The sequence below is a fragment of the Prionailurus bengalensis genome, chromosome C1 (assembly GCF_016509475.1).
Source record: "Prionailurus bengalensis isolate Pbe53 chromosome C1, Fcat_Pben_1.1_paternal_pri, whole genome shotgun sequence".
NCBI classification, from domain to species: Eukaryota; Metazoa; Chordata; class Mammalia; order Carnivora; family Felidae; genus Prionailurus; species Prionailurus bengalensis.
Genome location: NC_057345.1, coordinates 211,484,339 through 211,620,256, shown reverse-complemented (window position 1 = coordinate 211,620,256; position 135,918 = coordinate 211,484,339). Strand labels below are relative to the sequence as shown.

The 135,918-nt window shown below is 40.6% G+C and overlaps 1 protein-coding gene and 1 long non-coding RNA gene across 11 annotated transcripts; one reads left to right on the top strand and one right to left on the bottom strand.

Annotated features, from left to right (window-relative positions):
* Positions 1-34,711: 34,711 nt before the first annotated feature.
* On the bottom strand, positions 34,712-107,878 carry AGFG1 (ArfGAP with FG repeats 1). Of its 10 annotated transcripts, none has more exons than XM_043578035.1 (15): positions 107,698-107,878; positions 89,653-89,746; positions 64,238-64,353; positions 60,798-60,960; positions 59,281-59,434; positions 51,637-51,756; positions 50,885-50,956; positions 49,187-49,396; positions 47,451-47,631; positions 44,574-44,653; positions 44,271-44,363; positions 39,031-39,078; positions 37,038-37,196; positions 35,993-36,084; positions 34,712-35,397 (listed from the first exon to the last, which is right to left on the bottom strand). In XM_043578035.1, exons 1-15 carry the CDS (start codon positions 107,862-107,864, stop codon positions 35,338-35,340), a joined length of 1,809 nt encoding a protein of 602 aa, XP_043433970.1. In that variant the 5' UTR covers positions 107,865-107,878; the 3' UTR covers positions 34,712-35,337. The 10 variants fall into 10 exon arrangements, with proteins under 10 accessions (XP_043433970.1, XP_043433972.1, XP_043433975.1 ...); XM_043578037.1 differs by having other exon boundaries at positions 35,993-36,078; XM_043578040.1 differs by having other exon boundaries at positions 47,451-47,568.
* Positions 107,879-109,069: 1,191 nt separating this feature from the next.
* LOC122481861 lies at positions 109,070-122,595 on the top strand. Its single transcript, XR_006296945.1, has 3 exons — positions 109,070-109,159; positions 109,259-109,429; positions 122,100-122,595. It is a non-coding gene; the product is annotated as an uncharacterized LOC122481861 (long non-coding RNA).
* Positions 122,596-135,918: the final 13,323 nt, after the last annotated feature.

Below are 135,918 nucleotides of genomic sequence, written 5' to 3'. Positions count from 1 at the left end.
TCTTCCTGCATCTCTATGACACCTCACGCTGCTCCCAGCCACAGCACTTGTCACATTACACAGTATTTCCCATGTGCTTGTTTGTGTCCCTCATCACGTGAGTAGCCCCAAGCCAGGAGCCGTCGTTCACCGTCGCCTAGCCCCAGTATCCGGACAGCACAAGGCACAGTGAGTGAGCACCATTCTGGAGCCTGACTGGACAGTTACATCAGTGGGACAGAACTGAAAAAATTATATCTATAGATAGATAGGTTCCTCAAAAATTATGTACACAGGGGCACCTGGGCGGCTCAGGGGGTTGCGCTTCTGGCTTCGGCTCAGGTCATGATCTCACAATTTGTGAGTTCAAGCCCCGCATCGAGCCGTCAACGCAGAACCGGCTTCAGATCCTCTGTCCCTCTCTTTCTGCCCTCTTCTGCTCACACCCTCTCTCTCTCAAAAATAAATAAACATTTAAAAAGTTACACAGATAATTAGAACAATATATATATATAATTATAAATACAATTTTATCTATCTATCTATCTACCATCATCTCCTGTTTACAAGTAACAATAGTAAGACACAGAATACGTTATCCGATACTATAAAAACAAGGAAGCGTTATGGGAGCTCAGAGGCAAAGAACTTCCTAGGCTAGGGGTGGGCAAGTGGGGAAGATGGGATTTAAGCTGAAACCATGCCATCTGTATATGACCTGAGGTGGGTTCAAGACGAGTAAGCAGTAAGACTTAAAAAGTAGCTAAAGTCCTGCCAGCCCCAGCCCCATGTCTGCTAGGTAACGATGCTAAACGTATACCTCCCACAGCATTTGTCAAGAAACCCTGAGCAAATCCACCAACTCCGAGACCGCTTCTGGAGACCGAGACTCCTCTTCCTTCCCTCGGTAAGCATTGGTGGACAGATACATCCCGCCCCCACCCCCCAGTAGTGAGTTAAGTTAGCTGTCACCTGGATGAGCAGAGACCTTGTGTGGTCCAGAAATACCTCTGAGGAGTGCTGAGAAGGAACTTGCTGGAATGTGGCTCTCACCCAGGCAGCAGGGTTCAAGGACCACCTGGCGGTGTGAGGAACAGCCAGATAACAGCAGGTGCGTGCATGAGCTTGGGAAGACGAAGAAGGGAAGGAAATAAATGAACAAGGACACGCGTGTAAACTCTGAGAATCAATAAGGTAGAGAAATAGGATTGCCAGGTTCAACGTCAGAAGAACCTGGGATGAAGTCAGGATTTATTAGCTGCATTTCTTTCGGTGAATTTCTTAACTGCCTCGAGCTCAGTCCTTTCATCGATGAAATGGGTCTAATACAACCCACCTCAAAGGGTTACGGGGAGGAATAGAAGCAACCATGCATGTAGAGGGGGGTCCACAGCAACTCACCACCCATCCTTTCTTTTCTGAATGGACATGGGGGTGGAGCGTGAGCTGAATAAGGGGACCCCTCCGTTGCCCTGCTGCCGGAGCTAGGCTGGCAACGAGGTGGGCCCCGACGTCGACACTAAGTGGAATCAGCTCAGGCAAGGTCTTCCCTCCCCGAGGGCCTGCTGGGTGAGTTCGCTGCTGCCCGAAATCCGCAGAAGCAGAGGAAATACACGGCTGTTGGAGGCACAGCCAAGGATGCCAGCAAGAACGAGAGCCTTCCAGAGCCTTCCAAAGCCGTCCAGAGCACTCAAGCTCCCCGGCGGGGCCAATGCTCCCCAAACTCCCCAGAAACCGCCTGGCACCGCAGGGTAGGGCCTACGTGCCTTCTTCCTCCCTTTGGGACCCTCTTCATTTCCCAAACAAAGCACCCCCTCACCACCACCAATCCCCACCGCCCTCGCCCCACCTGGAAAATCCCCCCTGTAAATCTGAGCACAGAAGTCCGTCAGATGAACTGTCATTTCGGGGCAGCAGCAGAGGGGGCCGTGTGGCTCTCTGACGAAGGGCTGTGGGTGCAGGGTCGGGTCCAGGGGTGGCCACAGGACCCTGCCGGGGCGCCAGAGCCAGAGTCAGAGCCCCATCTGCTGCTCAGCGGCCCGAGTGGCCGACACAAGAACGGACAGAAAATGGGACCAACGAAGAGATGTGATCGTGCATCAAGTCACTTTATTAGGAAGTTTAAAACAGCAGATGTAGACAGAGCCACAGAAGAGCCAGCACGCGGGCAGAAACCCCCAAAATGGCCAGAAGCCAGGCCTGAATATTTATCAGAGATGGAACATGACACACAAATAAACCCTTGGGGCTCCCAGGAGGCTGGGACTTTGCCCCGATGTCTTCTCACAAGCTCTTTGGTTGCATCGTGGTTCCGTGCTGCACGGTGGCGGGGAGGGAGGATTTGTGCCAGCGTGGGCACAGGAGGTTCTCGGAAGGACAAAGCAGGAGGAGGGGGAAAGCTGGTGACAGGCCGAGGGAAAGGAGACGGAGGAGGGTGGGCCAAGTCTTACCTGCAGGGCAGGGGGGCTCCCGCAGCTCCTGGGCAGGGGTGAGGCCGCCCGCCCGCCTAGCTGCAGCACTGCTTCTTGCAACAGCACTTCTGCTGACAACAGCACTTCTGCTGGCAGCAGCCCTTCCCGCAGCCACACGAGCCGCAGCCACACGAGCCGCAGCCACACGAGCGGCGGCAGCAGCAGACCACGGGGACGCTGCAGCAGCCCCCGCAGCAGCCGCAGCAGCAGGGACAGCAGCTGGAGCAGCAGCCCACCCGGTAGCACCTGCAGGTGGTGCAGCTGCCGCAGCCGCCGCCGCAGCCACCGCAGCCACCGCCGCAGCCACCGCAGCCACTACTGCAGCCGCCGCAGCCGCCGCCGCAGCCGCCGCAGCCGCCGCCGCAGCCGCCGCAGCCGCCGCCGCAGCCGCCGCAGCCACCGCAACTTCCGCAGCCACAGCACCCCATGGTGTCGGTAGAGAGGTCTCGGGAGAAGGGAGGAGGGAGACTCAGGAGGTGAGGGAGGTCTGGTGCCGCCTCCTGCTGGGGGAGGGGCTTATATACCAACCCGGGAGGTGGGCGGGGGGAGACATGTGACCACTTCCCTGTTGTTTATTTCAGTTCCTATAGGAAAACTTCAGGCCCTTCCTGTTTATTTCCTGACACCTTTTGTCCCATTAAGTCACATATTTTCCGTTTAAATAAATTTAATCTCTGTTTCACCCAGTGGGAATATTTAGCAAAGAACCCAGCTAGCCCGTTTTCAAATATAGCCGGTCTTGGAATAGATGAGCCGGAGGAGACCCATCTGGCCACTGTTCGCCTTGCTCGCTAGTATCTCCGCAGGGGAATTGTTATTTCCCTTGACACCTCTTTCAGGAAAATTCTTAGGGGTCCTTTCAGCGGGAGGAAGAGAACATAGAACCTTAAATAAAGGAGGTAAGTTGCCGGGGCACCTGGGTGGCCCAGTCGGTTAAGCGGCCCACTTCGGCTCAGGTCACGATCTCACGGTTCGTGGGTTTGAGTTCCACGTCGGTTCTGTGCTGACAGTTCAGAGCCTGGAGCCTGATTCGGATGCTGCGTCTCTCTCTCTTCTCTCTCTTTCTCCGCCCCTCCCCCCACTTGTGCTCTGCCTCTCTCTGTCTCTCAAAAATAAATAAATGTTAAAACAAACAAACAAACAAAACTTGCAACATCCACTCTTTCTACCCCTGGTCTGCATGTCACAGATCAAAGAGGCTACATACATCTAGACTAGAAGATACTTCTACCTCTCCTACCTGGGATAGGGAAGCCTGACTGCAATTAGAAAAATCATTCTCAGTGGAGAAGCCCACGGTCCCCGGATTCATCTTCAGGACCTTAGCGCCCTGCCTTGTGATTAATTCTCTGTGCATGAGTCACGTGTGTACATTTAGTCCCAGTCACAGACCAGACCATAAGGTGACGAGGAGGTGAGCTTTCAGAGGGAAGTTCCTCTGTCCCCAGAGACTCCCTCCTCTGATTGGCTGACCTCAGAGTGTTTGCATTAATCTAAAAATAACACTAACAGCCCATGACTTGCTCACATAAATAGCACCTTGGGGGGGGGGGGGAGAAATAACTACATTTTCCCCCCAATTTAGTGAACACAGTGACATTGTTTTACACTTCTGCAAACCTCTTTAACGTCTGACTTAGTCAAAGACGCCTGGATTCTCATTATCTACCTTCTGTGTTGAAACTGTTGTACGGTGTGGTTTTGATCAAAATGCATAAAGAAAACCCAGCCTCGCGCAGATGCGCAATTGAAAAGGATGCTCTTACCAGCCTCAGGGCCCCGCCTGGGTCCTTGAGCCACACACTGAAGACCGCCAGAACAGAGCTTTGGAAAATTTGGGCCCCTGAGGAAAGAAACCACTTAAAAATGCACCCAACTATTGACTTTAGCCTCATCAAGTATAATAAATCCCTACACATGGTTAGTATATGGTACAACAATGGCTCAATGCCATTTAATAAAACTTTATTGTTTCTATATTAAAAAAAAAAAATCCTACCTTCTGCTGCTATATTTTCCAGTGGTGCACATTTTGTTGTTACTCAACAGTCCTCGGCTGATTGTCTTTAAACTAAAGTCCAGACTCACCCGTAACAATCTGACTCCAATTTGCTTTGCAGCCTAATCGTCTGTCGGGGGCTCTAGAGTAACCCAAGCCTACACGAGAAGGGAGAGCTTGGGAATTAATACCATTAGGACCAGTAGTTGATCTTTATGGTGCAGGCACTATGTGCTGCACGGTGTGCGAAGCACTTAGAAATTAAGACAGAGACAAGAGCAATGAAATAGGCAAGACTCAGCAGGGAACACCCTGCAGAAGAAGGAACCGTATCCACAGAGCAAAAGCCCCGTGGGATGAAGGTGGCAACACAGAGCACACCCTAGATCCCTCCTGTGACTCAGACCTTTTTGCTCTAAGGAAATACAGCAGCCGTACAATCATTACTTGAACTTTTATCCTTCCAAACGGAAATTCTGTTCATTTTTAAAGACACGGTTCAAGTGTTAGCCTTGCGCAATCCCTCCAAATGAAACTGATCTTTCTTTTTTCCAACCTTCGGCTGTGTCTTCATTCCATCACAACAAAGGAAGGAGAGAACAAGACAAGGAAAACAGGCAGAAATGGTGTTGAGTAGGACAATGGCGACGCAGGCGGGGGCTGAGATCTGGTAGCGCCCCTGTGGAAGGCATTCTGGGAACTAGTGGGACCCTCCATCCCATCCTCCTCTGCACTCACCTCTCTTCTCTCATCAGCTCGGCTCCCCTTCTTCCTCCGGCAATGACCACTTCCAATCTTGTCCCCTTTCTTCAGATGCCAGATGCCTCCTCCTTCCCTCTGAGAAGGCACTTCCTACCATAGAATCTATAAAGTTGCCTGACTCAGTGCCGTCTCTCTCCTTCTTACCTTGACTTATAACCACGGTGCTGCTCCCCCTACTCCTCCCGTCACTGGCCGGCCCCTCCCTCTGTGCTCTGAAGACCACCCTTCTGGCCTTTTGAATCTCCTTTTTCATGCACCTTCTACCTCCACAAATCTCCTTTGTTCAGCACCTACTAAGTGCCCACCTACTGTAGGCACTACAGACACAGCAATGAACCCCTTCTGCTTTCTAGACCCTTCTCATCAGCATCAAAACCTTTATTTTTTTTTAAGGATTTTTTAAAAAAAATTTATTTTGAGAGAGACAGGGACAGCACAAGGGGAAGGGGAAAGGGGAGAGAGAGAGGGAGAGAGAGAGAGTCCCAAGCAGGCTCTGTACTGTCAGTGCAGAGCCCGATGCGGGACTCGAACCCACAAAACCATGAGATCATGACCTGAGCTGAAACCAAGAGTCGGATGCTTAACCTGTGGAGCTACCCAGGCACCCCAAGCATCACATCCTTTAGGATGGCATCTCTCCCACCCTCAAGCAAGGACACACCTCTGTTAGGCCCAGTCTGCCTCCTGCTCCTGCCTCTTGTCTCTCCTGTCCTTGACACCACACTTGCAGAAAGCGTCATCCCAATACCCTCTAGATGACAGGCATGAGCGCAGTGACATTAGAAAATAAGGATTGACCTTTGACACTGTGTACCTATATCAAATCATCATCCTGTAAACTTAAATATCTTCTGATTTTGTCAATTTTACCTCAGTAAAGCTGGGGACAAATGAAATAAGATAGGGATTCAGTGGGGATCAAGAACGTGGGATAGGACAGTCAGCACAGCGTGCATAAGATTATATATAGTAAAATGCATTGGCAATCTTTTAATACATAAAAGATTTATATATTTTTTAATATATAAATCATAAAATATGTAGAAACAAAATATTACCCATGATTTCGCTAAACATAAATACTGATAATAACACATGTATGCATATTTAATATAATTTTTGCTTTTTCTGATCATGAAAGCTATACGTGTTCATTGTAGAAAGTTTGGAAAATGTGCAGAAATACAAAGAAAATAAATATTACCCACCATCACACCTTACTGAAATAACTACTGTTCACTCTAATTTTCTTCCAGAACTTTGTGCATACGCATATGCATTATTCAAAAACATAACTGGGGATGATAGGGTGTATCCTGGGTGTTACGGTGTGTTCGCTTACTATAATCAATAAATACCAACACCGAGGACTCCAGAAATTCTCCACTCCTCCCTAGAGGACAGCTTCACTGGGAATGCTCTAACTCAAGTCCCAGACGGTCTCCATGTGGTTAAGTCCAAGGTATGTTCTCCAGGCAATTTACAAGGTCATTTCTCTGCATTGGGCAGTTGGCAAATCACTCTTTCTTGACACGCCCTTCTCTCTTGGCATCGGTGAGGCAAGGTTCTGTTTCTCTCCTAGTCATTTTGCCACTCGTCCTCCAAGTCTACTTTGCAAAACATGACTGTTCGAGAGGCTCGAGAGTCGGCGTATAGACTTCCTTGGTGCCGTCTCTTCCAGAAAAGGTCACTTGCTTTATAGGTTATTGACTCCTTTGTTGAATGCGGTACGTTTTATTACATAGATCAACCTTCTTTCAAAATCTGATTTTTGGGGCACCTGGGTGGCTCAGTCGGTTGAGTGTCTCTGGCTCCTGATTTCTGCTCAAGTCATGATCTCACGGTTCATGAGATTGAGCCCTGCATCAGGCTCTGCGCTGACAGCACGAGCCTGCTGGGGATCCTTCCCCCCTCCCTCTGTCTCTCTCGCCCTCAAAATAAAATAAACATCAAAAAAAATCAAAATGAAAAAAAATAAAATCTGATTTTTCCGAGGCACCTGGGTGGCTCAGTCGGTTAAGTGCCTGACTTCAGCTCAGGTCATGATCTCACGGTTTACGAGTTCCAGCCCCGCACTGAGCTCTCTGCTGTCAGCACACAGCCCACTTTGGATCCTCTGTCCCCACCCCTCTCTCTGCTCCTCCCCCACTCCCTCCCTCCCTCTCTCTCTTTCAAAAATAAAACATTTTTTAAAAAAAGAGAAAACATTTCAGGCTAAAAGTCTTCAGAAAAATCAGATATTTTTATAGTTCTTGTTTTATTTTTTACATGTTTATTTTTGAGAGACAAAGAGAGCGGGGGAGGGGCAGAGACAGAGAGCGAGAGACAGACAGACAGGGGATCTGAAGTGGGGTCTGCACTGACAGCAGAGAGCCCAATGCAGAGCTCAAACTCACAACCCCTGAGATCATGACCTGAGCCGGAGTCAGACACTTAACCGACTGAGACATCCAGGCACCCCCAGTCGGAAACGTTTTCAGTAATATTTTCCCAAATGTGGGATCATCTTTTCCTCACTTTCATGGGAAGGTGGAGGGCATCACCAGGTCTTCTGACAGTGATCTGGATAATTAGGGAGCTACAACTCTTTATCCACCGGAGTCGAGACCCACACTGACCGACAGACTTTTGGCAACGAAGGAAGTGTTCTGTTCTGAGGCTGGCCAATATGGTAGCCACTTACCACATGTGGCTGCTGAGTACTTAAAATACGACTGATGAGGCCGAAGAACAAACCTTCTTGACTTACTTAATTTCGATTAATCTAAATTTAAATTGCCGTACATGGTGAACGGCCACTTCAGTGAAGAGCCCGCTCTAAATGGACAGCACCACAAAAGAAAGGCCCACCCTTCATCCTTCTTTGGGTCAGTTCGCCAAAAGTGTAGTAATTGTCTCCTACATTCCAGACATTGTGTAGCCGTCAGGGGGAGTGAGGTGAATAAGAGGGAAAACTGCTCTTAACGGAGCCTGTCAAGGCCATCAAAAAGAGACAGAAGTCACCCATAATAATGTAATATGAAAAGCTCTAGAACAGAAGGCCAGGCGGAAAACATACAGATCAGTTAATTAAATTCCCAACACCTAGCATCAGTCCTGGTATATAATACAGTGAGTTCTGCTATAACACTTGTTTTAAAAATGCAGATTTGTTCTAAGGAGGACATTATGCTAAGTGAAATAAGCCAGACATAGAAAGACAAATACTGCATGTTCTCGCTTAAGTACGGAATCGAAAAAAGTCAAACTCATGGAAGCAGGGAATAGAAAGGTGGTTTCCAGGGGCCGAGGGAAGGGGACGAAGGGGAGATGTTCATCGAAGGGTGGGAAGTTTCAGTTAGATGAGTAAGGTCTGGGGATCTCATGCACAACATGGTGACCATAGTTAATAAGACTGTATTGCGTCCTTGAAATTTGCTTAAAAGAGTTCGTCTTAACTGTTCTCAATGCAAAAAGAAAAAAAAAAGGTACCTAAGTGAGACGATGTATGTGTTAATTAACTGGGTTATGGTGATCGTTTTACAATGTGTACATATATCACATCATCACATTGTACACCTTAAATACATGATTTTGTATTTGTCAATTATACCTCAATAGGGCTGGAAGAAGTTTATTCCAAGGAGATTGATACGTGAGGGAATAATTTGAGCAGAATGCAAATTCTTTGCCTCTGCAGGGCTTTGCCCATAAGAAACGCCAAGTAAATATAGAAGGCTGCATCCAGCTAACACACACACACACACACACACACACACACACTTCAGACAACTAATGACCAGCCTCCTGGGTGCCCTATATCCTGAGCTACACTCATCCGCACTTGTAGTCCCAACTCTCCCTCCCATTTCAGATCTTCCCCCTTCCGTCCCTTGACAATAACACAAGCCGCAATCCTTCTCAGACCTCCCTTCCACAAGCAAATTTCGCATCTTTTTCGAGGTAGAGTGCCACATTTCTGATAGGATTTATAGATTTTTTTTGTTTGTTTATTTTTGAGAGAAACAGAGTGTGAGCAAGGAAGGGCAGAGAGAGGGAGACAAAAAAATCCGAAGTAGGGTCCAGGCTCCGAGCTGTCAGCACAGAGCCCGACGCAGGGCTCAAACTCACGAACCGTGAGATCATGACCTGAGCCGAAGTTGGACGATTAACCGACTGAGCCACCCAGGTGTCCCAGGATTTATATACTTTAAACATATGTGTAAAATCATGTACAATTTTTATTTTGAAAACAAGTCACTGATTAAGTTTTTTGAGTGCTGTTCCCCAACCCCATAAGCCCTGTGGTTTTTAATCGTGTGATTTTGTACAGCTCTACAATTTGGTGGAACACACATGTTGTGTTATAGCAGAAATGACTGTAGGTCTAGAAAAATATCTTAGCAATGGTCATACCTGTGCCCCGATCTTGGGTTCTCAACACCATTCTCCAATAAAAGGAACCAGACTCTTTGGAAGAAAGGCTGATTCCGGGTCTGGGGCTGGGAAAGGATGAAATGGGCCGTGAACATCTTGTGCCAGAATCTAAGTTGATACTCAGAAAATGACAGAGATATTTTTAAAAGGTACAAGAGCCAGCTTGAAGGTGTGGCTACTGGAAAAAAATGTAGGACAACTTGAGCATCAGAACGATGACAGGAACAGATGATACCTCATTGAATAGAATAGGATCATTCTTTCCATGAAATCACACTGATGTAAATGAATAAACGGGTAACGTACATCTTTACCCTGACCAGATGCTGCTGAACTGCTCTGCAAATTGGTTGTAGTGAATTATATTCCCACCCAATGTTGTATGAAAATTCCAGCATCCTCACTGATATCTGCTATTTTCAGACTTGAACACTTTGATAATCAGGTGGATACAAAAGGTACCGCAGTGTGGCCTTCATTTCTACCTTTCTGATCATTAGTAGCATTGAGCTTCTTATCACATGTCAAGCTGTGTCTTCTGTGACTCCTCAGTTAATATCCTTTACGCATTTTCTGTTGTTTCCCTTTTTAAAACTGATTTTCTCCTTAGCCTGTGACTGGTTTTGACTTTTGTTTTCAGCATCATTTTGTAAAGACGTTTTCTTCTTTTTCATGTATTTTGTCCTTAATCTATTCCTTTTATATTTTAAGAAATACTTTACTAATTTGAAGTCATAAAGAGAATTTTCCACATCTTCCGAAAATGTCAAGTTTTGCTTTTCACTTTTTGATCTTAAAATCATCTGGAACTTTTTTCTTTCTTTAATGTTGATTTATTTTTGGGAGAGAGAGCATGCGAGCGAGCGGTGGGGGGGCAGAGAGAGGGGGTGACCCAGAATCGAAGCAGGCTCCAGGCTCCGAGCTGTCAGCACCAAGACCAACGTGGGGCATAAACTCACAGACCTCGAGATTATAACCTGAGCCGACGAAGCTGGAGGCTTACCCAGGTGAGCCACCCAGGTGCCCCAGATCTGGAACTTATTTTAATGTATAGTATGAAGGACCCTCATATTATTTGTATCCACATGGATAGCCTAGTATTTCAGTACCAATATTGAATGGCTAGGATCTTCTCCTGATTTGTAATGTTTCTGCCATATACCAAATTCCAAAATTTGTGTGATTTCATCTCGGGGCTCTCAGTTCCTGTCCACTAGTCTCTCGGTCTCAGTAACAGAATATCATACTGTTTTAATGATCATAGCTTTAGAATGAGTCCCAATATCTAATAGGTGAACTTCTCTCCTCATTCTTCTTAAAAACAAACAAACAAACAAACAAACAAACAAACTATATTTGACATTCTTTGCCTTTTGTTTTGTCAAACAGATTTTAGGAGAAGCTGTTACATTTTTTTTAAAAAAGTGAACAATGAGGGGCACTTGGGTGGTTCAGTCAGTTAAGCATCTGACTCTTGATCTTGGCTCAGGTCAGGATCTCAAGGTTCATGTGTTCAAGCCCTGCATCGGGCCTGGTGCTGATGGTGCACAGCCTATTTGGAATTCTGTCTCTCCTTCTCTCTGCCCCCCTCTTCCACGTGTGCTGTCTCTCAAAATAAATAAACTAAAAAAATTTTTTGAATAAAAACAGTGAATAAAGAAACGGTGAAAAGAGACCATGTTTTAAAAAATCTCTTAGGAGGGGCGCCTGGGTGGCTCGGTCTGTTAAAAAATCTCTTAGGGTTTTTAGCAGAATCGCAATGAATTTGTTACTTACTTTGGGAAGGAGTAACATCTGTATTCATCAATGTTCTGCAGAGAAACAGGACCAATAGGATAGCTGGGTATAGATACAGGCACATAGATTTACTATAGGAATTGGCTCACGTCACATGGGGCTGAGAAGTGCCACCATCTGCCACCCTCAAGCTGGCGAATCAGAAGAGCCACTCATGTCATTTGGTCTGAGTCTGAAGTCCGAGGGCAGGGGACGATGGATGTCCCAGCTCAAGCAAAGAGCAAATTTGCCCTTCTGTCGCAGACTCTGGGTCTGGGGCTCTCTCTTGTCCAGCAAGAGAGCTAACGCAGGGTAGAAATGTGAGAGAGGCTAATGTCCGAGAGGAGACAAGAGCCCGGAGTAAGGGTCCTTGCTTTCTTTTTATTAGGATCAGAAGGCTTACAAGCACGATGGACGTGTGCAAAGAGACAATGAAACTGTGAACATTACCTCACGGGTGTGAGGGAAAGGGGGTGTTGAAGATATGCGGTGTTAGGGGTTTGAGTCAATACACAACAAAGCAGATGGTTGTTAACAGCAGACGTGAGGCACCACCTCTGTTTACCTAAACTTGCCTAGGGGACAAGACAGACAGAACATGCTACCTCTGGGTCAACCAGGCACCTTTCTTTTGCTAATTAGCTCCACTCTGGGCAACTTTGCCCCGCAGGGGTCTATAGCCCTGTTTACCAGTTCACCTAATTTCGTCCTTCCTTCCTGTGAAAGCAGATTTCTGCTATTGTACTAAATTGGGGGGCACTTCTGCCCTGAATCTCTAATCTTGTTGACCTCATCTTGGATGTTTTCACCCTGAGATTTCCTATTCCTATACCTTTGTCCTATACTGGGGGCCTTTGCCCTGTTTACCTAATCTTGCTTGCCTAATCTTGGATGCATACATCCTGTGGCTTTCTCTTACTTTCTGCCTTGTTAACCCATCGGTGCAAGCTCAGGGAATTCCTAAACTCATTCCCCACACCCTTCTTCTGCCTTTGCGTCCCAGCCAAATCCTCAGTGGATTGCATGATGTCCACACCCACTGATGAAGCTGTCTTCTTCGCTCAGTCCACTGCTCTCAATGCTAATCTCAATGCTAAACACACTCAGAAAAAGATGTCTTATCAGATATCTGGGCATCCCTTAGCCCAAGCAAGGAGATACAGGAAACTGACCATCACAACATTGTTTAGATATTGAGAATTCCCATCCATAAACCTAGGACATTTCTCCATTTATTTCCTCTTTTATGTCCTTCAACACAATTTAATAATTTTCTTTCTAAATATCTTGCACGTCTTTGGGGTTAAGCACTGTCATAATTTTATTGCTATTTTGCATGGGTCTTTTTGAAATATTTGTTTGTTTGTTTTGAGAGAAAGAGAAAGCACGTGAGCAGGGAAGGGGCGGAGAGAGAGAGAAAATCCCAAGCAGGCTCCACACTGTCGGCGCAGAGCCCGACACAGGGGTCAATCTCATGACTGAGATCATGACCTGCGCCCAAGTCAAGAGTTGGACACTTAACCGATGGAGCCACCCAGGAGCCCTTGAATGGATTTTTCAAATTACATTTTCTATTTGATATGTAAGAAATTCTTTCATTGTTGAAAATTGATTTGCTTTCTTTTCAAACTTTTTTCCCCTCCAGGACTTCTAATTACCTCTGCTATGTTAGTGCCAATTTCCCAAATGGAGACATAGTACAGCACACCCTAGATTATTTGAATATAAAGCCCATTTGAATAGAGACTTTATATACCAAATTCATGGACTTTTAAAGAGCGATTAGACAAGATAATGTACATAAAATACATATAATTAGGGTAAGATAAAAGATAAGAAAAAATGCCAGTCAGGTATCTCTCCCTGAGAGGCTAAGATCTGCCAAAGAAGAGAGAAAGATGAATCTCCATGGTTTAGATCATCTGATACTAACCAAAGGAATTTTACTTGAGGGGGGTCTGGGTGGCTGAGTAGATAAAGCATCCTACTCTTGATTTTAGCTCTGGTAATGGTCTCACAGTCATGGGATCAAGCCCCTCATTAGGTTCTGTGCCAAGAATATGTAAGAAATTCTTACAATGGAGCCTTCGTGGGATCCATTCTCTCTCTCACTCTCTCTCTCTGCCCCTCCCTCACTTGTCTCTTTTTAAAAAAAAAAAAAAAAAGCAAAAAACAAACAAAAAAGAATTGCACTCACAGGCAGATGTATTGGGGGGGAAAGCAGTGTTTTATTTATTTCAGTTCTGATTCCTTTGAAAGCAAAGGTAATTTATCTGAAATTGAAGGAGAATTAAGTCCTGTCTGCTCATGAGGAAGTAACAAGAAATAAACATCCCTCTGGTCAAAACAAGGAGGGAGAGTGAGCAGTATCTTGTGCGAAACCCCCAGATACAGTATTTAAGGGACCCCAGGGAAGAGGCAAACATCAGACCTCCCTCGCCCCAAGTCTCCCTCTTCTCCTCACCTCTCTAAGTCCTCTCTACTGACACCATGGGGTGCGGTGGCTGTGGAAGTTGTGGTGGCTGCCGTGGCTGCCGTGGCTGTGGCTGCGGGAAGGGCGGCTGGAAGAAGCAGTGCCCTACCGGCCATCCGGCCCCCCTCTGGTAGAATGCGCCCAGACGGCGCTTGCCTGTGGGTCAGACTTTCCTCCAAGTCTCCCCATTTCTCTTCCCACAACCTGGAAGTCAGTCGTGGACACTCGGAGCTGGAATTTGAGACTCTCCTCTCTGTCACATCACAAATCGATCGTTTCAATGGACCCTGCTAGTGATGTGAACAAGAACTAGGAAAACAAGAGTCAGCCCAGCTGCTGGAGTCAATTCACATGTGGAACAGACTGAAAGTGGAATCATGGCTACTCACTTATTTTTGTTTTTCTGAAATACTTTCCCACAACTTCAGTGCCTTGCTTGTATCATGCCCTCACATTACGTGCCAATTCCACTATGTTCTCATGCCCAGCAGTTCTGTCCTGCTGAAAATCAAGTGCACAGATAGGATAATGGACCATACATTGATGGTTAACATTTCTTTTTTTTACTTTCATTTGTTGTCTTGCTATGAAAGGATCTTTTGTGCTCCATAAATTCATGCAAGCTAAATAAAGAAACGCTTGTTGGGAAGAATGTCCCTGATTGTCAGAGTCGTGTCCCTTATGGTCATAGTTGCACTGAGATGTGTTGCGGGCCAATCGCAGGGCCCCTCAAGCTCCGGGGGAGCTGAACAAGCAGGGCCATGGAGAATGGACGCTAACCTCAAGATTTGCCTTAAGAGCTATCCTCAAAAGAAAGAAGTTGACACATTTTGTTCCATCATGTTTTCTGCCAATGGCCACGTACAGACCCTCAAAAGAATTGGATTTTTATGTCAGTCTCCATTCCAAGCAACCAGCCCGGTCCCTGGCTGTTGGAGAACCCCTTTCATGGCTGAAATTTCAATTTTCATCTTTAATCCTTGCCATGAACTGTGCAGATACTGTTTTCTGAATCTTTTGTTTGAACGCCCTACTGCCTCCTTCACGGCACCCAAGACTGTGACTGACTCCTTTCTAGTCTTTGAGACTTGGCTTTCAATCCCATGGTCCGTGCTTCAGGACTGCATGTGACCCAGCGAGCAAGGGGCCTGGACTGGAGTCGGAAAGCCCTTGAGAAGAGGCACTTCCCAGCATGCACTGGTCAGCCAATGACCCGTGAGAGGACCAGAGGGCCTCTCCTCTGCCTGCAGAAGTTGGGGGGGGTGGGTAAGACCTCGGAGGTAGACCGCAGCTGTGCTCCGGGTTGTGCAGGAAAGCCTTTACCTCTTCCTGCTGAGGTCACTTGGAACGCTGTCTGCATCAGATAGCTCAGAACTGGATATTCGCCTTGCCAGAAAAAGCCTTCCATTTTGCTTTGAGGTTCTGAAATCAAACGTCACCCCTCTCAGAGTGATCTTCTCTGGTCAGTGGATCGGAAGCAGCTCTTAGGTTGTTTGTCAACACCCAACTGTTGCGTGTCACTTGGCCCTTCTTTATTTTTTTTCTCTCTCTCCAAGAGAGTTGAACTCTGGCTGCATTATCTACACTCTCAGGGCCGTGTTCCCGCTGCTCATGGCAGTGCCTGGCACGTCCTCAGGAAAGACCCACCGTGTTAATAAAAGGAAGCTCTGTGGGGCTTTCTCTGAGCCTCTCTCCTCTTCCTGGGTCAGAGTCAGTTACTCCCTCACCTGTGCGAGCACCTGCCTTCTATGTGATCTTACTGGTACCTTTGTGTGGTCATGCACGTGCCTGTTTACAAGCCCTTGAAGTTCTTGAGGGCAGGAACCCTCGTGCTTGGTGCTGCCTTCCCAGGCTCCTTCACTGTGTAAGGCATCAATTAATATTTGATGACTGAATGACTTCACCCTCTTTCCAGGGTTTGACACCAGGTGGTCGCGTCACCAACGATCCACTTAAAGCCATTTACAAGGCCAGTGGTGATGGATATTGAACGTGTCTTGTGTGAGGTGTGGGGGTCAGGCACGGGAGACCTGACATTTCCCTTCTCATTAAAGTGCACAATGGGGCCGTGTCATTAAGCTTCTGGCCAAAGACACGCTTCCCAGGAAACTCACCAAAAAAGGGCAAAACCAGAAAGCCTAAAGCACGATGGTCTCGTCTAGGGATATTTTGAATTAAAACACTTTTCTAAAAGGCACGTCATCTAAAAGAGCAGAGTAAGGAAAAGCCCCATAATAATACAACAGATTTCATTCAAATTAAAATCCATGGTTTTCAAAAGGGATGTTCAAGTGGCCTCTGGGGTTTGCCAAGCTTCTGGGAGGTACCCAGAGTGGGGGATGGCAACTCACAGAAAAAAGTCATCTTAAAAGCAGACATGCCTTTTTTTCATCTGTGCTATTATGAGATCATGCTAATACTCTTTTGAAAACACATTAAAACGATCCCACAATTCATCTAGAGTTTTATTGTTATTGTGGCTTTTATTGCTTGTTACAAAAATGTGTAATTAGTTAACAAGCAAAACTGAGCTACCAAAAAACAAAAAAACAACAAAACAAACCCAAGCCAAATAGGCAATAAAAAGGAAACCTTTGGAATGAGGTACCTAAACTAGTCCTAGTGGAGATTGTGTAACACCCTCTATCCACGTGTCATGGCTAGTTTTCAACAGGCTGGAAACTCAGCCTCCAGAAAGAAGACTTTCTCCCGGCTGCCTCTCACCCATCCGCATCTGCAGGCCACGCTGCACCCAGCCACACAACCCCCGGGGCCCAGGGCCCTTGTTCAGTTCATTCATCAGCTTCTCGATCCTGGGGTACAAAGTTTGGCCGGCGGGACCAAGAACAAAGCAACACACCTAATTCCCTGGGACCCAGTGTCTTCAAACTGGCTTTTAACTATTTTTCAAGGAGGATGTTAGTGACTATTCTTTTCCCTTTGAGTTATTCTGCCACCGAACAGAATAAAGAACTAGAAACTAAGAGCCATTGAAGGGGACATGAAACAGGTGTCGGGGGAACATCGCTAACCCACCAGGAGCCAGCAGGTAAGACCAAATTCTCATCAAACACTTCTCCATGCCGGCCATAGGCTATGGGGCTGAGTATTTTTACCCAGGAATGAGCAGCTCTGAAATTGCCCACCAGACTGTAGGGATACAGTGTGGGAGGCTGTCATTCGCACTGGAGGCTCTACAAAACCTTTTGAACTGGAGGTCAGAAAGGACCCCGGGGGCTGTAAGGCTGCTGAACTAGAATGGGGTCAGGACAGCGTGAGAGGGGGAAGGTGTACACTGGGGAGCCCGAACAGGGAACTGAAGACAACAAACAGTAAGAGAAAACCTTAAGGGCAAGTGACCAGTATCACTCTTTTCCTTAACATGGGAATTGGTGCCTTGGGATGAGTGAGCATTGAGTGGGAAGGGGGGACCGTGTGATCTGGTTTTGTCCGTATCACTGGGCAGTTGTCTGCCTCTCGATGAGTCACCGAACCTAAGCAGCCCTTCTTTCCCTTGTAAACATTGGCTCACACTCTCCCAAGGGTCCCGGCAGCTGTTCAATTCGTCGGTGAGTTCAGCGACGGTGCAGAATGGATCATTTTATCTCGAAAGTACTTCCCCGATATATACTTATTTAGGGAATGACTCACCTGTCTGAAGAGTGGAAAACGCGTTATTTTTATTTGTTCTGAATTGAAGACTCATTCCTATTAATTGGATGTATACAATTAATGTGTGAATATATTGTTTATTTTCATGATAAGAGGTTAAGCAGGTAATGCTAAAATTGCAATTTAAATCAATATTAGCATATAGACCCAAATTTTATTCTTAAAAATTAGGCTGGACCTACCAGAAATTTGGACTCTAAACAAGGAAAAACTTGAAACTAGAACCACGATGCTAATGATGAAGACATAATAATAGTTAACACCTATGGAGCACACACAGGCATCCAAGTAACTTAATTCTGATGACAATCCTAAAAGATGGATATCACGATCCACGTTTTACAAATGGAGAAACATCCGGGGAAATTAAGTAAGCTGCCAAAAAGGCAGGGCCTGCTGAGGTGTGGAGCTGGAACTATAATCCGGGTTTGAGGGATTCTACAGCCCATGCTTTTAGTTCCCTCGCTGTAAACACCAGCAGAGAGACGGGAATGGTGAATGGCTGGACACCCAAGGTCAAATGGTGGCTGATGATGCCTAGATGTGTTTGCATATTTTAGCAGTAACTATTAGCATTGTTCATTCTTTCTGGACGAGGAAAACCAATTTATCAGGATTTATTTGAAGGACAACTCAACTGTTTCTTGACTTGAGCAATGTCAGTGCTCTATCACTTTAAAAGTAGCAGAGAAGGGGCATCTGGGTGGCTCAGTTGGTTGAGTATCTGACTTCGGCTCAGGTCGGTTTGTGGGTTCGAGCCCCGAGTTGGGCTCTGTGCTGACAGCTCAGAGCCTGGAGCCTGCTTCAGATTCTGTGTCTCTCTCTCTCTCTGCCCCTCCCCCGCTCGTGCTCTGTCTCTGTCTCTCTCTCTGTCTCTCTCTCAAAAATAAACAAACATTAAACAAAATTAAAAAAACAAATAAAAGCAGAGAAAAGTACCTATCAGTTTCCTTCTACACTCGGGGCCAGGACCCATGTTCCGTTTATACCTATGCTAGTCACCCCTTCCTTTCTCATTGCCACTTGTCTCTTCTCTTCCTCCTCCCACAACATCTCAACCCTTATTACCTGACATGGTGATAGATGCTTTCACTGCAGAAATATCCCATCTAGTCTCTTCCTCCAGGCAACCATGGCATCTCATGTGAAATCTTAGAAAGATCGTTAACAAAGTGCCGGCACATAATCCATTAGGACCAGACTGCTCATACGACATCACTTGAGCTAGTGGATATTATTTGGTAAGTGGCTGATAGCTAAAGCCAGAAAGGAAAGCCGTGGAATCACCAGCAGGGAAAGCAACCACATCATCACAAAGAGATGAGTCACAGGGACCCAATTTTATCACCCCTGGGAGATGAGTCCAAGGAATTCAATTTAGGACAATGTATGTATTTAGCTCACTTGTTTAATCGCTCAAAGAAAAAAATGAGTGCCTAGTAGGTGCTGGCCTGGCGCTATGGATTCAGAGGAAGTCTTCTAGTCCATCAGGGAAGCTAAGTATTTGAATAACTTATCCATACGTAGGATTGTTGTGGGGTTTTTTTTTCAATTTTTAACTGAGATATAATTCACATACCATAAAATTTACCTTTTAAAGTATATAATTCAGGGGTACCTGGGTGGCTCAGTCAGTTAAGGGTCCAATTTTGGCTCAGGTCGTGATCTCACAGTTCATGAGTTCAAGTCCCATGTTGGGCTCTGTGCTGACACCTCGCAGCCTGAAGCCTGCTTCATATTCTGTGTTTCCTTTCTCTTTGCATCTGCCCTGCTCATGCTCTCTCTCTTTCTCAAAGATAAATAAACTTTTTTAAAAAATTAAAAAACAATAAAGTATGTAATTCAATGGGCTTTAGTATATTCACAAAATTCACTTAATGTCAGAATATTTTTTATTACTCCAAAAAGAAAACTACATCCATTAGTGATCATTTCCTGTTCCCATTCTTCCCTCCTTCCAGCCCTGGTAACTCTATGCTACTCTCTGTTCTTTATGGATTTGCCTAGTCTGAACACTTCATCTAAATGAATCATAAACAGGGTTTGTGTCTGCCTTTTTTCACTTAGCATATTTCCACAGTTCATCCGTGTGACGGCATGAATCAGTACCTCCTTCCTACGACTGAAAAATATTCCATTGTCTGGTTATACCATTTTATTTCTCCATTTATCAGTTGATGGGCATGTGGGTGGTATCTACTTTTTAGCTATTCTGAATAACGCTGCTATGAACATTCGTATACAAGTTTTTGTGTAGACATGTTTTTGTTTCTCTTGGGCATACATACACCTAGCTGTGGAATTGCTGGGTCGTATGGAAACCATGCCGAACTTTACGGAGGAGCCGCTAACGCATTGTCCAAAGCCACTGCATCACTTTGACTTCCCACCAGCAGTATATGAGGGTTCCAGTTTCTCCACATCCTCGTCAACACTCACTATTGTTCGTTTTTATTATAGCCAATCCAGTAGGTATGAAACGGTGTCTCATTGTGGTTTGTATATCCCTAATGACTGATGATGTTGAACTTTTTTTCCATGTGTTTATTGGCCATTTGTATATCTTCAGTGGAGAAATGTTTGCTCAGATCTTTGGTTCATGTTTTAGTTGGGTTGTCTTTCTTATTGTTGAGTTTTAAGAGTCGCTCCAAATGGTTTAAAGTACAAAAAGAAATGTTTTACACACTATGTTCTACGAAGTTTGAAATACATGTTTAGAGCTCATATAGAAGCATATTTTTGTCTTTCAAGTTCAGTAATTTTTTATGCATTGATATTTAGGAAATTAAATTCTAGCCGCAGTTATCATAAAAGGATAAGGTGTGTTAAAAGCTCGAACAACTCTTAGATAAGATAGTAACAAAAAAAGTGCAAATACATTTACACTTTATTACAGGAAAATAAATAATTTCTCAACTGCCATGAAATCCAGGCACCAGTGAAGTGCTTCATTTGTGAACTGGCCACATGACTTTTTCAACTGATAAACAATTAGAAAAAATACTGTTAATAGCAGCCTGAACTCAGACAGGCTATCTACATATATTGAACCACATGTCACTAAATATTGGGAAAACAAGATTTTAAATACTTAGCATGTATTCCATAACATAGATACACAATAATTTACTAAACATTTCCCTAGTGTGTTTCCAGTTTGTGTTAGTTATACATATTTTAATAAATATCCTTATACATAAATCTGTGTGTATATATGGTGTTACCTTTGGAAAGATTTCCAGGAGTAGGCTTACTGGGATCGATCAAGATTCAACTGATTGATCAAGATTCAACTGAATTATTGCCTAACTGCCTTTCAAGAGATTTTTACCAAGTTTATACTCTTACCATCAGGATGTGAATGTTCATTTTGCTTGATCCTTGTTGATGGGGGATTTTTAAGTAGTCTTTAGTATTATTATAAGCAGAAGATGATATCTCATTGCCCAAACTGTATTTAAACTGCTAGAAAAGCTATTTTCCCAAGTCTTATTTGCTGGTTCTAGTTCCTTTTGGGGGGGCGAGGGGATTTGTCTATTCACATCCTTAGCATGTTTCTTAACTGTTTAGTAAAGGAATGTTCTCCCTACTTGGAATATACGCATCCCCAATATCCATTGCAGAGATTAATTTATGGAAAATGCAGCTGAGCAAAGATGCCGAAATTTGGTTGGTGATTAGGGAACAACACTACCAGCCTAAAGGTTCAACTAGGGCGGTGGGCAACCTGTAGCCTGCCGGTCTGGCTTTGTAAGTCACGTTTCACCAGGACACAGCCCAGCTCATCCATTTATCTAAGACTGCTCTTGCTTTCCTGGGGCAACACCCACTAGTTGGGACAGAGACCACATGGCCTGCAACATCTAAATATGTATGTACTCTCTGGCCATTTTAAGTAAAGTGTGCGGACCCTCAACCTACAGCATAAAAAGAAATTTATGGTCTGACTAGAGAGACAGATACTACCACCATTAAAATGACTTTATAGGGGGGCGCCTGGGTGGCTCAGTCGAATTGGGCGTCCGACTTCAGCTCCTGGTCTGTGAGTTTGAGCCCCGCATCGGGCTCTGGGCTGACAGCTTGGAGCCTGGAGCCTACTGTGTCTCCCTCTCTCTCTGCCCCTCCCCCACTTGTGCGCGCGCGCGCGCGCGCGCGCGCTCTCTCTCTCTCTCTCAAAAATAAATAAATGTAAAAAAAATTTTTTTAAATGATTTTATATACCATCAATGATGGGGAAAAGTATTTGCCAATTGTTAAAACGTCAGAGTAGATGATAAAATATTTATATACATTGTATCCCAAAAAACCCCACGGCTATAATTGGGAAAACTGGACACCAAAATGTTGCTATTGGTGATCTCAGGGTGATGAGGTTACTTTTTGGACGGGGAGGGGCTCTTGTAAGGTTTGTTTCAATGAACAGATTTTACTTTTGTAAACAATGTAAACAATAGATCTGTGATGTGACTCCTTGTAAATTTGCAAAGGTAAATGGCTGGGGTACAAGAAAAAAAAAAAAAAGTAAAATCATTTCTTTAAAGTCATCACGGGAACCACTGCCTCGCCAGCCAGCCCGGGGCCAAACCTCGGCCAGACCTTGGCCAGCGGGGGAAGTGACACACACAGCCTCACCGTTCTCTCCGCCGCTGTTCTGAGCCAGCTGCTCCGACGTGGTTCAACTGCCACCACCAGGAAACACTGCGGTGTCCTCCCATGCTTGTGTTCTGTCATCTGCAGGCCTCCTTCCCCTTCCACTGCCTGGCGTCAGGGGACAGTGAAACCTGGGTCCTTCAAATCACCCTCCTCCACAAACACCCTCGCTCACACACACCTGCATTTTACAGCATCGCCTAACGAACGCCCTTATGTGTCCGGAGCTCAACGCTGGCACATGTCTTTACTAATTCCTTTGTCAAGAGGTGAGATACCTTCTGCCCTGATTCCTCATTGCTAGAAACATACTGAACACGGAACATGTTTCAGAGGAAATTTCATTCCCAGGCGCTTTTACATCATTTCTTTTGAGGAGTTTTTCTTAAATCTACCGTCTGAAGATTCTCTAGAGCAATTTTAGCCCAAGAAATGTGTATGGACTTAAAAAGCTAGATACAAAAATTATTTACCTAACGTAGGTAGGGCCTCAGTCAGTGCATTTGGTTTGATGTCTTCAATATGTGTACGAATCGCCTGAGATTTGTTAAAAGGCAGATGCTGACTGACCACCAAGGGATAAGATTCTGCAGGCTTAGCCAGCTCCCAGGCGGCATCTGGCCTGGGTCCCCAGACCGTACTCTGAGGAGCAAATGACCGTGATCAGCTTTTTAAAAAAAATTTTTTTATTGTTTATTTTTTAGAAAGAGAGAGAGAGAGAGGTGAGCAGGGGAGGGACAGAGAGAGGGAGACACAGAATCCGAAGGAGACTCCAGGCTCTGAGCTGTCAGCACAGAGCCCAAAGCGGGGCTCGAACTCACAGGCCGCGAGATCATGACCTGAGCCGAAGTCGGTCACCCAACGGACTGAGCCACCCAGGCGCCCCCGTAGCCATCTTTAATGAAGAGGTGCAATATGCATGCTTGAGAGAAGTCCAAATTACTACTACTCCGCAAAGTAAAGTATTTCTACACTCCTCTCTCCCCACACACCCCGTCCTTTAAAAATGCTCTGATATTCTGGGACGGGAGGGGGGGGGGAACTGGCCAAGCTGCTTTCTCATCATTATAGAGTATCCACAACACAAACCCCTCTTCCTCTGGCTTCCTTCAGCTTCTGCTCATCCTTGCCCCTCGGTCTTAAATTCTGTTGTCAAGGCTGCTACTCCTCTGTTAAGTCTACACTGGGAAGGGTTGAGATCTTTCCTACTCTCCAGAGCCCCTTGTCCTTGCACAGATTATTATCCCATCAGCCTCCCTCCTCCCTCCTGGGTCTGGACGATGGGTTCCTTCTGTGCATTGTAAAGTGGTTCTGAGCACGCTTCGAGTCAGAGCTGGGTTCAAAGCTCAGTTCTGCCACTCCCCTTACTTGAGCAAGTAAACTGCCGTCTCTAAGCCAGTTTTGTCTGGTAAAACAGAAGTCAGCCCTACATACAAGGTTGTGAGGACTATAGAAAATAATGTTCAAAAATCATTTAGCAAAGTGACACCAAAATAACGCTAAACGGAAGCTACTATGACTTTGTCATAAAGCATCACTTCTTTTAGTTCTCAAACATCACTTAAAAAGTCAAAATTGTTGGGGCACCTGAGGGGCTCAGTCAGTTAAGCATCAGACTCTTGGTTTCGGCTCAGGTCATGATCTCGTGGTTTCGTGAGTTCGAGCCCTGCAACATCGTGGAGCCTGCTTGGGATTCTCTCTCTCGGTCTCTCTCTCTGCCCTCCCCCACTCACACTCTCTCTTAAAATAAACCTCAAAAATGGGGCGCCTGGGTGGCTCAGTTGGTTAAGCAGCCGACTTCGGCTCAGGTCACGATCTCACGGTCCGTGGGTTCCAGCCCCGCGTCAGGCTCTGTGCTGACGGCTTGGAGCCTGGAGCCTGCTTCGGATTCTGTGTCTCCCCCTCTCCGACCCTCCCCTGTTCATGCTCTGTCTCTGTCTCAAAAATAAATAAACGTTAAAAAAAAAAATAAAAATAAACCTCAAAGCAATTTAAGTCAAAATTGTTACGTATTTTGAAGGTATTATATCTAAATAGAAGTTCAAAATATTGAGTTTCTGAATGGCCCTAAATTTGCAAGTTTCTCTATTGTAAAATCCCCATAGTTTAGGATGTTGGATTTCCCTGGAAGATGTGGTTATTTCTTCACTTCTCTCTCTGAGAGAGCTACCCAAATATGTTTAGTAACTAACTGAAAATAAGCCTTGAAAGGAACTGTATTGTCCTAAAATCATAACTAATGTATTCTATAAGTACACAACATTCTTCTGTGATAATTTCCTGGAAATATAGTCTGAATTGGTATTTAGAATCATAAAAATTTTAATGTTTAAAATTCTTCTAGGATTACACAGAATTTTATTTAGTGCCCCAACAATTTTGACTTTTTAAGTGAGGTTTGAGAACTAAAATAAGTGATGCTTTATGACAAAGTCATAGTAGCTTCTTTCAAAATCTTAAAAACCTTAAAAGTTACTGCAGAAGACCATATGGCAGAGGTAACATTTAAAGACCTAATGATCGAGAAACTTGCAGAACTAGTGAAAACAGCAATCCAGACTCGAGGCCTATCAAATTCCAGGCACAAAATAAACACCTACATCCAGCCACATCACAGTGAAACTAATGCACCCGCAAAAGAGCCATGGCTGCATGTACCAAATACAGGGAAAGGAGAAAAGATGCACTTGTGAGCCTGAATAATGATGAGCAGTTCCATTAGAGGATCTAAAGAAGTAATTCTCTTCTCGGATTAAAAAAAAAAAAAAAAAAAATAGGGAACTAGAAGGAACCTTGGCAGTTATCTAGATTCGAAATCCCATTATGGACAAGGTTATTCATCCTAAACTAAATGACATCATTAGCATTAGAAAGGTTCTCCTCTGTGTCTCTGTAATCCCTAAATATATAATGTGATGAAATAAAAATATAAATTTAGGTGACCTAATTCATATTTTTAGATTAACTTTTAAAACAATCCATACATGAGAAAATGCAACTAGGAAATCACGAGGAAAATCAACTTCACCAGTAATCAAAGAAAGGAAAATGAGGCGTTATTTCAGATTCCCTAAATTGGCAATCATTAAAAATTGGAATTCCCTGTGGCAACTGGATACTGAAGTAAAAATGGACCACGTGCCTTTTTGGTATTTGTAAAAATTAAATCAATCCCTTTAAATAGCAATTTAGTTGAGAGGATAAAATGTTAATCCTTCTAAGCCACGTGTGTGATTTTAGAAGAACTTATTCCAAAAAATAGCACAAACGAAACATCACACACAGCAAGATATTTAATTAACATTGTGAAAAATGATAAATGACCAAGATATACATTGTTCACTAATTCCATTTCTAAGAAACCATGATGACGTCAAACCCTAAGTGTGTAAAAGTGTAGGTAAAATTTCTGATGTTGAAAAATTAGAAACTATCTCAATGTTCACCATAGGGATGAACACCGCACACAACGGAAAATCGTTGGCAGAGAACGTAGATCTATACTTGAAGTTGAAAGAAAGCCATGATATATTGAGGCAGATTATAAAATAGTGAACACAGCCCGATTCCATTCTGGAAGAGGTCTCTGTATTTACTTCCATATGGAATGGAACCCAGAAGTACTTACAATGTATCTACACAAGATTAGAGGGTTTTTAAAAAGAATAATTTTCTACATTTTCAGATTTTTTACAATAGGTGTTATTATTTTGACAAGCAGAAAAAAATAGTAAATATATTTCCAGTTTGGAAGAAAACAGTTGTGAGAAAAGGATCTTAAAAATTAACTGGCCATGATCACAATGCAAGATCTGCTCTGGGCAAGAAGCAAATATGGAAGGGAAAAAAATCCAAAACTGGGTAAGACTTTTTTTTTTTTTTTTTTAATTTCCATTAATGTTTGTGAAATAGGTTTTTAACATACTCACACTCCTATTAAAACTTCTGGAATAGAAGCTTCAAAGTATGAATATAGGAGAGAGGATGGATTTTAAACTCAGAAGTGTATTCCTGCCGCTTACTAAATACAGTCTTGGCAAAGTAAACACCTGAAATGTCCACTTTTTGGTCACAAATACTGCCTGGAAACAGTTGGTGTGACCAGTAAGTGAGACCAATTCTATGAGATGCATGTCACAAAATTAATAGTAATTAACAAATAGTGGCCATATTAAACTGTATGATGCTGACACCTGGTATTTTGAATCTATGAAAATACCAGTTTCAACAGCTATTATTCCGAAACATTGAATTCCAGTTCCCAAGGCTAATTACTAATTTAACCATGTATTCCAGGGCTGAGGGAATCCTACGTCACCATTTGGAAGACAACTCATTTTAAAGTTGAGGAACTGAAGGGTCTAAATCACAGGCCCAAAAGTCAGTTAATGGCAGAACCTAAGATCTGAACAGAGGAAAGGGCTCTAGGGATTTCTTTTCGAAGATCCCAAGTCAAGTTCAGTAAAGACTGTTAACATACCATTAAAAAAAAAAAAAAGGACCAAAGAATTGTAATCTCTTCCCATTAAGTGAGACTAAAATAAACATTAGTTTTCCCCCAGGAGGAAGGGAGGGGATACTGGTGGTCAGGGTGGAAATACCGACTCTAAGGGAAGGAAATTTTCTTCTGGGTTCTGGTGATGGTTGACAACAATTTAAACAACAGAAATGTATACAATAGTCAGGATGGATACAGAGCAAATAATAATGACTAACTACCAGGAGGATTGGGGCGTAAAGAGCTGGGAAGCAGTTCCCGATTTTACCTGTTATATTTCCATAGGTAATAGAGGCGGTAAAACCTAATTACAATACCTACCGTCTTAAAACCAAGCTAGATCAACCCGTGACTCAAGAAAAAAAATGTCTTTTGGGGGGCAAAAATCAGTATTGGAAACTCAGTAAAAAACACGTGCTTTTATTTATTTTTTTTATTTTTTTAAATAAGGGTTTTTTGTTTTTGTTTTTTTTTTTTTCAACGTTTTTATTTATTTTGGGGACAGAGAGAGACAGAGCATGAACGGGGGAGGGGCAGAGAGAGAGGGAGCCACAGAATCGGAAACAGGCTCCAGCCTCCGAGCTCTCAGCCCAGAGCCTGACGCGGGGCTCGAACTCACAGACCGCGAGATCGTGACCAGGCTGAAGTCGGACGCTTAACCGACTGCGCCACCCAGGCGCCCCAAAAACAAGTGCTTTTAAAAAGATGTTTCACAGGCCTCCGTCAGTTAAGCATCGGGTGGCTCAGTCGGTTAAGCGTTTGACTCGGGTTTCGGCTCAGGTCATGATCTCACGCTCTGTGGGTTCGAGCCCCACATGGGGCTCCATGCTGGCAATGCAGAGTCTGCTTGGGATTCTCTCTCTCCCCCTCTCTCTCAAAAATAAATAAACTTAAAAAAAGTGAGCTAACATTAAAAAAAAAAGTTTCGCAATGTGTAGACAAAGTGAGAAACACTAATGTGTCGTTAATAAAAAGATTAAGCTGGAAGTAGATGCAGGAGCTGCTTTGCAGACAATTCATGCTATGCAGCAATTAAAGAGGCTACTCACAAATGGTACACAAATTGAGGAGTCTTTATTTTGAAAAAATTCTTCCAACAGTATTTCACAATGAACAGAAACTTATTAACCAAATTCACCTACCAAAGGGTTTTAGAGATGGGGACGAAATCAGCCTGTGAGTTTTCGTCCAACTCCTAAAATCATCTCCTGCACTGCTCTTCATAAATGTCAGCATATTCACACCCCTTCCAAGGACTGGCTGGCTGGCGTTAAGGGTCTCCCGTCTTTCAGAGGTCTCACGGAGTCCTCTCCCCTCCCTAGGCTTAGTCTGAAGGTGCTACGGTACCCTTCACCATCAGTTAGCAGGGCTGATATCATTCCTCATAAACAAATGACTCCAGGAAGCAAGTCCTGTCTTGACTAATGGTAAGTGGACGTTAAGAAATTCTCTGGAATCTAATCTTTTGAGGAGTAAGAATCAGAACCTTCAGTTATTTCCCAAGTCTTCTCTAAGGCAAAGGGGAACTAATTTTGAAGAATACATATGTGGTTGTACCAAAATAGATTTTGCTATAGTAAACCCACACCATTTCTTCTTAAATATAAAGTACATTCTAAGCCAATGTGTAAGGACAGGTACAATACCAACAAGTAGTAACAGAAAATAGCCCCAAGGCACACTTTTAGAAACTTTCAGGGTCGTGGGTGGGACAATGGAAAACTTAAGGTGCAAAATGGGAATGAACTTGCACAACCTCTGAAAGAACTGACTGAAAGAAAACCTTCAAAGTTCAGTTAGAAAGCGTAGGATTTTTCAAATATCTGTACATAGTCAATCCGAAGGATTCTCCCCCGCCCCCACCCCCTTAAATGGAAGAATTTCCTAAATGGAAGCAGAAGATAATAAACAGCTGGCGAGCCTCAACATTGAATGAGGTCTGTTTTATTGAGTTTCCAGTCAGGCAGAGTCAAGACTTATCTTCATATATGCACAAGGATAGTCTCAATTTAATAATATTTTTTAGTAGAAAAATCTATACAAATACTCTTCAAAAGGGATATCCACATAATGAAACCCTGAAGCCATCGAAATAATGAGTTAGAGCTGGAGGTGCTAATATGTAAAGATAACCAAGTTAAATAAAAAGAGCCAAGTTACAAAATTGTACATTTAAAATAAGGGAGGACAGCGAGAGGAGTATATATGGAAATAGAGGCGTATGAAGTATATAACATTTCTCAAAGACTATACAAGAAATACAAGAAACTATATTCCCCTGTGGTGTGGGAATGAAGTCAGAGGAAGGAGACGAGACGTAATTTCTCACTTTATACCCTTTATATATTGCATAATTTTAAAAAATCACAAGCATGTATCATAACGTATAAAAAAAGATAAAGTCTTTAAAAAACCTGATTGTACCCACAGCATTCTATGAAACATTGACTTTACAGCATCAGTTTACAGTCCTTTTACTTAACGGTCGTTTCCCTCAATGCCTTTCACTTAATGGTCATTTCGTCAAAATCAGAAGGCTCCTTGGGTGTGTGCCTCCTCTAGCTCTCCACTCAAGGTTCAGGGAAAATGTTGAGAATTTAGAGTTTAAATCTTAACTCTCATTGCTTGAGCTGTAGCCAGGATGACACCTACTCAAGATTCCAGAGAACCAACGAAAATATGGGCATTTTAATCACTTCATTAAATATTTTATCCGGGATCATGTTTCCTTTTTACAAAAAGCCTGAGTCACAACATTCTCTTTTCATTAAACTCCACAGCCCTTTGAGTTGGACAAGCACAGATTTCAAAAGTACATTCAAACACACGTTGAATTCTGATCCAGGGGCATAAAATCAGCAGAGTACATAGAGGCCACAAGTTTGAAAAGAAACGCGCTGTTGGTGAAAGTCTTGCCTGGAAAATAACACCATCGATTCAAAGCCTACGGGACTCCAAAATCCGACCGGTGCAGTGGCGTCATGAGCACCTCTCACGCAGACACAGATGCGTCGCTTTAAAGGTCTTCAAACACATCTGAACGTTTGAGGCTAAGGAAACTGGGCGGGCAGGCTAGTGACCACCGGAAGAACGGATGCCCTTTAAAACCACTCAAAACCCAAGTTTTTAGGACACTGTGCTGGTCAAACAAAACAGGACTGCAGACAGAATTCAGACTTTCGCCACGAACGTACCAGCCCTACCACCAGCACAGTGACTGGACTTTTCAATACCAGGCTTCACAGTACTTGGGTCTTTCCAGATTAAATGCGTCAGTGCCCTGAACATTTCTACACGAGGGCGAGTGTCCGTATGCTTGCTGAATTAACAATAGAAAGCAAAAGCCTCTTTAAATATTGGCTACAATCACCAGCAAATTTACCAGACGGGCTGTGGCCTGCGAGAGGCGAGCTGGAGCCGGCTGGCAAAGGCCTGGGCACCGGCTGTGTGCCTCCCAACTCCAAGCTTATGACGTCGGATGGAGAGGCGACAGCAGCCACAGCGAGACCATTTCCACCACAAATATCAGTGAACAGGACAAAACAGGGCCCTTTTTCACGAGATTTGAAAAAGTCTCACCAGCACAACACTAAGAATTCCATCTTGGTCACATATTCACTTGCTCAAATACACACTGCAAAATTTTAACTGAGGATATTATAATGTGCTAAAATACACAAAGAAAAAATTAACTAACGAGGATGAGTCCGGTATGATAGGCTAATCTTACACAAATTTTAGTAGCAGCATCCTTTAGAGAGGAAATGTTAAAACTGTCCAGGGCACAAACCTTAGCCATCCAAGTTGGAATGCTTCACAAAATAGGCATCACTGTGATACTTCAGATGCCTCTCCAGTTTAAAACAAGCTCCACTAATTACCTCATTAATTTACTTGTGAAATTTACCAAAAAGCCTGGAGAGTAAAGTATGCTGATTTCATCAAATTCTGAATGCAACCCAAATTAAGAAGCTGTGTCAGGTATATGGGATGTAGAAACGCATGCTCTTGGAATTCCAAAAGAATTCTTTAAAGGCTACTTACACACAAATATGACAGCCTTTGAACCCAGCAACGAAGTATTTGCTCCCCAGAGCAACAGCCCTGTCATCAGCTTACCCTCCCTGTGCCCTGCTCCTTGCATCCACTTCCAAGATCGTGTAATACGTGAAGAGCACTCAGCGAGCATCTCATACATTGAAAGGGCTCAATAAACCACATTACTTTGAAGTCATTACAGTTTTAAAAACGGATCTTCTTCACAATGCTCTCCTAGGGATTGATTTTTTGATAGGAGTCTGAAACTGTCAGTGGAGGCCAAAGATGAGGCGAGTCATTCTGAACACCAGTTCAGAGAAGGAGCATAAAGGTGTGGACGAAGAGGGCGCAAGAAGCAAGGCACAGGGCCTGCTTGGGAATGGAAATGGGGTATTATCTCAAAAAAGCATGTTTTAGGGGCGCCCGGGTGGCTCAGTCGGTTAAGTGTCCGACTTCAGCTCAGGGCATGATCTCACGGTTCGTGAGTTCGAGCTCTGCGTCGGGCTCTGTGCCGACAGCTCGGAGCCTGGAGCTGCTTCAGATTCTGTGTCTCCCTCTCTCTCTCTGCTGCTCCCCTGCTCACGCTCTCTCTCTCTCTCTCTTTCTCTCTCAAAAATAAAATAAATAAACATTAAAAAAAAATTTTTTTTTAAAAAGCATGTTTTAGAGCATGCCAACAGCAGCAGCAACAAAGCCAGAGTTGGTGGTGACTAATTACTGTAAACCATCTTTTAAAAAGTCACTTCAAACAAATTTTAAAACATTCTGTTTAAATGAGAAGCAACAGCCAGTGCTCTCTTTAAAAACGAACAAGGTATAAAAAGCCACCGGTGGGAAAACCATAGCAAACCTCTTTCTTAATCAGTAAACATATTCCTTTAATTTAACAGTGCACTTCCTGGAGGGTAGTGAGAGGAATCTACTTTTCATTAAAAAAATTCTTTAACTATAGCTAAATTATTAACTATAAACATAAGAGATAAAAAACTATTCACTTTGAATTTTTCTTCAGCAAAGTATTTAAAACATTTTTTAAATAGCTATTTGATAGTCCCCCAAAGCAATTACCCAGTTTCAAAGTGGTCAGAATAGTAAATGATTCCAACATAAACATCCATAACTTGTAATATCTGAATTTGTAATATCCTTCAAGGAAATATTCACCAATTTCATCATTATTAAAACGATTTCAAATAAAAATAGGAGAAAATCCAGAAAACAACACTAAAAATGTTTGCAGTTTGACCTCAAATTTCCATTTTTCCCACCACGCAAAGAAAAACACTTCGAAGTTTAAGGAGTGGTATGCTTACAGAAATTTAAAAGTGTAGCGCAGCGGTTTTCCAAGTGTGGTTGGAGGACTTGTGCAAAGTCCCCAAGAGCCAAGTGTCAAAACTATTTTCCTAACAATACGAAGACGTTCTAGGTCTGTTTCACTCATGACTTCCCAAGTGCACAGTGGCTTCCCAGCGCCCGCATGCCACGTGATACAGAAACAGCCGGAATGCCAAGTAGTAGGAGAATCTCACGGTTTCTTAAGCCAGGCATTAGAGATAGGCAAAACATAAAACAATGTTCTTCTCATTCATTAACTGTTGTTGGAAGACAACAATGTTTTATTAAAAAAGGGCATTTATGTTGACATGCAATGGGTTTATCATCGTTATATTTAAATGAATGAACACGTCTGTTAGGTGCCTCAGCATTAACTTCTAATACGGTCGGTAATTTCTGATCGGTACAAGCTATATAAACAAAAGCTCTTTGGGCGTCCTGAAAACTGTACGAGTTATGGTCCTGAGACCAAAATGTCTGGGAACTGTTAAGTCCTGCCACGGTGGGGCAGCCCGTTCCTCTTCTCTCCATTGTGCCAACTTCTAGGACCGGTGCCGAAGACGGTATGTCCTGGCAGCAAGGGCAACCCACAGGCGGAGAGCACTGACACGCTTCTCCAAACTGCCAAAAGGAATGGTTTTAAGGAACAACGTGATTGCCTCATCTCTGTGGTCACAAAAACGAGCATAAAATATGCCTTTAAACTGTATCGACAATGTTTGCACCCTAAAAGAAAATGTTCTTCCCAGAGCAAAGACGGGAGAGAAGATCTGATTCAACCAGTAAGCCAGAAAATGTGTAGGTCTTCAGCCTCGTCGCTTTCGAGGATTTTCTCCTCTTTAGCACTCAACACAATTCTGATGGTCTACAAAAAACCAAAAGCAAATCTGAATATGAAGGTTTAACAGAAGTGGATTTAAATCCACATTAAAGCTGGATCACTTTTTAAGCTAAGCATTTGGGTTTTATAAGCACTCATTGAAAGTAGTAAGTCAGTAACTGAGAGTTCTCATTTCATTACAAACTTCAAGATTTACCCAGAAAAAAAAAAAAAACAGTCTTTAAAATTATTTTAATAACAACTGTTTAATTTACTTATTTCTCAGATGGAAAGCCTGGTAGGTTATTTCGGTAATGGCCTACAATTATATAGCATAACTTCGTACATATGAATTGCCTGGGACCCAATACAATCTAAAGCATAGAAATTCAAAGACATTTCCTAAGTATTCCCTCCATGAAAAGGGGGCTGGAGGGAGACCCCGAACTGTAGGTATTCCAAGTATACACCCCCACGCACACACCTAGACTCTGCCACATTCACTCGATTCTAGGAGAAGAGGCATACTGTTCAAAAAGGGGCCGGGATTTCCCAGCCTTCTTGCTCATCAACCACACGTTCGGTTGGAAACACAACGGACAGCAATGCTGTGGCAAGTCTGAAACACCACACAGACTTTAAGATAGTGCAACAACTCATGTAGTCACCACTGGAAAAGGTATTCGACACAAATAAATTGTCTGAAGAAACCGACGTTCACTTCTTTTAATACTAAAGCTTTTTCCGAAACGTTCACTCATTGTAAGATGAAACTTTTCAAACACGTATTACATATCTGTATATGTGATGTTACCTTTTCTTGATGACACAGAGTCCTAGTGACAGACCACTGTCAGATGATGATGTCATACGGCGACATCCTCTAGGCTGGCCTAGCTGTCCTTATACTAAATGGTCAACAGTTTTCCACAGCTTTTCTGTATCCTTCCAAACCACCACTTCTGAACTTAAATACGCTATGGGCTGGTAAGTCAAATGATCAAACTTTCGCATAAAAACAAATGCATGAGCTCTAACACGTAGAGACTCTGTGACTCTTGTGCGTTGCTCAAAGGCATTTAAGAAAAATTAAAATTCCAAGTTTCTCAGCTGTGTTCGGTTTTGAGGCGGCTTCTAGATTATGGCCTGATGAATGAGGCATCACTGTACATAAATATTTAAACAAGTTCATGTCTTGAGTATTAACAAAAAGATATAACTAACATTAGTATTGTTGCCTTTTTAAACAAAGTATTCTATAACTTTAAGGTAACACTGGGTTCCAGGTTGTTTCCCCCCAGAAATGAACATAAATAAATGTCCTATTTTAACAATATCAGTTTATCCAAACAAAGGAAAAAAAAATGAGGTGCAATCATGTCACAGTTAATGCATGTCTGCTTCCAATACATTCAAAGACAATATTTTTGTTTAAAAATCAATAGTTAAAATAGGACTTCTGCAGTCTGAGAATTCAAGATACTTAAAAAAATTTGTAAATACACATACATGCAAATTCTTCATATATACAAATTTTCACAAAATTAAGAAGTTGCAAAGAAATTAGAAGGATTACGGTGAATCTGACAAGCTACATTTAAATGCTTTACCACTGACATATTCCTGAATATAGCAGTCATAGTAGTTTTAATAAATTTTCTACATGGCCTTTTTATAAAATTTTCTCTTTTAGACATAAAAGTTAGTCACTAGAAGTCTTCTGAAATTCTAATTTAAGAATTCAAGATGTTCTCAATTCACTACTCATATTTTAAGGCCACTTTGGTAAAGGCATTGCAGCAAGAACACAAAAACGATAGCATATTTTCTAATATTTATTTTTTTCACCTGCAAACTGTAGCAAAACATGATCAGCTTTATTATGCAGACAGGTATCCCTCTACATTTTTAAAGAATTTAGGTATGTATAAATAGAAGAGCTCTTAGAAAGGAAAAATTCAAGAATGAATAAAACCTTCCAATTTTGACTTTGTAACTTTCCAGTAGCAATGGTTAAAATGATTTTAGGTCATTCATTCCAAGATATATGACAGCACCTTAAAAGTGGCTGATCTATTTCCCCAGTAACATTTCTCACATAACAATGTGTTAAAGTTACAAATACTGATATGCACAAATAGCTAATTTCTAAGAAAAATATGTACAGTACTGCAGCATAATGAATGTGGTATCTGCAATAACTTAATATTAGCCAATTTTTAATATACATGATACCGCTACCTTTTTCTGCCAATTCACAGGTTAAAAGTTGTTACTGGAGCCCTCTGTTTTGCACATATTACCTGGTGTTTAATACACAATGCAGGCTTTTTAAAGACTTCTCTTGTGTTTAAAGCTAAGATCAGTGAAACAAGACAACAGTGCAAGAGGCGGAGAGATGTAATGTGACCACGTAAAAGTTCGTTCCAGTAAAGTGTCTATATAAGGCTATAAGAAAGGATTGGTTGATGAGCTTCCCGTTGGAAACTGTCCTGTTGGTGCACCAGTCTAAAGGAAAACATAAGACGAAACAGACATGTAAGAGTGGTGTATGTGGGCAAAATAGGAAAATAAACTTTATTTGATTAACTCTGATTTAATTAAACAGTATTTACATTAGAAATTCCTTTATAACTACTGGCAATTACATTTATTCATTATTGTTACCAGCAACATATTATAATAAAACTATTAGGTGGTCTTTAATACCCATTACTTCATATAACTCTCATAACAGATTCTCAGAAAGGACTTGGCCCTTAAGAAAATGCATTTATGATTCAAACCAAACCTCCGACTTCAAGCCCTTTTCATACTGTTCACTAAACCTACAGCCACTCATAAAATGTTATGTTGACAAGAAAGCAGACAAGTCTCAAGTTCTAAAATAGCTTATTTACTGTCCATGTTTTGATCTGCAACTGATTAATGTGTGGCTTTTAAATCACAAAAGGATCGTGCATGACAGCCGTCTCAATTTGTAAAATCTCATCACATGACATCAATAGAATAACAGCATCTAGCAGAGTCACATCCTGCTTTTCCTAATCTGCAAATAATACACAACAACTAATGCAAGTGCTTAAAACTGTGTCTCACTTACCATAAAAGGATTACTAGATACTCCAGCAGCTGCAACTTGACCAAAAGGGGTTACCACTGGCTTGCTTTGTCCAAATGCTGCAAAACCTGCACCTTGTTAAAACAGAACCACCAATTATCAGCCATACCTTTAAGAGACAATCTGATAACTTGTAAAACTTCAGAAGGAGTTTCAGAGGAATTCCCACCAGGGCAATAGTGAAGTACCAATATGAAATTGTTGAGTCTCCTGCTCTTTCAAATACCAGAGACAGAACTTCCTGTGGCACATCTCAAAAGAGCTTTCACACAGCTCCTCAGAAATGGTTAATTCTAATCTTTCTCAGCTACGTCAACTGCTGGCATTTCAAAGGATGGAGTTAATAGACGAGCCTGGGACGGACTATCTGAGACGGGCTCTGAGTGCAACACAATGGTTTCGTGTGAACAGCGCGGTATTCCTTAGGAAATATTTTATCATTATGGCTCTGCCATGGACCCGGACCCAATTTTTACCTGACTTCAAAAAAGAAAACACACAGTTATAATTTAAGAATAATCTTCAAGTTTACGGACTTTCAAACTTTAGCAAATGAACTTAATGGGTAAAAAAAACCAACCCTGGTCTCTACTGAAAGTTCCTGAAAACAAGTAACAAACTCTATAGTTACCTAATTGGAAATTTGGTCTACACCACCAAAATAAATAATTTATACAAAAAATACACACGCAAAACAAAAACACTCAAGGTCTTTTAAAATCAAGAGGAACATCAGAACATAGATATACTATTAAGACAGACACTGGGGATTCTGAGAAGAAGGGGTAGTCTTTAGAGAGTCTCTGATTTCTCCTAAATCTATAACCTGGTTACAAGATCTCACCAAATCACTCCACTTTCCAAGGCCCAAATCACCAAGGGCGTCTATATTCGCGTAGTAAACGTTAGCAGACAATGCCAATACCACGGCATTCTTTAGACGAGCCTCTTTGTCCAAACATACAACGTCACGATACATGGAGGACACCTGAGGTGGACTTACAGCTAGTCGAGTGCTGGATCTTACCATTGGGCTGTTGAGAAAACGCTGTCTGCTGAGGGAAAGCTGCTTGGGCCGGGAAGGCAGGCTGCTGGAAGCTGCCACTGAAGCTGGTGGGAAGACTGTAGGGCGCAGGAGTCCCGAACCCCGCAGGCATGCTCATGGACGCGGTGCCAAAGGTCGCAGCTGACAGAGAAAACAAGGGCTGATCATTTCCACACAACAGAGCAGGCTTTGTTTCTCATACCACATATTACAGAATAATTTGCCTCGAAAAATATTAAGATGCACATTAAAGGCATTTTAAATTCCAAAACTCTTAACAAAGTTAGCAGTAAGCTTTAGCACTCTACAGCTGAACACAATCTATAACATTTTGTTCTCCTGAAACCCAACGAAGAATAAAACTATCATTTGAAATCACAAGAAAACTTCTCAAAATAATTATAGAAAGTTCAAGTCTAAATAAATAGCAGTCAACTTTTAATCATCATGCAATTCACATGTATCCTAGCATACATTTTTTAGTTTCATTTTGCTGTATACGTAAAATGGCCCAAAATTTAGTTTTGTCCACTGAACTGTCTACTATAATGTAATAAAGTATGTTCTGAAAAAAATTTTTTTAGACCTCTAAAAAATAGTTCACCAAAATTAACAAGACTTATAGGAGAAATGGGGTTAGAAGCAGGCCACTCAAAACCTATGCAGCTTTGTAACCAGAGCCCAAAACGGGTAGGAGGGGGAGGGGTTTCTCTAATAAAACTACCCACAAAATTAAAAGAATATGTGAGGTTCCCGATACATCAATTCCAAAAGAAATATATATGGATACCCATTTCTTGTTTGGGAGATAAACAGACTGCTCTGGATACGGGGTTTAAGGTTAGGACTGCTGAGTTAAAGAAATTGGGGCAAAATGCACAAAGACTGAAAAGGAAGTGGAATAAGCATTCTTAGAAAAGATGGATGTAGGGTGAATGAGCACTGTGATCAATACCGCACTGAAATCCATGTGTGAACAACCAGTACATATGTGGTAATGCTGCCATCCTTCCCCCACTTATAAATTACTTATAATCGAATCTGCATCACAGAAACACATGTAGTAGTAAAACAATTTATTACTTACTACCAGTGAAGATTAAAAACAGAACCTTCTGAATAATGTCCTAGAAAAAGTCTCAGTAAAGTAAGAGACAATAATGGTGCTTTTAATACGGAATATTAGTAATTACAACAGTGAAATAGTGTTGGCATGATGCTATCAAAAACGTGGCAATTCACTGAATTTCCTGATATAAAAAATTTTACCAATTTGACCTCTGATTTAAGGCATAGGAATTAATAACTAAAAATGTCACACAGACTTATATTTTATTGAAAAAAACCTGAGAGTCATGTTACAGATACTGCCCAAAGTAATCTTCATAATCCTATTGTTTATATCAAGGCAATTTTTCTCAATGAACCTAATTAGAATGCCAAATTTCTTGAAATTACTATTGATGACAAAAAGGAAAAACAAGCCACTAGGAAGCAAGTGAACTAAAGAATAATAAGCACACTGCAAGGGAAACAGAAGGGTTTCATAACAGACAACAACGCACTGACGAACTTTGACAAATCACTTTTAAGAAAGCACTAAAAAGCGCAACTTGTATACAGTTAAGCAAAACCAAACTCCATGGAATAATGTGGTAAAATGGTTTGGTGTGTCGAAAAGGTGTCAAAGTACTATGAAATCAAACTCAAGAAAAAGAATCAAAAAAGCTATTAACATTCTAATGTGACCATGGAGGTAAGCAACAATGCTTTTCAGCGTTAAAAACAAATCACCACAATTTTCATGTAACTTTAAATATAATGTAACCCCGATGCCACACATCCATGCCCACTCCATTTTAAAACATGGAAAAAACTCAATTCCACATGCAGGGATCCAGAACACTAGCAGAAGCTTCCACAAGCAGGTAGACAGATTGCCACACAAATCTAGGTATTAGTTGTGGCCACCTACCAAAATGAGCGTGAGGGAACACTTGAGAATGCATTGCTCCAGAAAGGCCTTACGGAAAGCCATAGAGAGACCAATGTCAATTAACTTATGGTTAACTATTGTCAAAACAAATCTGTTTCATTAAAAACTTTTAAAATTAGAATACACTGTTACAAAGTAGGTAGCATAAGAATACATATAAAAACATATCCACCAAGAGTTTTTTTAATTTCAACTATATTCACGACACTGTAATATTTAACCTGTTTGAAGTAAAAGGGAGATCGCCAATAATAAATACCAGAAAAATAAATATCAAATGAAAAAAAACATTTATGAAATCCACTTTTAAATAAATGCTAACGTATTTTTCATATCAAGATACAACTGTGTCCATAACAAGGCTTTGTAGGTCTCATGAATTATACCCCAAATTGCTATTCGCAGGATCATCTAAAATGATCTAGAATCTACCTTTTGCCTCTAGAAAGTCGGATCTTGCAGACAGCACCTGGATGATGTTTGACTGTTTTCTTTACAACTCTGTACACTAACTAAAAATACATAAAGATAACTCAAGCGAACTACGTATTATGAAAGGGAGAAATTATTCAATGCAGTTCATTAGAAAGGTAAGTGCAACTTTCAACTGAAAATGTTAATGGCTGAAAAGAGAGATGAGAGAAGTGCATCTTCTGCAAATCTTACCTGGCATAACTGAGGCCAGAGAGGTTACATACAAATAAACGGAATGAACAGAAAACAAGCTTAGGTTGTTAAGTACTAGAAACTTTTTGTTTGTTTTAACCTTCTGGAGTGGAATTGTTTCTAAAATACAGGTCCATCTATGTATGCTTTTTACATTAGCAAACTTTACCAATTAAATCTGGGGAAACAGAGCAATTGGGAGAGAAGAGTGGTTGTGAGTCTTGGTTCTGTCATTTTCTAACTACAAGAGATTGTGTAACCTCTACAGGCTTCAGTTTCCTCATTTGCAAATAGAGGGTACAGGTACAGGGATAACAATACCTACTTTATTTACAAAGCTGCAGTAAAAATAAATTTAACAATAAAAATTTTAAAATGATGTAAATATTCAATGAATGTATTTTACTTGCAAATCACTTTAAAAGATGTGTACTTAAAAGATACACCAGTACTGTGTTATGAATTCAACAAAGAGGTAATTCGGGGGAAGGATTCTATAATAAATAAGGTAGGTCACTTTATGTTTACCTCCTTTCTTACAGCACGTTAAGTCTCTTGAGAAGTTCTACAATAAAATGCAGGTTAAATTGTTTATACCAGCATTTCCCATGTATATCTGAGCATAGAACCCTTTCCCATGAAGTATTTGATAACATCTCGAGAGACATGCTGTACAAAATACACTCTGATAAAAACTGACCTTTAGTCAACAGTGACTGTGAACCAATATTAATTGCTGTTGCCTCAGCCTGCAACAACGATGCCCTCTCAAGTTCTAGCCCTGGAATGCTGTAATGCCCATTCTGGATGCACCACCATGTATAAGGAATCACACGTTACCCATTATTTTGTGACTAGCTTCCTTTATTTTAGCCTGATGTTGCAGCATGTCTGCTTCATTATTTTTCGTCAGTATTTCATTACTTTTTATTATCAAGCAAATTCCACTGTATGATTATAACACATCTGGTCTACCCCTTCATCAGTTGATGGACATTTTGAGTTGTTTCCTCCCTTTGGCTATTATGAATAATGCTGCAACGGAACACCTGTGCGCCAGTTTCTATGTGGACGTACATTTTCATTTCTCTTAGGTATATTCTTAATGAGTGGAATGGGTGGAACCAGTGGAAACTATGCTAGTTTAGAAGAGTTCTAGGTACAAATATTTGTGCCGTTAATTAATTTTGAACCCTTAAGGCAAACCCATCAAACCAGTCTCCCCCTAGATAATAAAACAAGGACACTAGCCTAGATGCTACTGTGATTTTCAGCTCTACATATCTATTAAGTTCATCTCCTGGGGGGGGTAAAAAAATCTTTAAAATCTTTGTTCATTCATTCATGTGGCTCAGTCAGTCGAGCATCTGACTCTTGATTTTGGCCCAGGTCATGACCCCAGAATCGTGGGATCGAGCCCTGCGTCGGGCTCTGGAGCTGCATGTAGAGCCTGTGTAAAGGTTCTCTCTCTCCTTCTGCCCCTCTCCCCTCACTCTCTCTAAAATTATTTTTTTAAAAAATCATTCATTAAAATGAAGTTAGGGAAATAATAAAGACTTTTCATTCCACAGCAAAGGAGAGATTGAAGAGTTTTAACAGAATTTCATAATAATTGAAAACTGTATTAAATCTGTTAGATTTAAGGTCTCAAGAGCCCTCTTTTTTTAAAAAAATGCTATTACAGAATCCTAAAATAAAAAAGGTCTTAGGCCATACTGGCTGATATCCTAATGAAAGTTTCTATGTAACATGGCAGAAGAAAATTAAAGCCTCAAAGCTTTATAGATGCAGAAGAAAAATTATTAAAATATATATTTTAAGAAAGAAATGTTATCAGTAAAGTGTTTTACCTTTTATTATGCAATCCGTCTTTCAAAAGCTACTTCAAATGGAATTCAACAATATATTTAAAAGCAACAAGAAATATTCCCTAAAGAATATTAATTTTGACACTGTTAATTCCTGAGCATAGTGAGCATAGTGTATTTGTCAAAATGTTGCTCATATTTCAACTTCAATAGAAACATATATAGCTAACATTTACTCTTTATCAATTCTATAACAATTTAATGAAGGTGACCAATGTGATAAATCAAAGCAGTTTATAAAGAGAAATTTTTTAACCTTGAAATAAAAATTTATGGACACAGATTTACCTTTCAATAAATTTTTCTTAGCCTAATACTAAAATTACCTTATATTATCTGAACATATACTGTATGTTTTCTATTAATGTACATCCTATATAGAACCTTAACTTTAAAGGACTTTCATACTCTACATAAAATAAGCAAAAAACTAAAAAATAAAAAGCCCTTAATTCTAATGACATAACTAACTTCAAGGCAGTCATGAAAGGAAAATAATAGGAACGATTTACCATACAGGACAATGCAAACACCATGCAAAGATGATTTGTATCATCTAAATTCTCACAAAAACCCTGCCAATAGGAGAATATTATTCACATTCTATAGAGAAGGCCAACAATAGGGCTCAAAGAAGTTAGATCAATACAAGTTTTAGCCAAGGCACAATTTGAATTTCCATCTTTCTGTTGTCAAATGGGGTTATGATAGCGATAAATGTTTCAACAGTATCTTGTCAATAATTTTAAACACTCAACAAATGTTAGTACATCTTTCTATCATCTTTATTCATCACACAACTAATATATAAAAAGCATCTTAAGATCACCCAGCAAGTAAATACTAAATCAGGATTTGAACACAAGTCTGGCTGTACCCAAAACATATCCACACTTAACTTTTCTGAGCCTCAGTTCCCTCAGCTGTCAAGGAGTGATGAAAACATTTATTTGATCAGAGCTAAAAGGATTAAACGACACAATGCACAAATCCCTATGTGACGTGAGACATTTTACAAATTCATTCCGCCAAGTCAAAATAGCATGCTAAGAAACGGAAATGTTACATGTATCATAACTGATGAATATTTTTGTCTGAAACACATAGAAACGAAAACAATCACTGATTAGGTATACTTGAATTCTAACAAACACAAACCATTTTTTAAAAATTATCTGGGGGCGCCTGGGTGGCGCAGTCGGTTAAGCGTCCGACTTCAGCCAGGTCACGATCTCGCGGTCCGTGAGTTCGAGTGTCAGGCTCTGGGCTGATGGCTCGGAGCCTGGAGCCTGTTTCCGATTCTGTGTCTCCCTCTCTCTCTGCCCCTCCCCCGTTCATGCTGTCTCTCTCTGTCCCCCCCAAAAATTAAAATAAAAATTATCTGTGAAAATACTTACTAAACATCGATCATACGAGATACCAACAAATTATGACTAAAGACATTTATGTAAAAGGAAAGTTATAGTTCAAACTCCATTAATACCACAATTCTTACTCTTGCCTATGACAGAGATTTACTAGTAAATACCAATTCTTACGGCACAAATCATGTTACAAGCACCTTACTCTTTCCAGATTCCACACCAATATATGCCATACGCTGAAAGCTTTAGTTCTAAATGTACCGGGACACATACACAAAAACAGAGCTGGCCAACTTGAGGTTTACTGGGTATCCAGCAACTCCACACACACTTGCTGACGCTCCAAGGTACTGGCAAACAGTTCTGGTGTTCAGGTTGATAAGACAAAAATCAAAGAGGCTCAATACAAAAAAATATGTGGCTGGCTTGCAGTATCAACCAAAAACAAAACAAAGGGAAGGAATAAAGAGGATTAAAAAATTATCAAGAGAAAATATTAAAATACCATTCCCTAAATCAAATCAGGTTTGTGTAAGTTAAAAAACGTGAACACTCTAAAAGAGATAAGCACTGGAAAAGACGTGATTTTTAAGACCTCATGTAACAAAGCTCATTCCTTCCTTGCCATCTCGTGGAGAGGAAAATAAGAAACAAAAAAACTTCTCGTAAGTTTTTTCTATTAAGACTGAATGAGTAGTAACCAGTAATTCCAAAACCCGATCACCAAATAAGTCAGAATTTCGGTGTTCAAAGTCCCACCTTGGTCACAAAGTGGCTGCAGGGCGCAGGGCTCTAAGGAGGCCTCGCCTCCACACTTGGGCTTCCTCACCTGAAGAATGAAAGCAGGGAATGGGGACCAGGGGGCGCTAGAGAATTTCTAGGGTTCCTCCCAAATATTAGAAGTCCAGGATTTTATAAACTTTCAGCTAGCGTAGGTCTTTTTTTTTTTTTTTTTAAATGTTTTCACATTTATTTATTTTTGAGAGACAGAGAGAGACAACGTGAGAGAGGGAGCGGCAGAGAGAGAGGAAGACATAGAATCCGAAGCAGGCTCCAGGCTCTGAGCTGTCAGCACAGACAGCTGGGACTCGAACCCGCAAACCGCGAGATCATGACCTGAGCCGAAGTCAGACGCTCAACCGACTGAGCCACCCAGGCGCCCCCAGCTAGTGTATGTCTTTATGGACAAACTCTTCCATCCACTTCCCATTCACTACAGTAACAAAGAAGAGCTTTATTTTCTGATGTTCTTCCCATGATGTCTTTGTAATAAATACCTTTTCCAAAGCTTTCTGTTCTATAATCTATATTTATTTCTTACCTGTTGCTCCTCTGGCATTGGTCTGAAATGGATTTGTAGAAGATGCCACAGAAGGACCAGCAGCAGCAACAAATGGATTTGTGGAAGGCGTAGCTTTAAAAAATTAGAAAATATGCTATGAAATCCTAACATATTTGTATTCAGTCATTTAAAATATTTGTTCATACATTTATGAAGATCAGAAAACTAGAGCTTTTGGATAATAAATTGTTGCTCTGAATGCCTTCCAGTACCCGTAAGAAAATGTTCTACAGTCTACACAGGCTCTTTAGAAAATCCGGTACATACACCAGAAACACATACCTCCAAATGGAGCAGGCACACTCGAAGAAGCAGGCTGTGTCTGTGCAGAAGCACCCACGGGCACTGTTCCAAAAACATTGCTGAAAATAAATACAGAAAGGGTTCTTTTTATTTATTTTTTAAAGCAAGGCTAATCTATCTATAGGGTGGCCATAAAATGTGGAAACAGGTAATACTGAACACATCATGTATCACAGCTGTTCTTAAACTCTGGAGTCTGGTCTCATTTACATTCTTTTTTTTTTTTTTTTTTTTTAAACTAGGCTTCCCGCCCAACATGGGGCTTGAACTAAGGACCCTGAGATCAAGAACCGCGTGCTCTTCTGACTGAGCCAGCCAGGAGGTCCAGGACTCATTTACACTCTGAAATGTTACCGAGAACTCCCAAGAGTCTTTGTTTAAATGTGCTATATTAACAATACGTATATACAGAAATTAAAATGGAAAAATTTTTAAATCTCATACTTTTAAAGTTAACTATAAAGCCATTATACACTAACGTAAGTAGCATTTTTAGGATAAAGAACTATATTTTCCAAAACAAAAGGAACTTAAGAGTCACAACATTTTTGCAAATCCCTTCAATGGCTGGGCTTCACAGAAGATCAATCTCCTGTAATATGTCGTTTATGTAAAAGTGTATGAAAAAAACTGCTCTCATAGACACCTAGCTAAACAAACTAGGAGAATCTGAATAGTTTCTTCAGATACTTGTGAATATTTTCCTTGACATCACAGCCAAAACGACAGTGAGAATTTCCTAAAGATTAGCTACAAAATGGAATTTGAAATCCTATCAATGAACTCCTTTGTGCTCTCTGAAGTAACATCTACTAATCTATCTTGCACTTTAAATGAATCTTTTACCATTTTTGTATCATTTGGGAAAATATCTGATACAAATCTTCCAAATGCTAACAATTTCCTTATACAAAATCAAAAACTATCACTGCTCATCTTATCAAAAAGTAATGTAAAGCTGTCGAGTTCATGATGGAGTCAATAAATTTTCCAAAATTCTAATATTTGCTTTGGAAGTGTGAATTTTATCAGTTATTTTCCTTAAAGTGACAGGCTTCAATTATTTCATTTTTGAGAAAATGTGTGCCAAATATCCAAATCTGAATAACCATGGTTTATCAGTCTTAAGGAAAAATGGCGTTCCATAAAACAAGTGGCTGGTTCATTCCACAATTTAACCACACAAGCTGATTTTCCGGAAGCTACCTACCATACTTCAATATGCATCAGAACCACGTGATGTATACCTTATCTGAATACACAGCAAGTTAAGAAAACATTATGTAAGGGTCAAGATTTAATAAAGTTAAATTTCTTGACTGTTTCATCAAGAATATTTGTAAGAATATATACATAAGTCATGGGGACATAAGGTACAGCATGGTGACTACTGTCAATAATATTGTAGTTCGTACTTCAAAGTTATCAAGAGAGTAAATCCTACAAGTTAGCTTTGTGTGGGGATGGACACGAACTACATTTACTATGCTCATTTCCCAGTGCATACAAGTATCAAAGCATTATGTTGTACACCTGAAATCAACGTTAAATATCAATTATACCTCAATAAAAAAAATTAGAAAAAGAATATTCAGAAGAAAAACAACCAAGACTATTCACAAGTAAAACTGAAAGTGGTATAAGAAATATAGTGACTATTACATGACTAGGACAGTTGGTGTCATGGCCTTAGTCTGTGCTATGGCGCTACCAAGTTTTTACTTGCCATTGTTTTTGTGCCATCAATACAAATGTCAAATACTGGGAACACAACTAACCCCTCAGAATTATTATGAATAGAGTTTGAACTTCACAGACCCCTTGGAAGTGTCTCAGGTACCCCAAATGTTCCATGGACCACACTGTGGACCACTAAGATACTGTAATATAATACCAATAAACCATCTGTTAAATATACCTCTCTGTTTCCAGACTCTATGGTTACCTTGCAATAGGTCACGACTGTTATCTAACATAGACAATCTTAATGAAAGAAAAATAATAAATACTCTAAACTGTTCTTTGGATTCAATTTTTCCCATCTGGCTGTAAAATTAATTACTAGAGAGGCCAAGTCATTAGCGTTACAATCCTCCCACTTCTCCCTAGAAAAGATGCTAAAAGAAAATTAAAAAAAAAAAAAAACAAAAAAAACCACCACAGATAACAAAAGAAAGAAGAGACAATCTACAGGACAGAAAACACTTGGATAAAACACTGCACAGCTAAGTCACCTATACTTCTGGGTCTGTTTCCTTACTACAAAATGAAGAAGTCACAATTAGAAGTGTTTTTAAAGATCTATTGCTGTTAAAATGTGTTAGACTTCCTGCTGCCTAGAATTCCTTCATTCCACACGAATCTGAGCACAGTAATGGATACGCTATGTGTACCAGCAGGACACCGAAGAGATACAGAACGGGGTCTTGAGTTCTCTTGCAAACATATCTAAAAATGTTTATTTACAACTAAAGCTACATGTTACTTCCAGTGTTTAGTCTTCATGACTGAAAACTGTACCTTAAAAGTATATAATTTGCTAAATGGATTCTCTGTTCAGTATAATTAAATCCGTATATAACTCTCCATTTTGAGACGTGTACATACTCAATTACACTTCCGTGTTCAAGGAAGAGAAGTAACAAAACCTTTGAGTAAGTAAGATAAAATGGCAATCACTCAAGGATTACATGTTAATTAGCAGATTAAACTCCATTTCTGCAAACTTACAAAAATATTCAAGAATTTTAAAAATGTGTCCCCAAACAGCCATTATTTAACATCATTATTCAGCTTTGAATTAAAAAAACAAAAAAGAGAAGACACGAAGCAGGAACACGGACAAAGACAAGGTACCTGCTAGCGTTACTTGTGGAAGTATACGCGTTACTGGACGTGGCCGCAGAGCTGAAAACGCTGTCGAGTTCTGCCAGGGCTGCGTATTTGTCTGAAGATGCACTTGACTGACTGGGAACTGAAACCACAGAACCAACAGGAGGTTTACCTGTGGTCCCAAAACCACTCCCCTGATCACCACCTATAAACAAACAAAAACAATTACACCGAAAACTTAGTTATTATGCTTTCAATTTACCAGCCACATGTGCCATGAAACACATGCAAATTTAATTTTTCAATTTTTTTAATTTTAGAGAGAGAGCTCACGAGCAGGGGAGAGGGGCAGAGGGGAGAGAGGGGGAGAGAGGGGGAGGGAGGGAGGGAGGGAGGGAGGGAGAGAGAGAGAGAGAGAGAGAGAGAGAATGAATCTCAAGCAGGCTCCATGCTGCACATGGATCCCACAACTCTGGGATCATGACCTGAGTCGCAATCAAGAGTCGGGATATTCAACCAACTGAGCCACCAAGGTGCCCTGAAACATGTAAATTTAAAACTATTTTAACGCTAAGCGAATAAATAGACAAGAATTCTGTAGTCTTATCTAATAAACTATCTACAAACTATTAGACAAGATTAATTGCTATACACACCACTGTGGTAAAGACAGGATACAGTTTCTGTAACAAAAACTAAGGTGGGGCACCTGGGTGGCTCAGTCAGTTAAGCATCCAACTGCTGATTTCAGTTCAGGTTATGATCTCACAGTTCGTGAGTTCAAGCCCTGCGTCCTGCGTTGGGCTCCACACCGACAATGCGAGCCTGCTTAGGGGACTCTCCATCTCCCTCTCTCTCTACCCCGCCCCCCACTTGCACGCACTCTCTTTCAAAATAAATGAACTTAAAAACAAAGAGCAAAGAATCTGTACCACTGTCTAAATTATGCATAAGGAGCAAATTCTCAAAGTGCTACATTAACATCTCCAAAACAGGTGCGTGTCATTCAAGTGAACATAAAAAATTCTAAACTCCCAGACCTAATGAGAACAATCCATTAATAATACCATCTTCCCAGGGTTTTCCATGAAAAAAATTAGAGACAGTAGTACAAGGAAACATTTACACAGCACTTATTATGTGCCAGGCACGTTCTAAATGACTTAGATGTGATAATACATATGAGCTCAATGCTATTACTGCCCTATTACTACTGGAGATGAGAAAACAGCTACAGAGATTCGGATGCAGAATCCAGTCCAAAAGCAGACCTCTACTGTTCCCTACCACACTATGCATTCTGAGAGGCAAAATACTGGCCTTAAGATCAAAACCAGGTATAAAAATATCCTGTAAAACGAATGGCTTTTAATACCAAAATATTAATAGTAAAAATAGCTCAAAATGAATATATTATAAAAAACAACCAAATAACGCTCCAGTCAGCATTATTAATTGGATTTGCTGGCCCTCTGTAGCCTCAGAACAGTGAAGCATGCTTTCTAAGACAAAATTAAATTTTGTCAATTATTTTCTTCTAGAATTAGAAGTTTACAAATAGTTCCTAGTTTTCTAGGCCTTCCAAAAGGCCTATTATTATTTCACATCAAAAATGTGCCGAATGGTCATGAACATTTAGTGTACACAGAATTTCTTTACAACTAAAAAAAGCATAACAACCTTAAATTGCAATAAACACAACCAAATTCAGAGGACTATGTTATTACAAATTTGTATTTATTTTGTGTAAAGCTTAATACCTTGCCCAGCACTAAAGATATTGTCTAAATTAGCAAGTGCTGCGTATTTGTCTGTAGTCTGCAGACCAGCTTTGTTCGTTGAAACTTTACTAACAGCTGATGCTGTTTGATGACTCTGGGAAGTATTGAAGGTTCCAAAATCAGCACTGGAGGATTTGGGGAAGTTATCAAAATGAGCAAAATTAGCATTTACTGATCCAGCACTTCCACCTGTAACAGAATAAACAGAACACTTGAAATTTCTAGACTTTTCCCAAAATCCTTTGATAGATTATATGATCATTTCTTCCTTAAGTGTTCTATAAGCAATCTTACATTCTTAGAATTAACAACTGGCAAATGGTATTCAACTTTAATCTTCTATTTACGTATGACTGTAATTTGGGGAACTAGATTTTCAAAGATCCTGGCAACATGGAGCGTAACAAATTTCTATGTGTAATTATCTACCCTGAAGTCAAGACTATAATTCACAGAGGAGTAAACTCCATGCTTGCTGGGTTTCAGACTTAGTTACCTTAATATTCATATATACATATATATATGTATATATATATATGTTAATACATTATACATATATATACACATTACACGTATATATGTTAATATTCATATATACGTGTACACTCTCTCTCTCTCTCTCTCTCTCTCTCTCTCACACACACATATATATTACTATGACCTTTTACTAGTTCTCCCTAAATGGATTTCCATCGACAAGATGCAAAGTATTTTATGCTATAAGCTCTTACAGCTCCAATGGAGACCTGGTGGCAACAAATCCCAGAGCAGAGATTTAAAATGTTTTAAGATGTACTGTTTTGATCCACAATTTCTTAAAAAGTGGTCTTTGAGCTCTGGAACTTATTTTACTTGAAGAGTTAATATTTAATTTCACATAATAATATTGTAATATATATACAGTATCAGTAAAATCATACTCTATTATATAGTTCAAGGAATAAAAATTATAGCATACAATATATAATCTTTTGAGACTTATAAGATCATAATTCATCTAATGGTCTATTGTACATCCTGCTAAGATTTTGAAGACTGTTCTGGTTACCAGAGACTTTCCTAAAGCACTACCAAAAGACTAAAGCCAGGATATTTCATTTTATGCTTTTGATGCTATACTGTTGGTATTAGTTCTTTACACCTACACATTAGTTTCAGCAATGAAAACAGTATATACATTACAGCTATGTATTAAAGTAACAGCAAAGCACAATTAACAGATATTTTAAAAGCAGAAAGAATACAGCCCTATTTTAAAAAAGAGAACACAAACACTTTCCCATCAATCAGTGGATTACAGACACTCTAAAATAAATATGGATAAAATTTCTTCCAGGAATAAACTCCAGTCCTTTGCAATTAAAAGTAGTATGTGCTGGTATTTTAAGACCGTGGTCTGTTACAAGTAGCTGGTGAACATAGTACACAATACTAATCTTTCACAATTTTTCTGATGAAATTTATTTCAAATTATTAAAAACTGAACTATTAAATCAACTCTTTTACTGTACACTATTGTGCTAAGTCTGAGCTTAGTAACAGCGAAGAAGACACAGAAATGAGAGTTTCAGAATGATTACTATTAAAAGATGAATAACATTCTATAATCGAAAAATCCATGGAAAAGCATAAAACATACAAATCAGTAAAAGATGCCTACTTGACAACACAACTTACTGTTGGAAGCCTGGAGAGGAAAAGCTGAAGTAAATTCACCAAAACTGCAGCTAGATGAAAGCATTCTAAATGCTGGACAGCCAGAAATTATGTAAATGATGGAATTTAAAGAAGAAAAAAAAAAAAAAGAAAAGTGAAAGAAAAGGCTTTATAAGACAATACACAGAGTTAAAAGTTGAAAGAAAAGTCATCAGCCAAAGATCTCAACAAGGGTTCAACGGGATTCTGGAAACAATACTTAGTTCAGGGGAGAGTACTCACTGTCCAAAGCCCAATTCCTGCACAGAAAACTACTTCCAAGTCTGATTAAAGTGACTGTGAAATAATCTACTCTTGACTAATAGACTGACAATATTTATTGTCTCAAGCTTGCTGCCCTGAAAATTACTTACGTTTTTATTTCTATGGAAGCAATCAATTAGCTTCCTTTACTCAAAGCCTAAACCAATGTGTTCTGTGAACCTAACAAATTTTGAGGACTGTAACGCTCCTGTGCCTAAGAAATTTAAGGAAGATTCATATGCAGGAAAAGGAAGAGAACAGACACCGTGAATTAGACAACACACCAAGGAGTTCAAAAAACCAGATGAACACAGAAAAAAATAAAGATTTCAGGTTTCCCCAGAGCTTTGTAAGATAGAACTATTTTTAAATCAAATAATTATAGAATTTAAGTTTAGAATAATTTTTTAAACTACGTGTAGAGAGTTTTGTATGTCAAAACGTTTACGCGTGACGCGGAGAAGCTCTACCTGGAGTTTGGGGCTGAAAAGGAGAGCGACTTGCTGTGGGGAAACCTCCAAAATCACTCGAGCCACTAGACTGTCCAAATGCACCAAAGTTTGCAAAATCTGCATTTGCAGAGTTCTGAGCTGTAAATGGTAAGGAACAATATATGTTAATGAATATGAAAATTATAAATGAAAAATATGACAAATGAATTTAAGAATCTTATGAGAAGTTTGTTTCACAACTCACTTTAAAGAGAATTCATTCAGAATCCAATTTTAAATCCTGCCAGTGCTGATTTAACCCAATGCCAAACAATTCATTAAAGGGTAGCCAAAAATTTCCCAAAACACTTTGTACAACAATAAATTTGTACACAATACCCTTTGAGTGACCTCTGGAATAGTACTGCAAAAGTGACTCTACTAAAGGAAACTCTAGGAGCATGAAATATATGAGTTACAGTAAAGCAAACTGAGATGTAGGATATAGATTACATTCTGGGAAACTCAGATTTAAAATGGTGGTGAGTGATTCATCAGCTTTGTGAATCTAAAATAATGATACAAAGAAGTTTAAATTTCATTAATATTCTTTTTGGGTTTTTTTTCCCTAAGTTTACAACCATCTCACATCATGGCATGTAAAAATGAAAAAACGTAAATGTTTAACAAGGACATGACTGCCAAATAAATCACAGATAGTCACATTCTCTTCGAAGGCTGCTGTTCTGGGGAGTCTGGGTGACATCTGACTCCTGATTTCACCTCAGGTCATGATCTCATAGTTGTGAGATCAAGCCCCGAGTCGGTCTCCCGAGTCAGACATGGAGCCTGCTTAAGATTCTCTCTCTCCCTCTCCCTTTGCCCCCTCCTGCTCATGCTCTCTTAAGGCGGGGGGGGGGGGGAAGCCTGCTCTTTTTAATACATATTAAAATTTGAGAAATGAAAATAGCAAAATTTGTGACATTAGTGTACTTCAGACTCAGTGAAAAAGACCAACTGGTATTTCCCACTTGTCATTAACCTAAGAACAATTTTTGAGGCTTCCCTAAACTTAAAATATGTAACTAAATACAACAATTCAAAAGGTTTTTTTTTTTAAAGGCTACAATAAATGCTGAATTAAGATTTTTATAGAGAATATAATAAGAAGTGGTTGGTATGTAAGAAAGAGAATGCTAAGTGGTAAGAATGAAAAGCATGCCCAAAAGATAAAGGTTAAATGCCATCAACATAGTACAAATCAGCTACTTTAAATCCTTTGCAGGCAATTCTACTTCAAAAAGCTTTCATAAAGAAATAATCTTGCAAATGAGTATGGCTGCATCTAATAGCTAAATGATTTGTTTTAAAATAATAAAACAAATTTAAAACTCAAATGGCCAGCAATGAGGGATCGCTTAAATTATGAAACATCATACAAACAAATATAATGCGGCCATTTAAAAAATCACATAGAAGATACAGTCCTATTCAAAAATACCCATGATGAAGTATATCAAGATAAACAGGCCAAAAAGTGCCAAATCATTTTCATCTGCCGATTTTGTCAGCATGGTATCATGTGCACAGAAAATCTGCATTTTCATTAACTTGTAGTGGTGAGTTTTCAGATTGTTATAGTTTACTATAGTTATAGTTTATTGTTATTGTTATAGTTCAGTTTGTTATAGTTTACCAAGCTTTTGCAATGAATATGTATTCTAACTGTACATCAACGAAAAAAAAGTTACTAAACAAATTTTCCACTAATGAAGTAAAACATTACTCTAGGGAAATGATCAAAAAAACCTAACAGCATTTTATGTAATTACTATGTTGTGTATATCCGAAAGGGTATATGACTATAGGGGGAAATGCACCTGAACTAGATAGTCCTCCTTTTACTAGACACCTGTGACACCTCCCTCCCTGTGTCGTCCTCACACCCAGCACTTGTGACAGGTGGAGTGCTATCCTACATACACCTATCACTGCTCGCACTGTTGAAAACCTTTTCTAAAGACGTTTGTCCTCTCTCTCAAACATCACACAGACGTATCTAAATTAAAAGGCTGCTTACTGCTTAACACAAAAAATTCTGTATTTTCTGGATACTCTGAAATCTTTTGTTATTGTTTTTACTTATTACCATGATAAAATTCAATTTCCTTATAGGCTGAAATTTTACTTGAACAAATGAAATACATCTATCCCTTGGAGAAACAGGAGTTGGGTCCCTAAGCTGCTTTATCACTTATAATCTCAAATATAGTGAATAAGTAGCCTATAATAATATATATTCTACTTTTAACATATTTAGAACACTACAGGAGAAATATACATTTAACGTGTTTCAAACATCATCATTAAGAAATCAGGTCAATGTAATCCATTTTGTTAGTCAAGTCTATTTTTATCAAATTTATAAACACTGGTGTTTCCAACCAGAGCACCAAACCCATTAATCAAATATCTATTCATTACAGCAAAACAGGACTTTGTAATACCTCTTTCAGTCTTTATATGGAGACACTAAATCTATTCAGTGTCTTCAACAACTGGTTATGGTAAATTTTAAAATTTCTAAGTACCGTGGAATGAAACTTTAGTAACCACAACTTTGGAAATTAAACACTAATAAATTCAATAATGTGAAAATTACTGTCTGGAACCACCTCAAGCAACTACCATACAAAGAAAGATCAACTAAACGGAATGTGACAAAACAATAATAGATGCTTTTTAAATAATCTTATCTCAAAAAGTACAAAGAAGTGGGGCTCCTGTGTGGCTCAGTCAGTTAAGCATCTGACTTCATCTCAGGTCATGATCTCATGGCTCTTGAGTTGGAGCCCCGGGTAGGACTCAGTGCTGACAGCTCAGAGCCTGGAGCCTGCTTGGGATTCTGTGTCTCCCTCTCTCTCTCTGCCCCTCCCCCGCTTGCATGCTGTCTCTCTCTCTCTCAAAAATAAATAAACATTAAAAAAAAAATTTTTTTTTAAGTACAAAGAAGTAACCTCAGTTTAGAATTTAAGGCACCAAGTTAATCAGCCTGAATCTAGCTGGGAACTGTCTTTCCTCTTCAGTGAGAAACAGGTACTCCTAAGAAAGGGAGATAAACGTAGGGATGAGAGATAGAAACTGAGTGCCTTCATCATGAATTCAGCTGACAAATACACTTCGTTTCACCTACATGTTTAAATTCTTTTTCATCAACCCAACATTTAAAAAGACAACATCTCACATTAAATAAACAAGATTTCCTGCTTTTCTTAAAAGAAAATCAGTGAATCTAGTAATCCTGAGCCTGACTGACCATGTGGCAACAGGAGATTAGAACACCTTCCCGTGCACACGATTCCTTCCACACTGCGTTATGTTACTCATTTGTGTTGACTGGATGGCAAGACAATTAAAAGTTTGAGATCCCCAGTAAGGTGTGACAAAAATAAATTACAGTTTACAGTTCATAGGGCTGTGGAGTTTATTACCAAGCAAAATAACTATTAAATTCTGTAGGTTAATCATGTTTCTAACTGCACAAATATTTCTGTAGAAGATGACTTTTCCTGAACACAGTAATAACCTCACCGCTGATACATATCCTCACATACTATCTCAGCCAGAATGTTCAGATGAAGGGTGAAGACTTCTGGCTTTTAAGCCATTAAATGATCTGCAAAATAACAGGTTTCCCTACAAAATAATGCTAACCAGATTGGCATTTCTAAATAATTATCATTTGAAATTAAAGGTTCCATTTGTCGTATCAATCTGTACAGGAGAATATTCTCACTTAAAAACTTCTTAAAAAAAAAAAACATGAAAATTTCAGGGTGAGAACTGAGCTGTCAATGACTTTGTATTTGTGAACCATACACGGAAAAATAAAGATTCAGGGTTCTTGCAAAGGCTGGAGAAAAAGACAAAGAATGGAAAAAGAAGAGATAAGTGACTAACTCTATTAGCTTCTTCTTGCAGTATGTGTATATATTTTATTCTTCTTGAATCCAATGAAGTTTAAAAAAAAAAAAGCTGACTTGAGTGTGCATTCATAAATAAGAACTTCAGGCTGAAAAAACTAACTCCTCTTAGGCAACCTGATCTAATCGACAGGACTAGTCAAAGCCTCACAGACTCATCTTTCCTACCATCTCCACCCACCACATGTGGAAAAGAGACAAAATTGTTAAGATCTACTTCCTCTATCAATCTGATAAAATTATAGGTTTCTTTTCTTTCCTTTTTTAACATATTCTACAATTAAATAATGGCTATTGTTTTCAAAGAGAATTCCAAGGGAGTTACTGATAAGGACGCGTGCCATCATGGCACAAAGTAGTCCGTGCAGCTGCAGTGTAGACGCGTATAAACACGCCTGGCTAACAAGTCTACAAGGAAGAGTACAGCATTAATTCCCTGAATGGTGAATATTCGCAAATTGCATTTAAAGACAAAAAAAACACACAAGGGAAACATGAAATAAGCTGAAAATGTACAAAAGAGCTTGGTACTTACTTATCAGTCATTTCAAATCCTATTTCAGCAAGTGTAAAACTGAGATAAATGAAAACTATTCATGAATTACAGAAGGTCCCCTCTACATTCATTGGTTCTCCAGCTCTTTTTGCCAGCATTCAAAAACAACAGGTGGGAACAGAGAGCTGAGACTCCTGTGTGGTCAGAGGAGCCTGGCTGCCCACCTGGAAGGTGAAGGGAAAGAGTCTCTCCAGGTTTCCTGGATGTTTCACTGCTCGGCTAACACAGGAGAAGGGAAACCTACCACAGGCCCAACAACTTCAGCTTCCTGACTTCTTACCCTCCTCAGCATAATGTTTGCTAAGAAAGAGATCCTCTCCACCCTACAATCCCCTTTTAAATCAAATACACGCAACATACAAACATATGTAAATTACACTGTAATTTTCTTCCACAGTACGCCCTTAGAAAATACTCGAATATTTAAAAGAAAAAGTTCCTTTAATGCTTGCTAGAAAGAAATGTGGCCGAAGAGCAGCTTTTCCATAATTTTTCAAACTATCTTAAACAGTACATTTTGTGTGTGTGTGTGTGTGTGTGTGTGTGTGTGTGAGTATATATATATATATATATATATATATATATATATATATATATATGATTCACTTTATACCACCATCATGATCCAACTATAAACCAAGTCCTCAAATTGAAAGAAAAAGAAGGGACAGCATCACAATCTCACAGGTGAGTAAAAGAAGGTAAAATAAGTTCGAAAATACAAATAGGAAATCAATTCTGTAAGCACTGGTTTCTGCTATGTGCATTAAATAGTGAAATACATGTTTTAGAAAGATAGTCTTGAGTTTTTCTTGATTATATAATTAAAGTTAAGAAAATCAGCGACAAAGAAATAATAAACATTAGCCAATACCCCTATACATACATGCAAAAATATAAAGCAAAGTTTCAAATGGTCAAATAAAATGGCTACGAAGTGACCTAATTCTTAATTTTAGTGCTCTCTACATTTGGTTTGATGCTTACTCAACCGTTCACAAATGCATACTAGATAAACTTTCTATGACATACACATCAAAGCTTACTGGCATCCAAAAGGTATTTCATACATATCTCTGATATAAATACAATGTAGGCTTTTAGATCATTTACACCAGACCTTATAAAAAAGTAGAACAAAGCATAAACAAACAACTATAAGGACTCATTCTAACTCCAAAGCCCATTCTTTTCACTACATTATGCCATTTCTCTGTCCATTACAATTAGTTACTATTACAATTAGAGACACCAATGACTACATCTATACTTAAATAATAATTTTTAAATATTACCTAGGTAATTGCAAGGTTTTTACATTCATTCATAAAATAAAAACTCCATAATTTCTAATTTCTGGTGAAGTGCACTAAGCTCTTTGTAACAAACATGTTAAAAAAATTTTTTTTAACGTTTTTTTATTTTTGAGAGAGAGAGAGGCAGAGCATAAACAGGGGAGGGTCAGAGAGAGAGGGAGACACAGAATCTGAAACAGGCTCCAGGTTCTGAGCTGTCAGCACAGAGCCCAACGTGGAGCTTGAACTCACGGACCGCGAGATCGTGACCTGGCTGAAGTCGGACGCTTAACCGACTGCGCCACCCAGGCGCCCCTGTAACAAACATGTTAAATCTGAGAGTAAAAAAGAAGTTATATCTGCTACAGCCAACCTAAAGATATTGCTACTCTAAAGATGAGATAGTTTGAGAATTAATAAAGATAATAATGGGGGCAGGCACCTGAGTGGCTCAGTAGGTTTATCACCCAACTTCAGCTCAGGTCGTGATCTAATGGTTCGTGAGTTCAAGCCCCACATCAGGCTCTGTGCTGACAGCTTGGAGCCTGGAGCCTGCTTCAGATTCTGTGTCTCCCCCCATCTCTCTGTCTGCCCCTCCCCCACTGTGCTCTCTCAAAAATCAATAAATAAACATTTAAAAAATGAAGATAATGACAACAGATTTGAGATGTAGCAAATGTCAAATCTATGAATTCATAATGATACGAAAGAAAAAAAAAAAACAGATCACCATTAAAATGTGGTAGGGAATCAACTCATTCTGATATGTGGCCAGAATCAATCACATATTAACTTTCTATTATACTAACATATTATACTAACACATATTATACTAACTATACCATTGGGTAATCAAAGAGTTTTAAAGAAATATTTCAACTCATAAATGAAGGGATGATAAATTCAGAATACCAACATTTCGCATAATGGATCCAGGCACTGAGCATCAACAGTTCACATTATAGAGACAGAAACGATTGGTATTACGTGCTTAAACCTTAAGTGGCAGGCTTGCCCCCTTCAAGAAAAGAACCTGTGATGGATGACGCATCTAGATCCAACTATCAATTTACAGAAAATACGGAGGACAGAGGAACCTGTTAAGGGACCCCACAGTGGTGCAATCAACAAATTCAGACTGCTAAAAACTCCACAGGACAAATAACCAGATTTCTTAACAAATAAATTGCAGAGGAGAAAAATGGGATGGAGGAAGTACCCACAGAGTAAGTGATGTAGCTCACAACTGTAGCATGTAGACCTGATTTGAGTAAACTGTGTGTGTGTGTGTGTGTGTGTGTGTGTCCGTCTGAAGTGGAATAGAAAGTCTAAGTAGTGACTAATGAATAATTATTGTTACTGCTATTATTTAAGGGAGTGATATCACTACAATGGTGATGTTTAACAAAGTTCTTCTGTTTTATAAATACAAAATATTTAGGGATAAACTCTTATGCCTAAAATTGCTTCGAAATAGTATAAGAGGAGGAAATGAGAAGAATGAGAAATGAAACCAGATTAGCCATGAGCAATGAATACACGAGGGATATATTGTCATGTTTGAATATTTGCAATTCTCCACATTAAAAGGGTAAAAAAAAAAATATTGAGAAGTCTTTTCATTTTTCTTTGGAAAGAGGTCATGTCAGTATGTGGCATTAAGTATAATCTCTTCTGGGATTAAAAAGGCCGTGGTTTGTAACACGGTCACATATGACAGCTCAACAGCCATGAGGGCCCACACCCTCAACAGAACACATTTACCGATATTTCAGTTTTCAAAAGAATGGATGTCTCTTGGTGCTAAATACACGTGCCTGGCAAAAAGCTGTCGAGAACAAACACTTACCGGCATGACTGTTGAAATGTGCAAAGTTAGCAAAATTGGCTGTGGCCGTTGACTGAGGCGCTGGAGCAGCAAAGATGTCTGAGCCAAGATCACTTAAAAGGTCAAACTGCTTCTTTTCCTGCTGCTGCCCTTGAGAGCGACCTACAACAGGGGACTGCACACCACACATTAACGATAAAGAGCTTCCAGTCAGGTCTGCCACATTTTTGTAACACTCTTTCCAACTCACCAAGCTTAAAAGGCAGTTGAAAGATTACATAATCTTTTATTTGTAGTTTTGAATACCTGGGTATTTTTTGAAAAGCACAAATTTTCCACATCTATTCCCAAATCATCTCTCAATTTTAAATACAGAGCCAAAGACAAAGAAATGCTGTATTGTAACAGCTGTTACACCTCAGAACACAAGCAAGACGTCCTGCTAGGAGAGCAATAATAAGACTTTCACAGAACACATCCTTTCTATGTGGGGACAGTGCCTTTCTCTTCAGCTTTCACTCAAACCTCTTGTGACAACTGGGCAATTTTATCCAGATGTCCTCATATGCATTAGTAAAAGGGGTGGACTTTAATTCCAACAGTACTGTGCCTCAGAACCATTCTTGTGTAGGACAAACGCTGTCGTGCCAGATCAACAAACCGGTCACAGCTCAGAAAACTGTCACAAAGTGCAGAAGCACAAGCTTTTTCACCAACTTCTAAAAAGCCTTCAGCCCGTTTAGTTTTTTAAAATAAGGTATGTAATGCAAAGCCACCTGTGTTTCGATGATAAGCATGCTTCACAATGAGGCAGGGGAAAAATTCTACTACGTAAGAAATCCTTTCTTGTAAAAGGACATCACAGAGCCTATACTGTTCTAACTCTGATGGTCCCCAGAGTCCCGTTTCACTAAATGTAGCTATAGGACAGACAGCTATTAACAGTGTTCCTGTGTACCTTTGCAAACCTGTGGAGCATTCAATGAAACTCAAGAGCAAAAAGAGCAAAAATATGCACATCCCAACCACTTAACCAAGACTCTCTGAATGCACTATCTGAACCACTAGCTTACTGTATATGACCACTAGGACATAAAGCTACTATCCTAAAGAATTCTCATGGCCATACCAGCCAGAACTCACGCGACCCCGTATTATCTGGGAAGCTAAGCAGGCTCGGGCCTGGTTAGCACTTGGATGGGAGACAGCCTGGGAATACCGGGTGCTGTAGGCTTTAAGGGGCGCCTGGGTGGCGCAGTCGGTTAAGCGTCCGACTTCAGCCAGGTCACGATCTCGCGGTCCGTGAGTTCGAGCCCCGCGTCAGGCTCTGGGCTGATGGCTCAGAGCCTGGAGCCTGTTTCCGATTCTGTGTCTCCCTCTCTCTCTGCCCCTCCCCCGTTCATGCTCTGTCTCTCTCTGTCCCAAAAATAAATAAACGTTGAAAAAAAAAATTTTTTTAAAAAAAAAAAGAATTCTCAGGTCCATGATACTCAATCCTCCTGGAGCAGAAGTCTCTGCAAAGATGGAAGACCACTCACCTGACTAGGTGTGCCCTTGTTTAAGTGCAGTGCTGGTGCTGAGTCTCCTAAAAGAGACTTCAGGGGTTTGACCTCAGGCGTGCTGCTCGTGCTACTGGCAGACGACCCTGAAATAGACGCATGAACTGATGCCACCACCTTGGCTTGTTCTGGAGGGACATACCTAAAACATATGAAAAATTCAACAGGCACTTAACCGAGAAAACGGTAGGGAATACTAAAAAATGATAAACTGAATTTTAATTTCTTGTCAGACTATGCCGACATTACTCTTATTTCAAAACCCTCTTAGAATTGACAGCTTAAGACTGCACTTAATTGAAGTACTCAGAAAGGCTGATACAGACTGTGCAAAACTTGTTTCAATTATTTATTTATAATTTTTCTAAAAAGATATATATCATAAATAACTTTTTTAACAACAGAGGGCCTATAGTTAATCATGATGAACAGTTAAAACTCTACTTTTTAAAAACTAAAGTATAAGATCATGAATAACATTTGGGAAGAGAGCAAAATAAAGAGAAAACATCTATTACATTACAGTTAGTAGTCTAAAATACAAAGGTCTATTACAAATCTAGAAGAACAAGATCAACAACTCAATTTCTAAATAAGCAGAAACAATTCACAAATGGGGACACAGAAATGAAAACACTTGCAACCTAATAAAAATGCAAATTAATATATCATTCACATTTGCTCTGAGCATAAATTTTTAAATTTTGTTACTGCCCGCTAAAATACAGAAATAGGTATGTTGTATCTCAGAAGTACAACTTCCAGAAACTCATCCTTAGGGATTAATTGGATAGGTGCACACAGATACATGTACATGCATGTTATCACAGCACTCTTTATAATTTCAAAGAACTGGCCACATATCAAACATTCATCAGGAGAGAAATATTCAACAGATTCAGCATATCATGCTAACATCTGCATAACAGAATACTGCATAGCCACTCTGTTTGGACAAGGAAAGAAGTCCCTAAGACTTTTAGGGTCTTTCAGGTTTGATCTCATTCACGTAAGTACAGGATTTACTGGAGGAAGAGAGTGAAGAAAACTAAAGAGAGGCAGTAAGAACATAATGCCCAAACACTGGCAACACTAATCTCTAGAGCTAGGATCACGTAAGAGTTTTTGTTCTATTTCTGGGTTTTGTCCCACCCCGCCCTTCTCCCCAACACTACCCCAAGATCACTTAGGGGACACAGGAAAACAAAGTGGTTAAGGAGCACCTACGTGTTCTAGAGACAGAGTTAAAGTTACAGCTCTACCCCTGGAAACCTAGCTATGAAACCTAGGGCAAACTACCCCAACCCTTTGTGCCTCCGAGTTTTCATCTATAAAATGGAGACATGGTTGCTATGAGGTATAACTGAGTTATCATTTATTTTTCAAGTACTTACAACAGTTCCTGGTACACATGTATTAGCTACACAAGTGTTAGCTATTTTCAATTATATGACAGTGACAAACAATACAACTGCTTTGCCGTAACTTGGTATATTCACTGATGGGATCAATTTTTGAGCACAGTCAAGTCTTACCAAAGGATAAAACCAGATAATCGTATTTAGTTCAAAACACTCAACTGACTAAAAGTAAAGAAGTGAAGCTTGTATTGCACAGGAAGTGAGTTTGAAAACTGGTCATACAATCTCAAAACCCCTTTAGATCTACGACAACAATAGTCTCAATGTTTTAAATACAGTTGCCTGAACTGAGGATTTGCAGGGAGACTGCATTTGGACAGTGCTTATATCATGTTAAAAACCCACTGCACTGCTCTCTCGTTACATGTCACAGGTATGTGCAAGTGCTTAAAATGCACAGAACCTGGTCCACCTGAATGCTGGTCACTCCGTCTACATGCCGAGCATTCAAGTTTGTAACTGTATTATTCTTGCTATTACTATCCTGTTTCTCAGGACAGAAAAATAACACAAATTGTAATTATTTGAGGTTTACAGTTATTTGAGTTATAGTTTGAATTAATAATTTATCATCATCACGACCATCATCATCATTATAAATGCAAGGGATGGAAATTTATGGTTTTAAATCTAACAACTCTTACTCAAACACACTTTCTTTTGCTAAATGAAGATAAACTATGTAAAATCTTAGCTAAGTTCTATTCAAACTAACTTGCAGAGTTGGTAAAACTGTTGGGAAAATAAAAAATTAGGCTATAGCTATGTATGGAGAAAGGTCTTAGTATAGGATACAAGGTCTTGGAAATTAAGAACTGAAAGGACAGAAAGTTAATTATATATTTCATTTTAAGAGAAGCCTTTATGCCACTGTGTTTCTACTATCACCCCACCCTCAAAGATTTTCTTCTTTCTTGAACTAAAATTTTACGAACATGCTTTTATCTGCATTCATACCTAACACTACCTAGTGCTGCTAAATGTAGCCTGCGCTACAGCTGATCCTGCCTGGCAAAAAGAAGTCTCCTTTCGAGAACAGTTAAGAATACAGAGTTTGCAGAGGAAACGAATTAAAGCAACTTCTCTCTATTGCTCACTGAATGAAGGCGGAGATATCTCACCTAGAACCCACAGCCAAGCAGTCCTTCAGTATTCCCGGGGTTAAGCCATTCACTTCCACCTTATCTATTCCCTCTATTGTGACTCTCTCCTTTATTTTCTTAAGCCCCCAGGAAGGAAATATACACTACTGAATATATTAATTATTATTAATAATAATAATAATAGGTCTTAATAAATTGAATTAAATTGTGCTCATATAACTAAACATGAAGAGTCCAAGGCAGTTGAACAGTAGCTTTACAGACACATTTCCTGTTATGCTTTTTAAAGGGCTGTACTAGCCATATGTCCAACCTGTTTTAACTTCTTTTTAAAAATTAACATCTGATGGATTTAGTTAGGGGAGCATAAACGCTCTCTTCTTAACCAGGGAGTAAAATCATTTCTTGGGTGAGAAGTGAGGATATTTTGGGCAAAGACCTACCACAAAATGCAATTATGTGGATGGATTACTACACAAGAGCTTTAGCATACTGCTTAGTATATAAAAGATACTAAATAAATACTTGCAAAATGAATGAAGATTTTAAGAAAAGAGGCTATATGAAACTAGAATGTCTTGAGAAGCTAGCAGGGCTAGAGAAGGATTAGAAGGAAGGATCCTTCGCTTTCCAAAAAGGGTAGGAGGCCTGGGAATGAGGAACCGGCTGCTGCTGGGCACAGATGACTTAAGTAGAGTCAAGGCTTTTCGAAACCAAATCCAATAAAATGCCCAAATATAAGGAGTATCTATCTACCTACATACCTATTTCCTTATTTCCTATATAACTATCTCTTTCTTTCCATCCTTTCTTCCTTCCTTATGTCAGATTAATCTTACCCATAATTAATGTGATTTTTGGGAGCCTTTGTTCTAAATACAAACTATTCACTCACCATCTTTTCTTTTCATACTTTTCTTGTAGGAACTCTTTCACTTTTTGTGGATCCCTGAAGTCTGGAATTGCTGAAGATCTATCATCAAATAATCCTAGCCAAATCTGTTTACAGACCTTTGGAAAGAATTAAAAAAACAAAAGTGTTAAATTCAACATCTTCACTTAATGAAATTTTAAGGGAAAATTATGATTCTTTCAAAAAGCTAACCTACTTAATACCACTGCTTTCAATGAGAATATTACCACAAAGAATGAACTAAATTTATTTTAATATATTCCAGTATGCAGTAAAATCTTAGCAACAGCATCATAAAGAATAACACCTCATAGGGAAATGGGATTTGAATGGATCTGGGCCTTTTTGGTCTTGGAATGATCTTAAACTGTAAGCCATGAGCAAAGTTGTGTTACCTTGATAAACCTCAGTTCCCTCACCCCATAAAACAGAGGAATCAATTTCATGGATCTTTGACAAATTTAAAAATCAACCAAAATAGGGGCGCTTTGACTGGCTCAGTTGGTAGAGCATGTGACTCTTGATCTTGGGGTTCTGAGTCTGAGCCCCATGTTGGATAAAGAGGTTACTCAAAAAAACAAAAAAAAATCCACAACAACAACAACAACAAAAACAAAAAGTACTAGAATCATAAACAATTTGAGCTTAAAGTACAATAATAATAATAACAAAAACACAAGGCAGATACAACTCTAGCTTTATAAGTACCTCCCATGCTTTTTCCCACTAATGGCTAAAAAATAAGAATCTAAGATATTTAACATTTTAGAAAAAATCAAAGAAATGAAATGATGCAGAACTCAAACAGAACACAAAGAGCAGAGAACCATAAAGAAAAAAATTAATAACATGGACTTCAAAATTTAAAGCTACTCTTCTTGGGGGTGCCTGGGTGGCTCAGTCAGTTGAGTGTCTAACTCAATTTCGGCTCAGGCCATGATCCCAGGGTCCTGGGATCAAGCCCCAAGTCTGGCTCTGTGCTTAGATATTCTTAATGCTTAAGATATTCTCTCTCTCTCTCCCTCTCCCTCTCCCTCTCTCTCTCTCCCTCCCTCCCTCCCCCCTCCCTCCCTCTACCCCATTCACACTCTAAAATAAAAAATAAAAATAAGTTAAAATAAATAAATAAAAATAAAACTTGCTCTTCAGGGCACCTCAATGGCTCAGTCAGTAGAGCATATGACTCTCGATCTTGGGGTTGTGAGTTTGAGTCCCGTGTCACGTGTAGAGATTACTTAAAAATCTTAAAAAAAAAAAAAAAAACAACCCAAAACTATTGCTCCTCAAAAGACTTAAAAAGAAAAAATGAAAAGGGAGGCCAACTGATAAAAATTATTTGCAAAATGTGTTAAGATTTTGTGATCTAACGTGATAGGAACTTAAAGGAACTTGAATCCAAAATACATTTAAAAATTCTTAAAACTCAACTATAAAAAACCAGTAAGAGTGGGCAGGGAAGATGAACAGACACCTCATGAAAGATATACACAGCAGCCCAGTATCAGCACCGAGACCTACTACACAGGCACCCACAGATACCACTAAAAGGCCCAAAACAAAAAGACAGACCATATCATGTGTTTGGAACAACCGGAACTCTCAAGAAGGTTAAAAAGGTACAATCACTCTGGAAGACAGTTTACAGTTACTTAAAAGTTAAATATACACCTACCATATAACCCAGCCATGCCTTCTAAGTTATTTACCCAACAAAAAGAAAAAACCTGCCTACACTCAGATTTGTACACCAATGTTCACAGCAGCTTTACTGATAATAACTCCAAAGTGAAAACAACCCAAATGGGTTCATCAACAGGTTGAATGGATCAATTTTAGAATATCCAAATAGGATACTCTTCAGCAATGAAAAGGAATAAACTATTGATACAAGCAACTACATGTGGAGAAGTCAGATTCCCCTCCAAAGTACATACTGTATGACCCACCCCCCCCCCATTTAACTTTTACAAAGTACAACTTTATCTATAGTGACAGAAAGCAGATTAGTGCAAACATTACAAACGGGCACAAAAAAATTCTTCGGGATAATGAAAATGTATGCTGTCTTATTACTATAGTGATGGTTTCACATAGGTCAAAACTCATCAAAATTGTACACTCTGAATATATCCAAATTATTGTAATTAATTATTCCTCAGTAAAGCTGTAAGAAACCAGTCCACAAGCTTCCAAACTTGTATCCTTTAAAAAACTAACCAATTATGACACTGTGAAAAGCACACAGTATCCAGCTTCAAAAAGCCCCCCAAAACTCGAGGAATCAGAGAATACATAAAAAGCAGCATTCCTCTCAATCGTACCTGCTCACTGAAATGGCAAAGAGAGAAAGAACCAGAAGAAGGACTTGCCCTCTTCCTCTCTCCGTACCCCAATCATGCTTCAAAACAATTTTTCTTGTTTTCTTGTTTTCCCTCCTACTCCAGGCTCAGTGCAGATACTGTAACATCATTAAGGCAGTGTAGGTGACACACATGAGCCCCAGGCTAAGGCACAAAGCAGTACAGTGGCAAAGCCCAAGAAGTACACCCAGAAATGGTAATGCAACTTACTGCCAGAAATGCTGTCAACCCTGTACAGGGCCAGTTTCCCCACTGACTATTTAGCAACTTAAAAAGAACCACATGGGACTCTCCTTAGAAACCTGACTGATGATTCTCTGAAAATTTAATTTTGAAAGATTCTGTGGCTTTGCAATTACATTTATAAAGGGGGGGTTGGAAGTTTCTAGTTCTTTTCTCTCAAAAAGTCCCAAATGAGAAAACAAAGAGACATGGTAATTATTTGCCCAAAGCCAAAGAATTATTAACCGTAAGTGACACAATTAGTTCAGGACACTTCATGACATTTAGTCTTTGCGTGCTAAAAATTCCTAAAAACTATCATATACAACTTTTTTTTTTTAAGTTCATTTATTTTGAGAGAGAGAAAGAGAGCGCACGCAAGCACAGGGCAGGGGCAGAGAAAGGACAGAGAGAGAGAGAGAGAGAGAGAGAGAGAGAGAGAGAACCCCAAGCAGGCTCTGTGCAGTGAGCACAGGGCCTGAAGTGGGGCTCGGAACTCACAAATCATAAGATCATGACTCAAGCCAAAATCAAGTTGGACGCTCAACCGACTGAGCCACCCATATGTAACTTTTTTTAACTGAAGACAAACAGTGAACAAATAAACATACAAACAAAAAGGAGATGGGCTGAAGACACATCCCTGAGTTACTCATTCATCATGGGAATGCGAAGCAAAGATGAAGTGCTTGGCGGTAGCCTTTACAGGCATCTGACAGCAGCAGCCAGTGGGTATCACTCAAACTTCTGTACTGTTGCAGTTCTGTCCCTGCTCTCTGACAGGAAAAATCTTTAGTTCTTACTTCTCACTATGTTACCCCATAATAGCTATTTCCTATTATTGCTCAAGATCCTAGCCATACCTGCCACTCATGTCAGCTTAAGTCGTACCTAAGCCAAGCGGCTCTCAAAATGGATTTCCCAAGTCCCTGGATCCGCAGCATCAAGGTGACCTAAGAACTTGTAATGCAAACTTTCAGGACCCACTCAAGATCTACGAACTCAGAACCTCAAGAGGTGGTGCCCAGCAATGTGTGTTTCAGCAAACCCTTTGGGGGACTGTGAAATTGGTCAAAGTTTGCAAACTGGTGCGTTAGTAAAATCTAGGCCAGCAAATGGAAACTTTCTTTCCATACATATACTACATACGGTTTCCGGTTATTTCTCAAAATTATGAAATCACTAATCCTGGTATCAGGCAAGATTCATTTAACAGAGACAGTGTTCCAGGGACACATCCGGGAAAACACAATGTCCATCTCTTTGAGACCGATTCATATTTTCATCCCTGAAAAGCTGGCTTCTGTTTCAACCATTCTACTAAAATTGCTCTTTCAGGTTTCTAGATTTGCTGAAAGAAAAGTATACAGTTCTTTTTGTTCCTTTTGTTCCGTTAGTAAAATAATAAACAGGATCACCTGAAAAGGAACAGTTTTTCAAAGCTGAAGGAGAGTGGGAGAGTGAATTACTAACACAGCAAGCAGCACTGAGGACTCATGGAGATGAGTAGTAAAGTGAAATTAGTCTTAATTAGTTGTGTTTGCCTCCAGCCTCATCTGGCTATTTAGGTACAAAGTAGTTGAGTGACGGCTTTCAAGGTAAAATACGACAAGTTAAAAAGGAATGGTTATAACAGACCGTGAAATCTAAGGTAAGAAAAACAAAGATATGGTGAGGATGATGGCCAAGAAGTTTAGCCTCAGTGGGCTGCAGTCCTGACGGCTGTGCCACAATTGTTGGGATTTAGAAATTAAGAGGGAATGAGCTGGGGAGAGAGAAGTGGAGGTGGCCAGAGACCAGGATGCTTCAACTTGAACTCTGAGAGGTGATTCAGTTATCGATAAATAAAAAGTCTAAAATAAGATGAAGGATTATTGGAGGCAGGAGGTGGAGGAATTCAGGAGGCCAAATTATCTATTATTATGATAATCATGTGGATTATCTATGCGGACAGTGAGACCAGAAGAAATGATTAACACTAAGAGAAAGAAGACATTACATAAGGGGCTAAAATCTAAAATGAACGAGGGGTATGACTGCAATAGGAAGCCACAGCAGGTGACAAAATCTACTGGCACGAGAAACATGGTGCTGGGGGACCAGAAACACCACTGAGGAGCAAGAATGATACCTAAAAGCCATCATCTGAAAGAACTGCACTCATGACGGAATTGGTTTTGATAATCTCTTTTAGGGAGGTGGATAATCAGTTCTGATTATAGAATAATGTGATGGTTGGGGTAGTTCAGAGCCTGGACAAGGGGAACCAGACAGCCTGAATTTGAATCCCAATTCTGTTTAGTAATGGAACCTGCTTCACAGGGATGGTGGAAGGGTTAAACGAGTTAGTAGGGGGGAGGGGGGGGCGGTTTCCATTCCGGAACAGGGGTACATAATGAACTTTAACTAGTACCAGTTATTATTACTCTCAGAGGTGGGTTATGGAATAATGAGGTAAGCAAGCATTGGGAAGTAGGTCTCCTCAGGAACACAGGAAACTATGGGTCTCCCTTCTATCCTGCTGCAGACAGAATCAAAGTGGTCTTGATAAAAAAAAAAACAACAACACACAACTCCCTCCTCCAAACTTCTATAGCACTTCTATAGCATGTCTTACATGAGGCTTTACCATTACCAATTGCCTCATATCTGAATTACTGCACATGTGTCTCATTTACTTTTGAATTCCCCACATTGCTTAAAATAATGGGTTGTGCCACATTAAGTGTTCAATAAATATACCAATAATGCTGAAAAACACACTTCATTTATTATTTTTTTAAAACAATTTTTTAATATTTATTTTTGAGAAAGAGAGAGAAGAGACAGAGTGTGAGCAGGGGAGGGGTAGAGAGAGAGGGAGACACAGAATCCAAAGCAGGGTCCAGGCTCTGGGCTGTCAGCACAGAGCCTGACGCGGGGCTCAAACTCACGAACAGTGAGATCATGACCTGAACTGAAGTCAGACGCTCAACCAACTGAGCCACCCAGGCGCCCCTATCATTTATTTATTTTAAAATTACACATCAGCCAACAAGAATAAGCCTGTGAAATTTTCAGAATAGTTTTTTCCTTATTCTAGTGCTAATCCACTTTAGAATTGTAATCATAATAGCCACTGACATAATCTAAAATACTTTAAAGTATCAGTCAGGGTTGCCATAGAAAACAGGTGGCATGCTCAATTCAAAAAACTTGAAAGAAAGTTTAATAGACTATTTACAAAGCACAGGCAGGCTGTAAGGAACTCACACGTGAGAATACGGTTCCCCCTGGTTCCCCCTCATTCGTAACAGCTCAACCCCACCCACTGGCAGGGGAAGGAGGAGAGGAAGAGGTAACCTTAAGACGAAGAGGGCTAATTGATGGGAGTCTGACCTTCAATGGAAGGATGCAGAAAGGAGACAAGAAATCCCACATAGAAGAAGAAAGTAAATATTTTAACCTCTCCCTCCTTCCTTTCTTGCTTTGACAATGTTCCCCCATCAGCTAAACCCAAATGGAAGCCAAGAGTCAAGAAAGCACATCTGTGTATCCAGACAAATGAGCAGCCTGGAGCCAGAGCAGGGTAAAGACCAGAGCTAGAAGGGCAGATGGAAGCCATCCAGCACAGCACCTAAATCACGATAATAAATACACGTGGTGCAAGCAATTTCACAAACTCAATTACGGACGCCAAAGATAGGAAACATCCATACTAATTCTCAATTGCTCATATAAAAAAAGGAAGGATAAGGAAACGGTGCTGCACCAGGCTTGAGAAGGAAAATAGATAAGAGTAGAGATTACAGCTTCCTAATCCTCTCAGGGACAGCAAAACAGAGCAGAAATTTGTGTGAGTGGCAATTTACCTTTATTCTGACAAACCCTTGTTTTCATAAAAAGGATAAAGAATAAACATTGTGACTGGACTCTGTTTGCAACCTCTAGGTAAAAAGATAAAAAATAAGAAAAGGAGGGGTGCCTGGGTGGCTCAGTCAGCTGGGCATCCAACTCTTGATTTTGGCTCAGGTCATGATCTCATGGCTTCTGAGTTCGAGCCTAGATTGGGATTCCTCTCTTTCCCGCTCTTTCTGCCTCTCTTCTCTCTCAAAATAAATATATACAGTTAATAAAAGAAGGAAATGACAGAAAGATGCTCTGGAATTAAAGAACCTTTTTTCATTAAATCCATCTACATATATCCAGCCAGATTTCACACTATTTTGCCCTCACTCCTTAGTGAGGCGTGGAGGGTTACTGACTCCCTAAGATACAATTGCAGCACTTGCTAGTACTGCCCAGAAAATACAGAAACAAATAACTGGAGGCCTCAGAATTGAAAAATTCATGAACAAGTAACAAACATCCACTCTTTGAAAGCACAAAGAAAAACTACACAGAAAAAAATACGAACAGGAAATACAATTAAAAGCTCTCTAGAGAGATACCATGTAACAGCAACATATTATTTAGCGCTAAAAGAAAAAACAATCAGGTTTTTGCCTTAATTTGCCCTAAACATCCAAAACCAGAAAAATATCCCAAATATATGTCATGACCCAAGTTAAATACTGAAAAGTACATTATTAGCATTTCCTACATTCATCCAGCCTCCATTAGCATGACTGTGCTCACATTTCTAGACTGATCGGTATTTCCCAGTTATAGCATATCTGAAGGATGTGTATCAATAACGCTTAGGGAAAAAAAGACACTATCCATACACCTTATGCAAGAGAAACAGTTCTCCATGTATGTATCTTTTTCAGACTGTATGTTATAGTCCATCTTAAAATTTGGTTTTAAAAAATGTGCAAGAATTAGAACCTATGCAACTGATTCACTGAAAACGGGCACACACAAGCTTTATGTGCACATCAGTAAGGCACCAGAGCCTTTGTGAACCAGACATATAAATGGATACATGAGGGAGCAAGACTTCCATCAAATCCAATTTATTTAATCTTAGGGGTTTTGTTTTTAATCTAAGCATAAACTACCTTATAATGGCTTCCTTAACATAAAAATCAAATCCTTCACCTATTCAGGCCCCAAATGAGCCAACCCCTGATTACCTCTCCAGACTCCTTTACTATCATTACTCTTTCCAGGCCACACAGGCCTCCTCAGAAAGTCTTCCCTCAAAAGCCAATCCCATGGTGGGGGGCAACATCTCCCACACCAAACCTCACCTGTACGTTACTACAACATATTATTTTCATGCCCTTTATCTCACAGCTTCTAAATGTACAACTCATGAGGCAGGAACCTTCTCTGATTCACCACTATTTGTATTCTCAGAGCCTGACACATAGCAGACACTAAAAAAATAACCTAGCACATGAACGAAAGCAACTTCTTAACAGTGTTGAAATATAGGTACTTAAGAAATTCTTTTTTCCCTTAGTTCCATCTGAAATATACAGGCTGACCTAGAACACTTAGCATACTAACTTATTTATGCAGAAGTAATAAATTCACTGATGCGAATTCTCACATTCTGTCTAGACCAGAGGTTGTTAGCAAAACACACCTCACAAGCTAAAACCTGGCCTTTGGTGTGTGTTAGCAGCTGAAGTTTCACTGGGACACAGTCCCGCCCACTCGTTTACCTACTGTCTATGCTGCTTTGTTGGGTAGTTACAACAAGGACAGTACAGTCCACAGAACCTAACATTTACTATCTGACCCTTTACCAAAAAGGTCTGCCAACCCCTGACTTTAACTGCAACCATGGACGTTCTATGATACCATCCCAGCACCCAAAAGTAATAACAATTTAAACAGGATAATAAATAAAAGCCTGCTTTTGAGGCAGGTTTTATAATGTGTATGGGGAGTAACAGAGATGAAACTAACAGGAAAGAAGCCTTTCCCTGGAGGAAGTACTTTCCAAGAATGAGGGCTATGTAAGGGCCAGTTTATTCTATGGACCCATTCACTAGTGAATAAAGGAGAAAAAGTACCAGAGTTTAGTTTCAGGTAAGGATTAATGTATTTGACACTTGTTTTCTACATAACTGACAAGTACAAACAAATAGAAGAGATAAAAGCAGCAAATACTCAAACACTAGAGAGAAATTAAATGCAGTGGTAAGAGCAGTAAAACCTACTTGCAAGAATCTGCAGTTCGTGCAGGAGACCAGTAGCTGTAATTCAGGAACTTACCGTGCAACTTAGTAAAGGGCAGTATACGCAATGCACAGCACACTCCCATGCCTGATTTCACTTAACATCTCTAACATCAAATCGTGTTCCAGAGAGGTTGCCAAGAACAAAAACCCAGCCACGCTCGTTCAGATAAAACAAGGAAGCATACAGCAACACCAAGAAAACAAAAACTTTAGGGGAAACTGAGCTGCAAACAGAAAAAGCCATTTGGGACCTAGGTAGTCTGAGAATCTGTTTCCTAAGCCCCTCTCCTCCCCACCCCCCGAAACACACAGTTGATCACTTTTGCTTCTCAGACTATGTCTAAATCCCTGCTCTTGCTTATCTTAGTACACTTTTTTTTTTTTTTCTGTTTAACTTGTTAAGACTGCACATGGCCCAAGTACATCCTGTCTTCTTGGTTTAAGTGATTCATCATTTGAATCTAGCCTCTGTGAACCTTAATTCAGTTTCTTATAAGAGGGAGGATCAGATTAGTCACTGGCCCCCAGGGTTAGCTGTCCATTCCTGGTCCAATAAGCTATGTGTTTTCTGTCTTTATTTTGTGGTTTTTCCAAGGCAGGGAGGGAGTCTTCCCCCTTTGTTCCTTCAGCAAAGCATGAGAACTTTGGTAAGCACTCCCCAAACCTAAACACACATGTTATTCATGAATACACTTTGCAAATTATAAAAAGCTTTATAAATATAAAATTTATTGTATTAGTGAAGTCACATTGGTTTCAAGTAAGATTATCAATTGTCCTCCTTTCTCAAACTAGTATGACTATGTAAGTTACCCTGTATGGGTAACAAAACAATTGTTCTTTCAATTTTGTGTGCTGCCTTTAATAAGCTTCCCAGTTTTAGATAGTTAAATTTATCAATATTTACTTTGTGGTTTTCCATTGGTTTTAGCATATAAAGTCCTTACACGTTCAAATGTTAAGTAGTCAGCTATATTTTCTATTAAATTTTACAGTAATCACTTAAGGATTTTTATTACCTACCCTCAAGCTTACATCCTTAAACACTACAATTTAGTTTGTTTTTTAGTTATAATTTGTTTTACAGCAAAGTTGCAAGTATAGTAAAAAAGAACTCCCATATACCCTTTACCCAGTCTCTAATGTTAACATTTACTTTATCATGCTCTTTAGATAAAATTTTTTCTAAGCTTTAAATGGTTTAGAACTTTCTCTTCCTAATGTCTACCTCCTAAAAACAAAGACATTCTTTTGTATAAATGTAAGCAAAACTATCTAAATCAGGAAATTTACATTTTATTATTCTCTAATCCACAGACTAGCCAATTATCTTAATAGTGTCCTTTAGAACAAAAAGAAAAAAGGTTCACCGGGTAGAGAATCTGAACTGTCCTGTTGCCTTTAATCTGGAACACTTCCTACAAGCGTCTTTGTCTTTCATGACCTTGACATCTTTGAAGAGTATAGGCCAATTATTTTGTAGTATGCTCCTTTATTTAGGTTTTCTCATGACTAAACTTATGTTATACATTTTGGCAAGGAATACAAACTAAGTGATGTTGTATCCTTTTCCGTGAATTGTATCAGGAGACACATGATGTCAATCAGTCCCATTCCTAGGTGATGTTAACTGACATGTGCCAGATTTCTTCATACTAAAGTCACTATTTTTCCCTTTGGGATTAAGTATCTTGGAGGGAGATCCTATGAGACATTTTCTATATTTTTGCTGCTTTCTTTGTGCTTTAAAATTTTAAGCCTAAAATACTTCTGAAATTAATTTTGGTCTACCACATCAGTTAACACTCAGACTTTCCATTTACTGAATAACCAATTCCTTCCATACTTAACTGCTAAAATGTGTTTATTTTATAGTAACTTTATACACTTAATATAGATAAAGATTATAGCACGTCTAAGGATCTAGTCTGTAGATCTGTGCCTATTCTAGTTTCGGACTGTTGTAATTATTCCATGTTTATATTGCAAATTATTGCCTATAAACACAGATATATTTTTAGTGTCTAAGTGGAGCCAATCCTATTTATTACTCTTTAGTTTACAAATTCTTCCCAGATAATTTTACTTCTTTGTTTTAGAATCATTATCTAAAAAGGAGTAGAAAACTCCTACCAGTGTCTTGGTTCCAATTGTTCTACGCTTAAATTGTGAAGCCTTCATAAATCTTAAAGCACAGCGTTCTCATTCCCAAAGACAGTTATGAATATCATAAGCAAGCCTGCCAAAAAGGAAAGATTAACCAAAGGTTTACGTTTCTTTCTCTCTACAGAGTAAGTTTTCAATTTTGACATTTTCCAGAATATTAACAAGAACAAACAAGGTACTGAGCAAGAGAGCAGAATGGGAAAGGTGACCTAATCACATTTCCTTCAGAACTGAATATGAAGTACAACTGTATTTACTCGTCACAATATGCAACAAGAACTGTTTGTGGATTATCGATGGCTTAAGGATAGCACCAATACCAGTGAATCAATCACCTCTAACAGGAACACCACTCATTGTTTCACTCAAGCGAAAGCTTAACGATAGTAATGGATTTGTACTGACACTCGATTGTCTGGTTGTCCTGGTGACTCAAAGCCTGCATTTGCCAGGCAGCTGACCGAGGCTGGGAATGTAGCCTCTGGCTGAGGAACAGAGAGACTAAGCGGCCCAAGTGCAGAACAAGCCTCGGAAGCAAACCTGATCCATACCACAGTCTATGTGAAGTAATCATGAGGAAAAGAAAAAAAACATTTCGTTTTCTTTGAACATTTGTGAGTACATGGGTGGCCCACAGGTTAATCAAAAAGAAAAGAAAAAAAGAAAAAAAGGAGAAGGAATATTCAGGCAAAGCTCTTGTCAGTAAAAATGAGATGTGCAGAAGAGGGGAGTTTTAAGTAGGTTTCCAAAACAGATTATCTCAATGTCCAAAGGGAACAATTTGACCACCAATAAGAATAACTACAACAGACTGAAACACATCAAATAATTTCATAATATTTAAAAAAAAAACCACATGTAACTGGTCATTGTTGGAAGATGTTTTGGAACTCATTTTGAAAATAGTTAAATATTGAGAACCACATATAGCTTTATGTGCACTATATACCTGATATTCGTGACCAGTTTTAATGTACTTAAAAAAGAATGATAAAAGTCCTGCACATTAATGTAAATTTTATTAAAATAGCTGTATTTTCTAAAACCAAAAATATTAGTGAAAAAGTGTTACATCTTTGCAAATTTCATGAATACTTGATTAAATAGAAGATAACTGATTTCTCATCTGCCTCTGCATTTTTATGTTATGTAACTTCTGAAAAACTCCACCATACACTCATGAGAATCAAAGTAAAAATAGCCAATCAAGTTTCAAACTACTATTAAAAATGTTTGATTTTACGGAATCCCTGAAAAGGTCTCCAGGATCTCCAGTAGATCCCCAGAGTGCACCTGGAAAATCACTTAGTTAAAAATCACCACTTTACACCCCCAAATTAATGGATATAGGAACAGAGAACTACAAGAAGAGCCCCTAACATAACCGTGCCACCAAAATATCTCTCCATGAAAGAACACAACACCCAACCCGTGAAACACCAGGTCTTCCTCTTTTTCCAAACTAAACACGAATCTTAAGAAGCTACTAGATCCAACTACCAATATACTGGTAACTACGATGACGGAGGAACACCGACACTACTATACTACTACACTACTATTCGGATCGAATCAGCAAAATCCAAACAGTGGGAAACTACTGAACAAATGACTGGGCTGGAGAAGGGAGAAAAGGGGAGTGGGGGAGGGCAGGGGAGGTGGAAAGAGGAAGAGAGAGAGAACCGGAGTAAACAACCGGAGGGGAAATTCCTAGAAAACAAAGATTTAACAGGCAAGCAAAGCAGGTACCACTTCTAGTAATGTCAGAATAGCTCACATTAAAACCCAACTCTCCAACAGATAACTATAATCTCTATGTACATTATAAAAACTACCAGAAGACACTAGGGAACAACCAAAGCAAACAGAATGTTGGAAAGGAAATTAAGCATTTGCTGTTTTTTTTTAAAGACGTGGTCAATAACAATCAGAGTAGTTGCAGCAACTACAAAAACTGGAAAGTGAGCAGCAAATCCAAGGAAGGAGAGAATCAGAGAGTAGGAGCCACAAAACTCTGCCCAGGTCTCTGGCTCACCCTTGACCTAGGCATGTGCGGGGCTGACTCCAAATTAACTCAATTAAACACTAAAAGAACTAAGTGGAGATTTTAACTGGTATCTTCCATGAGAAGCAGAATTTGCTACAGTAAAAAGGAAACAAAAGAAACAAACAAAACCAACACTTTTGGAAGGAACAAAACAGAATCCAGAGGCTCTACTATGCACCATTTCCAGCCTTCTGGATATAATCCAAAATCACTAGATATACACAGAAACAGCAAAGTGTGACCCACAATCAAAAGAAAAAGCAATCAGTAGTGACACACCTGATGTGACAAAGACTTTGGAATTAGTAGATAATGATTTAAAGCAACTTGTATCCCCGTGTGCAAGAGCTTATGATGAATAAAACTATGAAATCTCAGCAAAGGGAACAATTACAGAAAAGAATCAAATGTAAATCCTAGAACTGGAAAAGTATCTAAAGAAAAAATGGTCAAAATGTTAAAATAATTTTGACGAAGACAAATTCACAGATTAATGAAGTTTAGCAAACGCCAGGAAGGATAAACACACACACACACGCTCATAAAACACACATGGGGGGGCGCCTGGGTGGCGCAGTTGGTTAAGCGTCCGACTTCAGCCAGGTCACGATCTCGCGGTCTGTGAGTTCGAGCCCCGCGTCAGGCTCTGGGCTGATGGCTCAGAGCCTGGAGCCTGTTTCCGATTCTGTGTCTCCCTCTCTCTCTGCCCCTCCCCCGTTCATGCTCTGTCTCTCTGTCCCAAAAATAAATAAACGTTGAAAAAAAAAATTAAAAAAAAAAAAAAAACACACATGGGTACGTCATAGTTATATCTAGAAAAAAAAAGAGCTTCAAGATGGCCTATTGCCATAGAGCAAGAACAATATAAAGATCAGATAATGCTCTTTTCAAAGAAGAAAAAAGTATTACCAGAGAGAGAGAGAGAGAGAGAGAGACTGTATATGACGGAATGTCACCTTTGTGAGGAGGACATAGTAATAATAAATATTGGCCCCTAACAAGTTTCAAAATAAATAAAGCAAATAATAAAATGGAAAAATATACAAATCCACAATCATTTGTTAAGTGCTCTAACTGATAAATTACCTACACGAAATCAGTAAAGCAGACCACCTGTAAGATCTGAACAGCACTATCAATCACAACCTATAACTGACATTTATAGGACACTATACCCAATAACTTCAGAAATACATTCTTTTCAAGTGCACATAGTATGTTCACCAAGAGAGACCATGTGCTGGACATAAAACAGGACTCAAAAAATAAGAAAGGGTTGAGAAAACATATAGAGAATGTTCACTGACAAAAACAGAATTAGAAATTGATTATACAGTAAGAGATCTAGAAAAACTAATATGTGGAAATTAATCATTTCTATATAATCCATGGATCAAAGAAGAAATCATAAGGGAAACTAGAAAACATTTTAAACCGAATGATAAAATACAACATATCAAAATTTGTGCAAAGCAGTTAAAACAGAGGTTAGAGAGAAATTTATTGCTTTAAAAGATTAGAAAAGAAAGCTCTCCAATTAGTGATCTTAGGTTCTATCTTAAGCAAAGAAAGAGCAAATAACCCAGAGTAAATAGAAGAAAAAACAAAGACCAAAATTATAGAAGCTACTAAACACATTTAAAAGAAGGCTCTCATTAACTTTGTCAATAAGTATGACAACTTAGGCAAATTCCTTGAAAAATACAATTCATCAAAACGGATACAAGAAACAGATAATCTTAATAACCAGTGATCACTTTCACTCTCTGCCCCAGTGACACTCAGATCCCAGTGTTCCTCTTTCTGTCCTTCTAAAGCGCCCAGTCATCTCAACTAAAGCAGCTGGCCAAAGATGACTGAGTCATCAACTCCCACATAAGATTCTAACAGTTGGTAGCAGAAGCTGCCAACAGGGGAAGGGGTCTCCATGTCAAACAACAGTACATCACCAAGTGGGACTTTTAAAAACAGGCAACAGGCCAAATCTGGCTGGCGCGGGGAGTGAAAGGGGCGGGCAGGGAGCAGGTACACAGTTTGCCAACTCCTGATATACAATATGGAAAGGAATCTTCAAAGAGAAGGGAAATTGGAGGACTTGCACTCCCTGACCTCAAGACTGACTTCAAGACGGTATGCTACTGGCATAAAGGGCAATGAATGAATGAATGAAACTGAACAAAGAGCCCTGAAACATACTCGTACTTACACGGTCATTTCGTATTTGACAACGGTTCCAAAGTAATCCGTTGAGGAAAGTGTTTTTACCAAATGGAGCTGGAACAACTGTATATATTCACAGAAAAATACGAACCTCAACCTCCAGCACACCATATACTAAAATTAATTTGAGACTGATCATAGATGTAGATGTAAAAGCTAAAGCTTTCAAAGCTTCTAAAATAAAATGAGATTGTGATGATGACAGTAGGCAGAGATTTCTTTAGAGCCAAGAAAGAAGAAACTATAAAACTAAAAACTGATAAAATTAATCAAAAAAGACAAATTTTGGCTTGTCAAAAAAAAAACACTAAGAAAATAAATGAGAAAGCCACAGACTGAAAGAAAATACTCACTAAACCAGTCTTACGAAGAAAAATGAACAAATTCTGATATATTCATAGAACAGTCCTAGGTAATAAAAAAGGAACAAACTACATGTATCCACATGCATAACTCTCACAAGAAGTCTTATGCAAAAAGCACACTTTATTAAATACAAATAAAAATCAAAACAGTGGTTGCCTCTGGAGAGGGGAGACATTAAGTAAGAAGAAATGTCAATGTGCTTTATCTTTGCAGAGCTTTGGGTTACCAAAGGGGATGCATTTATCAAAACTCTTCCCAAGGTAAGATTGTTACATTTCCATCTATGTCAATTATACTTCAATTTTTAACAAATATTGAATTCCAATTAATGATCTCCTGAGGATTTAAGGGGTGATGTGAACTAATGTTTGCGGCTTACTTTGAAGCGTAAGAAACGTTAAGTGGAATTAACTAATGGATGGATACACAGACATGTGTGAAAGCAAACACAGCACAATGTTTACCATACCTGCACAATTTTTCAACTTTTATGTATATTTGAATGTTTCATAATAGAAAGTTGGGGGGCGCCTGGGTGGCTCGGTCGGTTAAACGTCTGACTTCGGCTCAGGTCATGATCTCACAGCCTGTGAGTTCAAGCCCCGCGTTGGGCTCTACGCTGACAGCTCAGAGCTTGGATCCCGCTTCGGACTCTGTGTCTCCCTCTCTCTCTGTTCCTCCCCCACTCGTACTCTATCTTGCTGTCTCTCTCTCTCTCTCTCAAAAATAAATACATACATACATACATACATACATACATACATAAATACATAAATAAATAAATAAGTTGGGAGGTGGAGGGGGCAGAAGACAGGCAGATCTGGCCATTGTGCCGTGGCTTTGAGACGATGCTGCCATGGGCATCCATGAAAAGGGGTTCTGAGAGACAGTGCAGCATGTAGGTCAACCTGCAAGCCACTCACACTACCAGAGACCCCCCTTTGCCTGCAGTGAGACCTACAGCAGCAGCTGCAACAGAAGGTAACTACTCACCACCACCCCATCCTTGCAAAGACCCCAGAATCACAGACTGGTATGAGGTTTTCCTTGGGGAGCTGGTGGAGCCCATGGTCCAGCAGAAGACTGACAAGACATCATCTAAATCTGTAAGAAGCTCTTGCTGGGTGTGGCCTTTGCTTACTCCTACCCAAAGCTGATACTGCCTGTGCAGGATGACTTTAATTTCCGGAAACAGAACCAAGAACTCTTCGAGGTCATCACCAATTCCTCAAAAATCTATGGGCCCAGAGCCTGTTTCAACTTTCTTCTTACCAGTTCATAAAGCACCCCACAACCAGATGGCATCCTCTGTTGCCAAGATGAATGCCAGGTGCTGTCCTAGAAGCCAAGCAGACTTCCTGCTCTGGTAAGGACGTCAATCGTGAGGAGCCTGAGTAGCAGCTGATGCTGAAGCACAAGAGACACAGGTGGAGGACTAGAACTCAGATGTGCACCACAGGGCACTTGTGCAGCATGTTTGACTGCTAGGTCTAAAGTCATCTGAGCTGTTAGGCTTCCCAGAGACTTAAGATGGCCAGGACTTACCCCGGATTACAGGGCATCCAGCCCCAATGATCTGAAGCCCCAACTCTCCTGATGCAAACCTGGCTCTATCCCACAATCCAAGAGATACAGTCCAAGAAGTTGCCTGGTAAGACTGTGATCATCTAGCTTCTGACCGTTTATCAGCAGGTACAGTTTCAAAACCCATATTAACCACTCACAGCAAGTAAGTGGAGCTTACTTGCATCTTGATTCAAACAAACCATTAAGGAAAAGAAATGAAACTTAGGAAATGAAAGAAAACTGAACATTGCTAACTAGATTACTAATTTTTATGGACATGAAAATTGTATTGCGATTATGTATTTTTTAAAGCCCTTGTTTTTCAGAGATAACATTAGTTGACAAATTTACAGATAAAATTATATGTCTTAAGATTTGCTTCAAAAAATAAAGCGGGGGTAGTGCCTGGATGGCTCAGTTGGTTAAGCGTTCGACTCTTGGTTTTGGCTCAGGTCATGATCTCATGGCTTTGTGGGTTTGAGCTCCACACTGGGCTTTGCATGGACAGTGTGGAGCCTGCTTGGGATTCTCTCTCTCTTTCTCTCCCTCTCTCTCCACCTCCCACACTCACAATGTCTCTCTCAAAATAAATACACTTAAAATATCTATATAGATATGTATAAAGAAGGGACAAGAAGACCATGAATGGGTGGAAGTTTGTTATATTATTCCATGTGCTTGTATAGATACATGAATATCTCCATAAGAAGAAGTTTTAAAAGGAACAAAAAAGACTGACAATTTCTATTTTCAATTAGATCCAAGTAAGTTTTTAAAATGGTAACTCACTAACAGGAAAAAAGAAACAAAATAGCTGAGAGGTGAGAGGAAGCTACAATGGCTGAGGCAAATAAACTAGAAGGAAGTAAATAAGGTGACCTAAGATACCAGTGCAAAAGAAAAAGTTAAACGCTCAGAGCATTTGTTACAAATTAGCACCTAGCTCCTTTACAATAATCTGGGTTTTCAGCCACCATCCAAAAAGACCATGCTACAATATGTTCACATCAAAGGCACAAAACAGGTACTTCTCACAGATTACAAAGGAAAATAAAACTCAGGGAAAAGTAGTTTGCCCAAAGTGACAAGACCACAAATTATTTTGAGTCTTCGTCTGGAGCCTTTAGCTGCTATAGTGGTTTTCTCAAATGGTAGCCTGTAGCCCTCAGCTTCAGAATCACAATGGGGTTCTGGCTAAAAATGCAAACAGACACCCCTTCACCTCACCATACTTACCATACATTCACAGTCAGAATCTCTGGAGAGTTCTCTCTCTCTCTCTCTCTCTCTCTCTCTCTCTCTCTCTCTCACACACACACACACACACACACACACACACACACACACACACAATAAATAAATAAATAAATAAATAAATAAATAAATAAATAAATAAATAATTTTAACAACTGCTAAAAGTAATTTGGATGAAATTCACATGGATCCAAAGTTTCAAACTCCCTTGGATATATATTCTTGTACACTCTCACTGCTATAAGTGTAATGAAAAAGTATGTAAGATACGATATAGAAATGTCTACAATGTTTTGAGGATAGTAAAACCAATACAGAAGAAACTATGAAATTAAAAAAAAAAAAAAATATATATATATATATATATAGTGCAATATCTTAGAGTGAATGCCATGGTGCGTGTGTGTATATATATGTACATATACACATATATATACACATATGCACACACACACATATAAATTAAATATAAATATAAATTTTTTTTTGAAGTATGAGTGGGGGGTTTATATAGTCTCTGTCAGCTCCAATACTCCTGGAAGACTTCATAGGAGAGTAAAAATTTGATAGGAGAGTAAAAATGTGAATCTTAAAAAAAGATTCACAATAAATACAACATCATGAGCAAAATGGCAAGAAAACTGGAATACGGACAGCATATATGGAAAACAAAACAGAGACCACTACAGTTTAAACATTTCTGCTGGAAATGAAGCAAGAAAAAGATTAACTAGGAAGGTTATAAAAGGATTTATATTGAGAACTGAAAACTCTGGAATGCCACAGACCAGGGGTCTTCAACCAACCACCTGCAGATCAAATTGGGCCACTGGCCTGTTCTTGCACTGCCCCTGCTCTAACAATGGTTTTTACAGCTGTTTAAAGGATTATTTTAAAAATGCTCTATTCAAACAAGGATATGCAACAGAGACTGTATGTAGGTGGCCCACAAAGCCTACAATATTTACTGGTCCTTTACAGAAACAGTTTGCCAACCTTGCTAAAAGCAACAAGGTAATTCTAGATCCTGGAGTACTGAGTTTGTAACTTAGCTCTACTCAATCATGACATTTAATATGCTGTTATTAAAATCACAGCCAATTGTTGCTGCTACTTAAGATCAGCATAAAAATTAAAAGGTCCCAAGAATTTAAATACATAACCCAAACATTAATGTAAATGACACTTTTGTACATTATGAAAACTAAAAAAATCCCTCTAATAAGGAACAAAAATACATATTGATAATCCTTCCCTTGTAACTTCTATTACCTTAGATTCTGATTCAATAAACATCTGAATACCTACATTATCCAACAAGAACTACACTCGGAACTTTCGCAGATTGCTCAAGTTCAAACTATTTTAGCCTTTCTATATAAAGATTTTACTGTCACTATTTTACAGTTGGTAGAAATGGAGTCTCAGAGGCATCCTGTCCAATGTTCTCAGCCTGCCGAGACCAAAGCCCATTCTTTCTGCACAAGACCACTGCACTTCAAGAAGTATTTAACAAATCCAGCTCAAATTTTATCTATTTCCCTAGAGAGTTACAGTTTGGGTTAAGACCGCTTAGCGTTTAGCAAAACTTTAAAGAAATGAGTACAACACTTTGAAACGACATGGTATCTTCACACACTGATTCACGATTCATTCAAAAGTTCACGGTCTTGGGGCGCCTGGGTGGCTCAGTCGGTTAAGCGGCCGACTTCGGCTCAGGTCACAATCTTGCGGTCCGTGAGTTCGAGCCCCGCGTCGGGCTCTGTGCTGACAGCTCAGAGCCTGGAGCCTGTTTCAGATTCTGTGTCTCCCTCTCTCTGACCCTCCCCCGTTCATGGTCTGTCTCTGTCTCAAAAATAAATAAACGTTAAAAAAAAAAAATTAAAAAAAAAAAAAGTTCACGGTCTTCACTCTGATAATGTCCCATAAACTCTTTCTGATATTGGCTTTCCACTTTTCAGAGTCCACGAGTGTGTGTGGAGAATCACCATCACTTATTTTGTTTACAGGACACGAGGTGTCCTGTTTAACCCATAGTAGACTGAGTACACACAACGTATCATAAAATGATAACTGGATATTCCAGAAAAACTGTCCGAGCATGTGAATTTGGAATTTAAAATATTTTTAGAAACAAAAATATTTTTTGTGTGACAGTGTTTGTTTCCTGTTATAAATGGCCCCAATCTCTCCCAAAGATGCAATTTAATTGCCCAAAAACTCTCAAAAGCTTATCTCATAAACTAAGGCCTATTTAATCATAAGTATAACGTCCTGAAAAATCCTCATCTCCACACTCCCAAAGCATCTACAACTACCACTGAAGCTCTCTCTGTCTTAAACCAAAATGGAATTGGCAAAAAATGATTTTTGTTGTCTGTCTCCCCCCACTAAACTCCAAGCTTTACATGAGGGCAAGTCCTGTCTGCTTTTGCTTGTCACTCTATCTCTAGCACCCAGGGACAGTCCTTGGTACACAGCAGGTGATTAATAAATCTCTCTTAAAAATGAAAAACGAATCCATCATAAATGTAAACAGAGAGAAAAGAGCACCTTACTTTATGGGCCAATTGTTTTAGAAAGTTTTTTTTTCTTTCTTTCTTAAAGCAGTAGTTTGTTTTGGGGGTTATTTTTATAATCTAGCATAAAAATAATCAAATATTGTCTATTAAATGATTTTATTTCTACATGTAGACTGTATGTGCCTATGGAGCATCAATAGTGACTCTTTTATTCTCAGGCCTAAAACAAAATTAAGGAGAGTTAATTTGCTCCTAGAAAAGAAAAACTGATGTTTCAAAATAAAATTACTAATACATTTTCTTTTTATTGAATTTCTAGAGCACTGATCATCAGCCCTGCTTCCATTAACTTTGATAATCAGGATTTAACCCAGTAGTGAAATTCCCTCAGCTAGAGGACCATAAATTACCCACAATATCACAAAAGAGGATATATGGAGGAAACAACTAAAGATTTTTTTTTAAGTTAACATCATGATAGAAAAGTGCTACTAGGTAAATACAGTATATAGAAATTTTTTGTAAAACACTTTACTTCTGAAAAAAATGTCAAAAGTATTTCTGCAAATAATAAATACAAGGTGCTTTGCTGAAAAATATTGTACTGACATCTGGCACATTATGTTCTATAAGATAATAACATACACATCTGCTCCGCAGGAGTCTCAGAACACTAAAGTAATGTTCAAGTACTTCGTAAACCACATCCGTAGAAGCTAATGATATAATGTAATAAATATTAAGCATGTCCTTGATACACATTTATAAACGATAATAACAGTATTTGCTTACCACAGCTCGCAGACCAAGACAGATGAACTTTATTAATCACTCAAACACCGTAAGTGGTGCTGCTGTCAGTTCTGTGATTTTCCAAAACCAATGAACAATTCTTAACACGGGTCTGAATGAAAAGCGAAATCTTCCCTAGAGATGCACATGTGTTAGGCCACTGCGCTGATGGTGAATAAAACGGATTCCCTGAATCCGTGCCCTTTGCCCTGTAACTTGGCGGTCCCCTCCTACTCTTTATCCTGAATTTGGCAGCATGACTTCCTTTGGCAAGCTGTTCACAACTGTAATGCAAGCATTACAACAGATTGAAGTTATACACTCAGATGACTGTAAACAGGTTTTCCCACATAGAAATGTCTGGAGGAACACTGAAAGCATGTGCAATGTAGGTGAATTCTGTCCAACACACGGGTTGCTGAGTCATTCAGCAACCACCGCGCTTACCTGCGTAAGCCTGCACCCTCCAATCAGGACCAGCTAACTGACCCTCAGAACACTAACCCCGGGAGGGAGGAGACCCCAGGACCGCCGCCAGTCAATATACTCTCTTTTAACTGATGAAACACTCATCCTCAGGTATGACCCCTTCATGCACATTATGTAAGACGGGTAGGGCCTTTTTAATACAAAATATATGTGATTGAGGATGGTCCTCAAACACAGTGACACACAGTTGGAATATGGCAACATGTTTTAAAATGAAAAATTAACATTTGCATGCTTTCTCTATGCATGTTAAACTTAATATTTAAATGTTTACATAAGATAAAGTGATAATAGAGCACCTGCGCTTGGAAGTCTATCAAGTTTTTGCTAGGCTGTGCTGACCATCCTGCACTTTATAGTATCAATCCTTACCTTCTAAGTAAGCACCTCTTAAGTTTTTAAGAACACAGATACTGTTAATATTAGTAAGAATTAAATATACCTAGCCCAAGACTTTGATTCTAAGATGTTCTTAGGGACACAAGAAACTATGTGTGTCTTCCTTAACAAGTATTTAAAAGGTTGGTATATTTTCTAACAGTACGAACTATAGTAAATTTCCCTTTCTCTGTGCAGTGTGTTTGCTCTGCCTTCAATATCTTTTCCTGCCACAGGGCACCTGGTTTGCTCAGTCAAAAGAGCATGCAACTTCTGATCTTACAGTCATAAGTTCAAGCCCCACATCGGGTGTCAAGATCACTTAAAAATAAAGAAAGAAATAAACTTAAAAATGAACAAATCTCTTTTCCTGCCAGCTCAGGTCCTAAATGTTTTACCTCTATGAGATCTTCCCAATTCTTTCCTTTTCACCCACAGTTTGAATCTGTCCTTCCAGATTATTTCTGATACTTCTTATTCTTGTCATTAGTTATCTAACATATGCTATAACTGTTACATATCTGCCTCTCCAACTACACTGGAAGCTCTATGTCAGCTAAGCCTCTGAGACACACCCATAACTGCACCCACAGTACCTCGCACACCCACAGCACCTCGCACAGTGACTGCCCTGGCAAGGGCTTTAAGTGGCCTATCAGTCTGCATGGCTCTTTTCGGGATTTAAAATCCATGAACCCGTTCCAGTCATCTCTAACATTCATATTTTGTTTCTACTTTTTTCTTCAATTTTTTGTTTTTGAGACAGAGAGGGTCAGACTGTGAGTGGGGGAGGGGCAGAGAGAGAGGGAGACACAGAATCCGAAGCAGGCTCTGAGCTGTACGCACAGAGCCCGATGTGGGGCTCAAACTCACGAACTGCGAGATCATGACCTGAGCCGAAGTTGGACACTTAACCACCGAGGCATCCCTGTTTCCACTTTTTGATATGAGTTGCCTAAAATTGTTTCCTTGCCTATATTCTGAATTTATTTTGATGTCCATCTTAAAAACTGCCATATTCAACAACATGGGTGAACTTTGAGGACACTATGCTAAGTGAAATAAGCCAGTCACAGAAGGACAAATACCGTATGATTCCACTCACATGAGGCATCTAAAACAGTCAAACTCACTGAAGCAAAAAGTAGAATGGCAGTTGACAGGAGCTGGGAAGGGAAATGGGGAGCTGCTATGCAGTGGGTATCAAGTTCATTCATACAAGATGAGTAAGTTCCAGAGATCTAATGTACAACACTATGCCTACAGGTGAGAATACTGTATTGACACTTAAAATTGTTTTCAGAGAGGAGACCTTATGTTGAATGTTCTTATCACAACCAATCTTGTATTTTGAGGCCGATCTTCACCTAACCTTAGCTACTTACTGACAGGTGCAGATGTTTTTACCTAGCCTCTCCAATAGACTGTCACCTTTTTAGTTCTATTTCTCTGACGTTACCTATGGTCATTAGATTTTTCATCTAAGAACAATAATATTTTATTTCTGACTCCCTATTTCAGATATCCAAAATTTTCCATACGAGGCCAACATTCTAAGAGTGTAACTAAAAGTTTGCACTGCTAGTTTAATCCCAAACTTTATATAAACAATTCAAATTATATTTTAATCAGTAAGTATATTATTCTGTACTGTCATTACAAATCTTCTGCCCTTTCTCCAAGCTTTAGATTTTCCCACGTCAGTCTGAAACTTGATTCCACAAAATAATTTTTTATCAGCAAAATTTGGGAGACTTCAAAGTGTGCTCACTTCTCTGAATCATGCATTTAAAAATATCTCATAATCTTGAATTTATACCTCTTTGCTGTTTTAGAGCCAAAATCAGATGTGCGAAACAAGCAGGCAAGCAAGTTTAAGATATCACTTGCTTAAGGAAGAAAGAGAGGCAAGTAAAAATGCCTACATATATTCTGAGGGTGAACAATTAAAATGAATAAAATACTAAAACAACTTTTTTCTTTCTCTTATATCAAAAATATGCAAACAGAATAGTATAACTAAAGTAATTATTTCCTTTCCATGAAGTAATGAAATAATTTTTGGGGTCAATTTTATAGTTTTTTCAATGCCAGATCACCACTTTCATGAACACATGGTAAAAACATAGAACTAAAAACAGGAAAGCAAACAAAACAGAATGGCATTGCTGGAAGCCCATTAAAACAGAGTCAGAATGAAACAGCTCCTCTCCAAGTTCTTCTTGGGCTCCCCTTCATGCTGGGCTCTCCCCCAGCACTGCCAGCCTCCTCCCTACCCAGCACCTGCTCAACACAAAGTTCAACATATAATAAAAAGGTAGGAGGGGGCCTCAAGCAAAAGCTGATTACACAATGGCCTAACAAAAGTTTACTCTTTTGGTCTTTTAAAGTAAACACTAACAATTACTCCCGTACTAGATGTCTTCCAAAAATGGCTTTTACATTCAACACTGATGAACTTTAGATACATGTTTCACCTCAGGATAAAGGTATTTTTGCAGTAGATATTAATTCTAAGTACATTACTAAATGAGTACTAAATGAGTACATTACTAAAAGTTATTTTTGTGTGAAAATAACTTTTTAAACAGTGAAATCCACCATCTTTTATTTTTTAATGTTTCTTTATTTTGGAGAGAAAGAGAGCGAGCGAGCACGGGGGACAGTCAGAGAGAGAGGGGAACAAATAATCTGAAGCAGGGTATCTGCTGACAGCAGAGAGCCTGATGCGGGGCTCAAACTCACGAACCTTGATCATGACCTGAGCCAAAGTCTGACACTTAACCGACAAGAACCACTCAGGCACCCCTCCACAGTGAAATCCACCATTCTAAACAACTTATTAAACCTTATTAAAACGACTGCCAACAAGAAAGTTAAAAATTGTAAAAACACTTACTTCATTTCCATGTTTCTGCAGAAATTCAATTTCCTGTTGTGTGAATGTTGTCATGGAGATAGATTTCACCCTGTGTGGTGGATTTAACCCTCTCCTAGAAGATAAAACATTTTACAAAGTTACTATATCTTAAAAATTACACATCAATGTAAAACATTTTTAATTAGTGCATTTAAACGTAGAACAGTTCACTCTATAAACTAAAAGTATTTAAAAATTATTTTATTATTAATCTCCACAATAGATATGTCAAGATAAGTCAGATTCACACTAAATAATATATTTAAAGATAAATTCAGGTAACTATCTAATTAGGAATACATAGTACCTGTAATACATGAGCTTCTTGGAAATACAAAAGTTGCTTTAGTGTGTTTCTAATGGAAGGACAGGACTACGTAAGAGCTCTATGGTAAAGAATTCAAAAAGCAATTAATCATTTAAATATTTTCACATTTCCTAAGAAAATGACAATGGTTTGTTAGAGGTCTGGAGCTATACAAATATTCTAATCAAATAGCTACTACCTTTAAGCTTGAGGCTGATTTGAAAACTGAAAACTAACCCAAGAAAACTGGAAATGATTAACGTGTAAGAATGAAGTCCCACCTCTCCCATCAATTCAAACAAAAATTTATAATAAAAGGATATTTTCAATCATCTCAGAAGGCAGTAAGCATTCAAGACGAAACCGAAGAGACATAAAGGGACTCAAGAAATGCCTGGACTCAAGATTAAAAATGCCTGTTAAGTTCTTTTACAACCTTAAAGTCTTTTCTGTATAGGTGGCCTTAAAAGGACTTTATCTCTGCGCTTCTTGATGTTTACAATGCACATAAAAAACTGAATAGAAATGCACTCAAAGAAGAATAAAAACTATTTACATTTTGCCCAAAGTGACCTACTCAACCCACAAAAATAAGGGTTAAATAATCTATGCAAAGTAACAAGTAATCTATGCAAAGTTTCATCTAATTCCGTTTGAGTCATGTCCTCTGGTAAAGGCCTCATTTGGAACCCAGGGTCTAGAGCAGATTATTAATATTTTTACATAATTTATCACAGTCATCTTGCAGACTCCTATGCTGAGAGATTTAACAAAGATGTAAAATAATATATGAGCCAGAAGTCTTTCAAAAGTAACCTGGAAACATTCCGAATAATTAAATATTACACAATAACCCTACAAATTCACAATACTATAAGCCAAAACAATAAGGAACTCAGAATTAACAGACGCTCCTCAATTTTCATGTCCTGCTCCTTCTCGCTCCCTGACAGAACAGTCAGAGATAGATGGCACATCTTTCAAATCATGCTTTGAATTATGACAGAGCACTTTAGGTTTCATGTTTTGAAGTTGGGGAAACGTTAAGTTGGGTTTTGTTGCTGTTTTTAAGTTTTAAACTAATTCGTTTACTTCTAGCTCTTGGTTAAGTCATAAGATACAGAAATAAGGACTGCACAGTAGGAGAAATTGAACACAGCAATTTCATCCTTGTAAAACTTTCAAACTTAACTAATGAAGAAACAACTACAGTATGAATTAGTTTCAAGTAAATGTGTAATCACAAATTAAGGGTTTAAAAACATCTCCTAAATTTCCAAAAGTGAAAATGTAGGAAAGTCATTGTTCATGTAAAGCAATACGCTTTGTTTTCCGATTCATCTGTATTATGAGAACAAGACTAGATTCACCATTTTCAGGGAAGCGTGTTAACTTACGATGTGTATTTACATCCCACCTTGTTCAAAATAATTTAAGAACAAATTAACTTACTGTTCTCTTAAGTTCCACAACTCCTTCCCTCTCACTTAGCAACTTGGTCTCCCCTTATTTGCTAATACCTCTGTCCTTGCTCCAGTCAACCCTTCACCTTTCCACCTCCCTTACAGTATCCTTTTTAAAAAAGGAAAAGGCAAAGGAATAATTTCCTAATGAGGAAGTGTCAAACACTGCTTACCAGGGGGTATGCTTTGGATAAGAAAATTTTCAAGCAAAGAATTATACTCCTGTATTTCTCAACTCATTAAATGAGGAAACCCGATTCTTTTTTCTTTCTAAAGCTCGTTTTTAGTTCTATTTTACAGACGTAATCCCATGACAGTACAGTGTATAGCTAATTCATTCCCAGATCTCAAGACCCTATGGTATCACAGGGTCGGTTTATGCATGAAGAAGGCATTCATTTTACTTAAATAAGTGACAAAATTTTGAACTTATTAAACAAATACAACCACAATGAACTCATAACCAAACTATGAAAGGACATTTTTCTTCTACTTAACAACACTTACTCTAGGACTTCTTTAAGTGAGCTGACTCAGTGCATTTAAAATAGGAGTCAATTTGCACAACTAGAAGATACAATTTTGCGAGGCCACAATAATTACATAAATTGAGTCGCTCCAAGGAAACTTTACATGTGTTCATGTTGATTTCTCTAATTGCTCTTTTATATTCCATTGACTCAGGCAGATTAACTCTAGTCTCAATGCAAGGATATACAATGATTTTCCCCTTTTGGCCTCCAAAAGCTTCGTATAGATATTAAAGGCTTATAAAATAGTTTGGTTAGCGGTGCCTAGGTGGCTGAGGCAGTTAAGCGTCTGACATGGGCTCAAGTCGTAATCTCGCGGTTCATGAGTTCAAGCTCCGCGAGGGGTTCTGTGCTGACAGCTCAGAACCTGGAGCCTACTTCAGATTCTGTGTCTTCCTCCCTCTCTGACCCTCCTCCACTTATACTCTGTCTCTCTTTCTCTCAAAACAAAAACAAAACAAAAGAAAGAATAAACATTAAAAACAATTTTTTTAATGTAATAGTTTGGTTAAAAAAAGTGATTAAGTCCAAAATGAAAATAGGTGGTCTCATACACTATGGTAGGATAAATTCACCAATTTGTTAGCAAGAACCTCACTCACACCTTTTGACCCATAAGTACCCTTTAAGTATCTATTCTAAAGAAGGAATTTGAAACACAGCTAACTAATTACATACAAGATGTTCATCAAACATTATTCATAATAAGAAAACATCAGAAACACTACAATATCAAAGGGAAGTGGTTACATAAATGACAATAACACTAAACATTATTCATACTTATGGTTATGTTTTAATTTTTTAAGATGAAACTTACATAGTATTCTCAGAACTACATAAAATCTATCTACAAAGAAAACAGACAAACCAAATACCCCCAAATGTTAACAGTCCTTGCATATAAATGATAGGATGATTTTTTTTCTATTTATAATTTCCTATTCTCTCCAAGTTTTCCACGATGAATATGTATTATTCTATAATAGGGGAAAAAAACAGCAAGAAATAATGAGAGAGTCCAACTGATTAGTAGCAGTAGTCAAAAAGTTTGGACTCTGAGTCCTTGCTGTATAGATGTGAATGCCAGTGCTTAAGAATTAGAGAAAGAAAATATGGGAAGGAGAAAACAGTGTTCCTAAGGCTTTCTTTCAGTTTTTCTAAAACAAGAAAAAAGAAAAAAAAAGCCTGGAAAGCCTTTCCTCCCAAATATACCACCAGCATTAACACCTTATCTTCACTTTATTTCTCTAAGTCCAGGTTTTCTCGACTTTCACACTATTGACATTTGGGGCCAGGTAACTATTGTGAGGGGGCTGTTCTGTGCATTGTAGGATTGCAGCATCTCCCAACCTCTACCCACTGAATATCAGTACATCCTCAAACCACAAGGGACAATGAAAAATGTTTCCAGACATTGCCAAAACTCCCCTAATGCACAAAATGCCTCCAGTTGAGAATCACTGCTCTACGTACGCCAAATGTTAATTACCAAGCAAAAGAAATTACTGGAATTTCTTTGGATCTTTATTGAGTATCAATTTCTACAGGTTTAATCTTTTTTTTTTTAATGTTTATTTACTTTTGAGAGACAGAGACATGGCACGAGTGTGGGAGGAGCAGAGAGAGGGAGACACAATCTGAAGCAGGCTCCAGGCTCCAAGCTATCAGCACAGAGCCCGACGCGGGCTTTGAACTCACGAGCTGTGAGATCATGACCTAAGCCGAAGTTGGACGCTTAGCTGGCTGAGCCACCCAGGCACCCCTACAAGTTTAATCTTCCATAAGACATTCTCCCCCATATACAACAACAAAGTTAAATCTTCCCTTAACATCATATTTTCAGAAAAACAGAAAATAGAAATGAATACTTTTTCCTATGAAGTGATAAGTAACAAAATAAATATAGCAGTTTAAAATTTGTATATTATGTATTAAATTTAAATTAGAAAAGACTGTGGAAAGTATCCACCAAAAAAAATTTTAAAAAAACAAAAAAATAATAAACCAAAAAACAAAAAAACAACTTTATTATGTCAAGCATGCTGACAAAATTGGTGGTAAAATAAAAGTTAAACAAGGCACAGTGAAATTAATATTTATAAAGTACCTATACTGACACTTTGCATATTTAATCTCATCCAATTTCTACTTCTAATAGTATGGCAGACCGGATATTCTGAAAAGTCTCCTCTGCTAAAATATGATAGATACTCTATAAGTTACAAAACAAAAACAAACAAACAAACAAACAAACAAAACCCTAACTGTTAACCTATTGTTGAGCTTTCTAGAAAGGAAAGAAAATCTCTAAGAATTCCTTCCAAAAGGCAAAAAAAGGCAAAAAAAAAAATTAAAAATTGAGCTGAAACCAGAAAAGTGACCCATGTCATACACAAAATGCAGTGTTGCTCAGAAGGCAAACACCAATCAACAAGAGCTATGGCCAGATGAGAGAGCTGAAACGGAGACAGACCTGTTAAACTCAAGACCCTGGAAGAGAAATAAAACTGTTTCCAGGTGTAGTATCCCAGGTTCCCAGCAGAAGAATATGCAAATCCTCTCAGGAGCAATGCACTTCCAATTTATACTATCGGTATTTGGAAATATTAAGCTCAATAAACTATGAGGTTACAATAAAAATCATCACACAACAAAACATACCACTAAGCTTGTCGGTAGAAACGACATGTTTATACCTACCTCTCCCGAAGACTTTAGATACTGGAGTGATCAAATACAAAACAGAAAATAAATACAGTATATAAGAAACATCAAAATAAATAAAAGATGGCATAAAAATAAACAAGATATGTGTAGTTACCAGAATAACCAAGCAACTTAAAAGTCAGAACTTTTAGAAATGAAAAATTATAAATGTAGAAACTAAAAACTCAACAAAGCAGGTAGAGAGATGAGATACACCAAAGAATAAAACTGGTGAATTAGAAGACAGGAAACAAACCACCCAGAAAGCAGCACAGACATACAGGGAGACAGAAAAAAAGACAAAAAGGAAAAAAAGGGATACGAGGAGGTCTAACATATCTAATCAATACTCTTAACTTTTGAAAGAGAACATCGAAAAAATAAGGGGAAGGGATATTAGAAGAGATAATGGCTGAGATTTTTCAGATCCAATAAAAGGCATGCATCTACAGATATAGGAATTACAGCTCATCAGAAACAAGATAAATAAAATACACACTTAGAAACATTTTGTTTAAATTTCAAAAATAGAAAATCTTAAAAGCAGTCTGAAAGAAAAGATCAAGATAAAATCTGGCTGAAAGTAGACTTCTCAATGGAAACCAAAGACAACAAACATTATCTTTAAGTAGTGAGAAAAAATAAGTTGTGAACCCAGTAAAACTATCTCTGAAGTATAAGATCAAAATAATAGTATTTTCACATAAACAAAAACCAAGAGTTTACTCCCCAGGAGATTCTCACTGAAGAAATGCATATTGTATACACTTTAAAAAGAAGAATGACGCCAGGAAGATCCTGAGATGCAAAGATACTGGTAAACACGTAGGTAAATCTCAAAAACAAAAACAAAAACAAAAAACCAAAAACACAAAAACCACACCTGATTTATGAGGTGGAACAGAGACAAATTTAACATCTCATCAACAATACCCCTTATGTGAGGGTACTTTGTATTTTCAAAGACCTTGTTAAGTTATTAGGGGAAGGTTAAAATTAACTCTAGAATGTCAGTATGGAGAACAAAATTTCAATGATGACCATAAAAGTACACGGAATTCACAGCTTCCCAAATAGTATAAAGGGAAAATTGGGGGCCCCTGGGTGGTTCAGTCAGTTGAGTGTCCAACACATGATCTCTGCTCAGGTCATGATCCCAGGGTCACAGGATCGAGCCCCACCTCGGGATCCACACTTAGCATGGAGCTCACTTAAGACTCTCTCTCCCCCGTCTCTCTCCCCAACTCACACTGCCATTCTCTCTCTCAAAATAAACATTTTTTTTTTAATTTTTTTTTTCAACGTTTATTTATTTTTGGGACAGAGAGAGGCAGAGCATGAACGGGGGAGGGGCAGAGAGAGAGGGAGACACAGAATCGGAAACAGGCTCCAGGCTCTGAGCCATCAGCCCAGAGCCTGACGCGGGGCTCGAACTCACGGACCGCGAGATCATGACCTGGCTGAAGTCGGACGCGTAACCGACTGCGCCACCCAGGCGCCCCAAACATTTTTTTTTAAAAAGGGAAAATCAAAAGAAAAACCGTCATTTAAAAAAAAAAAATTAAACATACACTTTCCAAATGACCTAGCAATCCCACTTTTATTTACCCAGCAATGGCATACTAACCAGCAATCAGGAGAAACGAACTACTGGAATATATAACTACCTTGGATTAATCTTAAAGGTACGATGCTGAGTGACGAAGACAAGACAATCTGACAAAGTTATGTACTTATGGTACAATTTACCTGACATTATCAGAAAGAAAAATCAGTGTTGGGAGAACTACAGGCAGCTGGCAGGGGTTAGGAACAGAGAAGGGTTAAGAAGAGTCTTGGGGATGGTGGAACAGCCCCGTGTGCTGATTGTGGCAGTAGTGACAGGAATCTACCCTTACGTTAAGACTCACACCAAAAGCGTTAACAGTGATGTGCACTAACTTAAATAAAACACCATAGTCCTAATTCTGTGTTACTCTTCACGGTAACCACAACTTTTACACTAAGTAAAATAAATTTTTTCTCATTAGTGGACCTACCTTCTTCTCTACTTACCAAGTTTGATCATTTAAATGAATGAAATCTGATCAAAACTGAATTATTTATCTAGTCACTTTAAAGGTGGATTTGTGAAAGCTGCTGCCACTTCCCTTTTTTGCTAAGCCCAGTCTAGCTGTCATGTGAATTCAGTGTTTATAAAACATTTTACTGTAATGATATTAGTCATAACTACTGGATGAAAGTGTTGAGCAAGTAAGCCACATTACTGTTGTAGTGCCAATATTGAAGTACCACCCATTGCAAATCCTAAAATACACATTTTAAGTCTCCAATTTAGTGCAAAAAAAAAAAATTAGGTAATGACTCATTTAATAACAGCAGTATTGATATTTTGAAAGCATGTTTGCCAGTTAATTGGTTTCAAGAAGTTCCAGTCACCTACTGGTGGAGCCCAATATGTTTTCACAGTATAATTAAGTCATATGCAGATCCCAGGAGCTTTAGTTTTAACGACCACCACCCAGGTATGACTGTAACCAGATGGTGTGACTCATTCCGTATGTCCACCAGTATGCTGCTCTTAACTATGCCTCAAACAATCTTGCAAATTGCCATTTGTTCAACTCAAATAACAATGTGTGCTGGGTGAATAGGAACACTTATTCAGTTTTATTAATTGTTTTTCTCCCCCTGGGGGAAAAGCTGGTTAAAATATTTTAATAGCCTGTGGAAACTTATGCAGTTGCTAATATTGACATAAAGTAATAAAGTTAATATGACATTTAGATCTATCCCAATCCTAGTTATGTAGTAAAAATATTACATATAAATAATGTTTCATATCAAAAAATTATACCTTTAAAATCTACAGCAGATGGAAGACAACTTTAACAGGTTATCAAGATTCTACAAACTGTGGATGCCAAGGCACTAACATCTACTGGATATTCCAAAATATTAGTCTATCCAGAACCCAACTTAAAAATACTGAAAACACACACACACACACACACACACACACACACACACACACACACGATGTAAACCACACCTGTTTTTTTTTTTTTTACGGGGGGGGGGGGGTTGAAAGTCACAAATACGGTCTGTAAAAGGTACTTGTAACACTTATGCAAAACATCTAAAAAAAAAATACTCAAGTAACAATTTAAACCTAATTAAGGTATCCAGTTAAAAGTGGACAAAACCCAAGAATGTCTTCACAAACCTCTCTGAAATGAAAGCAAAGGAATAAAATGGTATTAACTCACAAAGAGAGGAACAGAGAATAAAGGAGGCCAAAAGTATACGATAGTTCTCTAATAACAGAATTTGGAAGATAAAAAGTGAATATAACAGCAGTAACTGACTTTGCAGAATCAAGAAAAGCAAAACAGAATCTCCTTCAGAGAGAAGCCAACTAGAAGCTCATTCCCACTATAGAACCCCTTAAAGATTCACAAAAGGAATCGCAGGCAGGCTGGCGGGGGTGGGGCTGGGGATTACATAGGCTCAAAAATAAACTCCCAGTTCCACTACAGCCACAAGACTACCCCTACCAGGCCCTAGGCAGAAGTCTGAAGGAAAATTTAATCTGCAGAGACTATCCAAATAGACTAAGGACTGTTATTAGGTATCATGCTAAAAACCAGGGACTAAACTGGGAATTTCTACAAACTGAATGATAGATTATGTGCCTCTAGTCTTCTTCCTCAACTTGGATCCTAGAAAAATGGCAGCCAGGCTCTTTTTCAGTCACCAACAACAATTTTGGAGAAAATACCTCTGAACTAAAAAAGCATGATTTCCAAACCAACGAGTCCAAAAGAATGGCTAAAATAATGAAAAAAAGACCTAACCAAAATACTTCAATGTACGGTTCAGAACAGCAGGGATTAAAAAAAGAAGAAAAGAGAAAAAAAGATCACATATACTCCCAAAGAGGGAGGGGGAAAATGGGACACGAAGAATCAGCAGGCTGCATCAGTCTACTGATGAATACGAAGAATACCATCAGACTTCCTAATTCCTAACATCAATACTGAGGATCTGAACAATTAAGCAATGCCTTAAAACTGCAAGGATAAAGTATTTCCACCCTTATGAATGGGGACAAACGATTAATTTAAAAATGATAGCAGAGTAAGACATTTACAGTCATACAGCTCTCAAAACTATCTCCCACTGATCTTTATCAGGAGGCTAATGAAGATGTGGGCTCCTGGAAAGAGAGGGTCTAACAGAGGTTAAACATGAAAAAGAAATTTCCAAAATGAAGGCAGAAGAAAAGTCCCAGGATGACCACTGCATAGTAGGTCTAGAGAGAAGCATGACCAGGCCAGAAGATGACAGAAGTGCCCAGAAAAGATTTATCAGTAAAAAAAAAAAAAGGTACCTGATACGTCTGATCATATTGAAAGAAGTTTTATGCCTCAGCGAGAGATTATTTATCTAGGGATATATTAATGATACATACATGGAAAACAAATGAAGAGAACTACACAATTACAAACTTCAGGGAAAAGTTTGTATAAGCAAGAAAATAATAGTAGTAATATACTATAAGTCTCAGCTGAGAATACGTACATACTTGCAACAAGGCAAACACTAAATAATGATTTAACCAACAACGGTGATAACATTACATGGAAGAGGTAGAAACAGTAGATGTAAAGGGAGAGAGAAGTGTTGAGGACCAAATCCTTATTTCCTCTTTGTACAGCAGAGAAGTGAATATATAAAGCCAACACTGGAAAAAAAAAACTTCCAATAGCTGTAACTATGTTAGTTAGAAATACTAAGGTAAACACAGAAGGAGGGCAGAGACAAGAGTTCACAGTCACGGTCTAGGACAATCTGAAATGGAGGAAGGGAACAGGTGACTGTTGTTCGTTATAACATTCGTTTTTACATTATGTGCACGTATTCTTTAGATAAACATTAAAACCCAATTAAAAATGAAACATAAAAAAAGAATCGATACAAAGAGCCCTTGGTCTTCAAAGCCAAGTTTGACATACAATTTACAGGTTGTTTTCTTTGATGAAAAAGTTTGAGGAATTTTTTAAATTTCAAAGGTATCAAGTCTCTCTACTAGACACTAGCGATCTTTTTATAGGCGTACCTACTGAACACAACTGTTTTAGAACTACCAAAATTCACTGTGTAGGAGAGAAAGCTTTGAAGACAGAAACGAGGAAGAGTTTTCATGTTTTCCCACATTATTAGTTGCAGTGATTTTAATACTCTCCCCATCAAAGAGCTAGCACAGTTTAACAAAACATGGGGGAAGAACAGAATTCTTACAATCTGACAATTACAAAAAACTTCTCTCTTCCTTTTGTAAACACGTATGCTTCTCTATAACTTCCATACACGTCTCCCATTTCCTCCCAGAGAATAAATTTATTACCTCTTCCACATACAGGCCTTAAAATTACCCAAAGACAGTGACCATATATATAGCTCCCCAACCCACCCGTCTTTACTTCTGGTTCCTGCAGTTTTAAATCTGCTTATCATCCTGGTAAAATTCCTTAGAGCATGCTGCAGTTAATGTACCTCTTAAAAGAAGCAACCAGAATAAAAGCAAGGTGTATTTATGACTTCCCTCTCTCTGAAACAGTATGGTTCCAATCAAAAGGAGACTACATCTTACTCAGGAGTCTGAAAAAATATGTTCCAACTTAAAAAAAACTGTCATTCCTCATATTTCGAACAACTCAAACAAGCTTCCCATCGCTACCGTAAAGCAAGTTATGAATTTCCTTCTAATCACATCCAATCATCCAACTCTTAGGACAAGAGTTCTCAGGTGTGGGCCTGTAAAGGATGTCACAAAGCACCTGCTATAATTACTCCAGGTTATGAGTGATTTACCTTTTTTTTATACACCTTAGAGGAATCCACGGTGGGTATTCCTAACCAATTACCACTCTGACTGTGTAAAGTGGGAAATACATTAAGAAGTCAGGGGGATCAATGGGAAGAGAAACGGCACCTAGTTCTGATTATCTCCACAGGACTTTCTCAAGAATATGAGCATTATGCACGTCGTCTAGAAAAGGGTGAAAATAGGATGCCACCATACCATACATGCTTATGAGTTTTCCCAGGACAGAAGATGCTCACAAAACTACAGAACAGCCCCCCTTCATCAATTTGATGGAGGAATCCATGTTTCTCCTCCCTGCTGAACAACCTACCTACAGCAAATGCCTACTGCACAACAAACATTCCCAGCCAGGAGGCCGGCTCTCTCCTGCTCCTTCCAACTGAGTTTCATGTTTATCAAGAGCCGTTTAATATAACAACTTGGTAATACAGTTGGCACAGTATTTGGTAAATATACAGTTTAATTAAAGATTATGTACAATAACGACACATGAGAATTGTTTCCATAAAAACGAAGTATTCTGGAGACTTAAATGAGTCACTATGAAAACTTGTTTAACTGTAGACAAGAATTGTAAAAGACTGAAGAGAAGATTGAGAACAATCCCGCACTCAACTTGCTTTAAAAGCAACTTAAAATTCTAAGTATTGTGGGGTGCCTGGGTGGCTCAGTCGGTTAAGTGTCCGACTTTGGCTCAGGTCATGATCTCACGGTTCGTGGGTTCAAGCCCCGCGTGGGGCTCTGTGCTGACAGCTCAGAGCCTGGAGCCTGCCTCAGATTCTGTGTCTCCTTCTCTCTGCCCCTTCCCCACTTGTGTTCTCTCTCAAAAGTAAACATTAAAAAAAAAAAATTCTAAATACTGTAAACAACACAATGTGAGTCTGGGTTATAGCAAAGGGACAAAGAATCTAGTCAGTGGAACCACATTCAAAGAAAAGTCTAGGTGTTACAAAAAACTCTGACAAATTAACAATTATACATTAAAAAAAAAAGTAAGTATATAAAAACATATATACATATGCATACATACATACATAATTGATTTTTAATGAATCTAATCACTATCAATCCTAAATGCATAGGATAGGAGATTTTCATTACAATTCAGGTATAGAAAATAGTAAGAGAATTCATTCATGGCAGTGTAGATAGGCCAAATTCAAAACAGCACCATATTCCCATTACACTCACAATACACAACAGCAGTTTCTGAACAAAATTCAAAGTTAGGAAAACACATTTGCAACTAAGTTCCTTTAAATTTTTTTGAAAAGCATAGCTATGAAGTAAAAATGCATGATACATCCATAAACTGTCTGTCCTGCTTTTAAAATCCAACGAAATTAAAATCTACCATTTAAATCCCCAAAATACAGAGTTCAAAACAGTTTACAATAATCCATGGGAAACCTTTATACATTTGCTAAAGGTGGACTCAGCATTAGTTCTGGATCCCAACATCAACCAAAGTATCACAACAAAGCACTAAGAATGTATGCTAGGGATGCCTGAGTGTCTCGGTTGGTTAAGCTTCCAACTTCGGCTCAGGTCATGATCTCGCAGTTTGTGAGTTCGAGTCCCACGTCAGGCTCTGTGCTGACAGCTCAGAGCCTGGAGCCTGCTTTGGATTCTGTGTCTCCCTCTCTCTCTGCCCCTCCTCCACTCATGCTCTGTGTGTGTGTCTCTCTCTCTCAAAAATAAACATTAAAATATTTTAGAAAAAAAAGAATGTATGCTAATTTTACAATTTGTAGTCAAAACAATTCACGTCTCATTATTTACATAATCTTCAATTAAACTATATATTTACCAAATACCATGCCAACTGGATTACCAAGTTATTATATTAAACAGCTCTCGATAAATGATAAACGTAACAGTACTTTCCTCATGTTGTTACTAGAATCCTGCCTGACACACAGCTAGCACTCCATAAATGTTACTAATAATTATTATTATTATTACATTTTCTATTTCAACAAATACTTGAATTGTATCCCCAACACATGTACTAGTGCTGGGAACCTAATGAATATTTGCTTAAAAACATCGTGTCCTTCATAATTGAAGTATCTCATGGTCTTCCCACTTACACTAATTTGAAATTGTCCTAAATTTTCAAAACATCTCATTGAATACAGCCACATTAGAGTACTAAAAAAATGGAAAAGGAATTAAAGACATAAATCACTGCCCACTGTAATCTCGTAAGATCCTGACTATTATAAACAGAGCTCCAAAAGACTATTTGATTGCAATCCACTCTAATGCTAATAATTGTATAAAAACAAACTAGATGCCTTTTCATCTAACTTTAAAATATTCACCATGAGTCAAAATGCACACAAAATTAATAAAGTGTAAGTTAGTATCAGGCTACATTTATACACCTATTGAAATTCCCATTTTAAATACACTGTCCACATAAAATAGCTGGTATTAGAAGGGACAAAGTATTTCTCAAATGTTATTTTTTATCTTATCTAAACCCTTTTGAAAAACATGAATTACTTTTTAAAGACTAACAATTCTTATTTACTGATTATGCCAATATTAAATAATTTGGTCTAAAACTAGTCTTTTTAATTTTTGTTTTATTTTATATTTGAGAGAGAGAGAGAGAGAGAGAGAGAGAGAGAGAGAGCGAGCACATGAGCAGGGGAGGGGCAAAGAAGAGAGGGAGACACAGAATCTGAAGTAGGCTCCAGGCTCCGAGCTGTCAGCACAGAGCCTGGTGCAGGGCTCAAACTCACAAACCGTGAGATCATGACCTGAGCTCAAGTTGCTTAACCAACTGAGCCACCCAGGCACTCCCAAATTTTTAATTTTTTTTTTTTTTTTTTTTTTTGAGAGAGAGAGAAAGCTCATGAGCAGGGAAGGGGCAGAGGGAGAGAGAGGATCCGAAGCAGGCTCTGTGCTGACCGCAAAGAGCCTGATGTGGGGCTTGAACTCACAAGCCTTGAGATCATGCCTGACCTGGACTGAAGCCGGACGCTAAACTAAGCTACCCAGCCACCCCAATTTGGTCTAAAACTAGTCTTTTTTTTTTAATTAAAAAAAAAATTTTTTTTTCAACGTTTATTTATTTTTGGGACAGAGAGAAACAGAGCATGAATGGGGGAGGGGCAGAGAGAGAGGAAGACACAGAATCAGAAACAGGCTCCAGGCTCTGAGCCATCAGCCCAGAGCCTGACGTGGGGCTCGAACTCACAGACCGCGAGATTGTGACCTGGCTCGACCGAGATCGGACGCTTAACTGACTGCGCCACCCAGGCGCCCCTAAAACTAGTCTTTAAATCAACTAAAAGTTCCTTAACATGAAGGCAATGTTTGACTGTTGGCTGTAATGGAGTGTCCATTCATAATTTTAAGTATTTCTGTAGGTAGGACCAGAAAGAAAGTGACAAATCAATGTTACAATACCCCCATTCTAGCTCAGTAATAAATAGTATAACCATCTACATTTAAAGTTTCACAATTTGAATTGTCATATACTCTGAATGAGCATCAAACAGGTATATGACAATCATCAGGAAAGAAAAGATTCTGAGGGTCTAGCAATATAAACAATAAGATGCTTATTCAATTTGTGTAAACAAAGATGCCACTACATGAATAATAAAGGGTATGTGACTAACCTCTAAAATTTAGAATTCATGACAGTAGATACCATTTACTGCGTATCAGCATTTTCTAGGCACATCAAGGTTTCCCAAAGGATCCAGGACAACGTGCACACAGTGGCCTTGCTTAATACCTTGCCCTAAGTCACAAAGCTAGTGGCAGTGTCGGAATCTGATTTAAAATTCGTATTCTTCCAAATATACCATGTCACCTACATAGCAAACATATAATAATTATTAAACTCAATAGTTATTTTATTCTCTTCAAATTATTTTCCTTTATCATTGCTTTTCAAGGACAGAAATCCTTAGGAGCTCCTGTCCCTTCCATATTTCTGCAGTAGCCATCAGATCCCGCATCTCTTCTTTCCTTCCCAAGAATCCCAGATTTCTGATGTGAGGACTCTATTTGGGGACCCTTGTTGTCCCAGTGAAGTCACTGTGGATAGTGAGTCCAATGAGGGCACCAGTTCAAGGTAGCTACATGCCCGAGTGAATGGCAGAACTTCTGGAAAAGCTGGACACTGACGGGAATTAAGGCAGTACCCAGCTGCAGGGGCTGGGAGCAGCCAACTTTGGTTGAGAGAAATCTAGGCAACATCATCGAGCCCTGGAAAAAGTCTCCCTTCAGAACAAAGGTTTTGAGTCACATCTGAAGAATCCAAACTGATAGATTTTTATAAGGGTGCTTCTCATTTCAATGTCTTTCACATACTGTTTGCCACTCACGGAATGGCTTTTCCCCCACGTTAATCCCTCCCATCTACCGGGCAGCTACTATGTACCAGGCATCAAGTGAGATGTTAAACAGGTTATCTCTAACAATGAAGACTAATCTACATCCAAAATCTACAAGGTAAACTTTACCCTCACTATTCACAGATGAGAAAATTCAAACTCAAGGAGACTGAGTGACATTCTCAATACCACACAGGTAATAAATGGCGCCAGGATTCAAGATCAGGTTTATCTAGCTCACAAGTACTTGTTCTTTCAACACCATGAAGCAGCCAGCCACATGGATCTTGCCTTTAAGAGTCTTTGTTCAGAAATCAAATCTTCTGTGAAGGTTTCTAGAGAAAGGAAATATTACAACGTACCATCACTACGTTTACACAGTTAGAATACAAGCGCCTTAAAGACAGTAGGATCCAAGTAACACCACTGCCTCCCATAATGTATGTGACACAGACCAAGTGAGCAATAAATATATGCAGAATCACCTGCGAATGGAGATATAAAGTCCTATCTATCACAGATTAAATTCCTTAAAATAAGCAATTGTCAGCATAGTGAGATATCCTTCTACATAGAATGTTTCGGAAATGTGGGCTTTTAGGAAGAAATTTGTAAATATTTGTTGATCTTAAACATTTGCTGCCTAGACTAAACGTTGCCCTGCTATACTTATGAAGGACTACAGAGAAATGTCAGAAATTCAAAACAGTAAATATAGACATTTTTTTTCCAAACCAAGTATTTCCCATGTACCAAACGATCTCGTGCTTAGCAAAAGCAGAACATACTTACCATTATGCACATAAGAGAAGCCAAATACATTTAAATCACCAGACTGTGGGCCTTCATTTTAGAACCAAAGTTGCCCAATACAGGTCACTTAACTTTATCTGTAAACGCGAAGTGTGAGCCAGACTTTCTTCTAGATACCACCCAGCTCTACAATTCTGTGTAATTCAATAATATTACTGTTTACCAACTTCTTAGAGTGCTTCTCTAACTACAATCTAAGAGTAACCTTTCGGGGCACCTGGGTGGCTCAGTTGGTTAAGCATCTGACTTCAGCTCAGTTCAAGATCTTACGATACACGGGTTCTCAGATTCTGGGCCCCTCTCTCTCTCTCTCTCTCTCTCTCTGCCCCTCCCCTGCTCACACTCTGTCTCTCTCTCAAAATAAACAAACATTAAAAATTTTTTTTAAAAACAAAAATTAAAAATAAATAGTAACGTTTCAAACAAGGTCTCTCCTATCACATACATTTTAGCATACTTACCCCTGACATTTCTCTCATTTACTTATATTACCATCTCCCCTACAGTGTAAGCACCAAAACCACAGCGGTTTTGCTGTATTCATCAGCACACCCCAAGGCTTCACACAAAACACAGTAGGCACCCAATAAATGTCTGTTGAAGAATTAACATCATGGAAGGCTAATAACATCTTGTTGCCCAAGGGGAAAAAAAGCGAATTGTGGGCTGCTAGGCACGTCCTGCATTTTCTAAACATGAGTTTTCTAATCTATTATACACTTTGCCTCACTATTAATCTTACAAGGTGCTTTTTTTTGGGGGGAGGGGGGATGGGGTCCAAATTACTCTACTTGAAGGAATGCTACCAATGAAGAACTTAAGTGGATGTTTTGGTACAACAAAGGTTTTAAGAGTATTTAGTGACCACCACTTTGCCAAGATAATTAGGACCCAAGAGCAGCTCGGCAGTTCCACAATCATCTGCAAACTTTCCAAAGGAAATTTCACAGTGACAAAAACCTTATCAAAATAAAGCTTAATGAAGCGAAGAAGAACAAATACAAACCACCCCAAACAATTCAAGAGGTAGTCTCCGTTTTTTCCAACAAAATGTTGTCGTCCCCTCTCCCCTGTCTGTATACAGCCAGATACTGACACTGATAGACAAGTCTTCCAGATACCATGACACAGCTTCTAGTCGGTACCTTATTTGCATTCAAACTTCCCCCAAACTCAAGACTCTCTTTGGACCATAAAACTAAAACCCCACCACCTCCCATCTGCTTCTCTGCCTCCCTCTCTCGCAATTAAGCCTCTCGAACTTCTTCCCTTGGGATTCACATCTCTGCCACCAAGACGTTTTAATCCTGCTGCTCCTCCTAAGTGCCTGCTTTCTCCCAGTGACCTAGGTTCTCTCGACCCGGGGGGCGGGGGGGAGGGGGGGAGGAAGCCCAGCCTAAGCGTCCCTGCTCTTTCCCACCCTAGCTTCTCCCCCCCCCCCACCCCCTCTCTGCGGGCGCCCGGCAGGTGCCTCGCCGGGGATCTCCGCGCCCCGGCCGCCGCCAAGCGGGCCACACAAAAGACCCGCACGGCCCTCCCCAGCCTCCTCCGGTCTTTCCCCTTCAGCCCCATCGGGTCAGCGCCCCGGAGAGCAGAGGCCCGAGGGAGACGGCGCCGGCTCCGCGGGGCGCAGAGACGCTCGCCCCGGGCGCCCCCTCCTGACCCCACCTTCGCCCACGCCCCACCCACGAAGGCTGCCCCGGGCCGGGACCCTCGGCCCGAGAAACCGAAAGCGCGCATCCCCAGCCCGGCGGCCGGGGCCGAGCGCATCCCGCCCCACGGCCTCCGCCGCGCCCCTCCCCGCCAGCCCGCGCCCCAACCGCCGGCCCAAGCGGGCGCCCCCGCCGGCCTCCCGCGCCGCCCGGCGCCCCCGCTCCCCCCGCCCCCAGCCCCGGGGAAGGGCCCACCCCCGCCCGGCGGCCCGGCGGCCCGGCGGCCCGGCACTCACAGGCTGCCGGAGCAGGAGGTACAGACGAAGGAGCCGACCGTCATGTTCACGTAGGTGGGGCCGCGCTGGTCGCAGTCGAAGCACTTTCGGTTGTGCGGGAGGCCGGTCATGTCCCGCAGCATCTTCAGGTGCTTCTCCTCCTGCTTCCGCTTCGCGCTGGCCGCCATGGCCGCGGCGCCGAGGGAGGAGGCCGGCAGGGCCGGGAGCGGGAGCCGGGCGGCGCTGCGCCGGGGGCCCGCGGTCCCACGGGCCGCCCTGGCCGCGGCCGCCGCCCTCCGTCAGCGCGCGCCGCCCGCGCCGGACCTGGCCGCCTCGGTTCGACTCGACTGCGCTGGGCGCGGCGCGGACGCTGCGGAGCGCGGGCTGACGGGCCACACCAACCGGCCCGGCCGGGACAACCGCCGTCGCCGCCGCCGCCGCCGCCACCTTCCCGACTTCTCCTGAGGGGAAAAGAGGAGGAAGGGGGACGGCAAGAGGAGGCCCGCCCCGGGCGGCCGGAGGCCAAGTGGCGGCCGGCGCCCTCTGCTGGCCAGGAGGAGTTAGTTACTGCGGCCGCGCTGAGGCCTGGAATTGGGCCGGGGCAAAGTAGCAAAGATACGCAGGTGATGGTAGCGATGGACTGTAGTTATTAGAGAGCTTGTATGTGCTAAGCGCATTATTACCTGAGTCAACTTCCTCCCCCGCTCAAAACTCTCCCAGGGGCTGCCGACTGCTTTCGGGATAATTCCAACTTCCTCACCGTGCTCCAAAAGGTGCTCCCTCACCTACCCCAACCTGCCTCTCTCCCCATCCTGGTTTCCTCCACCACGCTGGCTTTCCGTTTGTACCCCAAACATTGCAAGCCGCCTTCTGACCCAGGACCCTTACCCTGCTGTCCGCTCTATATTCGGGTTTCTCGGCCTTGTCACTATTCACATTTTGCATTTGATAATGTTTTGGTGAGGCGGCGGTCTTATTGCATTGGAGAATATTGAACAGCGTCCCTAGCCTTTTATCCATTAGATGTCAGAACGCCCCCTCAACCCCACCCCCAGTTGCGGCCACCAAAAATCCTCAGACATCGCCAAATGTGGAACCGTGGTCGAGAGAGATGTAATCAATTGATTTATGCCTGTAAGGCAGGCAACCTTCCTCAGCCCAACCTACCCGTTTAATGTTGCCACCCACCTCCCTGAAAGCAGCCTTCCATGAAATCGCTGTGTTGGGTTTTCTTCATAGTTGTAGCTGTTTGAAGTCCTGCTTCTTCTTTAGTGTTTACTGGGTGTCGTCTGGGACCTCCCATTGGGCTCCAAACAGCCTGGCCCCAGCCTTTTCTTCACTACTCCACCCGCCCCCCCCCGCCCCCCCCCCCCCCCCCCCCCCCCCCGCCGCCCCGCCTTCCCAGAGCTGGGAGCCAAGTGCCCAAAGTTCATGGAATGAATGCATTCAGTATCTCATTTAATCTTCACAGGATCCCTTTGGGGTAAGCATTATTGTTCTTTCCATCTTTAAAGTTCTGGGAAACTGGGATTCCAACCCAGACAGTCAGACTGTAGGACCCAAATCTCTTTGTCCCTCTAAGCACACAGCCCGCAGGATGTTAGAAATCACCCCTGCTCCTCGGTTCCTGAAGGAGTACAGAGAGACCCAGAGAACTGAAGTTCCAAAATCACTCAGCTCCTGAATGGGAGAAGAAGACTAGAACCCACCAGCCCCCAGACCTCCCATGAAAGTGCCTGGATGCTTCGCACAGGTGAGACTTCATGTTAATATAATACTGTTAATAATAGCTAGATATTAAAGTGATCAACAGATTTTGGATCGGTCAATGGATTTTTTTTTTAACTTTCTGTTAAGGAAAATATCAAAGTCCCATGAGTCTGGGGCCCACCTTCAGTAATCACGAGCTCATGGCTAATGTGCTTTCTGCCCTCATCTTCCCATTCTCTCCTCCTGTTATTTTGAAGCAAATTCCAGACATACACTATTCATCTGCACGTATTTTAATTTGGGTTGCTAAAAAACAAAATAGCAACTTTCTTTTTTTTAAACCTAACCACAATAGCATTAGCACACCTAAAAAGTTAATGATAATTTCTTAAAATCATGCAATAGCCCATCAGGTGTTCAAGGTTCTCACTGATATTTTTAAAAGATTTTTATAGGGGCGCCTGGGTGGCTCAGTCGGTTAAGCGTCCGACTTCGGCTCAGGTCACGATCTCGCAGTATGTGAGTTCAAGCCCCGCGACGGGCTCTGTGCTGACAGCTCAGAGCCTGGAGCCTGTTTCCAATTCTGTGTCTCCCTCTCTCTCTCTTACTCTCCCCCGTTCATGCTCTGTCTCTCTCTGTCTCAAAAATAAATAAATGTTTAAAAAAAAAAAGATTTTTATAGTTTATTTTAATCCCCACATTGCCATTGGGTCATATATGGGTTTGTGTTCTTCCATCAGGAGGCACATAATGCAGGGAGGGAGGGAGGGCTGTCCTTTCTATCTTTTTATGACGTTAGCAGCCACTGATGATTAATGTCTAGATTCATTCATATGTTAAGGGTTACACAGTGGTGATAATCTAACTCTGCCATTCCTTCTCCGTGTGTCGGCTGGAAGATTTCAGCTAGTATCTGACACAGTTTACGTCACAAAGGATCAATGTTTGATTCCTGTCCTTTATACACAGATGTTCAAAATAATATATTGGTTTCCTATCACCTTGCAACGGTGATCAATATTTTTGTGTGCGATTGGTATTTTTGTCAATGTCATTACCAACTCGAGAATTGGAGCACAGTTGATATAGTTCATATCCTGGGTGTTCACGTAGTCTCATCACTGGCCGGCAAGAGCCTCTGAAAGTTGGCCCTTGAGTGTTTCCGACCAAGACTGTTGACTTAAAGTCATCTGGAGTGCCATCACAGCAGGGCCTGGGCTGGTTGGGAGATGAGAGCGCCAGAATGCCCAAGCGTGGATTGATCAAAACAGAGGCTTACTTACCAGCATCACTTTGGCCAAATATGACACCCAGCAGACTGTTATTCATCACCAACAAATGCACTTAACCCACAGCCAATGGCTTGCTTCATCTTTCTATGGTTTATCATCCGATAAATGTCAGAGTCACCAGGCGTGGCTGCAGCACCTTTCTACAAACAGTTTAATAAGTGGTTGTTTCGCTATCGCATTGTTCAAAGGAGCAGGAGAAGGTGTTTCCAGACCATCCATCTGGGTGGAAGGTGAAGTTGAAGTCCGAAATATTTTCTCCAAGTAAAGTTGCAAGTCCATATGATGGGCTGAATTTTGGCCTTTTCGTATTCTGTGTCACATCCACGCAGGTTTCCACTTTTAAAAGATCCCAAGGGAAGTTTGCCACATGTCAGGCCAGACTATTTACTTAAATTTCCTTATCCCTCATAACAACGCGGAAGGAGGTATTATTATCTCCATTTTATTGAGGAAATTGAGGCTCTGAAATGCTGGCCTGCCCAAGGCCACGCTGGAAATGAAGCAAGAAGCTGGGATTCAAACCCAGATTGGGCTACGCCACACCAGCTTCTGCTTCCCGTAACTGAATATCGACCCTGCTTCTGAAGCAGAAATTACCTTCAGAGATGTTAAAGCTGCAGCCAGAGTGATTTTTCAGAATGCTAATGCGATTCAGGCCTCCCCAGCCTCCTCCCCCTGCTTAAAACCTTTCAGTGACGTCCCATTGCTCTAAGGCTGAAAGAAAATCTGGGAGGCCCAGAAGCTCCTTGAAAGGGGCCTCCTTCCTGCAGGCCACGCTAGGTCTCCACACCCTGCCACAGCTCCAGTGTGCCCCGGGGAACCACCTTAAGTCTCTGCCACACTGCTCCAGCCCCACTTCCTTCTCGGGGCCTTATATTCTCTTCTGTCCCACCTCAGGACCTTTGCACATGCACTGTTGCTTCCAAAAAGAGACTTCCTTCTCTTTCCCTTCTCATCCCTCAGATCCAGCTCAATGTCTGGGTTTTCAGAGATCCTTCCCTGTCCTGCCTAACTAAGCTAGACCCCGTAATAGGTGCTCATAGTAACACATGCCTCTGCTTTAGAGCACTTGTTGCCGTGGCTATTTACAATGCTTTGTGATTTTCAATTAGGGTCCCTAGACCCGCACTACGTGGTGAGCTTCACCCAGGAAGGGGCTAGGTCTGTGTTTCCTCACAATCACTCCTCCTGACTATGGAGCCTGGTCTTGGAAGGGACTCAGTAAATACTGGTTGAATGAATAAATCAACGCAGCAGTGAGGAGGCAGAGAAGAAAGCTTCCTTCAATCCTACGCCATGGGTTCAGGGTTCTGTTCATTGTTGTCTGCTGCGTTGGCTCCCGGAATGATTCCAGTTCTGTCAAAGCTACCACAGTGTTGTTAAAGAACTTGCAAATTTCCGAAATCAGACCTCGGAGGGGAGGAACCTAAAACCGGCTCAAGCCTATCTTATCCCCAAGGGTGACTCAGAGAAAATGTCCTGGAGAGGCCTCAAGGAGCCAGGCCACCCCACCCTCAGCACCTGCAAGCGAGACCCAGAGAGGAGGCCCCTCAACTGCCCTCCCTGACACAAAGCAGGACAAACAGTGGCAAATACCGTGGGAGAACAGGCAGTGGATTCGTGGCCCAGAGCATCTGAGTGAGGAGAGGAGAGGGATTTCCATTCAGGAAGAACCCAGATTTAGACTTGACAATAATCTCTAACTGAATTAGCCCCGGGGTCAAGGGGACCCAGCGACAGAATAGAAAGAAGTTCTTGCCAGACGCACACGGCGTGTCCCATGCCCGTCCTGGCCCCCTGCGGCACACCCCGAACTCCTGCTTGGAGTGAGTCCTGGATTTGCCTTGCGAATAGCACCGCCATCTTGTTTCCTTGGTTTGCTTGCGTATTAAAAGGCCTGGTTTGTTAAGTATAATTATTTTTAAACACACCACAGTCTTCGTGGCCCCATTTTGATGGCTTGTCATGTTTTAATCTACGGGGAGCCTTGAAAACGTGGATGTGGCAGCAACCCTCTCCGAGGTGAGTGCCAAGGTCTCTGCCCAGCCCCCAACTTGGAGAGCTGACCTTTCAGAAGCTCCTTGTCCTCCCTCTGGCACCCAGTTTCGGGCTGGAGAGCCTCGATTCTACATCCTTAGGGTCCTCCTATCTTTCCTTCAGGACCTCCTGATGCTCCAAGCTGACTTTCATTATAAGAGGAGTTACCTGATGACAGTGAGCGTCTACAATCTGGGAAAACTGGAGCAGTGGGTTTTTCCTTTTTATTGACAGCTTGTCTCCTCTTGACTTTTTCCAGCTGGTGGCCACAGAAACCAATGCTAATTTTTATGGCCCGTTTAAGTAATGCAAAAGGCAAGTAATTGTGGCCCCATTAATTCCCCTGGGTCCCCGCCTCGGAGGGGTTTCACAGAATGAATAATCACAGGGCCTGTGTTCAAAGCACAGCGGAATAATACTCACCTCGGGTTTTTTTTTCCCGCCTTTCTTCTGTTGATAGCACCTTCCTTTAGCTGTGGTTTGATTATTTTTAACATTGCTTTCTGATTCACTTTTTAATTTGCAAGAAGCAGTGAGAGAGAAAAAGAAGACGGCAGGCGGGGCGTTGGAACCTATAGACGACACGTAGTGCATACTTCCTGGAAACATTGGTGTGGTTTCTGGGTAGACTGCAGAGAGCAGCGAGAAACTAGACAGCCGAAGGACCCTAGTCCCTCAGTACTAGGCAGTCACCTGGCTTCCTCCTCCCTACAGGTGCCAGGATAAACAGGCGGCAGACCTGCCCCCCCTCGCCACCCCCAGCAGCTGTCCCAGCTGTTGAAGACCTTCTCTTCTGCTGGGGTTCACTTTACTCTGTCCTTTGTGAGTTTGGTCTCAGCAGCTGAATTCTGTCTGCTCAGAGAGCAGGGATCGGGTCATAAGCTGCGTCTCTAGTTTGCCAGGCCATAAAAGGATCATGCCAGGTGGTTGACCGCTCCAAGCCCAGGCCATTCTGGAAGCCCAGGACAATTGCAACTAGACTTCAGTTACCCATTTATCAGGCATTTACTGGATTGGAGAGGGAACGCAAAAATACCTTTCGGACTTCATTCATCCGTTCATTCAATAAATATCCACCGAGCACCTACTCTCTGCCGGACACTAGGGATTCGGCAATGAACGAGACAGAGTCCCTACTCGCCTGGAACTTGTGTTCCCACAGGAGGGAGAACAAACCATAAACATGTTCGTGGAAATGGACCGGGTGACGCTAAGCGCTCTGATAGAAAATGAAGCAGGGCAAGGGAAGGTGGTGTGGAAGGAGGGGATGTTACCGGGTGGTCAGGGCAGGCAGGCCCAGAGGCAGGTGTCACAGGGAAATTTCTAGAACTTGCACGCATCGGAAGTCATGGCGTGCCTGTAAAACGGCCTGTTGTGGAGACTGGGCAACTGGGCAGTTTCCCTTCCTTGGTCGGATCGTGCCGGAATCAGACATCCTGAACTGCCCTGCCCTGGTCGCCTCCAGAGAACTGGAATCATGGTCTTGGGAAGCCAAGCCAGAGAGAAAAGGTCCCTGCCTCTGCAGCAGGAAGAGTCTCGGGGTAAGAAACGCTCCATTCACGTTGTCAATGGGACGTTGTTCTTGCCCGTTACTGGGGAGAGAAAGGGGACCTTCCCTTCTGGTTCAGGGGAAAGAAAGGGGCCCCTGTGGGGAGAGAAACCTGCTCTTGTTGTCAGGAAAGAAATACCAGCAAGGCCTGTGGGACTTACAGAAAAGGAAGATAGACCCTCCCCATCCGCCCTCTGTTTTGAAGGGGGTCAGACGCAGACATTTTTAAAAGTGGGTCTTGCTGGGGGCGCCTGGGGGCTCAGTCGGTTAAACGCCCGACTTCGGCTCAGGTCATGATCTCGCGGTCCGGGAGTTCGAACCCCACATCGGGCTCTGTGCTGACAGCTCGGACCCTGGAGCCTGTTTCGGATTCTGTGTCTCCCTGTCTCTCTGCCCCTCCCCCACTCACTCTCTTTCTCTCCCTCTCTCTCAGAAATAATAAATGAATAAGCTTAAAAAAAAAAACAGGTGGGTCTCTGCAAAGACTCCCCTTCCTTTTCTTTTTCTCACCTAATGCTGGCAGGTGGGTAATGGCTCCTTATACAACAGGAGGTGAACGGAGCCCAGTGGAGCCATGTCACCACCACACCTCATCTGGAGAAGGGAAGTAACGCACAGAACTCCGCTGCTGATATCCCAGTAACGATGACTAACATTTCCTGGCCCCGAGCCCCAAGCCCCTTGCAGGGCACATGCTGCAGGGTAACCCCATTCGTCCTCACACCAGCCTTTGGTGGTATGTTTTATTCCTGTGCCCATTTTACAGATGAAGAAACTAAGGCTCCCGAGTTGAGGACTTTGCCAAGGTCACACGGCTGGAGAGTGATGGAGCTGAGTGAGACTGAGATTTGCAGCTTGGCGTTTGCCTCCAGAGCCCATGATTTAATACCCTCCGTGGTCAGCGCTGCACTGTCTGTGGGATGCTCTGATCAACCAAGCACGATCCCACAGGAGAGCAGAAGTCAGGCTGTATGTATGCTTTCCTGGTCTTGCTTTAGCCTCTGAGGGTACGAGCACCCAGGGGCCATAACTGGGCTGGTTTAGCCTGAGGTTTCTGCTTTCCGAGGCTGCCTCCTTTGCCCAGAGCTCCAGGCTGCACACTTGAAGGACCTGTTTCCTCTCAAGAAGTTATTTAGATAAGAAAAATTACCTGAAAAGCCACACACACACACACACACACACCCACACACACACACGAGCTCCGACGGCGACAGTGAAAACGTCCCTTAGTCTTCATTTGGGTAATTGTTGCCGGACAGATTTGTCCTCACTGAATGTGCACAGCACCATAGAGCTGAGTCCACTTTGGAGGTGGGACAGCCCCTGGAGGAAGTTTACAGGAACAAGCCCATAGCCATTTTTATCATCAGGATAACCTACCACTTTATTATTAGTCACCGTCCCAGCCCTGGGGCTACGGATGATTCAGAAGGTTGTGGTAAGGATTGCAGGAGGCGAGATACTCCGCACGGCACCTGGCATTTATATAAGCACTGCAGTCATTCTTATTTTAAATAGGCCTACCGACTCCCCTTTTCTTCCCTCTGTGTGTGTTGGCTCGTGAGGCACCAGGTCGACCACAAGTGCAGAGTAGCAGCAATTTGCTAGAAGCTGCTAAAAGTGAACCCTGCCCTGGATGTGTGGCTACTGTTTGACCAGTGCGATGTCACATTCTGGTTGGTTGAAACCACCTGCGGTCTGAGGAACCTGCCAGGCCATCGGTGATGTGCAGGAACAGCTGTATTTTACCCAGTCCATACTAGCTTTCATCTGTCCCGAGTATGTGTCTGACTGCCCCTGGTTCAATGGATTCTGCAGTTTAAATGCTGCAAACACATCTAACCAGAGAAGCAACGTGCTCATTTATTACTGTTCTCTTTGGAGGGGGAGGGAGAGTATGTGTGTCTGCATGTGTTTAGGAAGTGGTGAGGAGCTTCTTGAATCAGACCTACATTTCCTATGTGTGCCTTGCACACACGAAGAAACAGTACAGGGGGGCAGTTGTAAGCACAGTTTCCGAGTCAGACTTTCTGGGTTCCAATCCTGGATTTTCCCCTGGAGCTTGGGCAAGTAACTTAACTTTTCTGTGCCTCAGTTTTCCCACCTGTAAATTGGGAATGATACGCTCCCCCGCTGTACAAGATCGCTATGAAGATTAAGTGATATAATATGCAAAAGCACTTAAAACAGTATCTGGCCAATAGTAAGCACTCTACAAGTGTTAGGTATTATTATTATTCTATTCTCCTCTCTTCCCATCAACCACCTCACTTGCAATTCAGCCAGAGTAAGAGAGCAAATATCATGTGTGTGTGTATACATATGCACTCTTTTTGTTGTTGTTTCATTTTGGTTTTTTCTATCCCAAGTACCCCACGAGTACAAGCTCAGTTTGTAGAAAAATTTCCAACAATGCTGGCGTGGGGGGTTAAATCGCATCCTCCATGCACCTGGAACCTCAGGCGTGATCCTATTTAGAAGTAGGATCTAAGAAGATGCGATTAGTTGAGGAGGTCAAGATGAAATCATCCTGATTTAGAGTGGACCCTAAAGCCAGTGACCGGTGCCCTTATAAGAAGACGAGAGGACACACGAAGACGCACAGGGAGGAGGCCATGTGACAGAGGAGGCAGAGATCAGAGGGATGCTGTCAGGACGGCCAGAAACTGCACGAAGCAAGAAAGGATCCTTCCCTAGAGCCTGCGGAGGGGGCGTGGCCCTGCTGACACCTTGATTTTGGGCTCCAAGCCTCTAGAACTGTGAGCGAATAAATTCCAGTTGTTTTCAGCTACCTAGTGTGTGAAACTAACAGCCCTAAAAACAAACACAGTCAGTAAAACCAAAGTTCCCCCGGACCACGGCCAGGAGAGGATCGGCGGCCGCTGCCTCTTGCCGGGTCCTTCAAGGACCATCTCCTGTCTCCCGTGAACGTTGCCTCTGGTTGATGACCTTTAGAAGACACTGGAATCCTCTAGAACAATGTGTCCTTTTTCATAACTTATGGGCTGTCAGGGTCATTTTAACAACGTTAGTTCCTCTTTCTCACACAGGCTACATTTTTGGTCTACCTTAGTCATTTTCTGCAAATGTGATTAATATAGGTCCTTTAGTATTAAGATGGGTCCATTCTCTGTAAGAAATGGGAGAGTGCTTTGCCCCATCCTGCAGCTGTGAGCATGAAACACAGTGATCCATACAGGAAAAGGGATTTTCACATGCCAAGTTTCAGATGGAAAGAATGTTAGAAATTGCCTATGCATGTGACTCTTAACAATGTGGGAGTGACAGTTCCTTTTGAGAATCTGATAGAAGACGCCATCCCCGAACTGTGCACTGAACATATAATCTCAGGTTGGTCCTTGTGCCTAGGTTGAAATCTGCCTTGTTTTATAGACAGGGAAGAGCAGCCTCTGAGAGATAAAGCAAAAAAGGCCTGAAAGGGATCTGTGGGCAGAGCCAGTCAAAGAGTGCAGATTCTCCATGACATGCCGTCTCCCTGAGGCTCTCTCTGTCTCGGTCTGAAGACCCCAGTTTGCCAGCAGGGGTGACAAAGGTGGGAAAGAGGGCACCGAGAGAAGGGAAACCCTGGACTGAAGGTGGCTGATGGTTAGAGCAGCGGGAGAGTCCAAGGTCTCCACCAAAGGTGCACGTGGAGACCGGGACACCACGGTGGGTTCCCAGGACAGGGCACTTTTCCACTGTCCACCAAGGCCAAAACAAAGGAAAAGAACTTGACATCAGAGCAACAAAAGCCTGGATAACGCGAGGAGAATTTATTTTAAGTAACAATCTCTGCATTTCCATTTCTGAAAGAAGTTTATATAATGTCCTCTGCAAACCTCTTAAAAATAGAATAGCACCTCATCTTTCTAAGCTGATTTATTCTTTTCAATTTTTTCCTATTTATTTATTTATTTTGGGAGAGAGAGAGAGAGAGAGAGAGCATGAGCAGGAGAGGGGCAGAGGGAGGGAGAGAGAGAAGCCCAAGAAGGCTCCACGCCCCGTGTGGAGCCTGACAAGGGGCTCAATCCCCATGAGTCTTGAGATCACAACCGAGGCCAAAATCAAGAGCGGGATGCTTAACTGACTGGGCCACCAAGGCGCCCCAAAGATGATTAAAGTGTAGACAAATATGAAGGCAAGAGGACCAGTGAGTCAGGAATGATAAACACATGGTCCATGTACACCATTCCCACTCCCTTTGCCTGGGGCAGGCATCGTTGGTCCACGCGGTACCGTGTGCAAATCAATACCAGGGGTGGCTTCAGAATCCTTCACAACTCAGCACTCCAGACGTTACTCCCAGGAGGCAATGAGGTCTGCAACCTATTTGCCATTCTATGGCTAAATGACCTTCCAACACGGTTTCCCGTCCCTCGGGAGTAGATATTTCCCTGTGGTCCCATTTAAACTTCCTGATGGCTTTACTCAGTTCAGCAGAGGCCCAGAGACCTCCCTTTCTAGGGCAGTGATCTCTCCTGGGACTTCTTCTAATAGCTGTGCTCCTACATTCTCAGTCATGTGAAACAGTGAAGAGAGCCCTAAGAATCCTTGCTGACTTCCTTATGTTTACGTAGGTTACGAAGACAGTTCTTCAGAAGTTTCACATCCAACGTCATTATTGCTCCTAAGTCTTGTGTCTTAATTTTTGATACCTTCTTTTGTAACAATGATTCCCCCCCCCCCCCGGCCAATCTGGATTACATCCCTAATGTTAGATATTTTAAAAAATAGGGGTTCCTGGCTGGCTCAGTCGGAAGATCATACAACTCTTGAAATTCAGGGTCATGAGTCCCACGTTGGGTGTAGAAATTACTAAAAAGAACAAATTATTTGTAAAATAAATAAAAAGAAAAAAATAGACTGACACAAGTCTAAGTTGCCTCACGAAATTCAAAGGCAATGACAGAGTAAGGAACGGTATGGTATTTTACGTCTTGCCACTCGAAATATCAAAGAAAACCAGCAGTCTAACCCACTAACAGCTTAGATAATGTTAACCGTACAGCCCAGGGGAGGCCCCCCCCTCCCCTTCTTGATTCTGTTCTTTGCTTGCATCACCAAGCATTCCAGAACTATTTCTGGAACTTTCCAACCCTATGTTTGCCTGAGTGCCCCTTGACTGATGATTTGTCTTCTGTGGCATAACTGTACTGCCCCCGAAGGGAGCTACCAAGTTAGCCTAAATGTCGTGCTCTGCCACAGTGGAAGAAGCCACGTGCTAGGAACTCTGCAGCCCGTGTTGAGGAGGGCGGCCACGTTTTCCTTTAAGAGACGGGTGGGCAAGAGAGGGGCCGAGCCAGAAGGGGATGCTGTGTCTTTTGCCTTCTAGTTCAAAATCTGGTTTAAAATCAAATCAAAGATGCAAATCGAAGAGGTTTTCATGCTATCTGTTGGGATTGCTGTTTAACAAATGGTTTGGTCTTCCTGCTTCTATGTTCACCTTCGTCCACTGTCCATTTTCAACCAAATGCTAGAGGGGTCTTTTTAAGCTTTAAGCCAGATCATATCCCCTTGCCACTCAAAATCCCATATTGCCTGCCCCCCATTCCCAGCTCTGTCCTCCTGTCCCCAAGGTTCCTCCTCTCCTCTCTGTCTTCTCTGCCCCAGCCTCTCTGACCTTCTTGCCTACATCAGAAAGACACCAGGCTCCTCCCTGGGGCCCTCACTCTGCTTTAGACTGGATACTGCTTGCCCGTCTCCCACGCTTCTCTACGGGGCCTCTCCTGATAGCCCAGTTTAACCTGCACACCATCCGCATTAGCCCTCCCCTCCCTCCTCTCCTTTTTGTTTTTATTTTTAATTTTACTTTTCCCAGAGCACTTCTTACTACTCTGTTTACTGTTTACTACGCAACGATCTCCCATGAGAATGTACGCTCCAAGAGGGCGGGCATCTTTTTACTAATTTTCTTTTTCACGAATGTATTTCAAGTGCCCTAAACAGTGCTAGGCACTTAAGAAGTTCTCAATTAATATTTGATGCATAGGAGCACCTGGGTGTTTTTCATGTTTATTTTTGAGAGAGAGAGAGAGAGAGAGAGAGAGAGAGAAACAGAGAGACAGGGAGACACAGAATCCAAAGCAGGTTCCAGGCTCTGAGCTGTTGGCACAGAGCCTGATGCAGGGCTCAAACTCACGAACCGCGAGTTCGTGACCTGAGCAGAAGTCAGACGCTTAACCGAGTGAGCCACCCAGACGCCCCAGCATCTGACTCTTAATCTCGTCTCAGGTCATGATCTCACAATTTGTGAGTTTTGAGTTCGAGCCCTGCCTCAGGCTCTTCACTGACTGCACAGAGCCTGCTTGGGATTTTGTCTCTCCCTCTCTCGAGCCCTCCCCTGCTCTCTGTCTCTCTCTTTCAAAATAAATAAATAAACTTTAAATATATTTATGTGCATACATGTATATATATATATATATTTGATGCATAAAGGGTTGAATGAATAAACAAATGAGTGAATAAGGCCTTTGTTCTGGGATGAGTATTGATTAGTTCCAAAAACATCCCCACCAGTTGTTGAAGTAAGGAAACAGAGGGAAAAATCAACATGGTAGAAAGGCTGAATGCAAATGATGGCGTTTATTACTGTCTTTCGCATATTATTCACTGGTGGTATTTACATATCTTGATAGGAGGAAAAACATACAATTTCCAGAAAGTCGTTTTTACAGTATTATTTTATTTATTTATTTATTTATTTATTTATTTATTTATTTTAACCAAAGATGTTCCCAGCCGATCTTTGGGTCTTTGGGGCAAAAAACAAAGTGTTGCCTAGATCACTCTAACAGAACATCAGGTTTGGCTTCATTGGATGGGAAGCAGAAATGTGCGTACAAGGAAGTGACTTAAAAGTCATAAATATTTTGCCCGAAGAAACCTGCTCTTATGGTTGAATGATGGAATAATTTATGCGAACTACCTTTCAATGTCTCTAAGTTTGCAGAGGTGAGCTCGTGTGATGAGCCAAAAAGCCTTAGTGAGACATGCTCTCTGGACTGTTAATGAAATGCCAGGCCCAAGGGTAACACTAAGGCTGGGTAATGGATTACCAGTGAATAACCACCATCCCATCCAATTAACTTCTGCGGAGGAAGCAACCTTGAATCTATATGCCAGAAATATTGGGGTATATAAAGACATCATGATTCTATTTAAAAGAAACCCTGACACTCGAGACCCAATGAGATCGTGTCCATAAAGCTCTGAATTTGGGGGGGAGGTAATCTCACACAAAATCGTGTTACAAACTAGATTTACTCAGAGATTTTATGCTTCTTAAGGAAAATGTACATTTTTGTAGCAGTTTGGGTTTTAAAGTTTGACGGGCCTTCCTTGTTTCCTTCAATGTACTTTGCCGAAGTACTTTTCACAATCTAGATGCCGACATGACTACTTCAGCCCAAACCCAACGGCATCCTACTGTGCGGGCCTAACAAAATTGCAAGCCTAACCTTTTAAAAAAGTACACGTAATTGCTAAGACTTGACGAGAGGTGACTAAAGAAAGCTTTTTAGGTGAATCTCTGGTGTAAATCCAAGGTTAGCAACATTTCATGGACAGAGAAGGGGGTAACCCTGGTCTCTTAGCCAAGATAGCCTCCTAAGAAAACCCAGGCCCTGTGTTTAAGTCTGGCCTGGATCTGAAAAACCTGGAGGCCTCCTTCTTGCTGCCTTCAAAGTCAGCAGGTGTCAACAGGCTCAATGCCAGGCCATTCTCTGAGACCTTTCTGTGGCCACTGTGCCAACCCTTGTCCCTCTGGCCCTTTCATCCCTAAGTTTTTTCATCACACACCATTTCTTTCTGACCGTGCCTCTTTCTCCTCTTTACAGGGCTTCTTCCCAGGAGAGGAAGATCCTGAGTTCTCCATTCACCCTCTCTGGTCCTGTAACGTTTCCTGCGCCCTGCCTCTTACTTCCCTCTTACAGCCCTCTGACCTCCCACCTGCCCCCTGACCTGTTCTGTGCCAACGGTGTGTGCTGAATGAAGTTGAGGAACCAGGCCCCTTAGGCCTCGTTTTCCCCAACCGAGTATGGGACTTTGGGTCAGCCACCTCAACTCTCTGTGTCTTGACCTTCTCATTTGCAAAGTGGATGAGAATACTGACCGTGCCTGGAGCGTATTAAATGAGACAGCACACGTAAAGCGCTCCCAACAACGGAGGCACGCATTACCCATTGCCACCGTTATCTTCAAATGAAGAAATGCATCTATCCTTGAAGCCTCGGGCCAGATTTCGATCTTACGTGAAGCCTACTAGATTTTTGTTCGTTGGTTTCAACTGATGGAATGGTTCTTGGTTCTTGTTTATTAATTTGAAGCCTTGAATACTGGGTTGGTGTTTTTCTCATCCCCTCGGAAAGGTACCGTTTACTGAGCGCCTACACGTGTCAGGGACTGGGTTCGATCGATACTTCGTGTGTACGGTCTTAATTTGTTTTCGAAAAGTCGGTGTTACTACTTTTCTTTTCAGTGGAAGAAACGATGACTCACAAAAGATAAGCTGCTTTTCCAGCTTCACAAAGCAAACGTGACCAAACTCACCTGTCTCCTCAACTTCAGTTTTAGATTAAATGCCCTCCAAAGGCAAGGTCAGGACCTCTCACTCGCTTTGCCTGCTGCGCATGGGGAGAAGGTGTTGGGATGGATGTATGTGTGGAAAGCAGAGTCTGGTGATACCCGAATTGGCACTCACAGAGCACTGAACAACTTTATGACACACGCTCGCTTGCACTGTTATTGTTGTCCCTTCCCAAACGGGGGACTGGAGGTAGGAGAGGTTAACTGCCTTTCCCCAAACCAGTCGCCAATAGTGGCAGAACCAGGACTTTCCCCACCAGAACACCATTACCTTGTCCCCAGTACCATCTGAGACCCAGCCAACCGCACAATATTTGGAGACAGAATAAATTTTGTGCGAATCTCAAATACCACAAAAGCGTCAATGACCACAAATTGGCAGAAAACGTGAAACTGTTTTGCCAGCGTTCAGTTCTTCCAAAGGAGGAAGACAGAGAAACTCAGAGCCAGGCCAAGTTAAAGAAATCTAATTCTCACTCCGTGGTTAGAACTATTCAGCTCAAATAGTTCCTTTAATCCAAATATCGATTTATATAAATAACAAGCCAATGGGTTTAGGAACTCTAAACATCGTCCTTCCTCATTCGTAAGAATTCACTTCTAGAACATTCCTTCTCATCTTTCAGAAAGGTCAGGCATGGGATCATTTCAACCTCTGTCCTACAGTGGCATCCCTGAAAAGGGATTGGATTAGGTGACATAATTGTTTTTCTATTTCTAACTCTGAATGAGCACGTTGGCGTGTTATACAACAGAGAAAGAAAAAGAATGGTGTGTGTTCAGGAACATGCCCCATTTCAAGAAGCAGCCCGTGTTTACTAGGGAGTTTGTTCATCACAGATCTGTAGACAGAATGGTAGCAAAAACGCTTACACATGTTTGCACAGGGAACAATTGCAACATGAGTCCAGCAAGTTGAACTAAAACCCATATTTGTGTTTCTTCAACCGATGGTGTTACAGGGGAGCCTGACCCCATTATCTTGACCTCTAGACAGACACACTTAGAATCGAACAAATATCAGACATGGATAGGTATCTAAAGGGTCATATATTTAACATGTTATCTCCCGAATACAGTGCCCTAAGCCACATGGTATGAGAAATAGAGCAAGGAACCAGAGACAGATCTTTTGCTGGAAGGGCAAAGTGTCACAGGAGTAGGGAGATAATGTGCTAAGGCAGCTCAAAGGAAGGCGTGACTTCCTTGGTCTCAAAGGATGAGGGACAGAACACTCCACGGAGGAGGTGGCAGTTGAGATGGGCAGGGTTTGGAGGGCACTTGGCCCCGAGGAAGATAGACCATCCCAGACAAAGGAAACAACCAGGGTTAAAGCTAGAAGTGGGAAAACACAGGAGGCAGGCAGAGAATGGAGAATCTCATCTGTTCATAGTGTAGGATGCTTGAAGGTCAGGCTTTTAATGGCAAATTCTGTTACTGAGATTTAGAAAACATTAATAATTTTCAATGAATTGAGGGTGCCTGGGTGGCTCAGTTGTTAACCATCTGACTTCATTTCAGGTCATGATCTCATGGTTTGTGGGTTCAAGTCCCACATCAGGTGAGCCCCACTTTTCTCTCTCTCTCTCTCTCTCTTTCTCTCTCTCTCTATCCCCTTGTGGGATTCTCTCCCTCTCTCTGCCCCTCTCTCACTTGTGCCCTCTCTCTCTCTCAAAAAAAACAAAAACGATTTTCAATGAAGTGAAATTCTCATCAGTAAGCCAGTCCCTTGTCTGACCACCCCCTTACCTCTCCTAGCAGAAGAAGTTTCCAGGCACTTCAAGCTACATGAGTGGTGTAGACAGTTGGCCAGGCACCCCCCTAGGGAACATTTCATGGAATCATGTTTAACTTTTACAACAAAAGACCTGTCCTTGGTTTGTACAACATGAAAAGTTCTGCAAGCTACAGAGAAGATAACAAAACCCACGCTCCCTTCTCAGAGCTTGCTAAGGAAGGCAGCTGCTTGATTTTCAGCGTTCAATCGAACATTAAAGTACGCAATACTTGGACTGACACATCCATGCCTCGTGCTTGATTTCACAATCCAGATGTGTTGAATCAACTTTTCTTATATCTGTGAACACTATAATGGAAAAAAAAAAAAAAAGGAAAGAAGAAAAGTAGGGGAAAAGTGGTTTCTTTTTTGTCCCTGCGTCTCAATTTCTGCATTTCATAATTCAGCAGAATCTGGGAGGCATAGTGTGATATCTCTCCCAAAAAAGGAAAGAAGGTGTTTTCCTGCCAAATTGAATATATAGATTTGGCTGTGAATTTTAAGCCACCTGGTTACATATTTCAAGATTTCTGCTTTTGCCACTATATCTTAGCTCCATCTACGTACAGATATGGGCTGGACAGAACCACAATAAAAGGGCCGACTTTTCACTTTGCCTCGAATCTCTGATGATTTCTGCCTTCTGAAAAATGTACCATACAATGTTGTGTTTGGCCCAGGCTACTAAAAAAAAAAAAAAGACAAAAAGGAAAAATCTTTCTTCAGGGGAATTTGACTCTGTTCCCATTGTTTCTTCAGCATGTTTTCAGCATCAGCACATTGATTATGCTGTCATTAGCCAGAATACCGAGACAGGAAAAGATCTATTAGGTCATCAAAACCCATTCCTGGCGCTGGTCTGTATCCCCTGGGAGAGGCTGTGACAGGTCACCTTAGGCAAATGACCAAGGAAAATGAAGAGGCGTGTACAGTTTTACTCTGCTACAGTTTTTAATTATTTTAAATTTCCAAAATGACTCCCAGAGATTGTCCATAAAACAGTTCCACTGCTGAATTAGGTTAGTGGTTCTTGGGGGGGGGGGGGGGGAGCGATTGTGTCCCCCAGGAGACATTTGGCAATATTTAGAGAAATTTTTTTTTCCATTGTCACATCTTGGGGGAGGGGAAGGCGCTCCGGCCATCTATTGGGTAGAGGCCAGGGATGTCGCTAAACATCCTACATTGCATGAGCCCTCCTCTACCGCCCCAACACCACCACAAAGGATTATCTGGCCTCAAATGTCATTATTGCCGAGGTTGAAAAACTGGTTTAGGCTTTTTTCCTAAGCTTTTTTGCCTGTTGTCTAACTGTTCACTCAGCCCCAAGCAAAGCCAATTCCTTGGTTACGTGGCTCCAAGGAGCACACGTTATTCTGAAATAAACTATTTAGTTTCCTACTAACTCTGGTTCTTAGTCCCAACCTCAGCAAGTATGAAAAATCATACAGAGAAACAAAGGCACCTTTTCTAGTTATTTCAAGAGGTAGACTGTTTCTAGCAGTAGACGAATTGAATTTCATAGGACTCCAGATCAAGTAACTAACATTAAAGAGATGTAAAGAAAAAGAAACCCTCATAGTTGCCTAAATCATTAGAGTCCTATTGTTAATCAGAAACTTATATTTTTGTTTCTATGTATTCTTCAAATAGAAGTTTTGACAGGCAGGGTAGATCTTCAAAGTCAAACCTTAAGTGAAAACCCTTCGGTAGCAAACAAATATCTCAAGAGTATTCCACAGACACTGTATCACCCGCCCTCACCCCAAATCATATCCAGCCTTCATTCTTTTTTAGGAAGTAAAGAAAGGAAAAGAGAAGAGAGAAGGGAGCGGTAGAATAAGGGAAGGAAAGATGAAATAAAAGGAAAGTAGAAAGATAACTAAAAGTTTGGTGTCTCCAGGTTCGAAAGGACGTTGGCTGCCCAAAGGTTCCTGGTTGGCTCTTGGGTCTCCAGCTTTCTGTGGAATTTAGCCCTGGCCTTGTTCTCATCTGCAGTGTAGATTTCAATGTAATGTAGATGTCAGTGACATTGTAAAAGGGGAAAAAACAGGTAAAACAATTTACCTTATGAACAGTTATTAAAACACTAGCATCAAAAAGGTAAGCAGTACTAGAAATACATTAGCTTGTCATAATATTTTTGCTTGCTTTGAGTTTCTGGTCTGAGGAATCTAATTTGAGTTTATATTTTCAAAGACCAAAGAGCTGTTACAAATTCCAGGTTAGCTCAGATGTTTTGGAAGTGTGAGAAGCAAGCCAGATCCCCTGCAAATCCTTGTGAAATACAGGGAATTTTGTTTAACTCTTTGATGCCGGTAGCAGAATAGTATGTGCCCACGGGAGACATTAAAGACATTTACTCAGTAACCCATTAAGGAGTCATTCTTTCCTTGAAATTGTGCCTTGGTTATGACATTCTGTCCCCTCCCCTGCCCCAAACAGAATCAAGGGTGGACTTTTCTGCACTATTGGGCTAAACTGAATTAAAATCTGTCACTAGCGTTCAGTTACAGCTCTGTTACATTTCCTAATGAACTGTGTCTGATCCTTGGGCATTTCCTGGGGTATTTATGACAATCGTGCAGCTAAGGCTTAGCAGAGACATCCTGGTGATATTTAGTGCGTGAAGCATCTTTACAAAGGATACAGTCTAGAATCTTAGCCCTTTATTGTTATTAAAATCAGTTGCTTACATTCCTCCTCTACTGAATGAGGCCGCCCAGGATACTTCAAACACGAATTCTTTACAGGGAAGACAATAGGAGGGTCGTAACAGAACTAAGAATTGAAAAATCCAGTCCTAACTTTCTCCATAAACTCAGAATACACTTAATAAGCTCTGTTCCTTTCTTTCTGATTTGCTTATTTTCTACAAATTGCAATAGTCATTTCAGCTCATGGTGAATGAAAAAATGCCTATCTCACAAAGCGGTAGTGAAAGCAACCTGCCCCTACCCTGCCCTTCCCTACCTGCCCCACCTCCAGCCCCACTGCTCAGAAAGAGGCACTTAATAGTTCCTCGTGTGTTCTCCTAGAAATTTTCAGAGAGAAGAGAGAAAAAATGATTTTTTTTCTGTGTCCCAACTCCTTTTCTCTCTCTCCCTCTCTCTCTCTGTTTTTGTTTGTTTGTTTGTTTGTTTTTATTTCCAGAACTCACAGTGTTTTATATCGCCACTAAGCCTTTACCAGGCCAGTCCCTGGGATATATAACTCAAGCTACTTCAAATAAGTGAGAGAGATAATTAGAGAAAATAATCTCTTAATATTAATGGAAGGCTTTAAATAACATTGTCTCCAGCCTTCAGTGAGTTCTGTCTCTATCTGCTCCAAGTTGACTTGGAATGTTGTAGCTGTTTTTCTTTAATTACAAAAAGGGCTTCATGTAGTGAAACGCAGTGGAGCCTGAAAGTAACATCATCCTGCTAATCGAAGGAGACCGTGTGGAACTGGGATGTTCATTAGCGGACACATAGACCTTGAGTATCTTGTTACTTCAAGAGGCAGGACCCTAACTATTCCCTTTAAATCCTAAAGCAGGAATGCATCGTTTTCCCCGCCATCTTCCTGGCTAGTTTCCTGTTCCCTCCGGACATACCTTGAACCTTTGTGCTTTTAAACACATACCAGAAACACACTACTGTATCTGAGCCTGCCCCCAAGGCTCTTCGTACAGTCATTCTGGCCTCCAGTCTGCTCTTAGGGAAACTCACCAACTTCACCCAAGCCACTAAGGGACTGCCACCTGGTGACAGATTCCTGGCTGCCTGTCACCTGCCAGGCATTCTCTGGCTGTCTATTCACGTGGAATCAGAGCTCTACCTGGGTCCGCCTGAGTCATCTCTCCCCAAGCCTGGGGAATCCCTCCTTGGAATGGTTAGTGGGTGACCTGCCCCATCTGGCCCTAGCCTGGGGCCTTTTAACATATATCCTCATGGACAGAACACATGTGGAAGAAAGCTCCTCCCTTCTCTTAAATTCAAATCAGTCCAGAACCGTTGGCACCAATAGAAATAAAACCAAGTTAAGGCACCTGGGTGGCTCAGTCGGTTGAACATCTGACTTCAGCTCAGGTCATGATCTCACAGTTCATGAGCTCGAGCCCCACATCTGGCTCACTGCTGTCAGCCCAGAGTCTGCTTCGGATCCTCCGTCCCTCTCTCTCTCTGCCCCTCCCTCACCTCTTTCTCTCAGAAATGAATAAACATTAAAAAATAAATAAAACAGTAAATCTGCAGAAAGAGAGAGGCATAAATGCCACCTGAGTGAGGGTTGGTAGGGAAATAGCTTCCATCGCCCCTCCTAAACCCCAGTTTTGCTCAAGACAATACTTAGGTCCTCAGGAGCCCGGCGTGGGCAGAGAGCCTGGTTGATATGTTCAGAATCTCAACCCTGCTGTCAGCAGCTGGTTCGGCAAAGGGCCAGTGAGCAACCCAGGTGAGGGGAGAGCCCCCCTTAAGGCTCCTCTGTCTGAGAAGACAACAAGATCTTTCTCCTCTCTCTCCAGTCATCATCACGGTGAATACAAGACCCAGAACTTCTCAGTGTTGGCCTACAAATGAAGGCAGCCCACAAAGATGGCACAGCCCGGGGAACTAGAACTACAGTTGTAGATTCGGCCACCTTGACCACACCGCACCAGCTCCCCAGTTCTGTGGGCCAAGACAGCTACTTGCTGTTTAAGCCCGTTAAGTTCAACGTCTGCTGCTTGACACCGAAAGCATTCGGAATGATACAAAGATAGAGAAGCCAGCAGCAAAGGAACAAAAACAGAATTTCCACCCCACAAACCATATTTTGTCCTCTTGGGCAAAGTAGCTGCTGTGAAAAACAAAGCACACTGCAAGTACTCTGCAGTACCCTACGGTTTCTTTGAATTTGTGTACAACTTCTATTGGATTTGTTTTGGCCTGTTTTGTTTTCTTTATCGAATGAAGACTCAAACTATGTGGGTTTTTTTTTTTTCTTTCCTACTAATCCAGAACCCTGGAACACAGCTAAATGCATAATAATAACAACAGTATCAGTAAGAATAACAATTATATTCAAGGCACTGGACTAAATCCAGGGCTAAGAAGGGGTGTAAAGAAAGATGAATCGCCAGGGCTAGACATAAGATGCTCTCATTCTGATTCTATCCCCATAGAGCCTTGGAGAAAGAGCAATTAATGTAATTCTAACTGACAGTAGCCTTGAGTAGAGGTGACATTTGACCTGAGTCTTGAAGTGTTGTTTTTTTTTCAAATAAAGGAGCTTTGAACATGAAAAATATGGAATATTATATAATACACATTCATGTACTATTTTAATAAATACTAACATGTTGCCACTTTTGCTTCAGACCCACTTTTCTAATGAAACTTTTTATCTTGAGATAATTGTAGATTCACATGCAGTTCTGAAAAACATGAGAAGTGTAATCTTTACCCAGTTTCACCCAATGACGACATCTTGCAAAACTATACTACAATGTCACAGCTAAAATGCTGACACTGATATAGTCAAGACACAGAACGTTTCCATCGCCCCAAAGATCCCTGATGGTGCCCTGTTATGACCACACTAAACATCTTTCCCGTTATGACCTCTCCTGAAAACCTGGAAACCACTAATCTGTTCTCCATTTCCATACTTTCCTCGTGTCCCGAAGGTTATATAAATGGAACCATACCTATGTGACCTTTCCGGATTTGCTTTTCACTCGGCTTAACTCCCAGGAGATTCATCCAAGCCGTTCTGTGTGCTAGTAGTTCTTTTGTCGTTGTTGCTGAATAGTCTTCCGTGGTACACAGATTTCTCAGCTTGTTATCCATTGATGGACATCTGGATTGTTTCCAGTTCTGGGCCATCATTAATAACCATTATCATTATTATTGCTACAAACATTCCTGTGCAGGTTTCTGTGTGAACGTAAGCCTTTATTTCTTTGGGATGAAGGCACAGGAGTGCAGTCACTGGGTTGTAATAGTTGCGCTTATAATTTTTTAAGAAACTGCCAAACTCTATTCCCGAAAGTCTGCCATCTGAAATTTCCACCAGTAGTTTGAAGAGTGCTCAAGTTACTCTGCATCCCTGCCAGCATCTTATGTTGTCACTACTTTGTAGTTGAGCTAGTCTGGCGGGTATTTAATGATACCTCCTTGGGGTTTTGATTTGCAATGCACCAATGACTGCTGATGTTGAATATCTTTTTATATGCTTATTTGCCATCTGTATATCCTCTTCGGTGAAATGTCCCTTCATGTCATTTGCTTTTTCCTTAATTGGCTTGTTTTATGTTTGCTTCACTGTTGAGTTTTGAGACCTCTTTATATATACAATATGCTAGTTCTTTTTTTGCTAGTTCTTATGCTAGTTCTTTTCTTTATATATACAATATGCTAGTTTTTTTTTAAGTTTATTCATTTATTTTTAGAGATAGCACAAGTAGGGGGAGGAGCAGAGAGAGAGGGAGAGAGAGAGAATCCCAGGCGGGCTCTGCACTGACAGTGCAGTGGGGCTTGAACTCACAGAGCAGATCATGACCTGAGCTGAAATCAAGAGTCGGCTGCTTAACCGACTGATCCAGGTACCCCTACTATGTGCTAGTTCTTTGTCCGGTATGTGGTTTGAAAAGATTTTCTCCCACTCTGTAGATTTTCTTTTCTTCCTTTCAACAGGTTCTTTTGCAGAGAAAGAATTTTTCATTTTACAAAGTCCAATCTATTAATTTTTTCTTTTAGGGACTGAGTTTTTATCGTCAAGTTTAAGCACTCTTTGCCTAACTCTAGATTCTTTAGAGTGTCTCCTATGTTTTCTTCAAAAAGTTCTTTGGCTTTACATTTTAAACTACATCCATGATCCACTTTGGGTTAATTTTTTTTTTTTAATTTTAATTTTAGAGAAGGAGAGAAAGTGTGAGCGGGGGGAAAAGGGTTAAGCATCGAGAGAGAGAGAGAGAGAGAGAGAGAGAGAGAATCCCAAGCAGGCTCCATGCTCAGCATGGAGCCCGACATGAGGCTTAATCCCACAACCCTGGGAACACAACCTGAGCCCAAATCAAAAGTCAGATGTTCAACCAACTGAACCACCCAGGGGCCCCAACTTTGGATTAATTTTTATAAGGCTTGAGACTTAGGTTGGCATTCATATTGTTGCCTGTGGATGTCTCAGTGTTTCAGCACCATGTGTTGAAAAGGCTGTATTTCTTCCATTGAACTGTTTTGCACTCTTATCGAACATAAAGTGGGCATATCTCTGGGTTCTTTATTCTGTTCCATTGATCTACAAGTGTACCCTTCCACCAACAACGCACGATCTTGATGACTGTAGCTGTACCGTAAGTTTTTAAATCAGGTAGGCTACTTACTCCCGCTTTATTCTTTTTTTTTTCAAAATTGTTTCAGCTATTCTGCTTCCTTCCCCTTTCCGTGTAAACAAAAATTTGAACGTTTGTTTATTTTTGAGAGACAGAGAGAAACAGAGCACAAGCAGGGGAGGGGCAGAGAGAAAGGGAGACACAGAATCCGAAGCAGGCTCCAGGCTCCGAGCTGTCAGCACAGAGCCCCATGCAAGGCTCAAACCCACAAACCGTGAGATCGTAAGCTGAGCTGAGTGGTCAAACACTTAACCAACTGAGCCACCCAGGGGCCTCATTTCCGTATACAACTTAATATAAATCTTCCCTAAATCTTCAAAAACCCTTGCTGGGATTTTGATAGGAATTATGTTAAAACTGTATGTAAATTTGGGGATAATTGACATCATCATTATGTCAAGTATTCAATCCACACACACACTGTGACTCTCAAAGAAGTAGCTCGTCTCTGATTTCTTTCATCGACATCGTGTAATTTTCCACATACAAGTCCTATACATGTTTTGTTAGATTTACACCTGAGTAATTCATTTTTTAAAGCAATTGTGAATGGCGTTATATTTTTAATCTCAGTATCCACATGTTCATTGTTACTATATAGAAATGCAATTGATTGTGGTAAGTTTGTCTTGTATCCTATGACCTTGCTAAATACACTTATTACTTCTAGGAAATGATTGATAGATTGATGATTTGTTTTTCTCTTGGGATTTTCTACATAGAAAATCATATAATCTTCACCAGGACAAATGTTCTTATGTTATATTATTTCTATTTTCATTAAGGCCAATGTAACTTTTTATTTCCGTTAAGACATTTCACAGTGGTTTCATTTACAAATATTTAGAGATTTTCATGTTATCTTTCCATGTTTGATTTCTAGTTTGATTCCACTGTGGTTGGAAAACACACTGTACGATTTCAATTCTCTTAAATGTTTTGAGCTCTCTTTTGTGGTCCAGGATCTGATCTATTTTGGTATATGTTCCATTGGTACTTGGGAAAAAATGTGTATTCTAAAGTTATTAGGTGGAGGGTTCTATAAATACCAGTGAAATCTTGTTGGTTATTAGTGTTGAATTCTACACCATTGCTGATTTTCTTTTCTTTCTTTCTTTCTTTCTTTCTTTCTTTCTTTCTTTCTTTCTTTCTTAAACAGTTCATTTTTTAAAACATTTATTTATTTATTTTGAGAGAGAGAGAGCGAGAGCGCACACACTCAAGCAGGGGAGGGGCAGAGAGAGAGGGAAAGAGAATCCCAAGCAGGTTCCACACCATACCTGAAGCTCTAACTCATGAACCACGAGATTCTGACCTGAGCCAAAATCAAGAGTTGGATGCTTAACTGAGCCACCCAGGCTTCCCCCACTGCCAATTTTCTATTAAGTTGTGCTAGCAATAGTTGAGCAGAGTGTTGAAGTCTCCAGATACAACTGTGGATTTCTCTGGAATATATATGGGACAGAAAGAAAACCCAGAGATTTAGCACTGTCATTCTTGGAGACCTGAGGCTCCTAGCCAGTCTGCCTTCTCTCCAAACTTTCAGAGTCTTAATTTTGTGTTTTGTTTTGCTTTAATTTTTAGAAATTTGTTTTAATGTTTATTTAGTTTTGAGAGAGAGAGCCTGAGCAATGGAGGGGCAGAGAGAGAGGGGGTAGAGGATCTGAAGCCAACTCTATGTTGACAGCAGTGAGCCTGATGAAGGGCTTGAACTCACCAAAAGTGAGATCATGACCTGAGCCAAAACCAAGAGTCAGATGCTCAACCAACTGAGCCACCCTGGCATCCCCAGAGTCTTACGTTTGTTTTACGTATAATGCCCAGGTATTATAATTGTACTTAGGCTAAAGAAATAGGGAAAATCACATGTACCTGTAACTCCAAATTTATTATTTTTATGGAAATAAAATGTTATGGTTCATGTTGAACACTTCTTTGTAAATTCTACTCAGTTCCGTGGTCTTCTCTCCTACCCCATCTATCTATCACATTTATTTTTTGTTTATCTAGTGGTATTTTTGTGGTTTAAAAATTTACATGTCCCATCTTCTACAAAAACAAATCCAAAATGGGTCATAGATCTAAATATAACATATAAAGCTATAAGACTTTTTGAGAACAATATAGGTTAGTCAGAGTGTTCTTAGATATGATGCAAATAGTAGTGATCCATAGAAGAAAAAATTGATCAATTGGACTTCATCAATGTTAAAAGTTTTTGCTCTGCAGAAGATATCTTTAAGAGAATGAAAAAAAAAATGAAAAAAGAGAAAGTGTTTGCAAATTGCATATCTGACAAGGATTTTTATATAGACTATATAAAGAACTCTCAAAATTCAACAGTAAGAAAACAATCTAGTTTTTTTTTTTTTAATGGGCAAAACATTGGGAAAATACTTCACAAGAGAAGATATACTAATGGCAAATAATCACTTGAAAAGATGTTCGAATTGTTAGTAATTAGAAAAAAACTCTAATTGGGGTGCCTGGGTGGCTCAGTCGGTTAAGCGGCCGACTTCAGCTCAGGTCACCATCTCGCGGTCTGTGAGTTCGAGCCCCGCTTGGGCTCTGAGCTGATGGCTCAGAGCCTGAAGCCTGCTTCTGATTCTGTGTCTCCCTCTCTCTCTGCCCCTCCCCCGTTCATGCTCTGTCTCTCTCTGTCCCACAAATAAATAAACGTTAAAAAAAAAATTAAAAAAAAAAGAAAAAAAAGAAAAAACCTCTAATTAAGCCACAGTGAAATATTACTATAGCTATTCAAACGACTAGAATTCAAAGCCTCACAATGCCATGTGCTGGCGAGGATGTGGCACCACTAGACAGGGAAACTGCTGTAACAGTTTCCTATAAAGTTAAATATATACTTACTATACGGCCCAGTAATCCTTCTTCTGTGCTGTTGCCTAAGAGAAATGAAAATCTATGTTCACACAAAAACTTGTGTGCAAATGTCTAACCCCAGCTTTACTTATACTTGTCAAAAACTGAAAATAGCCTAAAAGCCTCTCAACTGGGGAATGGGTAAACAGAACAATATCTATCCACGCGGTGGAACACTACCTAACAATGAAAAAATAACTTGATACATGCACCAACTTGGAGCATCTCAAGGGCATTATGTTGAGTGAGGAAAGCCAGTCTTAATGGGTTACATTCTCTATGATTCCATTGATAGGACATTCTGGAGAAGGCTATAGTGACAACTTATATGTCAGTGGTTGCCAGAGCGTGGAGGGATCTGGGGGGAGTAGGGTGAGATTTGACTACCAAGAGGGAGCAGAAGCAAATTTAGAGAGGCTGTGAGATGAAATTCTTCTGTGTCTTGATTGTAGTAGAAGTGACATAACTGTATGAATTTGTCAAAACCCACAGAACAGTACACCCAAAAGCATGTGTTTTATTGTATGTAACTAAAAAGTAGAGAAAAAAGTTATTTGAGTGCTGTTGTATACTATACTCCATCCTTCTACAACTTTCTTATTTACTCAACATTTAAAAATTTTCAGATGTATCCATGTCTCAGAAAACTATCAATAGGTAGAATGCATTCCAAGTGGAGACATTATTGAGAACAAAGATTCAGAAACAACATGGCCAGGGAGTCATCTACGCATTAGATTCTAAAATGGAAAATGTCATTCAGATGAAGCAGGTTCCAGATGACCCCGAGGAAAACAGTGCTTGGACACCAAGGTTGACAGAGGTTATCTGTCACCTTCAGGGCTGTTATTCTCAAAAGGTGAATTTTTCCAGGGACCTTAGCTATATCACCACTAGGTAAAGGACATGGGGAGACTAGTCTCTACAATCTCTCTAATTTGTTTTTGCTCAGTCCTGTAAGAATCAAATTTACTTATGCATACTGCTTGGGAAAAAGTACCAGGTGTTGGGGTGCCTGGGTGGCTCAGTCAATTAAGTGTCCGACTCTTGATTCTGACTC

Bases quoted from the DNA above. Each gene is read 5' to 3' on its own strand.
- AGFG1 (XM_043578035.1), bottom strand. From the start codon at position 107,864: ATGGCGGCCAGCGCGAAGCGGAAGCAGGAGGAGAAGCACCTGAAGATG. The intron at 60,961-64,237 runs GTGAGTGAATAG...CATATGTTTTAG, and splicing joins AAGTATGAAAAGAAAAGATG to GTATGTCCCTCCAGAACAAG. The intron at 51,757-59,280 runs GTAAGTGTTTGT...TACCATTTACAG, and splicing joins ACATTTCAACAGTCATGCCG to CTCAGAACTCTGCAAATGCA.